The sequence below is a fragment of the Calypte anna genome, chromosome 21 (genome assembly GCF_003957555.1).
Source record: "Calypte anna isolate BGI_N300 chromosome 21, bCalAnn1_v1.p, whole genome shotgun sequence".
Lineage (NCBI taxonomy): Eukaryota > Metazoa > Chordata > Aves > Apodiformes > Trochilidae > Calypte > Calypte anna.
This window is the reverse complement of record NC_044266.1, coordinates 5,068,796-5,190,691: the sequence shown is the minus strand read 5'-3', so window position 1 is coordinate 5,190,691 and position 121,896 is coordinate 5,068,796. Positions and strand designations below refer to the sequence as shown.

The 121,896-nt window shown below is 55.1% G+C and overlaps 7 protein-coding genes and 1 non-coding gene across 17 annotated transcripts; 3 read left to right on the top strand and 5 right to left on the bottom strand.

Annotated features, from left to right (window-relative positions):
- Positions 1 to 395: 395 nt before the first annotated feature.
- Positions 396 to 11,687, bottom strand: EPHA2 (EPH receptor A2). The gene is made up of 17 exons (XM_030463836.1): positions 11,597 to 11,687; positions 8,393 to 8,460; positions 7,153 to 7,819; positions 6,332 to 6,487; positions 5,903 to 6,235; positions 5,552 to 5,676; positions 5,204 to 5,363; positions 5,014 to 5,113; positions 4,843 to 4,898; positions 4,635 to 4,760; positions 4,346 to 4,528; positions 3,933 to 3,994; positions 3,620 to 3,829; positions 2,991 to 3,140; positions 2,300 to 2,493; positions 1,332 to 1,484; positions 396 to 521 (listed from the first exon to the last, which is right to left on the bottom strand). Exons 1-17 carry the CDS (start codon positions 11,685 to 11,687, stop codon positions 419 to 421), a joined length of 2,937 nt encoding a protein of 978 aa, XP_030319696.1. The 3' UTR covers positions 396 to 418.
- Positions 11,688 to 12,739: 1,052 nt separating this feature from the next.
- Positions 12,740 to 14,763, bottom strand: CPLANE2 (ciliogenesis and planar polarity effector 2). The gene is given in 7 exon segments (XM_030463684.1): positions 12,740 to 13,025; positions 13,580 to 13,719; positions 13,821 to 13,945; positions 14,026 to 14,155; positions 14,157 to 14,179; positions 14,260 to 14,408; positions 14,745 to 14,763. Coding segments are annotated over 6 exon segments (786 nt in total). The 5' UTR covers positions 14,366 to 14,408; positions 14,745 to 14,763; the 3' UTR covers positions 12,740 to 12,763.
- A 1,108-nt stretch (positions 14,764 to 15,871) lies between these two features.
- FBXO42 (F-box protein 42) lies at positions 15,872 to 64,212 on the bottom strand. 2 transcript variants are annotated; one of them, XM_030463701.1, is made up of 10 exons: positions 64,118 to 64,212; positions 49,161 to 49,430; positions 46,434 to 46,550; positions 40,673 to 40,807; positions 23,562 to 23,715; positions 22,235 to 22,345; positions 21,878 to 21,974; positions 20,503 to 20,559; positions 19,782 to 19,898; positions 15,872 to 19,187 (listed from the first exon to the last, which is right to left on the bottom strand). In XM_030463701.1, the coding sequence occupies exons 2-10, from the start codon at positions 49,411 to 49,413 to the stop codon at positions 18,093 to 18,095; spliced, it is 2,136 nt and encodes a 711-aa protein (XP_030319561.1). In that variant the 5' UTR covers positions 49,414 to 49,430; positions 64,118 to 64,212; the 3' UTR covers positions 15,872 to 18,092. The 2 variants fall into 2 exon arrangements, with proteins under 2 accessions (XP_030319561.1, XP_030319560.1); XM_030463700.1 differs by lacking the exon at positions 64,118 to 64,212 and adding an exon at positions 53,458 to 53,478.
- A 596-nt stretch (positions 64,213 to 64,808) lies between these two features.
- Positions 64,809 to 81,482, top strand: SZRD1 (SUZ RNA binding domain containing 1). Of its 5 annotated transcripts, XM_030463667.1 has the most exons (5): positions 66,091 to 66,203; positions 73,920 to 74,039; positions 76,197 to 76,246; positions 77,275 to 77,532; positions 79,289 to 81,482. In XM_030463667.1, exons 1-5 carry the CDS (start codon positions 66,153 to 66,155, stop codon positions 79,389 to 79,391), a joined length of 582 nt encoding a protein of 193 aa, XP_030319527.1. In that variant the 5' UTR covers positions 66,091 to 66,152; the 3' UTR covers positions 79,392 to 81,482. The 5 variants fall into 5 exon arrangements, with proteins under 5 accessions (XP_030319525.1, XP_030319526.1, XP_030319527.1 ...); XM_030463665.1 differs by lacking the exons at positions 66,091 to 66,203; positions 73,920 to 74,039 and adding an exon at positions 64,809 to 65,023; XM_030463666.1 differs by lacking the exons at positions 66,091 to 66,203; positions 73,920 to 74,039 and adding an exon at positions 64,810 to 65,023 and having other exon boundaries at positions 77,278 to 77,532.
- A 970-nt stretch (positions 81,483 to 82,452) lies between these two features.
- Positions 82,453 to 86,360, top strand: NECAP2 (NECAP endocytosis associated 2). Of its 2 annotated transcripts, none has more exons than XM_030463813.1 (8): positions 82,453 to 82,590; positions 83,188 to 83,288; positions 83,407 to 83,511; positions 83,850 to 83,931; positions 84,363 to 84,471; positions 84,864 to 85,017; positions 85,147 to 85,231; positions 86,103 to 86,360. In XM_030463813.1, exons 1-8 carry the CDS (start codon positions 82,484 to 82,486, stop codon positions 86,116 to 86,118), a joined length of 759 nt encoding a protein of 252 aa, XP_030319673.1. In that variant the 5' UTR covers positions 82,453 to 82,483; the 3' UTR covers positions 86,119 to 86,360. The 2 variants fall into 2 exon arrangements, with proteins under 2 accessions (XP_030319673.1, XP_030319672.1); XM_030463812.1 differs by lacking the exon at positions 86,103 to 86,360 and adding an exon at positions 85,482 to 85,762.
- Positions 86,361 to 89,126: 2,766 nt separating this feature from the next.
- CROCC (ciliary rootlet coiled-coil, rootletin) lies at positions 89,127 to 112,476 on the top strand. The gene is made up of 35 exons (XM_030463422.1): positions 89,127 to 89,264; positions 90,227 to 90,406; positions 91,329 to 91,412; positions 91,500 to 91,585; positions 92,290 to 92,455; positions 92,999 to 93,105; positions 93,725 to 93,898; positions 94,710 to 94,806; positions 95,425 to 95,520; positions 95,660 to 95,779; positions 95,884 to 96,020; positions 96,619 to 96,738; positions 97,387 to 97,531; positions 97,948 to 98,301; positions 98,888 to 99,081; positions 99,177 to 99,304; positions 100,455 to 100,606; positions 101,200 to 101,301; positions 101,373 to 101,507; positions 102,179 to 102,323; positions 103,161 to 103,386; positions 103,968 to 104,127; positions 104,222 to 104,389; positions 105,241 to 105,577; positions 106,358 to 106,485; positions 106,560 to 106,688; positions 107,397 to 107,537; positions 108,187 to 108,390; positions 109,113 to 109,322; positions 109,402 to 109,558; positions 109,988 to 110,037; positions 110,119 to 110,196; positions 111,210 to 111,341; positions 111,741 to 111,803; positions 111,907 to 112,476. The coding sequence occupies exons 1-35, from the start codon at positions 89,130 to 89,132 to the stop codon at positions 111,955 to 111,957; spliced, it is 5,091 nt and encodes a 1,696-aa protein (XP_030319282.1). The 5' UTR covers positions 89,127 to 89,129; the 3' UTR covers positions 111,958 to 112,476.
- A 554-nt stretch (positions 112,477 to 113,030) lies between these two features.
- On the bottom strand, positions 113,031 to 113,151 carry LOC115599518. Its single transcript, XR_003988489.1, has one exon. It is a non-coding gene; the product is annotated as a U2 spliceosomal RNA (small nuclear RNA).
- Positions 113,152 to 115,430: 2,279 nt separating this feature from the next.
- Positions 115,431 to 120,950, bottom strand: MFAP2 (microfibril associated protein 2). 4 transcript variants are annotated; one of them, XM_030463711.1, is made up of 9 exons: positions 120,917 to 120,950; positions 118,016 to 118,076; positions 117,315 to 117,404; positions 116,733 to 116,759; positions 116,562 to 116,648; positions 116,252 to 116,293; positions 116,007 to 116,094; positions 115,824 to 115,897; positions 115,431 to 115,549 (listed from the first exon to the last, which is right to left on the bottom strand). In XM_030463711.1, exons 2-9 carry the CDS (start codon positions 118,068 to 118,070, stop codon positions 115,446 to 115,448), a joined length of 567 nt encoding a protein of 188 aa, XP_030319571.1. In that variant the 5' UTR covers positions 118,071 to 118,076; positions 120,917 to 120,950; the 3' UTR covers positions 115,431 to 115,445. The 4 variants fall into 4 exon arrangements, with proteins under 4 accessions (XP_030319571.1, XP_030319572.1, XP_030319568.1 ...); XM_030463712.1 differs by having other exon boundaries at positions 117,315 to 117,401; XM_030463708.1 differs by lacking the exon at positions 120,917 to 120,950 and adding an exon at positions 118,585 to 118,669.
- Between the last annotated feature and the right edge of the window lie 946 nt (positions 120,951 to 121,896).

Genomic DNA, 121,896 nt, shown 5'->3' with positions numbered 1-121,896 from the left:
TGGCAGGAGAGGAATAAACAGGGAGAAACCCCCCAAAACAGGGAGAAACCCCCCAAATCAGGGAGAAACCCCCCAAATCAGGGAGAACCCCCCCCCAAATCAGGGAATTTGGGGGCTGACCTTGTTATTTTCTTGAAATGTGGGGGAAAAAAAAGACAAAAAAGGAGGAGAAAACCCCCAAACCCTGCTCCCCAACCCAAAACTGAGCTGGAAATTGAATTTACCTGGGGAGGGATCGGGGGGGGGGAAGGTGGGGGTGCCACCCGTTTTGTCCCCAACCCCGGGGATAATATTAATAATAATACTATATAACCCCCCCACCTTAATAATAATAATAGAATTAATAAATAAGCCCCTGAGGGAGGGGAGGGGGAAGGGTCTTCATTTGCTTTCAAGTATTTTTGGGGTGCTGGGGGGGTCAGAGGGGGCTCCCCCCCGCTGCCTGTCCCTGCAGCCCCAGCAGGCTGTAGGCAATGCGCTTCTGGTGGCCCGGCAGCCGCACCCCAACCCTCCGGAGGTCCCTGGGGAGGGGACAGGAAAAGGTCAGGGAGTGACAATGAGGGAGGGGAAAAGGGTGGGGAGGGGGTTATGAGGGAAAGGACCCCTGGGTTGTGTGGGTTTTTTGGGGGGGTGTTAGTGGTGGTGGCAAGGGAAGGGTGGGGGGTGGCCCAATGTGGGATGGTGGGGTGGGGAGAGGATGGGGACACCATGGGGATCAGTGTGGGGAGAGGGTCAGGATGCCATGGGGACAGTGTGGGGACACCATGGGGACACCATGGGGACCAGTGTAGGAACAGGATGGGGAAAATATGGGGACAGGATGGGGACACTATAGGGACAGTGTGGGGACAGGATGGGGACACCATAGGGACCAGTGCAGGGAGAGGATGAGGATGCTATGGGGACAGTGTGGGGAGAGGATGGGGACACTGTGAGGACACCGTGGGGACAGTGTAGGAAGAGGATGGGGACACCATGGGGATACGGTGGGGACAGAATGGGGACACGATGAGGAAACTGTGGGGGACAGGGTGGGACACTATGGGGACAGTGTAGGGACAGGATGGAGACACACCATAGGGACAGTGTGGGGTGAGGATGAGGATGCCATGGGGACAGGATGGGGAAACTGTGGGGACAGGATGGGGACACACCATAGGGAGAGTGTGGGACAGGATGGGAACAGTTTGGGGGACACCAAGGGCACCCCATGGCAAATCCATGGAGTTACCCCAGGGACAGTATGGGGACCCATGGGGACACCAAGAAGACACCACAGCAAATCCATGGGAATGCCATGGGGACAGAATGGGGACACCAAGGGGACTCACTCGCTCGTCATCTGCAGGACCTTCTCGATGGTGCTGTAGCCCGAGGCCAGGAAGTGCTCCGTGTACTGCGGCATCCGGATGGATTCCAACCACTCCGGTACCGAGCGGAACGGAACCCCCTCTCCGGCAGTGCTGGGCAGGCGGATGGACACCCTGGGGGGGCAGAGAGGGGGGGGTGAGGGTGGGAAGGGACAGAAAATGCAGGAGTGCCAGGGTGGAAAGATACAAAAGTAGAAAATGACAGAAAAAAAAAAACCCAATGTGTGAGTGAGAGGGGATGGAAAAAAGCAATGCAGCAATGGGAAGGTGTGAAAAGCAACAGGGAAGTGGAAGGGTGGGGGAAGGAGGATGCAAAGAGCAAGGTGGAATTGCAAAGGGGCAAAAATGTGGTGAAGAATGCAGGAATGCAAAGAGCAGGGTGGGATGGGAAAGGTGCAAACTGGAGGGGGAGGATGGAAAGGGGCAAAGAGCAATCCCAGAATGCAGGGATGCAAAAGAGCAAGGCAGGAATGTGAGAAGAGCAAAACTGCAGAGGTGGAAAATAGGGTGTGAGGATGCAAATGTGTAAAGAGCAGTGGAAAGCTGCAAAGCTGCAAAATGCAAGAATGCAACAGTGCCAGAATGCAAAGATGCAAAGGAGTGTGAGGGTGCGAGGAGCAATTCAAGAAAGCAGGGATGCAAAGGTGAAAAAAAAAAAAAAAAAAAGTGTGAGAATGCAAAGATGCAAAAGAGCAAAGCAAGAATGCAGTGGTGCAAAAAAGGGTGCAAGGATGAAAAGATGCAGGGATGCAAAGGTGCCATAAAAGAGTGTGAGAATGCAAAGCTGCAGAAGAGCAGTGCAGGAACACAGAGAGGCAAACGGTGCAGGAATGCAAAGCTGCAAAAGAGTGTGGGAATGCAAAGGTGCAAAGAGCCACGGAAACGGGGGGCACCAGGGTGCAGACTGCACCCCCCATCCTGTCCCTCACCGGGGGTCAAATTCTGCCAAACTCTTCAGAGCCTCGGGGGCCCGGGCCAGCTTGTCCAGGATGCTGACGATGTCGGCGAACTTGGGGCGCCGGCTGCGGTCCTGCTGCCAGCACTGCATCATCAGCTGGTAAATGGCAGAGGGACAATCCAGGGGGGCAGGGAGGCGAAATCCCTCGTTGATGGCTTTCATCACCTGCCAGGAGGAGAAGGTGGGGTGGTGGGCTTCCAAAAAAAGAAGAAAAACCAAAAAAAAGAGAGAGGAGAGAGAGGAGAGAGAGGAGAGAGAGGAGAGAGAGGAGAGAGAGGAGAGAGAGGAGAGAGAGGAGAGAGAGGAGAGAGAGGAGAGAGAGGAGAGAGAGGAGAGAGAGGAGAGAGAGGAGAGAGAGGAGAGAGAGGAGAAGAAAAGAGGATGAAAAGAGGATGAAAAGAGGATGAAAAGAGGATGAAAAGAGGATGAAAAGAAGAAGAAAAGAAGAAGAAAAGAAGAAGAAAAGAAGAAGAAAAGAAGAAGAAAAGAAGAAGAAAAGAAGAAGAAAAGAAGAAAGAAGAAGAATGAAGAAGAAAGAAGAAGAAAGAAGAAGAAAGAAGAGAGAAGAAAAAACAAAACAAACCCCAACAACTCTTGAAAGGATATCCCCCACAAAAAAAAACCCCAAACCGTGGGTGGTGGGGAGAGTGGAGGGTCCTCACCTCGTGGTTGGAGAGCTCCCAGTAGGGTCTCTCCCCGAAGGACATCACCTCCCACATGACGATCCCGTAGCTCCAGACGTCGCTGGCAGAGGTGAACTTGCGGTAGGAGATGGCTTCCGGTGCCGTCCAGCGGATGGGGATCTTCCCACCCTGCAGTGACACCAGGCTCAGCCCCACACCCCCAAAATAACAACCCCCCAACTGTGGGCAACAACCCCCCCACTGTGAGCAACCACCCCCACCATGAGTGACCAACCACCAAACCACCATGGGCAGTCATCCCCTAGGAGCGACCACCTCCCTCGGACAACCACCCAACCATGGCCAATCACCCCCTTCTGTGGTGACTACCCCCTCATGGACAACAACTCAACCATGGCCAATCACCCCCTTCTGTGGTGACTACCCCCTCATGGACAACAACTCAACCATGGCCAATCACCCCCTGCTGTGGTGACAACCCCCTCATGGACAACAACTCAACCATGGCCAATCACCCACTCCTGTGGTGACCACCCCCTCATGGACAACACCCCCACTCCGGGTGACCGCCCCACCATGAGCAACCACCCTCCAGTGAACAACAATCCCACCACAGGCAACCAGCCCGCCATGGTGGTGGCCCTTACGCTGGTGGTGTAGGTGGCTTCAGGGTCATCTTCCAACACCCTGGAGAGCCCAAAATCGGACACTTTGCACACCAGGTTGCTGTTCACCAAGATGTTCCGTGCTGCCAGGTCCCGATGGACATAATTCATGTTGGCCAAGTACTTCATGCCAGCAGCAATGCCCCTCAGCATTCCCACCAGCTGGATGACACCAAATTCTCCTTCTTTTTCCTGGGAAAAGGGAGAATCCAGCTTCAGAGCCAGCCTGGGCTCCATCTCATGCCCCCTTGGGTGGTGGGTGCTGGTGGTCACGGTGCCACCAGGAGTCACCTACCCGCAGGAATTTATCCAGTGCCCCATTCTCCATGTATTCCGTGATGATCATGAAGGGTTTGTCTGTGCAGGGAAAAAAAAAAGTCCCAAAATGGATTAAAAACTACCCCAAACTCATTCCAAACCTTCCCAGAACCCCTCTGCCCCCTCAAAAATGATGCCAAAAAATGCCAACCCAAACAACAAAAAAGCCACCCCCTAAAAATCTCCAACCTTCCAACACGTCCCACGCCCCAAAATTCTAAGAACCTCCAAAAACCCATCCCCAACTCAAAAAAAAAACCCCAAGCCCTCCAAATCCTCCAAACTCTCCTCAAAAAACCCACCCTGAGACTCTCTAACCACCCAAGAACCAAAAAAAATCACCACTCCTTCCAAAAATCAAACAAACAAACCCAAACCCCACCCACTCACACTTGGAGACGACCCCTTCCAGGCGGATGATGTTGTGGTGACAGAACTGCCCCATGATGGTGGCTTCGCTCAAGAAGTCCACGCGCTGCTTCTCCGTGTAGCCAACCTTCAAGGTCTTGATGGCCACTGGCACCTCCTTCTTCCCACGCTTCAGGGTCCCCTTGTAGACCTCCCCAAATTCTCCTGCTCAGACAAAAAAGGGGACACACCCCCACACACACCTTTAACACTCCCACCTTGGTCCAGTTTTGGGGAATCTTTAGGGTGAGGAAGCCCCCTCAGGACCTACCGGCGCCGATGACCTTCTGCCGGGTGATGGAGGATGGAGGGATCTCCGTGGTGAACTTGAGCATGGCTTGGTTGGGGTCTTCGTAGGTGTGTGGGTCCACGTAGGTCTTTAAGGGCTTCAGCTGGTCTGATGGGGTGGGGAGGGGGTGAGGTCAGCACCCATCTCACCCCCCACCCATCCCCGTTGACCCCGTTGCCCCATCACTCACCTGACTTGGAGAAGTAAACGTCCTCGGCTGACTGGCGCGGGCGTGACCTCCTCCTCCTGTGGGACAGCAGTGGTTTGTCCCCCAAAACTCATCCCTCTCCCACCTCTGGTGGTGGGAAAATTGGATTTTGGGTTTTGTAGGGGGAGTTTTGAGGGATTTTGGTGTCCTCACCGCCGGAGGACGTAGAGGAGAGCGGCCAAGAGGACGACAACGAAGAAGACCCCAGCGATGGAGCCGCCGATGACAGCGGTGGATGCCATGGCCTCAGCCCCTGCAGGGACAATTTGGGGGGGGTTGGGGTGACCCAGGCACCCCTTCAGACCTCCCACCCCCCAAATCCTTTCCCCAGCCCGGTCCTCACCCTCGGGCAGGGTCTCAAACTCATGCTGGGGGCTGAAGGCTCCTTGGCCATCGGAGGTGAGCGCCTGGACACGCACCACGTAGGCGGTGGCAGGGGACAACTTGGGGATGGTGACAGAGGTGGCCTCACAGCGCAGCACGGAGTAACTGTTCTCATCCACCTAGGGGGGGGAGAGACACAGGTGGGGGTGACACGGGGTGGGGCAAGGATTGGGTGACATGGGTGGAGGTGACGAGAATGAAGGTGACATGGATGAGAAGGACAGATGGAGGTTCCATGGCTGGAGGTGACACGGATGGGGAGGTGTGACACGGATGGGGGTGATGGTTTGGGGTGTTGGGGACAGACCTTCTTGCTGTAGGTGACCTCGTATTTCCAGACCCGACTCTGCTGCCGTGGTGGCACAGTCCAGGAGAGGGCCAAGCTGGTGGCTGTCCGTCCATCCAGGCTCACTGATGTCACCTGGGGGGGCTCTGCCATGGGGACAAGGGTGTCACGGAGGTATCTCCATGGGGGATAGGGACCTCATGGAGTGTCCCCATGGGGGACAGCAATGTCATGGAGATGTCCCCATGGGGGATGAGTATGTCATCAAGGTGTCCCCGTGAGGGGCAGGTATGTCCTGGAGGTGTCCCCATGGGGGAAAGGGACATCCTGGAGGTGTCCCCAGGGTGAGGAGAAGCTGTGGTGGCCCCTCACCTGTCTGGTTGACACTGATGCTGGTGGTGGCCAGGCTGGGGTGGTGGCTGTAGGGTGACACCCCGTTGTGTGCCTCCACGCTGAAGGTGTAGTTGACGTGTGGCTCCAGGTCGGTCACAGTCACCCCTGTCCCCGTCAGCCCCCGGGGGGGCAGGGAGTATCGGACCCCCCCGTCGCAGGGACGGCAGTCCCCACCCTCAGGGCCACACTGCTGGCAGGTGACACTGTAGGTGACATCCTGACGCCCACCTGTGTCCGCAGGCGGTGACCAACGCAGCTGCACCGCTGCCCCCATCCCCACGGCTGTCACACCCTGGGGGGGCGAGGGGGGACCTGGGGGGGGACACAGAGAGCAGAGAGGGGGGGTGAGGAGGAGGAGGGGTGACCACGCCGTGCCTCAGTTTCCCCCCCACGATTGGTGTCACTTACGGGTGCAGGGGTCACCGGGGGGATCCTCAGGGGCTCGGAAGAAACCGTCCTGGCAGGGACAGGCAGCAGAGGCAGGGGGGGCAGGCAGGGTGTGGGGGGGGCAGGGCAGGCAGCCCCCCGGGGACACCCCGGCCTTGAAGGAACCAGGGGGACAGGCTGGGGGACACACACAGTGACATCGGTGAGACCCTCTGTGCCCCCACCCTGGGGACCAATTCCCACCCCCATAACCCAACTCCCACCCCACAGTCCCACTTCACACCCCCATAAGTGCACTCTAGATTCCTATAATCCCACTCTATCCCCCATGACCCCACTCTCCACCTCCATAACCCCATTTCACACCCCACACTCCCACTCCCCACCCCCACCATACACCTCCATCCCTCTATACCCCCACTTCACACCCCCATAACCCCCCTCCACACCCCCATAATACAACTCTATACCCCCACAATACAACTCTATACCCCCACAGTCCCACTCCCCACCCCACCATACATCTCCATACCACTATAATCCCACTTTACAACCCCAAAACCCCCTCCACACCCCCAGAACCCCACTTTCCACCCCCATAACCCCATTTCACACCCCACCCCCCCACTCCCCACCCCCTCATACACCTCCATTCTTCTATAACCCCACTTCCCATCCCCACAACCCCCCTCCACACCCCCAAAACACCACTTCACCCCCACAAGGCATCTCTATACCCCCACACCCCCACTCCCCACCCCCACCATACACCTCCATCCCGCTATAACCCCACTTCCCACCCCCATAACCCCCTTCCCCACCCTGGGAACCCCAAACCCTACCTTGGCAGCTGTCCCCCACTCTCTGGTGTCCCTCCCTGCACAGACACTCCCCGATCAGCACCAGCCACTCGCCCTCAGCATTGCAGTGTAGGATGGGCTCCTCCTGGGCCACCACCGCCTCCTCCACGCAGCTGCCCCGCACCTCGGCCAAGCCCTGCGAGTCCCCCCCGGCCACCGTGGAGGGGAACCGGGCCAAGCCCCTCACCACCCCGGGACACCTCTTGTAGTAGATCCGGACGGAGAGAAGGGCCACGCAGGCTCCCAGATCCTGGAAAGCCAAATAAAAACCTTTGCGGCGCAGGGGCCCGACGGATCTGACCTCCAGGTTGAGTTTGACGTTGCGGGAGGCGAAGTCCTCCTGGAGGGTGATCTCGTCGGGGGCGATGGTGTCGATCTTCCTGAACTGCCTCTTCTGAAAGTTGGTGCCGTAATCCACGTCGGATTCGGCGTAGTAGAGGTTGAAGGTTTCCTTGCAGGAGCCTCCCCCGGCCGTGGGGAAGCTGTTGCAGTCACGGACGGTGAACTGGAGCTCGATGAAGATGCGTTGGGCCACCCCCCGGTAGATCCAGTTGGTGCGGAGCCAATTCTCCTGCTCCCCCTCCAGCACGTTGCACACCGAGTAGATGTAGATCTGGGAGTCGTTCAGCATGTTCTGCAGCAGATCCCACTGAAACACACACACCCCCCCAGTGAGAAAAATGGGGCTGTGGGAGGGAAACTGAGGCAGGGTGGGTGGAGACCCCATGGGTGCATCAGGCCTTGTCCCTATGGATGTCCCTGGCTTCATCTCAGTGGGCATCCTCACGGAGGTTCCTGATTTCCCTGGGGATCCCAGTCCCCATCTCCATGGAAGTCCCCATGGAGCTCCAGGATCTCCATGGAAGTGCCCATGGAGCACCCTGGTCTCCATGAATGTCCCAGTCCCCATTTCCATGGAGGTTGGAGCACCTGGATCTCCATGGATGTCCCAGACCCTGTTTACATGGAAGTCCCTGTGGATCACCCTGATCTCCATGGAGGTCCCAGCCCCCATCCCCATGGAAGTCCCCAAGGGTCTCTCTGATCTCCATGGAGGTCTCCCCATCCCCCTGGGTGTTGTCCCCAAGGTTGCCCCCATCCCTATTCCCATCCTACTGGATACTATCCCCATCCCCATGGATGTCACCATCCTTCCGGAGGTCCCTGACCCCATGGAGGTCTCCTGGCAGTGGGGTCAGACACCGGGGTCCCCAGTGCTCACCCCTTTGCTGTAGGGCTGGGTCAGCCACCCCAGCTCCCCCTGTGCCTTGGCGAAGTCCAACAGAACCACTGTGGGGAGAAGAGAGGAGAGGGAGCATTAGTGGGGGGGGGGGTTGAAGTCTGGGAGATGCCACCAGGACCCAGATCTCCCTGGAACCTCTGGATGTTCTCCAGGACCCCTGGATGTCCGTAGCACCCACAGATCTCCCTGGGATCCACTGATATCCTCGTGATCCACAGATGTCCCACAGGACCCATGGATATCCTTGGGACCCCACAGATGTCCCCCAGGATCCATAGATGTCCCTGGGACCTCTGGATATCCCCAGGATCCATGTACACAGGACATGGACCCACAGATGTCCCTTAGTTCTCAGACATGCCCACAGGACCTGGAAACACCCCTGGGACCCATGGGTACCCCAAATACCACAGATGTCCTCCAGGACTTATAAATGTCCTCAGGATCCACAGTTGTCCCCCCAGGACCCACAGATGTCCCCATGCCCCATGGATGTCTCCAGGATCTGCAAACACCCCTGGGACCCCCAGATGGCCCCAAGACCCCCAGATGTCCCCGGGCTCCACAGATGTCCCTGGAGCCCACAGCTGTCCCCATGTCCCCCAGATGTCCCCAAAACTTCTGCCCACCCCCCCCAGCTTTCCCTGTGCCCCTCAGGTGAAGCCCCCGGTGTCACCCCAACCCCCCCAGGTGGGTGGTGCCCGGGTGCAGGGAGGAAGGGGGGGGACAGGAAGCAGGGGGGGGGTGGCCCCTGGTGAATCACCCCCCAGGAATGCACCCGGACAGCCTAGGCCCCCCCGGGCTGAGGGTGTTGGAGGGGGGGGAAGGACCCCCCCAAACCTGGAGATGCCCCCACTGAGAACGGAGGAGCTCATGACATGTCCCAAGGGGGTGAAGGGCCACAGGGGGAGCCCCAGGGAGGTGGCTTTTGGGGGACACGTGTGGTGTATGTGTGTGTCCCCCCCCGGGCAGGACACGGGGCGGATATCCCGGGTTTCCTGTGGCTGGAATTCTGGAATTCCCCCCCGCGAGCCTCCGGAGAGCGGAAAAGGCACCGGGAGACAGGAGCATGAGCTGAGCTGGTGGGGTCTCTGCAGGGCTGTCCCTGTCCCCCTCCTCCCCGGGGCTGTGGTGGGGCTGAGTCAAGGGAGAAACCCGGGGCTGGGCTGTTGAGTCAAGGGGTGCAGCACCCAGGGGAGCGCCCATGCCCGGGGCCACCGGTGGGGCCGTCACCCCCCCTGGCACCGGGATCTGCAACCCCTGCATGGCTGCCACCATCATCAACTTGGCCACAACCACCCCTGTGGCCAGCACCAAGGCCACCGTCGCCACCACCTTCACTGCCAAGCAACCCCCCCCCAACCTTGGCCATCACCATCAGCCTCTCTGTCACCTTCCCTGTCCCCAGCTGCTGGTGCCACCCCCACCGTGCTCCACATCTCAGTCCTCTCCCTGACCCCAACTTCATTTTCAACCCCATCCTTGTCCTCCCTCCTCCCATCCCATCCCATCCCATCCCATCCCATCCCATCCCATCCCATCCCTGCTCTATTCTCATTCCCAACCCTGATCCCCTCCCAGCCCAATCCTGTCCCCATTCTGTCCCAATCCCCATCCCAAAATTAATCCCACTCCGATTCAAAATCCCCTTCTCCCTTCTAATCCCAATCCCAATCCCCTTCTATTCCCACCCCAATCCCATCCCTCCCCATTCCCTTTCCCTGGGGCACAGGGCGGTTCAGGATTGGGCCGGAACACCCAACACCTCCAACCTCCCCAATCCCACCCCGTTTCACCCTTTCCACCAGATGGGAACCAAACCCCCCTTCCCCCCACTCCCTGAATCCTGCTGCTCTCCCAACACTTTCCCCCTTTTCGTGCTTTTTTGCCCCAAAAATCCAATAAACCCCAAGGATCCCTCTTGGAATCAGCCCTTTGGGAATGTGCCCCCTGTCCTGCCATGGCCTCAGGTGGGGTTGGGGGTCCCTGCTTTGGGATCACCCCCTTCACCTTCTCCCCCAACAGGGAAAAAATAAAAATCTCCATTTTAGGTTTTTTTTTAACCCTAATTTCATTTTTTAATTATTTTAGGGAGCATTTTCCACCCCAACCCCCCCCCTCCCAACCTCCGGCCGGTTCCTTCGCATACGGGGCTGGATCCCTTCAGTTTTCCCTGGCATCAGAAACCCCAAGTTCGAAAAAAAATTCAATCTATAATTTTTAAAAGTGATTTATTCCCTTTTCCTTTTTCCCCCCCCACCTTCCCCCCCTCCCCGGAACTCCACTTGGTTTTTTTTCCCAGCGCTTTTCGGGATTTTCCTGACATTGTTTTTTGCTCTCCCGGCCGGATCCTGCCCGGCCCTTCACCGCCCAGAGCTAACGCTCCGTTTTGGGCTGATTTCCCCCTTTTTTAGCTGGTTTTGGGGTTTTTTTCCTTTTAATCCCCTCCGCTCTAACACTTTTATTTTGGGGGGGGGGGAGTTGGGAGGGACCCAGCAGGATCCAACCCCACTGCCCGAGCCGGATGCTCTGCACGGGAAAAACTGCCCCAAACTTGGGTTTCCTCTCATTTTAGCCTCCCCCTCGCCCCAATTTACTCCCCCCCCCCAGTTTACTCCCCTCCCCAATTTACTCCCCCCCCAATTTACTTCTCCCCCGAATTTACTCCCCCTCCCCAAATTTCCCTTCTCTCCCCTCATTTTGCCCCATACTTCATGTATTTCCCCCCCCTTTTAACCTCCCCCCTTCCTTTTACATTTCCCCCCTTATTTCAACTCCCCCCCAATTTACTTTCCACCCCCCCCCCATTTTCCCCATTTTCTCTCCCCCCTTTTCCAATCCCCCCCCCCTCCCGTCCCGGTCTTCAAACCCATGGAACTTTTTCCCATTTCCAAACTTTTCCTTTCTCTCTTTTCAAACTTTTTAAACCTTTTTCACACTTCCCACCCACCCAGTTTTTACCCCCCCCCCATCTTCCTCGCTCCTCCCCCTCCAATTCCACCTCCCCCCCCCATAACTCAGGCACCCCCTTTTTTTTCGTAGCATTGGGTGGGGGGCACCCTTCATCCCCTTTACTCCTCTCACCTCGAAACTCACTCAAACTCACCCCAAAATCCCCCGGCAACCTTTTGGGTGCCCCCGCCCCCCAAAAAAAAACCCCAAAACCCCGCACCCCCAACTCACCTTCTTCTGCTGCCAGGGGGGAGCGGGCGGTGAGGAAGAGGAAGAGGAGGAGGAGGAGGAGGAGGGTGAGGGTCCGGGGGGTGCCCGCCATGGCGGGGAGGGGGGGGTGGGGGGGTTTCGGGGTGCACCCCACAACCGGCAGCACCCAGCGCTGGGGGGGGTGTGGGGCCCGGCACCCCGCTCCTGTTCATTCATGTCCCGAGTGACGTCACGCGGCCCCGCCCGCTCTTAAAGGGACAGGAGCCGCTCCCAGTACGCACCAGTATGGGACTGGGGGAGGGGGGAAGAGGATGAGGGAATTGCGGGGGTGGGGAAATGGAGGAAGGTTTGGGGGTCTCCCCATCGCTCTGTGTGTTTTCCTCCCCACTCCCCGGGGTGCGGGCAGGAAGGGGTTAAACGCCCCCGTCCCCCCCCCAACTCCCGTTCATTCATGAAGCAGCGTGGGAAGGGCCGGGGGGGCGGCAGCCAATGGCAGCGGGGGGCGGGGCCAGGCGGCTACTACCGGCTCCGCCCCCCGCCCACCTGGGGGATGGTTTGGGGGGGGGGGTTGGTTTTGGGGTGATGTCGTTCCCCCCTCTTTCCCGCAGCCTCAGGATCGGACAGAAATCGGCGTTTTCTGGCCCAAAAAACGCCGCCGGGTGGGGAGGGGCGGATGGGGCCCCGGCACCCCAAATCTGGCAGCACCCACAGCACCCCCTTCCTCCACCCCCCGACAGCCCAAATCCCCCCAGCACCCCAAATCCTCAGCACCCTAACTCAGCAGCACCCTACATGCACAGCAGCCGCCACCTCCAGCACCCCAAAATCCCCCAGCACCCACCCCATGATCCTGCAGCACCAGCACCCCAAAACCCCCCAGCACCCTATCCCTGTCATCCTGCAGCACCCCAAATCCCGCAGCATCCAGAGCTCCCCAATCCCCAGCAGCCCCCACCTCCAGCACCCCAAAAATCCATCAGCACCCCAACCCCCTGAACCTGACATCCCCAGCACCCCAAATCCCCTCTGCCCCAGATCCCCTGCACCCCAAAACGCCTGAACCTGATATCCCGCAGCACCCCAAATTACTGCCACCCCAAATACCCAGCACGCCTGCCCCCCCCCCCAAAAAAATGAGACGAGTCAAGGCACCCGGGGATCTTTTGGGTGAAACCCCATAGATTTTGGTCACAATGTCCCCAAACCCTCCCGGCAGGGAGAGGAGGGGTCAGGGGACGCCCCCCCCTCACCCCCCGAGGTGACACCGGCAGCGATTTGGTCCCTTTGCCAGAGGCTCTCGGCCAGGGCGTCGAGGAGGGGGGCGACCCGGGCCACCCCCCCCCGATCCCCCCCTGGCCCCCTGCCCACCCGCAGCACCCGCAGCCCCCAGGTCCTCTCGAAGGCGGTGACGTCCCCCTGGGACACATCTGCCTGGGAGGAGAGGTCGAATCTGGGGTGGGGGTCAAGGGAGACAACAAAACACCCAAAAAAATCCCCCCCCATCCCCAGCTCCCCCAAAATCAAGGGGAGCTGCAAATCCATGGGTGTGATGAAGTGTGCAGGTTCTCAGCCTGCAAAGGGGTGACAAATATGGGGGTGCCTCCCACTTCTGGGGCCACACACGGGGTCCAGGGGGACACCAGCACCCCAAAAATTTTCCCTCCCCCCCCAAATCCCACTAAAAATAAACGGGTGCTGCTAAGCCATGCGTGTGATGAAGTGTGCATGTTCTCAGCCCCGGGAGATGGTGAAGGGGGGTGAAGTTTAGGGGTGCAACCCTACTTGTGGTGGTGGGGACACACGGTCAGGGGAGTCCCAAACACCCCAAACCCCCCCTCCCCCCCAAAAAAATCCCCTAAAACTGGGGTTGGTGAATCCATCGCTGTGATGGATGCACTCGATGTGATGTGTGCACGTTCTCAGCCCGGGTGGGGTGAACTCTAGGGGGGCTAAATTGCTTCTGGGGGGACGTGGGCCCCCCAGGGGTCCCTTGGAGAAGGATACTTGGTGCCCACGACCACCCTGACGAGGTTTTCCTCCCCAGGACCCAGCACTCGGCTCATCTGGGCCGGGAGCTCCTCGAAGGACGCGCGGTCGGTGAAGGAGAAGAGGAAGAGGACGGCGTCTGCCTCCTCCTTACAGGACTTGGGAGAGAGGGGGGACAGGGACCACCGTGGAGTTGGGGGGGGGGGGAGGTGTCCTCTTTGTGTCCCCCCCCCAATATTTTGCCCCTCCCTTGACTCACGGGCAGGAGATACTCGAATTTTTTCAGGGCTCCATCCCCGCAATCCCAGAAATGGAGCTGGAAGATGACGGGACGGCCGGTGGCCCGCACCTTGGCTGGCCAGTACACTGTGGTGGCCTCGATGCCTGGGGGGGGGACAGACAGACAGACACATTGTTACCCCCAGGTGACATCAGGGGGGTTGTGTCCCCCCCTCCTGACCTACCCAGGGTCTCGTGGTGGACGGGGGGCACGGGGGTCCCCGCCAGCGTGGCCACCAAGGCCGTCTTGCCCACCCCACTCTTGCCGGACACGAAGAGTTTGTAGGTGACAATGGGGGCCACCAAGGGGGGGGGGCAACACCGGGCGCTCCAGCAGACCTGGAAGGGGGGGATTTAAGTTATTTTGGGGGTATTTGCACCTTATTTGTGGGGTTTATTTGAGGGGGGGTTTTTCTCACCAAAGACTCTGCGCTGGTTCTTGTGGAGGATGGAGTCCAGGTAGGGGCGGGCCGGGGGGGACAGCAGCCACCCCGCCTCCAGCGCGCAGCCCCCCCGCGCTGCCATGGGCCCCCCGAGACCTGGGGGGACAGGGGAGACCCCCCCACACCTTTCCCCATGGGGTGGAGCAACGTGAGCCCCCCACCCAGTGATCCCTGCACCCCCCGGGCTCCCAGCATCATCCTATGAGATCTTTGACCCCCCCCCCCGTGGGGTCCTCGTATCCTCCCCGGGTCCTTGACCCCCCCTCGGGGGTTCGTGAACGCGCCCATGGGGTCCTTAACACCCCCTCCCCACCCTGAGCCCCCCCTGAGGTCCTTGAACCCCCCCTGGGGTCTCTCCCTTCCCCACCCAGACCCCTCACCCTCCCAGAGGGTCCCTGACCCCCCCTAAGGGGTCCCCGCACCCCAAACCCCGCAGGGGGGTACAACCGCCCCCCCCTCACCAGCGGCCGCTTCCGCCTCTGGATGACGTCACAGGGGGCGTGGCGATAGAGAGGCCACGCCCATTGCCCCTGCGCGTTCGTGGAGGGGGACAGACCCCGAGGAGGGGGGACATGGGGGGGCTGCGAGGTTGGGGGGGTCTCTGTGGGATGGGGGGGACCCCAGGCCCATGGGGGGTCCTTAGGGGGTGGGGGGAGGCCCCTATAGGGCCTGGGGAGGGCTATGGGGTGGAGGGATCCTTATGGGATGAGGGGTCCTTATGGGGTGACGGGGACCCTATGGAGCCTGGAGGTGGCTATGGGGCCTGGGGGGGCTATGGGGTGGAGGGGGGAACCCTATGGGATGGGGTGGACCTCAGTTCCATGGGGGGGTCCTTATGGGGTGAGGGGGGCCCTATAGAGCCTGGGTGGGGACCCCTATGGGATGGGGGGGACCCGAGTTCCATGGGGTGGTCCTTATAGAATGGGGGGGGCATGTGGGGTATGGGGGAAATCCCAATCCCATGGGGGGGATCCCTGTGGGTGCTTTATGGGATGGGGGGGGGACCCCAATGCCATGGGGGGGGCTGTGGGGTATGGAGGGGCCCTATGGGGTGTGGGGTGATTTGGAGACATCCCTGGGGGGGTTTCCAGTCCCCCACCCCGTGCAGAACTGGGAGGATTTGGGGTCCCAATTCCCCCCCATCCACCCTAAGGTTTTGGGGTCCCCAATTTCCAGACCTTCCCCTTTTTTCTGACTGCCCCCCCTTTAGAAAAATCCCCCTGTTTCTTTTGACCCAATCACCCCCCCCCCAAATCCCTCTTTTCCCCCCAAACTCCGGGGTACCCCCCCCCCCCCAAAGGACCAACCATCCGTTGCTTTTCCTTTTTATTTGTTAAACTGCTAAAAATTCATCGGGGGGGGGAACCCCATTAACCCCCTCCCCCCCCCAAGAAAAAACTGTACAGAAATGGTCAATGTCACCACAGCTGAGGACACGGGGGGGACCCCTGAGTGGGGGGGGCACCTCACTCACAGCACCAATGGCTCACGGGGGGGGGGGATGCTGGGGGCAGTTCTGGGGATTTTGGGGACCAGTTGGGATTCTGGGACCAGTTCTGGGGACTTTGGGACCAGTAAAAGGCATCTGGGGACCAGTATGGGATTTTGGGGCTTGTTGAGAGGATTTTGGGACCGGTTGAGGGGATTTTAGGACCAATTGCTGGACCAGTTCTGGGGTTTTAGGGAAATGGTTGTGGGGGTTTTGGGGCCAGCTGAGATTTTGGGATCACTTATGGGGATTTTGGGACCAGTAATGGGCATTTTAGGACCAGCTGAGAGGATTTGGAGGCAAGTTGAGAGGATTCTGAGACCAGTTGAGGGGATTTTGAGGCCAGCTGGGATTTTGGGGCCTGTTGAGAGGATATTTGGGGCTTGTTGAGAGAACTTTGAGACCAGCTGAGGGGATTCTTGGACCAGTTTTGTGATTTTTGGGACCAGCTGTGGGGATTTTGGGGCCAGTCTGAGGGGGTTTTGGGACTGGGGATTGTGGGACCAGTCGTTGGGATTATAGGACCAGGATTTTGGTACCAGTTGGGGGGATTTTGGGGCCAGTTGAAGGGATTTTGTGATGAGTTGGAGGGCTTTTGGGACCAGTAATGGGCATTTTGAGACCGGTTGGTTTTTTTGGGACCAGTTTTGGGGATTTTCAGATTAGTTGAGGGGATTCTCAGGCCATTTATGGGGATTTTTGGTCTAGTCCTGGATATTTTGGGACCAGTCTTGGAGTTTTGGGGATCGGTTGAAGGGATTTTGAGAATTTTGGGACCAGCTGTGGGGATTTTGGGGCCGGTTGTGGGGATTTTAGACTATTTTGAGGATGGGGAACACATAAACTTGGGGAAAACCCCCCTGGAGGGATGCTCCAGGCAATGAGGACATTATTCCCCTCTCCATCCCTTTTTAAACTCTTTTTTTTTCTTTTGGGATGGATGACAAGAACCATGCAAAGGAACCAACACCAAAGCCCCCGCCCACCTTCCCCGCAGCCAAAAAGTATTTCACAGCTCACCTTGGGTGCTCCTGAGGGGTTTTTTTTTGGGGGGAAAGGTTCAGAAAAGACATTTTGCCTTCTTTTAGGAGAAATCATATGGTTGGGGGAGCGGGGACTGAAGGAAATGAAGCAAAACCCTCCCTGGCCCCAGGGGCTGGGGTGAGATTTAAGGCTCTGACCGGCAAAAAAGCTCCGTGGGGATGGGAAGGAAAGAGGAAAAAAAGGCAAAAAAAGGGAAAAAAGAGGGAAAAGGGGCCACGTCATGGCACTGCCGGTGTGGGGAGGGTTCCTTGTTTTTCACTTGTTGACCAAAACCTGGCAGAATCCGCCCATTTTTTTCCCAGGTTGTTTCAGAAGGACGCAGAGGTTCAATCTCTTCGGATTTTGGTTGGGATCTTTGTGGCAAGAGGCAAAGCTGAGGGGTGGGTCCTGCTCCTTGGGGCTGCTCACACCTTCAAACTGACCAATATTCCCATTTTTTGGCTGAAAAAAAAAAATAAATAAACCCAAACCCCAACCTGTTCTCCAGGCTCTGAGGTGCTGGTTCAGCCTTCAGGGGTTTGGGCTCTTGGGTGAACTGGAACTTTCAAGGCTAAAAGGGAAAAGGCAGCCAAATTCCTCAACTTTGAGGGGGGGAATGATGGGATTTTGAGAGTTAATGGGGTTTTTTGCTGATGGGAAAGGATCACAGGTGATCCCTGAGCCTAATCCAGCACAGGGCAGGGAAGGGAGGAGAAACCTTCATGGGTTTTGGTGTTTTGACACAAAAATCCTCTCCTATCTTCCTGGAGGGAAGGAGAGGGATAAGAGTGGGGCAGCCAAAGGGATGAGAGGCAGCCAAAAGGCCTCGTGTTTGTGTGGAGCTGAAGGTTTGCAGCTGGGGGAGATCCCTGGGGGGGGTATTGCTGTCGTTTTCCTCCCGGAAAGAAACCAGGAATAAAACAGGGAATAAACTGGGAACAGCCTCCTGCCCACTGGTTACTGGGGTTGGTCATTAAAACCAGGTTTCCTCCCAGTTTTGGAGAGAGCCGAAGCCTCTCCAGCCCCGGGCAAAATAAACCCCAAGCTCGGGAGGATCCTGGCAGAATTCCCGACCTGCTCACCCCAGGTCCTCAGCGTGGGGTCCTTCCCTGCTCGGTGGCTTCACCGGGATCTTACTGGGAAGCACTGGAGGTTTTGGCTTGGATTTTTATTGGTTTCTCGCTGCCTAATTCACAGTTTGAACACCTGGGAAGGGGCAAAGGACTCGGGAGCAGGGGAGGGAGCCGTGGGGAGGGAAGGGGGGGAAGGTGGCGGCAGAGGGCCGGGGGGGGCCTCATTATCTTTTTGCTCGCACAAAGTACAAGGCATTTGTTTTGGGGTAATATTTGACGTTTTGTTTCTTGTCCATCAGGCCACCGAATATGATCAGCTCCCCTCTGCCTTGCACCACCGTGTGTAAACTGGTTTCGGGCGGCCCCACCACCGAGCTGCTGTTGAATATTTTCCATTTGACGCGTCCTTTCTCTTTTGTCTCCTTAATGTCCAGGACGTACATCTGCATGGGTTTGCAGTTCATGCTCTGGTACAAAGGCTTCCCCACGTTGAGGGACTGGGGAGGGTGGTGGCCCAGCCGGCGGGCGATGGGAGGTAAGGAATGGCCATCGCCTTGGCTAGAGCCCACGCGTGCCGCCGAGCCCGACTCGGCCCCCGGAGACCCCGGGGAAGAAGCCAAGGGGGGGCTCAAGGCCGCAGAAGCCGAGGAACCTTTGGAGGAAAGAGCTTTGACGGCTTCCAAGCTCCTGCGGAGCGCGCCGGGGGACACGGCCCCCGGGAGGGTGATGTGGGGTGGGGTGTGGATGCCGTTGGTTTGCTCCGGGGGGTTCTTCCCGTTGGCGCCGACCGTCCTGCCCTCCATCCCGTCCGTCTGGCAGAGGAGGGAACCCGGGGGTTTCTGGTCCCAGCTGAGCTCCACGGCTCCCAGCCGCAGGTCCCGCTGCTCCGGCAGCGATCCCCGGCGCGGCCCCGGGGACAGCCCCGCTTTGAGGTCGAATCCTTCGGCTGCCGAGGGTGTGCCCGGGGACACCGCCTGCACCGGGCTGTCCAAGGAGGCTCCGCCCGCGGCCGCGGCCCCGGGAGACAAAGTGCCACCGTTGAGCACGGGGGAACTGTCCCCTCTGGCAGGGGAGAGGCTGCCTTCCCGGGATCCCGACGGGGTTTGCCTCTGGGCTCTGGGTCTCAGGGTGCCCCAGCGGCCGTTGACACAAGGAGCCTCCTCCGTGTTCCTGACGGGAGACTGGGAGCGATATTCCCGCGTCTCGGGGAGCAGCGCGGGCGGCGTGGCGCTGATGGGAGAGGGACGGGAATTGAGGCTGGGGCTGAGAGGGGCTCTGCCACTCGGGGCTTGGCTGAAGACCACGACACAGTGTCCTACCTGGGAGAGGAGAGAGGAGAAGAGAGGAGAGGAGAGGAGAGGAGAGGAGAGGAGAGGAGAGGAGAGGAGAGGAGAGGAGAGGAGAGGAGAGGAGAGGAGAGGAGAGGAGAGGAGAGGAGAGGAGAGGATGGGGAAGGAAGAGAGGAGAAGGAGAAGGAGAAGGAGAAGGAGAAGGAGAAGGAGAAGGAGAAGGAGAAGGAGAAGGAGAAGGAGAAGGAGAAGGAGAAGGAGAAGGAGAAGAGAAGGAGGAGAAGAGAAGGGAAGGGAAGGAAGGAAGGGAAGGGAAGGGAAGGGAAGGGAAGGGAAGGGAAGGGAAGGGAAGGGAAGGGAAGGGAAGGGAAGGGAAGGGAAGGGAAGAGAAGAGAAGAGAAGAGAAGAGAAGAGAAGAGAAGAGAAGAGAAGAGAAGAGAAGAGAAGAGAAGAGAAGAGAAGAGAAGAGAAGAGAAGAGAAGAGAAGAGAAGAGAAGAGAAGAGAAGAGAAGAGAAGAGAAGAGTTAAGCATGGTGGGATGACCCATTGCATCGAACTGGGGTGAAGACAGGGGGGTTTGGAGCATTCTGGGCAGGTCACAAGGATTGATGGATGTGTCCATACCCTGCAAGCAGGATGGCACCACAGCTCCGGGGCTCCATGATCTTCATTCTCCACCTTGAGCGGCTGCCACGTCCAGGGGTTTGTGTGCATGTGAAGCAACCAAGCATCTTTAAACAGCTGCCAAGAAAAGTGTGACACCTTTAGGAGCCAGGTTTGGGATTTCAGAGCTGGGTTTGACATTTAGGAGTCTGGCTTGAGATTTCAGAGCTGGGTTTGAGATTTTTGGAGCCCAGTCTGAGATTAAGGAACCTGGGGTGAGATTTAGGAGCCCAGCCTGAGATTTAGGAGCTTGATTTGAGATTTAGGAGCTTGGCTTGAGACAAGAGCCTGATTTGAGATTGAGGAGCCCAGTCTGAGATTTAGGAGCTTGGTTTGCTGCTGAGCTCATCCCATCAGAGGCAGGAGCAGTGCTGTACTACTGCAGACAGAGGAATGGTGACCCAGATCAGGATCTGACCGCCCAGGAGTGACTACACCCTACTGTGACCCTTCATCTCCATCTTCTACCCTGCTATAAAATCAGGGCTTATTCTTCCAAGACTCAATTAACCTCAGCAAGCTGCTCAGATAGTGCCTGGGGTGCTTTTTTCTTAATTACAGCAGCTCCAGCAAGAGCTAGACAGCTTCTCTGGATTATCTACTGCGTGGGTGCCCAGGTTTGTAGGGTGAAATGCCACCCAGGTGAAGTGCAGAGTTCTCCCTCTCCCTCCAGGATACTTACTGCATTGGGACCACCACAGCCACCCAGGATTAAAATGGTTTCGTTGTCTATCACGATCTGGAGGGGACAAAGAAGAATGTTTCAGACCAGGAAGGAGGCAAAGCCATCCCTGGTGCTTGAGGCAAGGCCTCCAAGAGCCAGGTTACAGCTTCTCAGCTGAATTTGGGCTGCCCTGGGAGGAGGAGTGGAGCTGGGATGGAGCTGGGGGAAAGCAGGACACATCCCCACCTTATCTCAAACAGCTCAACCACCCATTCCTCCTGCAAAGGAGAGCAATGATCCTTCCTCAGCTGAGTCAAGCAGCAAGGGACTCACCACTCTTGTCTCAATGAGGGAGAAGGTGGCAGGATGGTCTGGGAGGGCAGCAGTGTTTGTTAGATGCCAACACTTCCTCTCCTCCAGTGCATGGAAAGGCACATTCAGCACCATCTCTTTGGGGTTTTTCTTTATGCTTGGACTTGATGATCTTAAATCATCAAATCACAGACTGGTTTGGGTTGGAAGAAGTGACCTAAAAAGACCATCTAGTTCCAACTCCTTTCCCATGGGCAGGGACACCTCCCTCCAGCCCAGAGTGCTCCAAGCCCCATCCAACCCTCAGCACTGCCAGGGATGGGGCAGCCACAGCTTCTCTGGGAAACCTGGGGCTCAGCACCCTCACACCAAACAATTTCTTCCTCAGATCTCATTTCAATCTCCCCTCTCCCAGTTCAAAGCCATTCCTCCTCATCCCATCTCTCCAGAGTTCCTGGGAAGACATCACTTGTCCAAAGTCCCAGCCCAGCTTTCTCCAGGTCTTTTCCAACCAGATTCTGTGATCTAGGCTGAGATGAACCATTCCCCACCCTCCTGGGAACCAGAAAGAGAAGACAAAAGATTCCAGCTGTGATGTGGAGATGCTTGCAGGGAGCTGGGTGACTCCCACCACCTCCCTGCCCCGGGCAGAACACAAAACCTGAGGGGCTGGAGCTGTGCCTGGAGCAGGAACAATCCCGAGAGGCTCCCACTGAGGATGAGGAGTGGAGCAAATCCAAAGGGCCCGGAGCCAAACCAGCCCCTGATAACACCTCATTGATCTGAAATGCCACCGGGGAGAGATGGCTGGGGGAAAACAGCAATTTGTTTTTGAGAACTGCTCGTTAAGAGTTCTGAGTCACGAGCCAGACACTGCACGGTTCCTGCTGGAGTGTTTGGGAGATGAAAAAGTGCACCCTCACCCAGAGAAAAAAAGGGCCCGACGGGCAGAGGCTGCCAAGGGGAGTTGGAAATGGGGCAACAGCTTCCAGGGGAGCTGCTGGGAGCTGCCTGGGAGCTGGCAATGGAGCTGTGCCTGGGTTATCTCTGGTGGCATCGGGGCTGGGGAAGGGAAGCTCACCTGTGACTGGCCACCACGTGGGTGAGGGCTGGGGCCAGAGATGTTGGGCTTGGACCAAGCCCACTGCTCCAGATCTAGCACCCAGACATCGTTGCTCCTGCAAGGGTGAGACAAGAGGCGCCGATGATGCAACCAGGAGTGTGAAGCATGGGTTCAGGACAGAGCTTTATGGCAGGATTGGGGTTTTTGTGGGCTGGAACCCTGAGGAGATTTGCTGTGAGGTGGAAAAGCTGCACTAAGGCAGCCCACAGCCCCTAAACCCTGCAGAGATCTCCTTGCACTTCCCTGGGACACCCCCCCTTACCCAAGCTCCTTGCTTGCAGGAGCACTTGTCAAACACCCTCAGCCCAAACTTACATTTGCCGAGAGCCCAGAGAACCCCCAAAGACAATCATCTTGTCTTCAATGACACAGGAGGAGTGTCCTGCCATGGGAGGGGGGCCATGGGTGGTCACGATGCAGTTCCACCTGGGGGGAGAGGGAGGAAAACATTCAGCATCAGTCAGAAAGGGAAGAGTTGGATGAATAGCAAGCCAGAAAAAAATCCCAGGGGCTGGAAAAAAGTCCTCCAGAACGTTTTAGAGATGGAAAAAACCTCAGGGAAAACCTCCAAATAATAACAAAACCCATTAGAAATCCTGGTGCACTGAACATTTTTCAAGCATGACCAAGTCCCAAGGCTGAGGTGGAGATGTTGCCCCTTTCAATTAAGTTCACCAGGAATCCCTGCCAGTGCACTTTAATTACAGTGTTGGGACAACACTGCCCAGAAGAGCATTGGCTAATTGACACTTTTGAGGATGAAAAGTCCTCAATGAAAGAGGAGCAGGAACCATGGGCTGCTTTGATTACAGCGTTTGCTCCTTTCTCACACACCAGCCCAGCTGTGTTTGAATGGGGAAAGGAAAATTCCTGCTTTAGCAGGAGTTCAGGAGCTGTAAAAGCAGAGACTGCACTGAAAAGGTGGAGATATCTGCTTTATCACCTCTCCCCTGCAGGCCCACAGGAGCTTTGAGTTCTGGACCATTACTAAAAGCAAGAACTCCAGGAGTTAAGGCTTTATCTCCTTTCCTCCGAGCCCTCACTGCCTCCTAGCTGAATCCATGCTGAAAATGTTTCCCCCTGGCTGGGTGAGCACACTCAGGGATCTGCTGTCATTTAGCTCCAGGCTGGAATCCTCGAATCATTCAGATTAGAAAAGACCTCAAAGATCAAGTCCAACCATCAAACCAACCCCAGCATGCCCACTAAACCACGTCCCAAAGTGCCACCTCTACATGGTTTTGGAAGACTTCAAGGGATGGGGACCACCACTCCCTGGGACAATGCCTGACCACTCTTTCCAGGAAGAAATTGTTCCTCACATCCAATCTGAGCCTCCCCTGGTGCAACTTGGGGCTGTTTCCTTTGCTCCTATCACTGGATGGAGCTGACAACTGTATGGAAGCAACCACCACCCAAGAGGTGCCAGAGAGCCACGTGCTCAGGTCTCTGCTGGGCTCTTCTGGGGTTTTTATGATGGTTTTTTTTGTTTGTTTGTTTCATTGCAGGCACACCAGGATTAGACATACTTAGGAAATCAAGCTTCCCTCCAAGCCAGTCCCCTTGGAGAGACCTTCTGGAATTCCTCCAGCTGCATTCCACACCCCTTTTTTCCAGGATCAAAGCCTGGATGCACTCTTACCAGTTTTTGGAAGGTGAGTATGTGTGGATCTCATCAAAGAACCTCTCTGGCTGGTGCAGAGGGTAAGGGCTTGGCCGTGTCCACCCACCAAAGAGCACAAGCAAGTCCTTGTAGACCACCAGGGTGGCACCAGCCTTGGGTGAGGGGTAAGAACCTGGGCAGGAGAAGAGAAGAAGGTTAGGAAGCCATGATCTAGAAACTGACTTCTGGGTGAGTTTCCCTGAACAAAAAGCTGAAAAAAAGCAAAATGAAGAGTTTGGAGCCTGGGAAGATAACGACTGCCAATTTGTGTCGTAATTAGTAGGAGCCTGGGAGCACAGCTCAGGGATGGCAAAACATCTGTCACTCACTGGCAGGAAATTGCCAGCTTTCCACTGCACCCCTGCAAATTATTGCTTCAGCACTGAAGAAAAGCAATCATTACCTCCAGACACCCAGGAAATTCTCCCCGAGGAAGGGGGGGAGAACAAACATCACACATCCAGCATGGCTCGTGGCAGATCCATGGGGAATTCTCCAACACCATGTTTTTTTTTTTTTTTTTTTGGCCAAGTGGCACAATGAAACCCTAAATGCTTGGGGTGGGAATGAATAGGAGTTGCTGGGCTGTGTCCTGGGGGCATCAGCAGAAGCACAGAGAGTGGTTGAGGGAGGGGATTCTCCCCCTCTGCTCTGCTCCTCTGAGACCCCTCCTGGAGTTCTGTGTCCAGTTCTGGAGTCCCCAGCACCAGAAGGACACAGAGCTCCTGGAAGGTGTCCAGAGGAGCCACTGAAATGCTCATAGAGCTGAGCAGCTCCCTGGGAAGCCAGGCTGAGGGATTGGGGTTGTTCAGCCTGGAGAAGAGGAGGCTCCCAGGTGAGCTCAGAGCAACCTTCCAATATCTGAAGGGGCTCCAAGAAAGCTGGGGGAGGGCTTTGGACACAGGGGGGTAGGGAGAGGAGAAGGGGAAATGGGTTAAAACTTGGAGAGGGGAGATTGAGGTTGGATTTTAGGTAGAAATTGTTTGGGGTGAGGGTGCTGAGCCCCTGGCCCAGGTTTCCCAGAGAAGCTGTGGCTGCCCCATGCCTGGGAGTGCTGAAGGTTGGATGGGGCTTGGAGCACCCTGGGCTGGCGGGAGGTGTCCCTGAGCATGGAAAAGGGTTGGAACTGGGTTAGGGTGAGAGTCAACCCAGGATGGAGTAACAGCAACTGTGCTCTGAAGGGCCTGGGATGGTGCAGGGAGGAAAGCCACCCTCCTGCTGCTGTCACCTGGAGGTCAACCCCAGCCTCAGACACTGAGATGGTTCCCAAATGAGTCAATGCTGTGTAAAGAGCCCAGGGCAGAGGCTTGCCCTGGTTCTTCAGGAAGCTCTGCCTGGTACTGGGTGTTGTGTGGATGTGATGAGTGGGGCTGCATTCTGCTGTGCAGGAAAAAATGTGAATTTTACATGTCAAAAGAAGAAGTTGGCTTCTCAAAGCCTCTTCCAACCAGAGAGTTGGGATAGCTACAGATGCTCCCTGCAAGAGAGACACTGTCCTACTAGAGAGGTCTCCAGGAAAGCTGGGGAGGGACTTGGGACAAGGGCCTGGAGGGATGGGATGAGGGGGAATGGCTTGGAAGTGGGAGAGAGAGGGGAGATTGAGGTTGGAGATGGGGCAGAAATTGTTTGGGGTGAGGGTGCTGAGCCCCTGGCCCAGGTTTCCCAGAGAAGCTGTGGCTGCCCCATCCCTGGCAGTGCTGAAGGTTGGATGGGGCTTGGAGCACCCTGGGCTGGTGGGAGGTGTCCCTGAGCATGGCAGGGGTGGCACTGGATGGGATTTAAGGTCCCTCCCAACCCAAAGCATTCCATGATTCTGTGAAACAGAAGAAACCAAAACTCCTTTAGTTCTGGAGACTCCCAGGGGGCAGGGGAGGTAGGACTGGACTGGATGGACTTTGAAATCCTTCCAACCCAACCCAGTCTGGGATTCTCTGAGCTCCAGTATGGGAAGCACCACGTGAGGTGTGAGCAGCTGAAACCTGGAGAGTCACCACCACTTCTCCCTGGAGGTCAGGAGAGCTCCTGGGTGCTGCTGCCACCATCCCAGGAAGGGCAGGAGCATCTCTGGGGAGGCAGAGCAAGGCCAGCCCTGCCCAGGGGACTGCTTTAACCACAGCTTTTGTGACTTCAGGTCTCAAGTATGTGGAGGAGGAGCGCAGAGAGGAAGGCAGCAGGGACATCAAAGGGACACGGCCCTATTACGTGGGGCCCCATAAGGACCTGCTCAAAGTCCAGGGGAGTTTCAAAGGGTTTTGCAGGAAGGCACTTGAGGAGGGAGGGCTTCCTCCTTGGCACAGGGAAGGGCTCCTGCTCCTGGTCAGGGACTACAGTGCCTGCGGAAGAGCATCCTGAGCCACTGCACTGCTTTGCAGGGATCCCTTGGAGCAGAGAGGGACTCTGCCAGCTCCACACCCCAATAACTCCATCCAGCCTGATATCAGATTATCTTTCCTTGGGGGTAAAAATTCAAGCAGGCAGAGGGTGCAGTACAATTAACTACTCCTAAACATAGAAGGCAACATCTCTTCCCAGCTGACGCTGTTTATTCAGTGCTAAAAGCTGGTCCCAGCTATTTTATTTTTTTTTTCCAGTTGATGGATTTTCCTGGCTAGCAAAGCAGCTCCATGCTTTTCAAAACAAACAAACAAACAAACAAAGATCCCCAGCTTCCATGGATGTTTGGAAGAGAAATGCCAAGCTCTGATGGCTCCTGCCACGAGCTCTGGACACCATCTATTTAGGATCTGGCCTCCTCAGCATTTTTTTTTTTCAAGCCCATTTATTCAGCCCTCAAACAGAACCCAGCAGCACGCGCAGGGATCAGCAGGCACAAAGGAAAATCCTGGCTCCAAGGGCACGTGGAACATGAATTTCCAGAACAGCTTTTTCCCTACGGCAGGCACAGCCCTGAGCAACTCCAGAAATGAAGAGCAAATGGAGCTGAAAATGAAAATGGAAGTGGAAGGAGTGCCTGGTTTGATGGGATTTCCTCAGATGAAAGGGGGGGGGGGATGTTCAGATCGATGCCTTTTGGGGAAATATTGTCAGAGAGAGGTGCTGGAGTGGAGCCAAAGGTTTGCACTGTCCTGAGGGGAAGCTTGAGATGTGGGAAGAGCTCTGGGGCTGTATCAAAGGGATAAATTCTGGGGAATTTTCTTACAGCTTTTTGGTGATAAAGGAGATGGGGGCTACTAAGAACAGCTGGGGGCTGGTACTGCTGGGTCTGGTGGGCTTCTTAAGCTGTTTTAGTGATGCTGCTCTTCTCCCTGTGACTCCAGCAAGCTGATCACCATCATCCCCAGCCAACTCAGCTTCCATGGAATGCCAGGATAAATGAAAAGAGGCCCACAGCTGCATTTCTAATTTCAAAGTCGAGAAATTAAAGTGAGCTTGTCCAGTGGATTCCACCAGGTGAAGGAAGCCAAGCTGCCCAGGTTCAAAAGCCACCTGCAATCTGCACACCAAAGGTGCAGGAAACCATCCTGGGAAGGGCTTGGGGCTAAGAGCCACTTCAAAAAAAAGGGACAAGGCAATGGCCCTGCTCTGCTGTGGCTCAAGCCACGCTGGAAATCCAGCAGCTGCCTGCCCAAGTCAGCCTCTCCCTGCCAACAAATCACATTTGTTCAACCAATTATGGCCCATCACGAGGATGGGCTTAATTTGGTGGGTACATCATCAGCCAAGCCCAAAGAAAAAGCTAGAGGGAGATTGTGAACTGCAGAGTAGTCGGGTAGGAAAAGCACCATTTAGAATCATGGAATGGGTTGGGTTGCAGGGACCTTAAAGCCCCCTCAGTGCCACCCCTGCCATGCTCAGGGACACCTCCCACCAGCCCAGGGTGCTCCAAGCCCCATCCAACCTTCAGCACTGCCAGGGATGGGGCAGCCACAGCTTCTCTGGGAAACCTGGGCCAGGGGCTCAGCACCCTCACCCCAAACAATTTCTGCCCCATCTCCAACCTCAATCTCCCCTCTCTCTCCCAGTTCCAAGCCATTCCCCCTCATCCCATCCCTCCAGGCCCTTGTCCCAAGTCCCTCCCCAGCTTCAAAGATGAAGCCAGTCTGGTCCAGAGGTTTGGATGGGGCAGAGGATGAGCATCCCAGCAATCCCAGCATTAGCACCAGGTTTGGGAGACTCCAAAGGAGAGGTCCTGTGAGACCAGCAGGCATCCCCACAGCATGTTTCCCTAAGTCAAGCCCCAACATTTAGGACTTGCTAGCCAGCTGCCTTCAATTCTTCATCTGGAAGTCACCTCTTTTATCCTTGAGATGTTCAAAATGGGACCTTGGGACTACAAACATTTTCAAGACTGGTTTGGACGGGGTCTGCCAAACCCCTAAAGTTTTGAGGAGCCAGGAAAGTATCATTTTCTCTTACCAAAGCCACACACAATTTAGTGTTCCCTCAAATCTGGCTTCAAAACAACCCACCAAACCAGCAAACAACATTCCTTGCTCAGAAGCAGAGAGGAATTCAGCTGAGTGAGAGTTTAAAGAAAAATTGGACACGATCCGATTCATCTCCTCAACGGGGAGACAAAACCTTTGCAAGCCCCATCTGCTACCTGCAAAATCCCTCACAGGTAGTGGGGGAAAAATCTCTGTGCACTCACTAAGTTCTCCTTGGGTGAGTTAGGAGGGGCAGGGGACAACCCCCAGCAGCCCCCCCTGATGTTTACACACAGAAGTTTCCGCAGGGCTGAATTTCCGCCCTGCCGTGACACAAGCTCGAGGTACAGAACCAACCCAAGGTTTGGTTTCTCCCAATCTTCCTGAGGCGGAGGCAGAAATCCCTGCTGGGGAGGGTAAGTCACCTCCCAGCTTTTGCAATGTCACAGTCATTAGTTTTTTTTTTTTGGGGGGGGGGGGAAAGGAATTCTTGCATGCTGCGACTCGGAGCCCGATAAAAGGAGCGGCAGTGCCCTCTGAACCCTGTGCAACAGGATTACTGAGTCACCCCGTGCTAATGCTTGTCAAAAATGTCCTTACCCAGCAAGTTGAGCAAACAGCCATGAGATAAGAGCGCCAGAAAGCCCCGGGGCTTTGCCCCCTTAATCTCTTAATAGCTGCAAAAAGAGGAGGGCTGCAATTCCTGCATCCCCATGCTGCAGGTGAGGTTCTCCTATGGCTCCATCCCGAGGGTTTCTCCCCCACAGCATCACTCTGAGGTGCCTCAACCACCATTCCGAGGTGCCCAAGTGCTCCTCCCGCCCTATTCCCCTCCTGCAATCCTCTCACCAGCTTTTTGGGAAATGCAAATTTGGCCTCGGGGGGAAAAAAAGGGTGCTGTGGTTGCACAAGCTGCTTTGCCCTCCTGATGGGTGGAAACCAAACGCCAACCAGTGAGCCACCTCTCTCTGCTTTATTACTTTTGTTTTTTATTTATTTTTCCTGAGCCGTGCAGTACCCTGCAGGACTTGGAGGTGATTTGAAATCTGCCATCCTCCACAAAGCACCTGGGATGCTCCTTACAGAGCTGGATGCTCGGGAGGGAAAGGGTTGAGCGGCTCCTGCGCCTTCGTCTTTCCCTCCAGGAGGCCAACGGGGAGATGGAAATTGCTGGATCAGGCTCCACCACGCTGTAATCAGCAGCTAATTGCAGGGCAAGGGTGGGAGGGACGTGTGGGCTAGCGGAGGAGTGTGCCCTGGCCCTGCTGAGCTCTGCAGTTTTGGGCCCCTTCCCTTCGCCGCGGCACGAGGGAGGCAGCGGAGACACCACAGAGGTTGGAGAACCCCAACATGAAATTACTGCTGTGTCAGGAAATGGCTGCTGGGTAATTTGGTGAGGTTATAGCTGCCACCAGGGATTAAAAAAAAACAAAACACACAACCAACCCTAAAGCATCCTCTGAAGAGCATCCCCTGGCCAGGAGAGGTGACCCGGGTAAGCACACAAAGCTCCTGGTCGGGAAGAGGAGGGTCTCAAAATGCGAAGTGCTGCATCCAGAGGTGCAGGAAGGACATGGACCTGATGGAGTGGCACCAGAGGAGGGACACAAAAATGTCCCTTCACCTCTCCTGTGAAGACAGGCTGAGGGGACTGGGGTTGTTCAACCTGGAGAAGAGAAGGCTCTGGGGAGACCTAACGGAGACATTCCAGGATCTGAAGGGGCTACAGGAAGGCTGGAGAGGGACTGTGTGCAAGGGGCTGGAGTGAGAGGACACTATCAGGTTTTAAATTAGAGAGGAGTAGATTTAATTGGATGTTAGGAAAAAATTCTGTACCATGAGGGCAGTGGGACAATGGCACAGGGTGCCCAGGGAGGGGGTTGAGGCCTCATCCCTGGAGATGTTCAAGGTTGAGGCTTGAGGAGGCTCTGAGCACCCTGATCTGGGTGAGGGTGTCCCTGATACTGCAGGGGGTTGGACTGGGTGAGCTTTAGAGGTTCCTTCCAATAAATGACTCTGTGATTTTAAAATGTGCTGCAAAGAAAATGCAGCAACACGCTGCAACCCCACGGGTACCCACGGAAGCCCCAGCAGAAGGCACACAGGGATATTCAGCTTGCATCTCCCTTTTAACCAGCCCTCCCCTCACTTGCTCTCTTCCCCCTTATTTTCATTCCTAAGCCATGGGCTCCTGCACACAAAGAGCTCACTTTCCTCCCTCATTCCAGTAAAATCAGGAGCTTAACGCCAAACTTGCTAAATATTTCATGTCAGGAATAAATATTCACCTTTTGGATGGCAGACAAGCATGAGCTCGTGCTTTGTCATTCTGCATGCCTACCAGATTTAAGGAGATTTTTTTTCTTTTTTTTTATATTCCCCAGCAGCTGCTTTGCTGGAAGACAGAAAATCAGGCTGTGGGTTTTGAAAGGGTCTTTGGAAGCACAACGTGTGCACGGGGAAGTGGATACTGTGGGTTCCAGCTGTGGTATTAGAGATTTAATTTTGGTGGATGGGGTCCTTAAGGGAAAGGCATAAGCTTCAAGAAGGGAAAGCTGGGAGCTGGGATGCCTTGGAAGGAGCTCCTGCCGATAGATGTCAGCACAGCTCCAAACCTTCCCCAAAGCTGCTCCAAGCTCCTGCCTGGCTGAGGAGGTTCCTCCAGCCAGGGGACATCAGGGTTTTCTTTCACTGCCCCCCAAAAGAGAGCTGCCCCCCAAGCTGCTGGGGAGGGGAGGCTTTGCAAAGAGGAATAACTTGATTTAAAATGCCCAGGGGGTGTTTGTGGTCAGAGACACCTCCAGCATGTCCTGGTAGCAGCTCCCTCCTCTGCTGCAATGAGTTAATTCCATCAGAGGCAACACCAATGTAAACAGGCAGCATGGGAGGCTGGGGCTCCCCTTTGCATATTTTTGAAGCCTTCTTTCCTGAAAAGGAAATCAAATGGAAGGTTTCAGAGATGCCTTGGCTGCCTCACAGCCAGCTCGGGAAATACCTCAGTTCCAAGCAGCCAAACCTGGGTGAGCAGAGAGCCACAGGAAATTAAATTCTCTTGCATGGCTGTGAAATCAAGAGGCAGGAAAAAGTCAGAGCTCTGAAAGGAGAAAAAGCCTCAAAGAAAAAAAAAAGAAAACAAAAAGAACTCTTGCAAAATCAACCCTAACTGCTGAGGGAAGCACCAGTTTGAAAGATTGCAGGGTTGAGGTTATTAAAAGGAAATTGTTCTCCAATGGTTTCCCGAGGTGGAGGAAATGCAGGAGAGGGATTTCTACTCATCACTTCATAGAACCATAGAATCTTTCATGTTGGAAAAGATCTTTGGGATCATCCAGTCCCAACCATCATCCCTACTCTGCAGAGTTCTTCAGCAGCAGATGCTCAGAGCTTCACCCAAAGCTCAGCAGACACTGGAGAACCCAGGCTCATCAGAACCCTCACTGAGCCACAACCACTTATTTGTCTCCAGAAGGACTCCCCAAACCCCAGGAGCCTGTTTTTGCAGATCACTGCCTTTTTTATTTACTAACAGCAAACAGTTTTCCCCGATTTTGGCACAGGATGCTGGTCAGCAATATTTTCAGCTGGCCTGAGGGTCAGGTTTAACCCAAATATGTCAGAAAGCTGACATGCATCAGCCAGCCCTCAACAACTGTCCGTTTGTGCATGGCAAACAGGGAGCAGAGAGCCTGAAAATTCCCCACATCCCCCCCAGAGGCTGATAAAAGTGATAGTGGGAAAAATTCCTCAGTTAATCTCCAGAGGGATCTACATCCAGGGAGTTTCTCTCTGAGCAGCTAAACCCCACAAGGTTACAGCAATGAGGGATTTTTCCTGGCTCTGCTCAGTGCAGGTTGGTGGCATCTGAAGCATCACAGAATGGTTTGGGTGGACTTGATGATCTTAGAGGTCTTTCCAACCTTAATGGTTCTGTGATTCCATGAATCCTTGCAAGTAGCAGATGGCAGATGCAATTTTTCTGTTTCCTGCCTTCCCTTTCTGCCTTCTGGGGTGTGTGTAACCCACACCCTCCTGGGTCAGTGCCCATCCTGAGGGGCAGGAGCTGCACCACAGGCAGTGCTGGATGGGCCCAACTCAGAAGGCAACAGCTCCAGGTGAAAATTTTTCAGAGGTGGAACACAAAGAGCCAGAGAGACCAAAAGAACAGGGGAGGACAGGGCCTGGCAAGTCAAAGGGTGGGGAGATGTGTGTTGTAAACCTAAATCCACTGAGATTAGACATCTAATCACTGCTGCAGAGCAATCCTAATGAACCCAACGAGGGATGGATTAATCTCCTGGAAACCAGCTTTCCATGCATGAGTGGGGCTTTCCCAGTGAGGTGCCACAACTTTTGAAAACAAAACAAAACAAAACAAAAAAGCAACCAAAAACCCCTTCACTCCCTGATTTTCTTCCTCTCTTGCCCTTGAAATATTTCATATTTAGGAACACAGATTTCATGAGACATTTTTCAAATCCACCCAAGTGAAGCAAGGAACCAACGAGCATCCTGCCTGCATCCCACAAACCAACAGAGGGACCAAAAGGCACCAAGAAACACCCCAGCTCCATGGAGCTGCTGGGCTTGCTCTCTGGAAGGGCACAAACAAAGTTTAAACTCTATATTCAAGGATTTTGCTTTCTTTTCCAAACCCAGCTGCCTGTCAGATGTTCTGGTGCAGAAATTGGTGAAGTTTGTGGAGATGCAGTTTTCACCCCCCTGCAATGGGGTGACCTCAGTGTGCTTGGCAGCATTTCTGTACCCCCAGCTAGATTTCCCTAATTACCAGGATTCTCCTCAAGGTGCACTTTGCATTCTTACTTCTGCCCCACAGCTTAAGTTGCAGGAAGGTTTCATCCTTCAGTGCTCCTCAGCACTCCCAGCCTGATGGGACAACACCAGGCTGGAGGATAATGCTACTACCACTTTGCTCCTGGTTCCTAACATCTCCTTGTAAACCTGCAAGCCAAAAAAGGGGAAAAAAATCTCAATATATTTCATGGGTGAAAGCAATTCCAAGTAACCCATGCTCTGACAGCATCCATCCAACACAACTTGGTCCAGTGGGAAGTGTCCCAGGCAGAGGGGTTGGAACTGGATCATCTTTAATGTCCTTTCCAACCCAAAGCAGCCTGGGATTCCATGGTCCCAAAGGACAGCCCAAACAAAGGCCAGAAACTCATGTTTTTGTTTCAGAACTGAGCTGTGTGATAAGGCAGCTCTGCTCAGGCCCCAAACTCCCCAGAATTAGGGCAGAGTTTCCAACGGGGTCACCCCGGGCCTTGAGGGCTCAAAGAGCATTCTGCTGGTGGTGGGAAAGTCAGGGATTTTTTGATGATAAGGTGGAAAGTTTGAGCTGTGTGAAAGCAGCAATACACCCTCCTGCTCCCAGACTCAGAGGGCAGCAAGGAAGAAACAAACCAGATCAGGAAAAGAGCTGGAGAAAAGCTTTTCTCTCTTCCAGGCTTTGTTCAACCTACGTACTTGGTGAGGGATTTCCACCCCTTTCCTTAACCTCTTCTGCTTGGAAGTGTCAGACACCCACAGGCAGCAGCTCAGGGGGAGAATCAGAGATGGTTTTCTGTGCCAGGCATCAGTTTTTTCACTCCTGTTCATCCCCAGCAATGACACAGCTGCAGCGTGGCTCAAGGTGATCCCAAGTGGGGGGTTTCTTTTTTTTAATAAAACCTGAGGTGTGCCTTAAAAAGGGCCCAGATTGAAAAGATGCAAAGGGCCATTCCACACCACACTGAGCTCAGCACCACCCGGGTCCAATGTGGCTCTACCTGGAAATGAGTTGGATTAAATTTTGAAAGCTTGTTTCCCAAACCTGCTTTTCCTGGTTTCCTTCCTTCCCTCCACAGGAAAGGGTTTGTTTTGCTAAGAAATGGTGTCTGGGGGACCTGCAGAAGTCCCCAGAGTGAGAAATGCTGCTCGAGGGAGGTTGGCAGAGTGGGCAGGGCAGGATTTTGGTCTTTTTAATCCTCAAAACAAGGAGGTGGCCTCAGACTGCTCACTGTGTCACCACAAGGCAAGGCACAGCAACAGGAACAAAAACTGCACTGTGGGGTCAGGACAGGGCATTCAGCAATGGCTCTCAGCTGATTACTGCTTGTGACAACCATGGGATCAATAAGGTTGGAGAAGACCTCTAAGATAACCCAGTCCAACCAGTAACCCAGCACCCGCATGCCCACTGCCCCTTGTCCCTCATCCCCACATCTCTGGGGCTCTGAAACCCCTCCAGGGATGATGGGGACTCCAGCCCTGCCCTGGGCAGCCTGGGCCAGGCCCTGACAACCCTTTCCAGGCAGAAATTCTTCCCCAGCTCCAACCTAAACCTCCCCTGGCACAACTTGAGTTGTGCCAAAAGTTCCTCTTGTCCCATCCCTTGTTCCTTGGGAGCAGAGCCCGACCCCCCCTGGCTCCAACCTCCTCTCAGGGGGTTGCAGAGAGCCACAAGGTCTCCCCTCAGCCTCCTCTGCTCCAGGTTCAGCACCCACAGGGCCCTCAGATGCTCCTCACAACTTCTCCAGACCCTTCTCCATGCTCTCCAGACCCTTCCCCAGCTCCATTCCCTTCTCTGGACACTCTCCAGCTCCTCAATCTCCTTCTGGCCCAGAACTGACCCCAGGATTTGAGGTGCACCTCCCCAGTGCCCAGCACAGGGACCATCCCAGCCCTGCTCCTGCTGGCCACACCAGTGCTGACACAAGCCAGGATGCTGGTGGCCTTCTTGGCCACCTGGGCACACCCTGGCTCATGTTTGACCCCTGTCAGCCACCCCCCAAAGTCCTTCCCCTCGGGGCACTTTCCAGCTGCTCTGCCCCAAGCCTGGAATGTTGGAGGTGACCCATGGGCAGGACTCAACACTTGGCCACGTTGAACCTCACAGAACTGAACCCACCCCATGGATCCAGCCTGTCCATGTCCCTCTGCAGAGCCTCATCCCATGGATCCAGCCTGTCCATGTCCCTCTGCAGAACCTCATCCCATGGATCCCTGTCCATGTCCAGACTTCTGCTCCAGGAATTGATCCCTTTGAAAAAAAAGATGCAAAACACAACCAAGGACTGAACAATCTGCACCATCTCAGGAGTTGTTTGGACACAGCAGGCTTTGAATCCAAACACAGGAAGGTTTCCCCTGCTCTAACAACTGTTCCCTCTTTAGAAGCCCTTGGCTTTGGATCTCTTGGGCTGCCCTGCAGCTGAGGGTCCTGTGAAGGTGTCACAGGTTGGGGACAGAGGGCTGGATGTCTGCTGGCTCCCAGCCACATCACCACAGCACCTCCTGGCAGCCCTTTCCTGCACCTCACATCTCCTTTCAGCTCCCCAGAGCTCCCAGCACCCAGGAGGCCCTCAACAGGGAATCTCCCCCTGGATCAGGACCAGCAGTATGAAACTTCACCAACTGTTTTGAAAACCAGGGCTTTTTTTTGTTTGTTTTTTTTTGTTGGTTTTTTTTGTTAATTTTCTGGCTGGGGGCAAGGATTTCACAAAGCTTCATCAAGGGCAAACCACTTGCTAGCTCCAGAGGAGGACTCCACAGCTCAGGGGCAGTTTTCAAGACCACATCTGATAGAACCACCCCAGGCAGGTGACAGCAGAGTCTCTCCCACCTCCTCTCAGTGTTAGTTTTGTTGACACAACACCATCAAAGGCACCTTCCCCCAGCTCCCAAAGGGAAACCTGATCCTCCAACTCCAGCAGCTCCCACCCAAAGCATGGAGGGGACCTGGGGGGAAGAGCAGAGCCCAGAAAAACAAGGTGGGGGAGGTTTTTTTTTGTACATTTTACTGTGTTAAGGCTACTCGGGAGGTTTCGGGTGCAAACTTCAGGCTGAAGGTCTCTGCTCATTGCCAGGCTAAAGCAGAGAGGATGCAGCCACATCTTGAAGCTCTGACCGTGGACAAAGAGGATCAGAGCATCTAATGGACAAGTTTTGCCTCTGAGTCTCTTTTTATCCTAAAATCCTGAGAAAAGCTATCCCCTAGTATCATGGGGAACAGGAAAAGGAGAACCAGGAGGCTCCTGAACTCCCCTGATATGGGAGTGGGATACCACAGCCCAGCAGTGGGAAATCTCACTTTGTGATGAGGCTCTTCCCAACTCTCTTGCCTTCCCAGGGAGCTGTAGGGAAGGTGGGAGCAAAGGGAAGGATCAGGAATGGCTGGGGATGGTCAAGCAGAAACAACAAGGAGGATGCACAGACCCAGCTGATGTTCCTCTCCCTGCAGAGCCCTGGCCTTCAGGTTGTCACTCCTTTTTTTATAAGCAGAGTAAAAGACTCTTAAAAAATAAAATTAAAAAGCTTTCCATCTCTGTCCTGCAAGCCCCTGGGAGCACAGGCCTGAGTGCTGGCATTTAAAACAAGCTATTTCCCAGATTAGTGTAGGGCCAAGTGAGGAACCTAACCCAGCACGTACAGGAAAGGAGAAATTCTGCAGGAACCCCCAGCCTGGAACAGCCCAGGCAGGTAGGAGGGAGACAGCCTGGGGACAGCCTCTCAATCCTGCCTATAAATGATCCCCTCCAGCCCCAGGATGTCACAGACAGGACAGAGAGATGACAGTAAAGGGCCTGGGTCAGGGCTGGTGACACAGCAGCCTCTCCCAGGACCTGCCCCAGCAGCTGTCACTGCACAGAGATGGAAGGGATCTCATCAAGTGTTTCCTGCATGGAGACAGGAGAAACCTTCCCTGCCACCAGCACAGGGGATCCAAGGAGGAATCCTGGCTCAGCCATCTCCAGGTGTCAGCAGCCCCACACCAAGCCCTTCCCACGGGAACCCTGCAGCTCCCCCAATCCCCACCACGCTGAGTCCTGGGAGTCTCCAGAACTAAAGGAGTTTTGGCTTCTTCCCCGTTTCACAGAATCATGGAATGCTTTGGGTTGGAAGAGACCTTAAAGCCCCCCCAGTGCCACCCCTGCCATGCTCAGGGACACCTCCCACCAGCCCAGGGTGCTCCAAGCCCCATCCAACCTTCAGCACTGCCAGGGATGGGGCAGCCACAGCTTCTCTGGGAAGCCAGAGGGCTCAGCACCCTCACAGGGAAGAACTTCAGGCACAGGAAAGTTTCTGGGCAGCACCAGGACTCTGACACCAAAGCCAATCTGCCAGGCTCTGAGAGCTGATGAGTTACCAAGGAGGCAGAGACTGAGCCTTGCCTCCCCCTGGATCAAGACTCCAGCACCAACCACCTCTAGTCCTCCATCAGCTTCTCCTCTGTGCAGACAGGCAAAAAATTAAAGAAGTGCCCAGGCTAATTATGCAAATTGAGGCAAAGAAAGCATCCCCCACAGCTGGGGAGAGAGAGAGGCTCCTGCCTCCCAGGGACCACCTACCCTGGGAGAACATCACCAGCTTCCCACCTCACACAGGTCCATCCATCCATTATCATTCCCATTCTGCTCCAGTGTGCTAGTGAAGGGGTGGGAAGTAGCTCCAAAATGCCCAGAAGAGCTCGAGGGTGAAAGAGTTGAGGCATTCCTGTTCACATTCCAAAAATAGAGATCCTGCTGCCTTGCACCCTCCTTTGTAGGGTGCTAAGCCCCACCAGTAAAAAGAGCTACATAAAGCTGGGAATTAACTCTCTTATTCTGCTCCAGCCTAATAAATAGAAAGTCAGTGGCATTGTTTTAGATCTAAGGCAAGAATACTTTGAAACCTCAAAAATTAGTTTTTTTGGAAGCAATTATCTCCCTCCTCCATCTCCAAGACTAAAGCAACACAGGCCAATTATTTCTTTGAAGGTGAAATATTTACTCTGTGATGAAGTCCAGCAGCTCAGCCTGGAGATGAATTACCCAGCTCTGATGTCATCTAATGCCTGCCAGTAAGAAAACCCAAATGAAAACAGGTATGAACAAACAACAACAAATAGGGGGTGTTGTCTCCTGGAAAAGCTTTTCAGAGCAGGGGAAGCCAGGAAGCTCCTTCAGCTCACCAGACTCGTGCCCAAGGTATTTGGGGTGGCCCTGGCACCATGGTTCCCTTTAGGTAGCCCTACCCAGGTCTCATTAGATATGTCCTTGCTTAATGAGGGTGCAAGCAGAGTGTGATCAAACCTCTTTGAGCAAGAACTCAAGAGAAAAGCTGTTGTTTTATTCTGGAACAAGACCAACCCTCTCTTGAGTCTGTAGTGCCAGGGGCAGGAACTCCAGCTCAACCTCCAGGAGCAATTACCCCGCACACACAGTGAGAGTTCATCAATCAATGTCAGCTCTTCTTTTAAACCCACCCCCAAAAAGAAAAAAAAAAAAAATCCTTCTTGCTTTATTTATGTCTGACTCTCCAGTTTCAAAGCTCTCAGCTTTCACCCCCTCCAGTCACTATTCTTTCCCAGGCAGTGGGTGCCAAACCTCTGGGGTTAAGGGCACAAAAAAAAAAATAATAATAAAAAAAAAAGAATAAGAAACCACCAGGGGCAGCAGCGTGGGGTGACTCATCTCCTCCGAAGAGGGAGGAACAAGAGCACTCTGTTCATCCCAAGTTTCAGTTGTGATCCCATCTCCCTGCCCGGGACAGCTCGCCGAAATCTTTCCTCAGGGGATCTTCCCATGGGACCTCCCTCTGACACATATTCCCACAGGACCCATTCTTTTCAAGAGTCTTGGTCTGTTTTGTTTTTCGGTTTGGTTTTTTTTTTTTTTTTTGCTAGGGGAGGAGTGAGATTTTCCTTTTTTTTTTTCCCCTGACCCAGTGCAGACCCAGGCAGGAGGTGCAGTGGCTGCAGCGGTGCCGAGTCGTGCCCCGCATTCAGTGGGACGGAAGAGCTTGTTGGGGCTGCAAGAATAAATGGCCTGGGTCAGAGCAGAGGTCTGCAGAGCCTGGTATCCTGTTTATGCTGCCCATGGCCTCTCCTCCACCCCTGACAGGGCTGAGGCAGAACGGGCCTCAGCTGGGGTTTGTTTTCTTTCTCCATGTTAACTCCGGGACTGCTCACACCTCACCTGCAGGCACCCCGGGTGGATCAGCACATCAGGGAATAGAAAAGAATGGTTTGGGTTGGAAGGGATCTTAAAGATCATCCAGCTCCAACCTCCTGCATGGCCAGGGACACCTCCCACCAGCCCAGGATGCTCCAAGCCCCATCCAACCTTCAGCACTGCCAGGGATGGGGCAGCCACAGCTTCTCTGGGAAACCTGGGCCAGGGGCTCAGCACCCTCACCCCAAACAATTTCTATCTAAAATCCAACCTCAATCTCCCCTCTTCAAGTTTTAACCCATTTCCCTTGTCCTCTCCCTACCCCCCTGTGTCCAAAGCCCTCCCCCAGCTTTCTTGGAGCCCCTTCAGATATTGGAAGGTTGCTCTGAGCTCACCTGGGAGCCTCCTCTTCTCCAGGCTGAACAACCCCAATCCCTCAGCCTGGCTTCCCAGGGAGCTGCTCAGCCCTCTGAGCATTCCAGTGGCTCCTCTGGACACCTTCCAGGAGCTCTGTGTCCTTCTGATGTTGGGGACTCCAGAACTGGACACAGAACTCCAGGAGGGGTCTCAGAGGAGCAGAGCAGAGGGGGAGAATCCCCTCCCTCAACCACTCTCTGTGCTTCTGCTGATGCCCCCAGGACATGGTTGGGTTCTAAGCTCCCAGCACACACTCAGGGCTCATGCTGAGCTCCTGGTTCACCACCACCCACAAGTTCTTCTCCTCAGGGCTGTCCTCAATCCTTTCTCCTGTATTCTCCTGGGATTGCCTCCCCCCAGGTGCAGAATCTTGCATTGAACCCCATGCAGTTTGCACACCCCACTTCTCCAGCTTGTCCAGGTCCCTGTGCAGCCTGATCCCCAGTGAGCAGCCAGCCAAGTGGCACATGAACATTTCCAGGTGACACCTGGTCCATTCCAAGGCAACACCAGTAAGCATCAGGAGTTTGAAGGAGTTCATACAACAAGTGTCAGGCAAGAAAATGGAACTTTAAATAAAACCTGGAGACCCATAAAGCTTGGAGCAGGTGAGGCAGGGGGAGTCTGCACACAAGCAGACAAATCAGCAAGGAGCCCATGGTGGATGCTGAGCCCCTTTTCTTCATCCTGCTCTTTGTTACATGTAAAGCTTTGGCTACATGGATGATTTTACACTGATTCTATCCCCCCTCTTCCTCCTTTCCCTTCTGTTCTTCCCTCTCTTAGTTGAAATGCCAAGCTCTTGCTGGAATCTCTAGTTACACACCCCCTAAAGAGCTCCCCTCAATTCTCCTGCTTTTTTCCAAGTTATTTTAGTCCACTTCAGAAATATAAGGGAAACAAGCACACTGCCTGTGACATTCTGAGTACAAAACCAGTGTGAGAATTCACTGGTGGCCTTTTCCTGCCCTGCTGGGAGCTGGAGGACAGGAATGTACCTGAGCTTTCCCACGCTCTCCTGGCTGCTGCGGACAGCCTGCACGTCTCCTCCACTCCCCAAAATACCTGAAGTGGCAGCTACCAAAGGCATGTAAAACCCAACAAACCCCACAAAATCTCAGCTTTGGGACAACAGCTCTTATCAGCACAGGCTGTCAGTTAAGTGTCACTCATGCTGTCCCAGACAAAGAGGAACAACCCAGCACGGTGCTGCGAAGGAATCAAGGCTACAACCTGCAAAGCAGTCAGCTGAGGATAAAACACAGGAGAAAATCCAGAATCAGACCAGCCAGCCCTAAGGAAGAGGCAATTTTTGATAAAGCAGTGGGGCAGTGGGACATGTGCCACCTCTCACCTGAGGCCAGGGGCCGGATCCACTCCTTGCTGTTGAGGTCGAGCCTCCAGAGGTCGTTGAAAGCCGCGTTACAGCTGCTCTGTGTGCAGCCCCCAAAGACATACATGGACTGGTTGGCATCGTAGTAACATGCACCTGGAAAGAAAACACACACCCAGATCAGCCAATTCTCTGGCCTTTGAGGTTTGGGGTGAAAAACAGGATCATTTCTCTTTGCCCCTCCTGGGTTTCAGGCAGGAGGAAAGCAGGCAGCAGAACCATGGGCATCCCCGGCCATGTAAACCTCCAGCAAAACCTTCTGAGAGGATTAACCTCTCAAGCAGAGCTGCTCCTGAAAGGGCAAAGCAAGCTGCCTTAGGAGCCTGCAGTTAATTAGATCAGCTACAATTAACGTGCTCAGCATGCTTACCTTCTCTAAGCTCCTTCAGATGGTTTACAGGCTCACCAAATTACACTGCCAGTTGCCCCTGCACCTCCACCTGGTCCCTTATTCCCTTTTTCCAAAGCTGCAACTATTTCACCTTATCTCAGGCACAGCCTGATACCCAGTGAGCAGCCAAGCAAGTGGCACATTAACATTTCCAGGTGACACCTGGGTTTCCCTTGATACAAGCTAGGATCTAGGCCCAGTCTGGGGGGCTGGAGGTCCACGTTTCCAGGTGGAAAGAGCTCCCTGAAAGAGCCCACTCCTACCTGAGCTGATGAGATTGATCTGAATGAATGATCATACCATAAACCCAGCACATTCTGAGCTCAGCAGGGGACACAGTGAAGCCTGGTGGCCTTTGCTGAGGGTCCCATTGTCCAAGCAGAGGGAGTTGTGCAGACCCCCTGTTGAAAAGCCAGCAGCTCCCATGCCCTTGGCTTTTGGTGACAAGACCACTTTGCTGACCCCACAGCAAGAAGGGGGGACCTGGAGAGGTGGGATGTGACCACCAAGCCTTCACACAATATCCTGACTCCCAGCTAGAGTGCCTCCATCTCAACCCACACCTTGCCAAAGTCATTACACACCCTGCACAGCCCCGTGCTAGGGTGGGGATACATGAAACAGAGGTGGGTTGGATTTACCTGGGGTGGGACCGAGGAGGAAATAATGACTAAAAGCATTTTTACAGCTTTACCTACTCCTGAAGATTCAAACCTCTCTCTTCTTCTCATGGTAAGACCCCTTGGAGGCTGCAATGTCACCTCCACCCAGGGAGGCACCAGCTGAGTGCCCTGGGGACGTGCAATCCAAGCAACTCTGCCAGATTTTTCTACTCAACCTTTCCTGAAAAGGTTCAGGATCCTCAGAAATCTAATTGTGACAGGACAGGAGCCTCTTCCCTCCTCCTCCTCCCCATGCCAGGCAGAGCTTTCACCCTGCAGCTCAGTGATTACTTTGGAGGGGAGGTGGCAGCATTCTTCTCCTCTATTTGGATTTCAAACCCAAGCCAGGCAGGCACCGTGGCAGCCTCCTGACATGTGCTGTAATCCTAGGCTAAAATAATTGAAACTCTGCTCTCCTGCTTCTCCTTAGCCAGCCCTCTGAAGCTTCTGAAACTGAGGAAGACATTGGTTTGGGGGAAGAAAATTAGGGGATGTGGGGAGAAATGAGGGGGGAAAAAGAAATTAGGGGGTAGGGAAAAGCACAAGTGAAAAGTCCAGTTTATAGCAGGCTTGCAAAGGTAAATCAGGGAGGAGAGTGAGAGTCCCTGGTGCCTTTTGCTCTTGTTTTGGGTGGCAAAAGAGCAGCTAGAGGCCACTGGAAGGATTTCTAGGTGGGTTTTCCTTTTTAAAACTGAAGTCCCAGTAAAAATTCAATGTGTCCCAGAGTTCCAGCACTACAGAGCTAGTGTATCTTTGTAACTGGAAATGAAGAGGATAAATATTTCTGCTACCCAAATAGAACATGAAGCCAGCTTGTCTGGAACGTGTTCCTGTTTCCCCTCTGTGATGCAGCAGAAACTTTCACCTGGGTGTGAGAGAACTGAAATAAATACCAACTGGGAAGGGAAAACTGAACACAACCATGTGAGAATCAAAAAGCACCAACTTGTTAACTCTGAGTACATCAAATAAAACCCATCCGAGTCCAAGGGTCAGATTTTCCCCATTGGAAAAGGGGAAAGAGGCAGCTTGGCTCCTGAAACACCACTGCATGGCTAGAGAGACCACCCAGCAGCTGAGAGCCCTGGGTGCTGGGACAGGACCCTGCCCTGCCAGTGCCACCAGTGCTGGAGGTGGAGCTGGTGGCACCTCTGCCTCCCAGGTGGGGTTGGGTTTGGAGGGAACCTCTTCTCTCCAGGTGGGATTGGGTTTGGAGGGAACCCCTCCTCTCCAGGTGGGATTAGGGTTGGAAGGAATCCCTCCTCTCCAGGTAGGATTGGGGTTGGAGGGAACCCCTCCTTTCCAGGTGGGGTTGGAGAGAACCCTTCCTCTCCAGGTGGGATTAGGGTTGGATGGAACCTCTCCTTTCCAGGTAGGATTGGGGTTGGAGGAAACCCCTCCTTTCCAGCAGCACCCAGGAGGTGGGGCTGCAAGCACCCACCCCCAAGCTGCAGCACGATGCAAAGGTGCCATCTGAAAAGCCCTCTCTCTCTCCACATCTTCAGGAGGAGAGAAAACCCCCAAACAATCCCAGATCTACCTCCTGATTGTCTAAAATATTGTTTCACAGCTCCCTGCAGTGTAGGGTCTGAATGCAGCCAGAAGGTCACAGGGATCATTGAATGGTTGGGGTTGGAAGGGACCTCCAAAGGTCACCCAGCCCAACCCCAGGGACACCCTCACCCAGATCAGGGTGCTCAGAGCCTCCTCAAGCCTCACCTTGAACATCTCCAGGGATGAGGCCTCAACCCCCTCCCTGGGCACCCTGTGCCATTGTTCCACTGCCCTCCTGGGAAAGAAGGCAGTGATGCAGTGAGCAGAGCTGGGTGATGGGAAGTGCAGAAAACAGCCCACCCTGTCAAACAAACAACATTCCAGCTTCCACCTCTCCCTTGCCTTTCAGGGTAAAGCCACAAAATTGCTTTAATTAGTCACTGCCTTGGTGCCATCTCCCCAGACTGCAGGGACAACAAAAAAAATAAATAAATGAGTATTTCAGATTAGTCAGCCTGCCATCAAAGGATCAATATTCCTGGCACAAGGGTCTGCATTCCTCTGCTGCTTTTCCCTTCCTGCATTCCTCAGCCTTCTGACATCACCTCCCCACTGGGGGCAGTTATTTAACCTCCTGAGTCACCCTCCTGCTATGATGTCTGCAGGGTCACACGTTAGGGCTAGGCAGAGAATGAGGTGACTACTGCCAACAGCAGGTTTCTATTTCTTCCTCTAAATTTGTATCTTAAAAAAAAAAACAACCCAAAAAACCCCAATCAGTATCACCTGATGTTCTGCAACTCCAAACCCTTCAGCAACCCCCCAGCTCATCCATGGTTTATCAGTTGCTGGAGGATCAAAGCCCTTGCCCAAGGCTCCCTCCCCACGAGGTAACAGCAGCTCCCATTAATTATTCCTTATCAAACAGTTTTTCTCTCACTCCCTTCAGAACTGGTAGAAGAACATTGTGACCTCCAACGATTTGAAAATTCTCTGGCTTGTCCCTTCATGCTCCCTGTGAGCATTTCTGGGCTATTTCTAATAAATCCTGGAAGACAGACAGCCCATACCACTTCTGTGATGCCAGTTACTGTTGTCTGTTGACTTCAACAGACTCATGCCTGGGAGATGACATCTGCCCACCAAACCTGGCAAATCACTCACCCCTACAAAAAAGGGGGTTGTGAATCCTCCCCCTTTGCCTTGGCTCACTGCATCTTAGGATTTTTAGGTCATAGGTTTTAGAGATTTGCTCTGAATTCCAGTAATTAATCATTTGTAGCTGCAGATTCATATGGGGATCCACCCACAGAGGTTCAAGGCTTTGTTGTAGGGAAAGCAGATCCCACAGATCCAGAGAACTGCTTAAAAAAAAAAAAATCAGTTTAAGTCAGCAAACAAGTTAATCCAGATCAGCTTTCTGTGCATCAAATGCATTAATAATGCTTCTGTAGCAACCAAGGGCTGACCAGAGCCAGGACACTGTCAAACAGAGAGACAGGTTACATGCTCTGAGGGAAGTGGATTTATTTAAAAAAAAAAAAAAAAAAAAGCATTTTGCATGGATTCTAACAGTGACATGCTCAGAGGGGGCCCTGGGGGGCAGCAGGATAAATTCAAAGTACACAGTGGGCTCTGGTGCAATATTTGGGCCTTTTTCAGGTAGTTTCAGGTAGCCTTAAATCTCACCAGCTGCAAAAATCAAGGGGAAAAGATCTGTAAATCTGCAAGTCATTGACTAACACTTTACTAATACTTTACTAACAGGGCAGCTTAAAACCAGGCTCCAAAGAGTGGTGCCTTTTTGACCCCTGGGGAGGACAAGGCAGCCTTTAAAGAGCCCAATGACTTCAGCAGAGCCTCCTGCAGTGTCTCCTGGCCTTGCCTTGGCAGCAGAGGCTGTGCCTGAGCTGCTTCATAAATTATTCCTGGGGAATATGAACATTTTATGCTTGCTTGCTCCTGGAATCATACAGCTCACCCCATGTTTATTTACCTTCAGAAAAACAAGCTCTGCTCCTTGGAAGCCTCCCACAGGGCTCAGGCACAAAGCCACAAGGAGGGAATTTTTTTGTCCCGTTTGTCACCTGGCACAGAGCAGGCTGAGGCAGCTCCATGCTCCTGCAGCCCAACCAACCAACCAACCAACCAACCAACCAACCAACCAGCTGTCTTTTGAGACTCTTTCCCTCAAGGGAAATAAGTTTGCAGTTCTCTTACTAGAAACTTGGAAGCAGGGCAAAGAAATTCACCCAGACATTAAGCTGCATTGCTGACCCAACTGCTCACTTGGATCAGGAAATGCCTGTGCCTCAGTGCTTCTCATGGCAGCTCTGAGCTTGGTTTTGTGCTAGGCCTCCTCCAAATGATGGCTGGAGGAGGTTGCCCAAGTTGCCAAGAAGGCAAATGGGATCCTGGCTTGTATCAGGAGCAGTGTGACCAGCAGGGCCAGGGAGGCTGCACCTCTGGTGGCCTCTTCTCCCCAGTGAGAGGACAAGAGGTAATGGGTTCATGTTGCACCAGGGGAGGTTCAGACTGCATATGAGGAAAAATTTCTTCACTGAAAGAGTGGGGAAGCATTGGAACAGGTTTTCCAGGGAGGTGGTGGAGTCACCATCCCTGGGGGTGTTCAAACAATGTGCAGAAGTGGGGCTTTGGGAGGTGATTTGGTGATTTATGTGGTGTAGGATCCAGGTTGGATCCTGAAGGTCCTTTCCAACCATGAGGAGTCCATGATGTTACTCCCAGAGGCAGAAACTGTGGCTGCAGCCCACATCCCAGGGGTTCTGGGGATGAGTGAGGGGTGACAGTGAGGGGTGACAGTGAGGAGGAAACCAAGCTCAGCCCCCAAGGGGAAGCATTTAAAATCTGCCAGACCAGGAAGCAAAAATCCCTCCCTAGCTCCACTGAGCTTTCCCAGGAGCAAGCAGCCAAACCCCAGCACAAGCAGCTTCTGGCTCTGTCATTCCTGTGCAAAGTGGCTGTGGTGGCAGAGCTGGGTGTCCCTGCACTGCCTGGGACACAGCCACAGCCAGGGGTGGCTGTGCCACTGCCAGACCCCAAACACCACAGGGCAAAACCTTCAGCTGCAGCTTCCCCACCCCAAACCAGGAGGAGCAGAGCTTTTTTTGCAGCTTCCCATGGCAAATCCAAGCTTTCCCCAGCAGCTACTTACTGTGGGAGAAGCGTTGGGTGATGGGGGTGCCTGGGTAGGGGTAAGTGCGACTCTCCCACTGAATGTTTCCTTCTTGCACTGCTTTGATAAAGCCATGATAACACTGATGGGCCACACCTAGGGGGAAAAAAAACAGGCATCAGCAAAATTTGGGGCATGTTAGGAACAAAACTCCCTGCATGGTTGCACAAGCAGCATGGCAGCAGCCAGAAAGAACCCTTCCACTTAGATTATTGATAGGCTGGGGGGAATTCGGAGGGTTAAAGAGAATAAAGAGCAGGGATGAGGAAAAGGGGGGGAAATCTGCAGGGTTCTCTGAGCTGGTTCATCACATTTCCCATATTGGCAGCTTGAGCTTGGTAAAGCAAAGCCTCTGTGCAAGGTAAGCACACGTGGTGCTTGGCACTGCTGCCTTTCAGCCTCCTGTCCCCTAACACATCCCTAAGGAGGAGCTGCCCATCCCTTAATGGACCTTTGAGGACAAATAAGGTGCAATAATGCACTTTTAAGGGCATGCACACAGCTGCTGCACAGGAATCTAAAATAAATACATGAGGGGACATGGGTGGTAAAAGTCAGCATGTGTCTTTGGTGAAAATATCCCTCCCTAGCCATGTGAGAGGATCTGGCTGATAACAGCTCCTGCCCCAGAGCTGCAGTGAATTCCGTGTACAGGGTACATGTGGCAGTGCTGAGGGGGGCAGAGGCTGCTCCCCAGGGACAGAAAAGGCTCTGCTGAAGATTTACTACTCCAGCAGCTCAGCAGATGCCTGGTGGCACCCACAGCCCTTGCACTGAAGATGCCACAACCTGTCAAGGTTTGGGTTTTTTTTCCCCAGCCTCCAAGAATTTGCTTATTGAAAGCCCCATGCCAGGAACATCCCCACTCCAGGATATAAAGCAGGAAGTTTTATTTAAAAACTAGAAAAAATGAAGCCCGGGGTCCTCAAGCAGCTGTCCCCAAGAGTCACACAGGAAATGCAGCCTCAGCTATAGGATTTCAGAGCAGATGTATCCTGACAAACAGGAAAAAATTAACCAGAAGAAAACAAATCAAGCTTTTACCTCGGGTGACCTCTCTGCTCCGTGGTGTGCAGGTTAGCAATTACACTCCCTTCTATTTTTATTTTTTTTTTAACATTCTTTTGCTATAATTGCCAGAAAAATGGCATGGCTGCCCAGCACTGCTCATCCCCTGGGACCTGGACAACTGACCCCAAGGCCAGGCTGTGCCTCGGGCTGCTCATCCCTCTGCTCCAGGGATGTTTCCCACAGTCCCTTTTGGGGTGAATCACTGGGTGTTTGGGCACTGCAGCTGCATCCTCTGCATCTCTTAGAGCTGCTCCAGGAACAAGCAGGCGTGAGAAAATGCACTCAAGCAGTGACTCAAGGGCTAAGGACACCTGAAGAGCCTTGCACCAGGGCTGTGGGTTGCTCCTGGCCCAAAATTATGCTCTAAGAGTCATTTTGTGCAATGCTTGCTGATGCAGTAGCTTTGTGGGGTTTTTACCCTCCAGCCTGCTCAACTCCAGGCAAGGCAGAAAACACCTGGAATCCCAGCAATGCTTTCAGGTGTGTGGAGAAATCCACAACTGAGTCCTTACCCCATGTGCCTGCTGAAGGCACTGCTCACCTGAGGCCTGTTCCACTTTATCCAGAAGGAACAAGTTGCCCTCCTGCCTCATTTCCTGCAGCTTTACCAGACTGTGGTCTCCTCTTTAGACTGCTTGGTTTCTAATGAACCTCTCCATCCAAACTCACATCCCCCAACAGGAACGTAACAGAAAGCATCCCATGACTTAAAAAAACCTCAGCCAAGCAGATGGCTTTGCTTGTATCCTTGTCCAAACTTCACCTGCTTATTTGTCATATCACATGGATCTGGCATTAAAATAACCCCGTGAGGCTTTGGAATTAATGCCACATGGAGGTGAGGAGCAGTATCTGTGTCTCAGGGCTACTCTTTGAGGAAGTCTGAATATGTAGATCTGGATTAATGTAGATTTTATAAACCACTTATCTGCAGCAGAGCTGTAAGAACCAGACACTGGTTTGTTTCTAGCTGAAAGCTTTTAGAACCTTAATTACCTAGAGAGATGTACACAAAGCAGAATCTTTGGGGATCATCTAGAGCAGGGCAGGGTCACCTGGAGCAGGTGGCACAGGGTGGCATTCCAGGTTTGGAATGTCTCCAGGGATGGAGGCTCCACCACTGCTCTGGGCAGCCTGGCCCAGTGCTCCCCTTCATGTTTAGATGGGACCTCCTATGTTCAAGTTGGTGCCTGTTATCTCTGTCCTGTCCCTTGCTCCAGCCTCCTGACACCCACTTGGAAGATTTCAAAGCATTGATAAGATCCTCCCTCAGTTTTCTCCTCTCCAGACTAAGAAGACCCAAGTCTCTCAATCTTTCCTCCTAGGAGAGTTGTCCTAATCCCTTCACCACCTCTGTAGCCCTTTGCTGGACCCTCTCCAGCAGTCCCCTGTCCTCCCTGTGTGTCAGAGGAGGCTGAGGGGCCCCATCCTGCCCCAGGATTAGCAGTGCCTTCAGCAAAGCAAAGGGCCTGAGGGCTGTAGATGTTTTTGAAGCATTTTGCAGAAATTGAACTTTTGAGTTAAAGGGGTGGAAAGGAGAGGTGAGGCTAAAGCAAAGCAAAGCAAAGAGCAGCTGGGATATGAACCTCTGCTCCAGCAATTAAAAAACCAACCTGTCCCTACAGCTCTTTGTACCTTTGATCAGTCGATACCACTGTTTGCAGACAAGGGCAGCAGTTTTGTGCTCCTGGTAGGGTGAAAGGAAGGAGAGGATATATTCCAAAACCTCTTCAGGGAGCTCCAGCATTGATCTGTTATGCCTGGTCTCCTCAACCTCCTCCAGCTCAGCACGGGGCTCATCATCTTGCTCCATCGTCCCTTCCACCACAGCATCTTCTGGATCCACAGCCATGAAACCATCATCTTCACTGTCAGAGGAGCTGGCCATGGCATCCCACTTCAGAGCTGCATGGGGAGGAGGGAAAAAGGAAGGTCAGAGCACCAGGAATGTGTTTACAAGCCAAAGGTTACACCAGAGGTCATCAGGCTCTACCCCTGCCAACTCTAAGGCAAGGCTGTGGTTTCTGCACAGCTCTGAGCTGGGCTGCAGGGGATTTGGGAACCTTCTCCCAGGTGACTTCTTCATCTCTCCCCCCTCCCAGCCCAACCAGCATCTCCAGACTGCACCAGAGAGCAAAAATAAACCCCCCCTGAAGGAACTGCAGCCTTCCAACAGCCCTGCTCTCCTGGGAGACAGGGATCCCCTCTGAATCCAAGGTGAGACAGGAGGGAAGTGACAGCTTTGCAGCTTCTCCTCCCCTGGGAAACCAGTTCAGCCAGCAAGCCTGCCTCATCCCAGCACCACGGGGGGAACCTGCGGTGGTACATCCCCCCTGTACATCCCCTCTTGTTTTCTCTTGTTTTTTATTTATTAACCACTTGCCCGCAGTTGCTTACTGACAGCAAACAAGGAAAGAAAAAACCCCCAAAGGATTTACTGCTGACGAAAGGCTGGAATATCAAATATTGCATCCCCAGCTAGTCAGAACATCTTAAGGATAAGGTAACACGTTGCTGACAGAAATACACCAGGAAATAAATCCCTCTCAACGAGTGGCTGGGTCTAACCCAGCCCAGCTGGCATGGGCCCCACACCAAACCCAGTCCCACAACAAACCCCTGGCCCTACAACAAACCCCTGGCCCTGTTTCCTAGGGAGCAGCCTCCCTGTTCTGGAGGGAGCAGCAACATCTTTGCCTTCCAGTGCTGTGGGGCAAGGGATGGACTGCTCCATGGCCAGGACTGCTCCATGGCCAGAGCTCACACCAAACCAGCAGCTCCTCAGGATCTCACAGGCACTTTCTTTTCTACAAGCTGCAATCATGAATTCCCTTTTTATCCTTCCCCAGCACAGCAGGGTAAAATGAAGGGCTCATAACAGGGCACACCTCAGCTCCTTCATAGAGTCACAGTTTCATGGTTTGGGTTGGAAGGGATCTTAAAGCCCCCCCAGTGCCACCCCTGCCATGCTCAGGGACACCTCCCACCAGCCCAGGGTGCTCCAAGCCCCATCCAACCTTCAGCACTGCCAGGGATGGGGCAGCCACAGCTTCTCTGGGAAACCTGGGCCAGGGGCTCAGCACCCTCACCCCAAACAATTTCTTCCCCATCTCCAACCCCAATCTCCCCTCTGTCAGGTTAAAGCCATCACTCAGCAGGAGTTTCTCCCCACACCAGGAGGCAGAGCTTCCTCTGCCATCCCCAGGTCCCAGACTGACTGAGATGATGGGATCCAGACCAACACAGTCCCTGGGACCAATCTCACCTGCAGCCAGCCCAGGGAGTCAACTCACTCCTCTGGAGGGAAGACAAGAGACAGCTTTTTGCCCAACATACTGAAATTCAAGTAGTCTGGCTCACATTGATCACAAGCTACAGTCTTTTCCACAACTCTAAGAGTCACAGAAAACCCAGCTGGAAGGCACTCAAGTCACCAAGAACAACCAAAGCTGTTAGAAGCTCCCAGCAATGCAAACTCCTGTCTTCCCCAACCAGCCTCAGGGTTTTCCCTTCCTGGCAGAGATGGAGCTGAAGAGACCTGGGAATAGCAGGGAGCAGAGACGTGGAGCAGACAAGCTTGTCATGACAACTAATTGATGCTCAGATAAATGACATCTGACAGCATCACTCTCCACTTTTGTCAGGCTCCCTGATGAAGCAGCTTTTGAAAATCCAGGGGGCTGTCAATCTCTGGTGGAAACCACGTCAGAATGAACCTTGGAGTTCTCCTCCTAGCAGATGCTCAGCACGTTTCCCTTCTACCAGGCACTGTTGTGACAGGGAAAGCCTGAAAAACCCCAAACACTTTGAGACAGAGCTGTGGCTGCCAGTAAACCACGTGGCAGATAACACAGAAATTCCCACAGATTTAAGGAATGGGAAAACTAAAGGGAAAAAAAAAAAAAAAAAAGAGAGAGCAGAGCTGCACGAAAGAAAAATAAAATAAATAAAAACCCAGAGGGTTGGGTCTTTTCCTATTGTTGTGAACAGTTTGTGCTGATTTCCATCTCGACATGGCATGGCCAGGAGCCAAAGGGATGGGGATGCAGTGGGAGGTGGGAGGAATGAGGGTTGGTCCCTGTCTCAAGGCTTGGGAAAGCAGAGAGCAGCACCCAGGTGGAGCAGGAGGCATTTCACACCCTAAAAAACGGGCTAGAAAACCAAACAGAAGAGCATTTGCATCCAGATCAGGTACAATGGGACACCTGTGGGTGACAACGCTGAGCATAAGCCTGGGCTCAACAGGTTCACACACGACATCTGCTCTGTTATGAAGGTTTCAAAGCAAAGATTATGTGTTTCCCAACAGCTTTTATTTACCCTTTAAATAACACCCAAAACCTGCTGGGGGAAGGCAGCTGAGAAGTGCAGAGATGCACACCCTGCAAGCAGGGTTTGGTTTCTTGCCCCCCCTCCCCTCTAATTATTAAATCCCAATTTTGATCCTCTGGAAGAGGCTTGGGAACAGCACAGCTCAGCAAGTTAAACACAGGGACAAAACAGCTCTAAGGCCAATTTTTAAATGCAGGAGGAGCAAGGGAACCCCTCAGGGCTTCAAATATCACATGGATGGAGGAGCTGCACTGAGTAGTGCCTGGGCTTACCAGACCACTTGACAACATTCTAAATATTCAAACACCTTCATTTTGCTAGGTCCTCATTTTCTAAACATCTGAGGGGAAGAAATAACCAGCCTCCAAGTTTTCACACCCAGCCTCCAAGCTTCCACCCCCATGCTGTGTTATTTTTCCTCCAAGGATAACAATAAACTCAGCTCCCAGCAGGCAAGTGGCTGTCACTCCAACCTTCCAAGCCTGCCCTGCCCTGGATGCAGGTGTTGCTGGGAATAACCCCCCCCTGGACAGCAGAGAGGGAAAAACTCTTTGCTGAAAAGGGAAAAGCTTAAGGAACAGGGGAACAGGGAGCTAAAGCATCCCAGCCAGCTCCTAGTAGCCAGCTTCCAGCTTCCAAGCCTGCCCTGCCCTGGATGCAGGTGTTGCTGGGAATAACCCCCCCTGGACTGCAGAGAGGGAAAAACTCCTTGCTGAAAAGGGAAAAGCTTAAGGAGCAGGGTAACAGGGAGCTAAAAGCATCCCAGCCAGCTCCTAGTAGCAGTTATCCAGCAGATCCAAAGGGAAGATCCCATGGCAGTGTTCTGACTTGTCACTTGAGGAGCAGAGCAGCGTTTCTGTCCTGGCAGCATTTCAGGGGGATGCAGAAGGTGCTTTCTCACTCATCTTGGCTCTCCAGGTGCTCTCTGCTTGCTCTGAGCTGGGCTTCAGTTTGCACATGGGCTAAAATTCATCTCTGTGCACTCAGAGAGCTGCAATAAAGGGATTCAGGCAGCTGTGTCTCATCCAAAAATATGTGCAATTCCATTAACTTGCCAGGACAGATCCAGGAGTCTCGTTCTGCTTGGACCCATTGCTGGGAAGACCAACCCGAGCCCCTCGAAGCACCATGTTGTATTTTGCACCCTACAGCTCCCCCAGTCCTGAAGAATTGCCTTCATATTCTGGCATTAGAGAAGTTTTACAGTGTTCAGAAATGAGCCTAAAGCCCTACAGAGGAGAAACAGCAGCTGCTTAAAATAACACGCCGAGAAATGCTAGAAGGGCAATGGAAGCAGAGCTCTGCTAGTGCTGATCAGATCTGCCTGGTCCTCCTGAAAGCTGTGCCTCTGCCAGCTGGCAAAACACTTCATAACTCCCTCCTTTCAGAGCATTTTAATTTTCCCTCTCTCTCCTCCTGATACAATTTAAGAACCTGCTATTTATTCTGCTAAAGCAATTACTATCCGCTGCAGTGGAACAAACAGGTGGGGAATATTAAATGCCAGCAAAAAAAACCCCCCAAAACAACAAACCCTGGGTTTAAGCTCTTCTCAAAGCTCAGTAGTGTCCTGAGAACCCCGTCGTGATCCATCCCCTACCTGCAGGCATCTCTCCTGGTCCCATGGACCCCAATTCACAGGCGTGGGTGGCATCAGTGGTTCCCATCCTGAGCTACCTCCTCTTCTCCACAACTCACAGCTGGTTTAAGAAGTGCTTGAACCCACAGGGTTTTTGACCTGGCTTTTTTTTTTTTTTTTTTAAAAAAAAAAGTCAACAGATTTTAAGGGATAAAAAAAAAAAAAAAAAAGCCTCCAAGGGAAAGTTCTTGAATGAAAATAAGAGGCTGTGCAATAGTACTGAGTCAGAGCACATTAGTCATGAGGGAATGCTCATTTTCACATGCCACAGAAAAATTCTCTCTCCCAACAGGATTGTAGAAGCAATGTTCTCACCCAGGGAAAAAAAATGACAAAGGTGTGTGAAAGGACCCAGCCCTGGCAGGCTGAGTGCTGGGCTGGAAGGAGAAAGGGACTCTGCAGAACCCAATGGTTAATTGCACTTGGCAATCAGGAGCTAAGGTGTTAATTTAGGGGTGGAAGACACCGACTGGCTCTAACCCAGTCCAGACTCTTCCTTATACCCTGCAACTGCTTATTCTGCTTGTCAACAGCCCCACCACCATGGCAGGAGAAAGTTTATGGAGCTATTTAGACCTTTTAGGCTTATTTTCTTATGCAGTTTAAAAAAAAACCAACAGCCTCCTCTATCAGATGGATGCATTAATAATCAGATGGATCATTAATAATCTCCTTTCCTTGAGAAAAAATCCTCTCTGGTTTGGGAAGGATTCTTTTGACATTATTTTGTTGTTTGTCTCCTGCAGCTCTGCCATCAAGAACTCTGCTGGCAGCTTCTCCCCCTCCAGTTTGGTTTTTGCTACTACCAATTGCTCTAGAAAAAGCCCCGAGACCTTTTCTAGTAATAAAAGAAGGAAAAATCAAGCACTCTTTCCTAGGCAGAAGCACATTATTTTATGACAGTGACAGCACAGGGAGCAAAAGGTCTGCGGGAGCCATGGGACAGGGATCAACACCATTAACTAAACCACTTCCAGTCCTCCACCACCTGCCCCAGTTAGAGCTGAAGGATTTGAAACTCAACTGCCAGACAAGTTCAAGTTCTTTTTATTCAAACAAAGCCTCTGGGAAGCTGAAGGATGAGCAATATCCTGCACTGTGCCCCGAGGAAGGAGCGTGGCCTCGGGGACACCTGCACCTCGCTTTGCTTCTTATCCCTGCAGAACAGGCAGCCACCAGGGCTTTGAAGCTTTTGCCTTTTTGTTGCCTTTTGACAGGAAATTGGATTGTTTCTTTCATCTAAGACCCAGCTTTGCCCACGAGAAAGGAAGGTTTCCTCAATTCCAGCTGCAAGCTGGAAAATTCAGAGGTGTCAAACTTCCCTGTGCTACGTCCCTCCTGGAGAGGCAGTGGTTTTATGGAGAAAAAAAATCTAAATTATGTGATTTGTTTTGCAGTTCCCTATAACCTGCTCTGTCCTGAAATGGAACAGCACGATTTTAATTGGTATTATTGTAATTAAAAGGTTGGGAGACCAAGCAGAGCCCCCTCCCAGCCCGATGCTGATGAGCTGACCCGCAGCTACGCCCGATTCCTGAACCTTTCTATTCAGAGCTTGCAGAGAAAATCCCACCTCAAAGTAGTAACATCCCATTACACAGCAAGATTTGTGGCCCAAACAGCACAGCTAACCTAAAAATAAATTCTGCCTGATCTGTCTTCCTACAGAATTAAAGCACTGAAAATGAGAAAGCAAATTTGAGGTTAATCCTGGGCTTATTACAGGAACACGGCCCTGGGAAGCACAGGGTTTTCCTGCTTGTGTTTGGCTCATGGGAAGAAGAGACAGGAATGTTTAATGACCCCACACTTCAGGTGTGCACAGCAAACCCCACCATTTGAATTTGCTAATGGGATAGAGGATGAAACCTCAGGAATGGCCTAAAAGCTGAGGGAAATATCAACAAATCAAGAACCAGACCAAAAAGCAAAGGCACTGTCTCCAGGGGTCCCTGCAGAACGAGCCCAGAGCTTCAATGTCCAACCAAACCCCTTCAAATCCATCCATAATAAATGGGATTTGGAGAGTTCTTAGCTTCTTTTGACAGCCTCATTACCCTTAAACCAGCTTAAGTTGTTGAAAACCTGTTGAAATCTGGTTTGATAAGCACCAGCAGCTGTTGTATTACTTGCTTAGGTACCACCAGAGCTCACGTGTTGGCAAATAAATCCCCTGCTTCATCCCACTGGGCATTAAACACTAACTTTAAAAATGATTTCTGATAAAAATTGAAAAAAATGAAAAAATTAAACCTTCCACATGCACATTTCCAACTCTGCAATCTCAGTTAACATCAGGCAATCAACCCTAGCTTGAGTTTCCCAAACACAAAAAGGGTTATTTTGGTAACTTAGACCCAAATTTGGGTTGTTTTGGTTTTTTGGGTTGTTTTTTTTTTTTTTTTGAAGACTGTTCTGCTTGGGTGCATTACCCAGCTGGGTCTGCACCTAGATTTGCTCTTGTGATCTGTCCCCCTGGACTGAAATCTCCCTAAATTTTGCAGGGATGTAACCAAAGAGGATTTGGGGCTCACACACTCCCTCTGCTGGCTCCCTGCAAGCCTCTAATTAAAATTATTCTCACTTGAACTTTTCCCAGCAAAACAAATAATTATGATTCATTTCAAAACCAAGGCAAAACCACAGGCTTGCCAGCAAACGAGAATGAGCCCTAAACAAGCAAATAACAGGCTGCAAAAGAGAGGAATTTTCAAGCAAACGTGCAGATGTTTCTCCTGGTGTAACCCACACCAGCCAAGGACAAAGAGTTTGTGCTGAGGGGATGAAAACATCCCAGGTGATTCTGGTACCAAACCTGCCCAGAGGGTGATCCATCAGCAACAAGGTGAGGAAAACAGACACCAGGTGAAACCCCAGTGTGATCCTGACTGACTGACAGGTAAGTCTGAAAACACAACTGGAGAAACATCCTCTGTGTTTACACATCCAGCCAGCACAACCTCCACTGCAATGTCCAAACCAAGCCAGAACACCTGCTCAGGCAAAATGATTCCATCTCAAGCCTGGAAGTATCTTAGAAAAGGGTTTGTTAACAAATCCAGGAGGCACCCAAACCCCCTGGGTGACTTCAGTCCTTATTTTCTAACAGACTTCATTGGATTTGATTCGGTGCAGTTGGGAGGATTTGTTTAGACACAGCCCAAGGAACCCAAACTGTTCCCAGCACAATTCCCACTAAAGTGCTTGTCCAGGAAAGCCCTGGATCCCATCCACCTCCTCCAGCCCAGCCAGGGCAGCTTGGGAAGCAGCAAAATGTCATTTCCTACCAGTGCATCCCTCCTGGTTGAGCCTCTGCTGACACAGGGGGTGGATGGACATTTTTCCTCTTGGAAAACTTGTTTGGTCTCCAGGATTTGGAGCTTTCCTGCCCTCAGGGGGGGTCTTTCCTCTCCCTTTCACAGCCTGTGAAATTTGGGGAAACTTGGCCAAGAGGAAACAGACTCAAGTTGCCCAGGGGAGGTTTAGGTTGGAGATTGGAACAATTTGTTCCTGGAAAGGGCTCTCAGGCTGCCCAGGGCAGGGGTGAAATCCCCATCCCTGGAGGGGTTCAAAAAGCCCATGCAGAAGTGGCACTTTGGGACATGGTTTAGTGGCCCTGGCTGGGCTGATGGGCAGCATTGATCTTAAAGGTCTTTTCCAACCTTAATGATTCTTGGATTCTGCAGCTTAAATTCACAACCCCCAATGTTCCTCTACCAACAGAGAAACACAAATCATGAGCAGCCCTGAGACTTTTCATCTGGGAGTGGAGGTGTGCTCCAGGGTCTTTCCTGAAGGGAAACAAACCCAGAAGGATGCAGTGGAAAAACCCCAGGATTAGCACAGACCAGTGGCCAAGGTTTAATTTCAATTGATCTCCAGAGCTTGCAGAGGGAGTGCTGACCTGGCAGCAATCTGCTGACACAAAGTTTTTCCCTCTGTGAGCCAGGAGGGCACCCAAATATCTGGGTACCACCACCTCGAGATGGACACCAGCAGTGTGGGAGTGCTGCAAAGGATGCTCCCCTCCCACCTTCCCTCCTCCTGCATCAAGGATGGATCCCACTGTGTGTCTGACAACACAAATGTGTCTCAGGGATGTCCCCTCACCCAATCTCATCAAATACATTTGGACACCACCTTCAAACCAGTTTGTGTAATCCCCAGTGCAAAACCTTTGCTCTGGAGTTGCCCACTGCCCAAGAGCAGGGCTGGAAGAGAGCAGAGGAGGGAAGGGCAGAGCTGAGGGCTTGACCAGCACCTGCAACAAGAGACCAAACAGCTTTGCTCTCTCAACAGTGGAAAAAGAAAAGGAGTTTGCCCTGACAGACCCACAGCAAACACCTCCTGCCCAGCCTGACCTTCACCACCTTCCCCAGTGGGTGTCCCAGTGCCTGGCTCCTCAGTGTCCTGGCAGTAATTAATCCCATTTTCCAGGTAAAGGAACAAAAGCACTGAGGTCAAGCAAGGGATTACACCACTGGAGGTTCCTGGCTCCCTGACCCGTGCTGCAGAAATGAGGCCACAGCCTCTCCTGGGGGAAGGTGAACGTGGGAAGGTGCCAAGAGCTGGGGTTTGCTTTTGGGGTGAGCTGGGAACAAAGATGTGCTCAGCAGAGCAGGGGGATGAAAACCAGGGAGATTTCTGAAAAGCAAGCACAGAGCTTAAGTGCTTGAAGCAGGCTCGAGTGCATCCATTCAGAATGTGCCTGAATTCATCACTGGGTTGGTTTGGGGTTTTTTTGTAGCAGATATTTCTTAGGGACGGCAGCACCCACCCAGCAGGCTCTGCAAGTGTAAGTCCACACAGCACAGAATCACAGAAACCTTGTGGTTGGAAAAGACCTTGAAAAAAGTCCAACCTGAACCCAACCACCCAACTCCCTCCAACCTCAGAGAGGGGAGACTGAGGTTGGACATGGGGCAGAAATTGTTTGGGGTGAGGGTGCTGAGCCCCTGGCCCAGGTTTCCCAGAGAAGCTGTGGCTGCCCCATCCCTGGCAATGCTGAAGGTTGGATGGGGCTTGGAGCACCCTGGGCTGATCTGTAAGGTCCCTCCCATCCCAACCCATTCCAGGATCCTGGCAGTGAGCAGCAGGATTGCTCCTCTCCCTGTGCCAAAGCTTCTGCTGAACACACTTCTCCCCCAAACCACCACCTTTGGGGGAAAATTCCCAACCTGTTCCCAGGTTAATGCCATTTATCCTGAGCAGCATTCCTTTATCTCTTCCAGGAGGTGAAGAGATGGGACAGGAAGGATAAATAAATCCTTTCATTTTTGGCAATAGCAGTGTGCCAGACAGCCCGTGGGGTTACAGAACAGCTCTGCCTCCCCCCAACATCCCAGCTTTGGGGTGCCAAAAAAAAAAAAAAAAAAAAAATAGGGCTGAAGGCAGAGGAAGGAGCTGAGCACCATGTGAGAGGTTACAAACAGCTCTGAGCTGACCTGGAAAGCAGCTGAGCCACCTACAGGGAGCTACAACTGGCACTTCAACTTACAATGGATTTGACAAGAGGTATCCTGAGCCTCCCAACAGGCTGAAGGGGGATTTGTTGCTGTTTCCACACTTTTGGAGTCTGCCTGACTTTTTCTGGGTAGTTTATATTCCCCTGCTAAAGAAAGAGGCAATGGAGTGAGAAGCAAAAGCAGCAGGAGCTGGGATGCAGAGGCTAAAGGGATCACCCCCTGGCTGCCACACATCCAAACTGGTTGTTTAGTGAGGCTCAAAAAAATAGGAAGTGTTAAATATCAAGCAAGAGAAGACAAAAAAAGAGAGAGAAGTCACATCCACCCAAGCAAATAAAAGATTCAGGCAAATGGGGCTAATTTCAAATTATTCATCCCTACCTCTTCATCCAAGTCCCAGCTTTCCCCAAAGACCTCAGCATCCCAAGCTCTCCCCTCATTAGCATCCCAAACGAGATGGGTACCATGGAACCACAAAACTGCCTCAGTTGGCCAAGACCTTTAGGATCACCAAGCCCAAGCAGCACCACCCTGAGAGCCCAGGACTTCCCAGCACCCAACAGTCAGGTTCAGGAGGGGCTGAAACATCTCAGTTGTCCCCTCTGTGTCCACTGAAGGGGTCCAGGAGGTTTGGGAGAGCCCCTGCAGCAGCTGTGACCAGGAAAAAAACCAGCCAGGCTGGAAACAAACACAGGAAGAGTGTGAACTCCACGGGAGGGATTCAAGGAGGAACTGAACTAAAGATTTGTAGACTGGATGCCACGATGGTGCAGAGGGAGCTGCTACTTGGGTTTCTTGTTTAAGGTGCTCTGGGCAGAGCCAGAGGATGTGATGTGCACCTGATGGCAGGGAGAAGAGAAAGTGCAGATTCACTGAAAGGGTTTGATTTCTGCAAAGTCACATTTTGCTTTTTTTAATAGGCTCAATACCCTGCACAGGCTCAGCCCCCTGCTCTGAGAGGACAACTGCACTGAAGGGACGTGGGACCCTTTGTGACAGCCCAACTCCACCACTGGTACCACCAGGGGCTCTCCAGGGTGATAAACCCCACCAAAACAGTGAATGAACCTATCATAAATTCCCCAACCTCAAAAGCTTTGGGATGAACAGCTGCTTCCCACAGCCACTCCAACTTAACACCAAGTTTTCAACATTGATGAGCTGCTTTTTATCCAGAAATCCAAAAATCAGCAAGCCAGCAATGAGCTTTTTGCCCACCAAAAGGTGTCAGAGAGCAGTAACACGCCCAGCTATGCAGGAAGGGCATCACAGCACATGGGCTTTGGGTATTTCTGGACATTATTTGCAGCATTCAGGGCCAGTCCCTTGCTTTTACACCTCTGGCAGGAGGCAGCCTGGAGCAGGACACATCCAGGTGTTGTCCCTTCACAACCAGCTCAGCCAAAAGCAGCTTTCCAGGGAAAATGTCTCCTGTGGAAACCTCGGATGCACCTGGAGCCACCTCAGTGCTCTGAGGTCTGACAAGCAAAGTGTTCCCACAGCACAGCAGTGTCACCCTAACGAGAAATCCCCCCAAAATCCAAGCAGCTCTGCACCAAAATCCCCCATCCTGACAATATCTGCTCAAGCACTGAAGAAATTAAGTCCCACAAGGGTTTCAAAATGAGCCTGAAACCTGTGGAGAGATGCAGGGTGGCTGAGCTGCCAAACACCACTGAGTAGGGGGGAAAGGAACATTTTTAAGTTGCTGATGTTTCAGGAGGTGTTGGTGAAGATAAATATTTCAAAAATAAAAGTAGGGAAGGATATGAATTATTCCTCACAGAAATGAGGAAGTGAACACAGTCCCCAGCATGGTCTGACATGAATGAAAAAAACCCAAACCCTGGGAGAACATCTGCAGCTCCTCAAACAGATGGATCCACATTTCCTGCTCAACACAAGCCATCATTTTCACCGTGGATGTGTCACCCCCCTCTCCTTTAATCTAAGGCACAAGTGAGTTCAAAAGGGATTTTGACCTGAATTTCTAACCTACATCAGAAAACTGCATTAGCTGCTAAAGGCAGCACAGCCCAGATACCTCACTGCATGGCTCAGGGATGGCAGAACCACAGGAAAACGTGCTCTGAAAGGAGCAATTACCTGGAGAAACACCCATCCAGCACGTTACCAGGGCCAGCAGATCCCTTTTCAGGGGTTTTTACCTGGATTTGCACTGAAGCTGAGCCTGGTTCTGGCTCTGACACCTTTTCCAAGCCCTCCCAGACAGCCCCAGGCGATGCTGTACTTGGGCTCCAACCTGATTTATGTTCAACCTTAAGTTTGGGAGGACAAAGCCCAAATTGATGGTTTACAACAAAGCCTCCCAGGACTAAACACACAGGGAAAACCAACTTCCCTTGGAGAGGCAGCTCTGTTTACACAGAAAGTGGGAAGTCTCTTCCAGCAGCACTCGCTGACATCCTGGGGAAGAGGCAGTGGGAGAATCCCAAGCTTGGAAACCCCAGAGTGGTGTCCTGGGAATGAACAGAACCTCCTCATCCTCTGCTCCACACCTACAGGGGCTCAGGGGAGACCTCAGGACCATGTTCAGTACTTAGAGGGGGCTACAGAGCAGATGGAGACTCCCTATGGACAAGGAGTCCCCTGGGGAAGCCAAGGGGCAATGGGCACAAGGTGCTCCTGGGGAGATTCCCATGGGACACAAGAGGAAAACTTCTCCCCATGAGGAGAGTCAGAGCTTGGAATGGTCTCCCAGGGGAAGGGGTGGATTCCCCAACTTTGGGAAGTTTGAAGTCTCAGCTGAGCCATCTCACATCAAGAATAACATTAGAAGGGTTGGACCTGGTGATCCTTGGGGTCCCTTCAGAGCTGACACTCTGTGATTCTGTGACACAACTGCTGCCACTCCTGTTAAATGTCAAGATTATATACATTAAATTTTCTGGAATTAAGGACAGTTGAGCACATCCCCACTATCCTTGGGAACAAAGAGCCCCCTCCAGAAGGTGCCTGACACAGCAGGTAAGTGCATCGAGCTCCCCAGCTCAGAGGTTACACACAGCAGCACCACTAAACCTCCCTGAGCTTTACACCAACCCCAGGCAGGGCAAGGACATTTGTCTGCAAATGATTTCTTCCAGGGGCTGCTTCAACAGCCAAACTCAGACAATGCAGAGCCCCAGGGACTCAAGGCTGTAGAGACACAAGTTCAGAGCACAGCTGCTGCCTTTGGAAGTCCAGCAGGGCAAAGCACCACAACACCACCACCTTTCCAGCCCAAGTGCTTCAGCTGGCAGCGTGGAAAAAAATGCTGCTTGGGTAGAGACACCCAGCATCCCAGGGGAAACAGCAGGAAAAACACCTCCACCAGGTAAAAACAACTCCAGCAGCCCTGGTGGAGAGGGCTGAACCCCAAGCAGTGACACCACCATTCCTCCCTCTGCCAGAGAGACCCTGCAGAGCCCACCCCCCCCCCGGATTCTCCTTTTCTTCTCTCCTGACTCTGCCCCCAGGGACAAGCCACCAGTGCTCCACCTTTTCCAGCATGAGCAACAGGGAAAGGAAGACCACAGAACCATGGAATGAGTTGGGTTGGAGGGACCTTAAAGCCCCCCCAGTGCCACCCCTGCCATGCTCAGGGACACCTCCCACCAGCCCAGGGTGCTCCAAGCCCCATCCAACCTTCAGCACTGCCAGGGATGGGGCAGCCACAGCTTCTCTGGGAAACCTGGGCCAGGGGCTCAGCACCCTCACCCCAAACAATTTCTGCCCCATCTCCAACCTCAATCTCAAGCTCCAGATGGTGGTGGGAACACCCAGTTATTTCCCCAGCACTCAGGAAATAACAGTGAGGCTCTACACTCCCCCGGTGCCCCCCAGCTCAGAGGTTTGGCTCTCCAGAAGGGCTGTGAGGGCTGCAATCAGAAGCAGCTCATTAGGACACTGCTGGGTTATCCCTAATTGGGGGCTTCCCGAGACCCTGGGTCGATCCAGCCTGCAGGCTCTGAAGAGCAGGCTGGGTGCAGCCAGCCAGACACCCAGGTTACAAATTTAGGTCAGCAGCACCTCAGATGGAATTTATTTCAATGCCTGTCCCGTTTAGTGAAGGGGAAGACTCCCAGGTGGTGGCAGCCCGGCTCATCAGTGCTAATTAAAGCCATCTGAAGGCAAACACCATTCCCAGCAATCACTCAGGCTCACCTGAGACACCCAACCCAGCACCCACCTAACCCACTGCTTCACCATCCTGCAGCCAGCAGCATTTCAGACATTCAGACTTCTCTTTTGTTCTCCCACCCAGCAGTAACCGGAGTTGAGGTTGTGAAGAGGGAGACACCAAAGCTCTGCTCCCACCCTTCCTGCTCTGAAAACCCCAGAGGGTTTGAAGCAGAGACACAAAAATCCCCCCCCCTGGAGAGGTTTGGGCAGGAGATAATCCACCCGAGAGAGCCCCTGCAGTGGCTGCTCAGCCCAGCCCCGCTGTGACCAAGAATAAAATAATAATATTCATAAAGAAAACCCTAATTAAACCACCAGCAAGAGATTATCGGCAAAGCCACCGGGGGAGCAGCCCCACGAACCCCACGGGGGGTGTCCCCACCACTGATTTAACACGAGGCTTCCACACCAAATCCACCAACTCCACCCCACCAAACCCACACGTGTAAATACATCAAAACATCCATAGGGTGCTGAGGAGCAGCACAGGAGGCAGGGAGAAGGCAGAGCTGACTCCAGGGCTGGATTCACACCGAGTTATTTGGGGGATACCTGAGCCCCAGCCGCACCTTTGTGTTCCCCCCCCGGAGCCGGGGCAGCCCCAGCACCCCCTGCCAGCCCAGCACCCAGCCCCCAGCCCGGGGGGAACCCGGGGGTTCCGGGGGCACAGAGGTTCCCTCCCCAGCAGCCGTCACCGTGTCCCGCTGGGCGGGCAGCGCAGGGCAGGGCAGGGGGGTCCCTTACCGGGTCGAGCAGCGCTCGGGAGGGGCTGCAGCAACCGGAAGGGCCCTGCCCTCACCGGGGACACCCGGGAAGGGAGGTGAGGAGAGGGGGGGATGTCGAGGGTCCCCCTCAGCCTTGGCCTGTGCCGCCCCGCTCCCCGGGGAAGGGGCGCTGCCCGCCGCCGGCCGCCGCCGCTCCCCTCGCTTCTCCCTGCCCGCTCCCGGCAGCCGCACCGCGGGGTCGCTCACCTGCCCCCGGCGCGGCTCTGCCGGGCCCTCAGTGCTGCAGGCGGTGAGGCCGCCGCGTCTCCCCGGTGACGGCTCTGCCCGGTGCCGCCATCTTCCTCCCCTCCCCTCCCCTCCTCCCCTCCCTCCGCCGCCGCCGCCGCCGCTCCGGGGCCGGGGAGCGCGCGTTGCGCATGCGCGGGCCGGCCCCGCGTCACATGACCGCGACGGGGAGGAGGGCCCGGGGAGGGTCACGTGGTTGCCCCGCCATGCTGGGAAGGTCACGGCCCTCCCGCCCCAACCTCCTGCCGGGAGGGCGCGGACGCCATGTTGGGAAGGTCCCCGCCATGTTGGCAGTGGCGGGAAGGCGGGGCCGCCATGTTGGGGAGGTCGGCTCTGAGGAGAAAGGTGGCAGGGAGGCTCCCTCTGCCCCCTGGCCGCACCCGAGCACTCGGCCGCCCCGTTTCTCCTCACCTTTCGCCCTTTCCCGGGCTCTAGACATCCCCGGGGAGGCACAGCGGGGGAGTGGGGACCCACGGGACCAGGTTCCCCCTCACGGCCCCGCCATGGCCTTGCCTTTCCCCAGAGGCCCCGGGCAAGTGGGGGACCCTCAGCAGGTGCCCCTTTCACCGCAGAGGAAGGGAGGGAGCCCTCAGCCCTGCTGGAGCCCTTCCCTGTGTGGTTCCTGCATCCCGACCTGGGGGGGCTTTGCTGTGCCTCATGGCTGCTGAGTTGTGGGGTGAGGTTGTTCCTCTGGGGAAGAGGGGAGAGGAAGGCGCTGCCACCATCCCTGCCTTCTGCAAACCCGCAGCTGCCATGGAGGTTGCTGCTCAGAATCCCAAACACCTGCCCTGCCCAAGCGGATACCCCAGGTACCTCACCCAGGGCTGGGATTGCCAGAAAGGAAATGTGGGATTCATCCAGAGGAATGTAAGTAACCCGGTGTTCAGCGGGGGGGGTGTTTGGTCATTCAGATCACATTCCCTACACATCCCCCCTTCTCCTGGATGGTTTTGAGGGACGGTGAGTGTCAAACAGGGGCGCTGGAGCTGGGAATGGGATTTCTTACAGCATGGAGAGAGGGAAACCTCCCAAAATAACGCTGCTGGGATGCTGAGTGTGCTGCAGATCGAGCCACCTGCCCTGGCTGCTTGAAAACACAATTCCTGTTTCCTTCTGGAAGACTCCTGGAGAACAGCTCGGAACAGCCCGAGGCTCCCGGCAGCTCCGCGCTGCTCCCAGCCAGGAGAAATCCCACCTCCCGCCTCTGGAGTGCCAAAACAAGTTGAAATCAGAGAAGAAACCCCCTTCCCCAGCACCCTGCAGCCTGTGAAGCCCTCCTCGATCTGAGCCGGGGGGGTGCCAGGGATTCCCTGCTCGGATTGTGGGATTGGGAGCGTGTGAGGACACGGGGCCAGCCCGGGCTCAGCAGGATTGGGTGGGTTTCTTTTTTCAGCTGGTGTATTTATTTATTTTTTTCTTTTAAGAAGCCCGTCGCCACCTGCTGGCGAGGCGCGCCTCTCGAGCAGCATTTTGGGGGCAAACTGAGGGATTTCAGGACAGTTTCCCCCCCTCACTCTGCTCAGGAGCAGCAGCTCCATGGGCAGCGGGCACAGCGCTCAGGCCCTGGCATCGCTCCGAGCAGGGGCAAGATGCAGCTGGCTGGGGTATCTTGGCTAAGGGGGGCGATAAAGGGAATAAACCGGGTTTATTTGGGGGGATAAAGGGAATAAACTTGGTTTATTCGGGGGGAATCGCCCCTAAAGACCTCGGGGCCGCCCCCCCTCAAAGTGTGGGGAAGCGCCCGCTCCTCCCGCGCGCTAGGGGGCGCCTTCGCGCCGCTCCCTCCCTTCCCCGCCGCCCGCACGTGGCCGCCCGCCGCGCCTTTTCCGGGCAGGCGGCTCACGCCGCGTTTTAGCGCTGCGCATGCGCGGCGGTCTCCGGCCGGTAGGGGGCGGTGTGGGCGCATGCGCGCCGGAGGGGGGGGGGGCCGGGGGGAGGGGGAGGTGAGGGCGCGCGCCTGCGCGGTGCGCGTGCGTCGTTGGGAGCGGGCTCTGCCATGGAAGATGAGGAGGTGGCGGAGAGCTGGGAGGAGGCGGCGGACAGCGGGGTGAGGGCGGCGGGCTGGGGACACCCTGTGCTGCCGGGACCCGCGGGGGGGTAGAGGGGGAAGGGGTGGGTGGCCGCGGCGGAGGAGGCGGTGAGGCGCGGCGGGCCTGCTAGGCCTCTTAAAGGGACCGCGGGCACTCAGGGGGTGAGGGAGTGCAGCCCGGCTCCCGCTCCTCCTCCTCCCTCGGTGTCCGGGATACCGCACGGAGCTGTTCTCGGCACCCCCGTTTTCCGGTCGGTCTCCGAAGCCACCGCTTCCTCCACCCCCGACACCGGGGCTGCGGGCAGGGTGGTAACGGCTGAACCGGGGGGGTCGGAACCGGGCCCGGAACAAAGCCCGGGGAGCGAGGGGTAGGTGCTGGGTGTGTGTGGGGGGGTTGGCTCGCTCCTCCTGCGGAGGGACTCTGGCCAAAGGTGCCCTCCCGGTGTCACGTTGGCCCCGGCAGCGCCTGGGGGGACAGGGAAACTGCATTGGGGGGGGGGTCACATCGAGAGTCCCCTCTCCCCTTCCTCCAGGTGTCCCTGCTCCCCTCTCAGCACAAGCCGTGGGGTCTGGGGCAGCTTCCAGGGCTGCGGCTTTTGCAGGGGACTCAGAACTCGGTGCTCTTAAAAGTCTTTTCTGACCCAGAGCAGCCTGAGATTCTTGGCTGCTTTTTATAGCAGCTCCGTGGGGCTTTCATCACGTCTCTCATGCTGGGAGACTCCAACGCGTTTCTGCCTGCCGTGCTTGCAAAACAAAATGATTATTTTAGCAGGAGGGTGGGCGGGTGAACTGCGGGGTATTCACAGCAGCGTGACCAGAGAAAGGGAACCCTCTGCCAGGTGTCCCTTCTGTCTTTATGGATTCATCGGGCTGGTTAAGGAGCAGAGGGCAGAAGGGCTTGGTAACCATGACTTGGTGAGAAAACTGAATTTGATTCTGGTCAGGAGATTGGGTTACGGCTGGTGAGAGAGAGGAGGGAGAGCAAAACCCAGGCTGTAACTCAATGCCCAGTGGCCTGAGGGATGCCAACAGCCTCAGCTCAGCTCTCACCCTCTCCCTGTGCCAGTCCTGGAGTCATGGGAAGCCTTGCACTGGAGTTAATTCCAGCCCTTGGGTCGTTCCATGACGGGGCACAGCTTGTGTCTGGGGAGCTGGGGATAGCTGGGGCCCTGAGTAATGGTTTAAAATTGTAAGGCTGCCTGCTCAAAGCACAGCCATCTTCTGGCTTTCCTCTTTGTCCTTTCAGCCTCTACCTCTCAGGTGTTCTTTTCATGCCCTTAGAAGGAAAAAAACCTCATGTCACCCGTCCTTTCCCACATCCTTTCCCAGCCCAAACTGCTGAGAATTTCTGTTCATGAAATCCCTGCTACTTGTGCTGCTGAGCAGGGAGATCTCTCCAGGAGTTGCCAGGCTTGCAGCTGCTTCTGCAGTTGTCAGGGCTTGGGGTGTCTGGAAAAGCAGCTGTGGCACTGAGAACAGGGAGGTGTCTGCAGCAGGAGCTCCCCTGACCCCAGAGGAGGGACAGGAGCTGCCTCTGCTCTGGAAAGGTCATTTTCAAACCCTTCCCCTTTTGGAGGGGACCCTCAGCTGCAGGTAGCTCAGGGGGTGGGCAGAGAAGGCCCCAAGCTCGTGGTTTGTGGTCCAAAGGGATGTGGGTGCAGTTGGGGGCTGCAGAAATCCAAGCTCCCAGAGGCAGGGGGTGGAGGGTAGGAGGAGGGCAGGCAGTGTGAGCCATCCCTGGCAGCTGGAAGGGATTTGGGGTGCACTGGATAGAAACTCTCCGTGCCTCAGGGGTGGTTTGGTCTTTAGGAATTCCCTTCTCTTTTCCACCTGTATTTTATCTGGGGTTCCAACAGAAAGGCAGAAGCTGTGATGGTCGTGGTCAGTTCTTGGGGAATATACAATAAAACATGAGGCTCCCCAAGGAGCAGTTGGAACACTTTTCTCCTGATACTTCAGAGCTGAGAACCTGAGCTGTGACTTCTTTAGCCCCTTCAGCACATCTCTGAGGGAACAGAGGTGTAGCAGGAGATCCATGGTGGGCTTCTGGGTGACAGTGCCTGCTTCTCAGGCTGTCATTCTGTCATTTTCTAACATTCCACCCAAAGGGTTTTCCTTAGGACAGGAAGGAGATTGAAATTTCAGTGCTGGGACAGAAGGGAGATCAGCTTTTCAGTGCTGATCCATTTCCTTCTGTGAGGCTGCAAACTTCTACTCTAGCTCTTTAAGAAGGTGATTCTCAGGAAGAGGCAGTTCTGGGCTTCCTCCTGACACTCACTTTATTTTTCTCTTGCAGATCTGCCTTCCAAAACAGGCAGCACTAAAATCTCATTTTATTGAGGGGAAAACCCCTAAAACCCTGCCACAGGCTTTCTGCTGTGGTTTAGTCAATCCAGGAGCTGTAAACCACATCCTCAGGTGGTTTTATTTTTGCTTAACATGGCTTTTCTCTGTCTTTTAGTCTTTGTCATCAGAATTACCCAGCACTGCCAGGAACAGGAGCAGCTCCTGGGGCTGCCAAGCAGGCACCCTCTGCTCCACCACCTTCCACCCCCCTCGAGGAGTCCTGCAGGGCTTAAAACTGCCACCACTCCATGGGGCCTCTGGAGCTGATTGCTTCCTAATTAAATCTTGTGTGAAATTGAGGAGGTTTTGCTTGGCCCTGAGTTGTGGGTGAAAAACCAACGTGGGAGTAAGCAGTGAGGAGGCAGAGCTGGAGTGTGGCAGCCCCAGGCTGGGACAGTCAGGGCCAACCCCACTTCCCTCAGGGCTCCTTTGTGCCTTTTTCTGTGCCCTGGCTGGCTGCAGGGGAGAGGGAGGTCACAGAGCAGAGGTTTCTTTGTGCCACCTGAGCCTGTCCCCCTCCTTCAGCTGATAATGAAGCATCTGTGGGAATCACAGAATGTTCAGGGAGATCCCCCCAGTCCAACCCCCCTGCCCCAGCAGGATCCCCCAGGGCAGGGAACACAGAACACATCCAGGGGGGTTGGAAAGGCTCCAGAGAAGGAGACTCCACAACCTCTCTGGGCAGCCTGGGCCAGGGCTCCCTCAGCCTCACACTCCAGAAGTTTCTCCTCAGGTTGAGGTGGAACTTCCCATGTTCCAGCTCCAACCCATTATTCCTTGTCCTGGGCACCCCAGAACAGAGATTGTCCCCTTCCTCTTGCCCCCCACCCCTCAGCTATTGATGGACATTCAGCAGATCCCCTCTCAGCCTTCTCTCCTCAAGGCTGAACAGCCCCAGGGCTCTCAGTCTCTCTCCACACAGAGATGCTCAGGTCCCTTCAGCACCCTCACAGCTCTCCCTGGGACTCTCTCCAGTAGCTCCCTGTCTCTCTGCAACTGGGGAGCCCCAAACTGGACCCAGGATTCCCAGTGTGCTCTCATCAGGGCAGAGCAGAGGGAGAGCAGAACCTCCCTAGGAGCTGGGCTCCCAATCATCCAGGGTCCCAGGTAATTCCCAGCCCAGAACTGGCACCCTCAGCTGGGCTGATTCCTTATTCCTTCATCAACAGGAATCCCAGTGCCTCAGGTGGGGACTTAATTCAAGTGTAGATAAAACCACTCATCTGGCACCCCCAAACCCCTCATCTCCTTGTGGTTTTCCCCTGTTTCAGTGTATGGATTGACCTCTGGGGGAGGTGTGAGCAGCCCCACACGGGTGACTGAACTTTGTCCCTGGTGTGTGAGGATGGGGGTTGTCACCTCTGTGTCCCAGGGCTCAGGCAGGGCCCCTCACCTCAGCTTTGCCAAAACTCCTCCAAATTTAAGTTGGTTGGCAGGTGAGTGGCAGAGGGAGCTGCCCAGCCCGGGTTGCTCCCCCCAGCTGTGTGTTTGCTGGTGAGGAAGGACCCAGTTGAGGAGTTTTTGGCTGGGGTTTGAGTTGCTAAATATGAGCAAAGTACAGAGGAGCCAGTAGGGAAAGATTTTGGAGTGTGACTGAGTGACCTCCACTCTGCTGACTCCAGAGGAGGAGTTCAGGGGGTTTGGTGGGAAGCTGGGAGGGTAACTGCAGAGTTTCTGCTGCAAGTCTGGGGTCTGACTTCAGAGAGCTCAATGATTTCTGTGAGACTGGGGCTGAATATTGGCTTTTGGGGGAAAAAAGAAATCCTGAAACTGGGAAATGCAAGTTTGTGTTCCTGTTGCTTAGGCAGAGGTCGATTGGAGAGAAAAATGATGGTTGGAGGTTGGGAATGAACCATCTGAGGTCCTGAGGAGCATCTGGAGGTGCTGAGTGAGCCCTGGGGGGGGCAGAAGGCAGAGGTGATCTTCTGGCTCCAGGGATCTACTGCTGCCTTTGGGAATGCCATGGAAGTCAGCAGCCTTTAGCTACATTTTAGCTTTGTTTTGTTTTGTTTCCCTGGCTTGCTATATTCCTAATCTCTCTCTCCTGGGAGCATCTGTGTGACCTTGCTATGGAGAGTGGGAGTGAGGAGGAGCTGGAGCCTCCAAGGAGCTCTCCATCCCTCCAGAACATCCCTCCCTGTGCTGGAAATACCACCTGGTGCCTGCTGGGCCCATCCCAGGAATACTCTGGTGTCTGTCCCAGGAATACTCTGGTGTCTGGTTTCCCAGGAGCCCTCTCTGCCCATCTGCAGCTCTCCTGGGTGCCCTCCACCACTGCCAGGGCTGAGCAGCAACAGGGGAGGATGGGGAATTAATTACTGGAGCAGTCTGATTCCCAACGGCCTCAGGAACTGGAATGTTCCAGTAATTAATAGAAGATAATTTCTCTCCAGAGGAAAGAAATAGGTGGCTAAGGAGGAGGCAGCTTGGAGACACCTCAGGACTGGCTGCATCTGCTCCTGATGGTGTTTTCAGTGCGGCTGAGTTGGATCCCTGGGCACCACTGCACAGCTTTGGTCACCCCCAAATGCTCAAACCTCCTTTTTTTGTTGCTTTTTTGTTTTTTCTTCCCTTAGAACATTAACGAGGCCTTGAAGTTTCTCTCCTGCCCTTTAGAAGCTGCTGGAGGGTGTGATGGGGCTTTCAATGAGGCTTTGTGCTTCGTGTTGGTGTGGGAGGATGCAGCTCCAGCCTCAGTTCCCACTTGCTGGGTTTGGGCTCAGCCATTACTGGAGTGAGCAAGGGCAGAAGGTTGTGTTTGGGAGTAAATACATCAACCAACGGGGTTAATGGTTTCCTAGAGCTACAGATTTGATATGTCCTCACCTATCCCAGCTTCCCCCAGCAGTGACTGTGCTGCCCACTGGTAGGGATCACCTCCCCAGTTCCAAACTAACCTGATTTGGAGATGGGGGGAAGAGATCCTTGCACTGGAAGGGGTTGTAGGAAGCCCAGGGCTCTGCCTTCCTCCCAACACTCCCTCCTGGTTGCTCCCTGGCCACGCAGTGTTCCCAGTTACCTTCTTGTTCCTTTCCCTCTCTCAGCAGAGCTCAGAGCTGCTCTTCCATTGCTTGTTTGGAGTCTTTGCTGGCAGCAGTGGAAGGAGAATTCTTTCTCTGTGTCCAACATGTTGCAGTTATTCTCTGTTCCTCAGGCAGCAGCTTGGGCTGGCTCTGCCCTACAGGGTGCTGGGGAAATGGGTTTGCTGGGGAGTGGCCCCAGGGACCCCTCCTGAGGGTGTCAGGGAGAACACTCACCTCCCACTTCACAGAAGAGGAGGGATTCTCCATGGGAGAACCTCACCAAAGGACACCTCTCCCCCCCAGGGGTAAAGCTGGGTCAGTTCTGGGGTCCCCAGCACCAGAGGGACACGGAGCTGATGGAACCAGTCCAGAGCTGGAGCTGCTGGGAGGGCTGGAGCAGCTCTGCTCTGGAGCCAGGCTGAGAGAGTTGGGGGTGTTGAGGCTGGAGAAGAGAAGGCTGCAATGGGGAGACCTTAGAGCACCTTCCAGTGCCTGAAGGGGCTCCAGGAAAGCTGGGGAGAGACTTGGGACAAGGGCCTGGAGGGATGGGATGAGGGGGAATGGCTTGGAACTGGGAGAGAGAGGAGAGATTGAGGTTGGAGATGGGGCAGAAATTGTTTGGGGTGAGGGTGCTGAGCCCCTGGCCCAGGTTTCCCAGAGAAGCTGTGGCTGCCCCATCCCTGGCAGTGCTGAAGGTTGGATGGGGCTTGGAGCACCCTGGGCTGGTGGGAGGTGTCCCTGAGCATGGCAGGGGTGGCACTGGGGGGGCTTTAAGGTCCCTGCAACCCAAAGCAGTATGGGTTCTGTGGCTGTGTGGGATGGCAGCAGGCGTCCCAGTGCCTGTGTCCCAGTGCCTGTGTCTGGTTGCTTTCCAGGAGGGATTTATTGATCCTTTCCTGCAGTGCTGTTTTCCTCAGGGCTGAAGGGGAGGCTTCCCTGGGGCTGGGAGGCAGTTTCCATTACATCCTCATCTCCAAATGGAGCTGAAATGTCACAGGACAGAGTCTTCTTCAGGCTGTTTGTTTGGGTCCTTTTTAGTCTCTAGACATAATAGCACTAAAAATAGTTTGGTGAGATGCTTTGCTCACTTGGGGGAGGGGTGTTTTGAATGGGGTGGGGTCTAACTGAGGCTTAGTTTTTGGCAGATAAATGAATCCGTTTGGGCAATAAAAGCCAGGAGAGCCTCCCAAGCAGATTAACACCTGGGTTGTGTATGATGGGAGCTGCCCAGCTCCTGGGGATGTGCACTGAGGTGTCCTCCATCACCAGCTTTAATTGCCCTTCTTGCCACCTCCTGCCTTTGCCTCATTGCAGCACCCTGGAAGTCAGCTCCTAATTTTATCTGCTCACCCACACAGCTGGCTGGCAATGTGACATGGCCCTGAGAAGGGGATGACATCAGCAGGGCAACAGCTCCACACAGAGCAGCAACAGGGATTTATTCTTTGGGAGGTTTGTTTTTTTTTTTTAATGAAGAATAAGCCCTGCTGAGGTGTTTCTGCATCTCCAAGCTCATAAATTTGGGCAGCACCATTCCCAGCAGGAGCTGCGTGAGGCTGCTCACAGCCTGGGCTGGGTCTGCAGGTGATGGAGCCCTTCCCCTTGGAATTGGGGATGCTCTACAGGTTCCATCACCTCAACACCTACAGCCCCAACCCCCAGTTTGCAGTGCTGTGGCTTTGGCTGAGAAAAAATAAAAATGGTTAATGCCTGTGTTTCAGAAGGAGACACAACTTCTAACCCAGCAGAGGGGGGTGGGAGGTGGGGAACTGCTCTGTGAACCAAAGGAACTCAGAGGGAGAGCAGGGGATGTCTGGAGGCAGCTGGAATCCCCTCAGCAGCCCCAGGGATTCCCAGGAGGGTGTGGGAGTGGTGGTGGTTTGGATGTGTTCTGTGTATTTGGTGGGGATGAGTGTTTTGGGTTATTCTGCCAGGATTTCTGCCCATGGAGAGGAAACCTCTTGGTTTGCAGAGTACACACTGGTGCTGGGAGCCACTGGGGTTATAATTCTGATGATGTTTTTTTTTTTAGCTGCCTGTTACTTTGTTCCTTGGTGAGGAGAAAAGGCAAAAATTCCTGAGTAATTTGCAGGAATTGCTCTGCAGGGGAATGGGAAGCAGTGAAACTGATGTGGAGGGGGTGTCCCCATGGCAAGGTTTGAAGGATTCCTTGGGAGAAGGTGGGGTGTGTGGAGCCAGATTAAAGAGCTGTTTGGGTCTGGGTCTGCTCTGCCAGGGGCAGCTGTGGTGCCAGGGGCTGCTGGGGATGTGCAGGGCTGCCCAGCAGTGCTGGGAGCTGCTGTGACAGTGACATTAATCAGAGTTTTTCAGAGGCTGAGGTGGAACTGACGCTTGGCAATTACAGGATCTCCTGGTCAGGTGTTTGAACTCTGACTTTAGCCCCAAGACTGACCTGCAAAGCCACCTGGAATGTGGAAATGTGGCTTTGGTCAAAGCTGCCTCAGCTCTGCCAGGAAGCAGAGAGGTGAGAAGCAGAGCAGAGCCTTCCTCCTGGCTACTGTGTGGCTACTGTCATGCTCCTGTCACTTGGCTTGTCACACTTGTGTGCCCCACGGCCCTGGCCATGGGCTCTGGAGATGGCTGAGGGGTTCAGGGCTGTGGCTGTGACTCCCAGCACCAAGCAGAATGAGCTGAGATCAGGGAATCACAGGATGTCAGCTTGGAAGGGACCCCAAGGGTCATCTGCTCCAACCCTTCTAATGTTATTCTTGATGTGAGATGGCTCAGCACCCATCGAGCTGAGACTTCAAACTTTCCAAACTGGAGGAATCCACCCCTTCCCCTGGGAGACCATTCCAAGCTCTGACTCTCCTCATGGGGAAAAATTTTCCTCTTGTGTCCCATGGGAATCTCCCCAGGAGCACCTTGTGCCCATTGCCCCTTGGCTTCCCCAGGGGACTCCTTGTCCATAGGGAGTCTCCATCTGCTCTGAACCCCCTTTATGTACTGAACATGGTCCTGAGGTCTCCCCTCAGCCTCCTCCTCTCCAGGCTGAACAGTCCCAGTTTTCTCAGCCTCTCAAGATGCTTTTGGGAGTCATTTCCCCTCCCTCTCCACCCCATCTTCCTGTTCTCCCTCTCCCTCAGGAGTTGCTGTGTTTAAGAAGGGATATTTAAGGCAGTTTCCTTTGCTCCCACTGCTCCCAGGAGGCCCTGGGGAGGTTTGCTTCACTGAGTTTGGAAGAGGGGTTTAAAGCCTCTTCTGCATCAGGATCTCACCTCTCCTGAGCTAACCCTCCCCCTTCACTGGGCTTTCATTGTTTGCCCCTGGCTGCTCTGTCTCCATCCCTGCTGGGACATCCCTTTCCCTGCTTTTTGCTCTTGGCCTGGCAGGGGGGAGGCAGCTCAGGCATGGCTGGAAACAGTTTGGGATTTTTCCCTCTGTTCCTCTTGCAGAGGAAGGAACCTGCAGGTGTGTTTGCCCTTGCTGACTCAAGCTGCCACATGAAACCCCTGGCTGGTATTGTCCTTAAAAATCACCCATCTCGTACAGAAATCCTACAGAATCCAATGTTTATCATCCCAAAATGGTTTCTAACACCCTTCTCAGTGGGAAGCCTCTGGAGCTGCATGACCAGGACCAGACACAGGGTTTGGCATCAGGCAGTGACCTGTGCTCCATCCCAGCTCCATGGCACCAGAGGGTGCTCAGTGCCCTCCTGGGCTCCTGCAGGTTTCTGGCAGCAGCAGCTGTAGCACTGTTAGGCCAAGGGGCCTGAAAAGCTGAGCAGCAGTGTCCTGCCAGGAGCTTGGGATTCCCTTCAGTTATCAGCTGGTAAAACCAGGACACTCTCAGGTGTTGGGTTTTCCCCCCTCTCTTCACTGATGATTAAATAAAACACTGCTCCTGCTTCGGGGCTCTTTTCCCAGCATCAGCAGGTGTCAGGATCTAAGGACACCAGGAAGGATGGGGAAAGGTTTCCTAAAGAGAGGCTCGGGGTTGGAAGCTGCCCCTGTTTTTCTCCTCAGCAAGGTTTCTTTGCTTAATTGCCCAGATTGCCAAACCTGACCAGCTCTGAGGGTGGCTGGCAGCCTGGGCCAGCAGCCTGGGCCAGCAGGTGACATGCTGGGAGCCAGGCTCTGGGGTGCTGGGGTGAGTAAGAGGCTGGGTGAGTCAGCAGCTGTGTTGCAAAGGGCAGGAGAGGAGCAGGAAGGCTCCTGGGGTGCACGATGGGCAGGGCAGGGACCTTTTTGTGAGGGAGGGTGAGTGCAGCAGGAATGCAGCCCTGCTGGCTAAGCCTCTGGATCCACACCGTGGCTGGAATCAGACCTGGCCAGCTGCTGCTTCTCTGCCCGAGAGGGTTCCTGCTCAGACCTGAGGACACCTTGCTGCCTGTTCCCCTTGGCCCTTCCCAGCTCTCTCTGGTCAGGTGAATCCTTAAAGTGAAAGATGAGCTCCTCAGAGCTGCCCTCTCACCAGGACACACGAGCACACAGCCTGCTGGGGGTGTAGCAGTGGTTATGGGAGAGCAGAGGTGGTTGGGAGAGCAGAGGTGGTGGGTTTGCTGCTCTGCCCCCTTTACAGCACTGCTGCAGGGAGGAGTGACATCAAATGTCTGTGTGGAGACCCCCAGCTCCCAGTCGAGGCTCCAGGTTTTTATTTTTATCTCCTTCCTTCCTAGGAAATAGACAGACGGTTGGAAAAGAAGCTGAAGATCACACAGAAGGAAAGGTAACAGCACTGTGTGCTTGGGGAATGTTTGAGGTGCTGTTGGACACCTCAAGGCCTGGGGAGTGGGAATGATGGGGAGACAGTTTCTGAGTGAGCAGAGGGAGCTGGGTTTGAGCTCAGATTTAGGGAATCTTCTTCCCCATGCTGAGTTTGAGCTCAGATTTAGGGAATCTCCATCCCTGTGCTGGGTTGGAGCTCAGCACTGGAGCATCTGTAGCTGTGCCACTAGATGGCCCCTCAGACCCATAGCAGGGGAGCAGAAAGCTTCTTGAGAGGGATTTGATTTCAGAGCTGGGTCTTCCAGCCTGGCTGCAGGGACAGCTCTGAGGAAGCCATTTCAGCAAAAACCACTCAAAGGAAGAAATGTGTGAGTCAGGTAATCCCAGCTCCTGGCCCTGAACTGGCTTTGCTGTCTCTTGCCTCAGTCAGGCTTCTGGCTTCAGGTTGGGGCTCGGGGTGTGTGTTATTGTCTTCCAGCAGAAATGTTTCTAATCGTTTCCAACATGTTTGTTGTTGGCTTTTTTTTCCCCTTTGATTGTTAGTAGGCCAGGGAAAAGAGTCATGGTATTAATTCTCTGGGAATTCTGCACAGAAAAGGGACCAGGAAACAATAGGGAATGGCAAAGCAGGGGCTGAGGCTGTCTGTGCAGAGGGAAATGGCAGGGTTGGAGCAGAAAGCCTGGTGAGAGGAGCCCTAGAAGTCCTTGCAGGGGGTGGAATCAAGGTGCTTACACCCACATCTCCAACAGAACTGCAAAAACTGCTCAGCATCTGCTCTGTGGTGGAGTTTAAAGATGTCAGATGCAGCAGGGCCTGGTTTTGGGTCCCTTCCTGGGCTGACCTCCCACCGGCTGCTCTAGTTCTGAGTTACCAACACAACGAGGTCTTTAATTACTCCAGGCAGCCTCCTCAGCAGGGCAGTGACATCTGCCTGGGAGGAATCCACAGGCAGAGCAACCCAAAACACCTCAGACAACACAAGGGCCTTTCTTCTGATCTCTGGTTGTTTTTTTCTTTTTCTTTTGAAGCAGCAGAAAGTCCAAATCTCCTCCCAAAGTGCCGATGGTGATCCAGGACGACAGCCTCCCCCCAGGGCCTCCCCCCCAGATCCGCATCCTCAAGAGGCCGACGACCAACGGGGTGCTCAGCACCCCCAGCTCTGCCCCCAGACCCCCCCTGCCCGTCAAGTCCCTGGCACAGCGGGAGGCGGAGTACGCGGAGGCCCGGAAACGAATACTGGGCAGTGCCAGCCCTGAGGAGGAGCAGGAGAAACCCATCCTGGATAGGTGAGGATCTTCTCGGGGGTAAGGTCAGGATGAAGAACCTGTCCCAGGTGGGGTGAGGAGCCCACTCTGGATGGGGTGAGGAGCCCATCCCGGATGGGGTGAGGAGCCCACTCTGGATGGGGTGAGGAGCCCACTCTGGATGGGGTGAGGAGCCCACTCTGGATGGGGTGAGGAGCCCACTCTGGATGGGGTGAGGAGCCCACTCTGGATGGGGTGAGGAGCCCACTCCGGATGGGGTGAGGAGCCCACTCTGGATGGGGTGAGGAGCCCACTCTGGATGGGGTGAGGAGCCCACTCTGGATGGGGTGAGGAGCCCATCCCGGATGGGGTGAGGAGCCCACCCTGGATGGGGTGAGGAGCCCACTCCGGATGGGGTGAGGAGCCCACCCTGGATGGGATGAGGAGCCCACCCTGGATGGGGTGAGGAGCCCATCCCGAATAGGGTGAGGGACCCATCCCGAATAGGGTGAGGGACCCATCCTAGGTGGATGAGGGGCCCATTTTATGTTGGTGAGCATCACAATGTTTTAGGCTGGAAGAGACCTCCAAGCTGATCCAGTCCAACCTTTGACCAACACCATAAGCTAACTACTAAACAATGTCCTTAAGGACCAGGTCCAAACACCTTTTAAACAGCTCCAGGGATGGAGCAACCTCCCTTGCTGTAACTCCTCTGTGTGTGCTCCCTGTGAACATCTTCCTGCCAGGAGGGGAACAACTCTTTGGAAGATGACATGAAGTGGGAAGGAGAAGGCGGTGCTTGGGTAGCACACAGGGCACTGTAAATCCAAACCAAATGGACTTGCAGAATCACAGAATTGAGGAATATGGGAGTTGTGTGAAACACAAGTGCCTGTGAGGCCACACAGGTTGCTTAAGATCCTGGGAAGTATGTGCTGGGGATACAGAGAGGAGTGGGGACAACCAGCACTGTCCTGGTGGGGGACACACTCCTCTTTCTGAGGTTCTTGGCTTCAGGGAGCTGCTGTGTGCAGGCAGCAGAGCCAAGAGACATCCCTGGATGTTCAAAATGTGGGGCTTGGGGAGATGATTTAGTGGTAAAGGTGGTGTAGGACTCATGGTTGGACTCAATGATCTTGGAAGTCCTTTCTAACGATGATTTTGGCTGAGAAAATGGGGTCTGTTTAGGCTGGAGAAAAGAAGGCTCAGGGGAGCCCTTATTCCCAGATTTCAGTCCTTAAAGGGGGGGCTACAAAGCAGATGGAGTCCCACGGGCAAGGGACTTCTCTGGAGCTCTGTGTTAGTGGTTGGACATGGTTTGAATCCCCAGTGCTTGGATTTGAAGGTCTTTTCAAACCAAGGTGATTCTGTGATGATTCCATGGTTGGGGTGACCTCATCAGTGTTTACAAATATCTGGAGGGTGAGTGTCAGGAGGATGGAGCCAGGTTCTGCTCAGTGCTGAGCAGGGTACTGGCTGGAAGCTGGAGCACAGGAGCTTCCATGTGAACATCAGGAAAAGCTTTTTCCCTGTGAGGCTGAGGGAGCCCTGGCCCAGGCTGCCCAGAGAGGTTGTGGAGTCTCCTTCTCTGGAGCCTTTCCAACCCCCCTGGATGTGTTCTGTGTGCCCTGCCCTGGGGGATCCTGCTGGGGCAGGGGGGTTGGACTGGGGGGGATCTCCAGAGCTCCCTCCCAACCCTCAACATTCCGTGATTCTGTGACTGTACCAGGGGGGTGGGAGGTTGGTCAGAGGCAACCACCTTGCCTCCTGCTTTCATCTCCTCTTCTCCTTGCAGACCCCCCAGGATCTCCCAGCCGGAGGACACCCGACAGCCCAACAATGTGATCCGGCAGCCCCTGGGCCCCGATGGCTCCCAAGGCTTCAGGCACCGCAGATAAGAGCAGGGGGAGGCCCCTGGGGACAGCCACCTCCCCCCGCGCTGCCGCCGGGAGGGACAAAGGGACTCCAGCAGAGGGACCCTGCGGGATGTTGCACTGTGACCCCCTCTGCTCTGCCCACTGTGACCTTCGAACCCCGCGCACTGTGACCTCCCCTCGACACCCACTGTGACCCCCAGGGCTCTCCCCCCTCACGTGGGGAGGAGAATTTAAACTAACAAAGAAAACAAAGCCACACACACACAAAAAAAACAAATAAAGGGGAAGAGGGGGGAGCAGGACAGCGAGGGGGAGGGCATGAAGGACCCGGAGGGGTGTGAGTGCCACCAGGGTGAAGCCAGTGCCAGCAATAACGTTTGTTGGACACAGCCTGGGATTTCAGGAAAAAACAAAAATCTAAAAAACAAACAAAACGAAAAAAGGAGAGGCCTCCCCAGGCACGCCCATCATCCTCCTCACTTCTGGAGCAAGTTCTTTTTTTCCAAGGATCTCTTTTGATTTGTTTTGGGATATTCTTTTTGGGTTTGGTTTTTTTTTTTGTTTTTTTCTGTTTTGTTTTTTCTGTCTCAGCAGATCAGTGGAACGTGTGGGAAGGGTTTGGGACTGTTTGTGCTGCTGGAGAGAAGCAGGGGAGTCTTGGGAAATGGGTTTTAACCCATTTCTGTGACTTTACCCACTCAAGCTTGGCACCCTCTGGCTCCTCTCCTGCTCCTGCCAAGCACCTGGGAGCAGATTCCTGGGACAGACCCGGCCTTTCCCAACCCCTTGAGGAGCCAGCAGAGTCCCACCACCTCGTTTATGTCTGTTAAAAGCTTGGCTCGGGATTTCCTGCTGGCTTTGAAGAGGAAAAAAAAGCTTAAAACCCATCTTATTTTTATTTTATATCCGGTGAGATGGGAACGTCGCCGGATGCCGTGAAAATGCCAGATCCTGAGAAAATGCTGGCAGAGAAGCAAAGAATTAAGTCAAGAGGAGAAGAGCTGGCACTGTGGAATCAATAACGTGGAGGAGCCTCGCTCCCTGCGGCCAACACTGGGGATGATCCGAGGATCCGGAGCGCCGGCTCCCACCCAGCTCTGGGTCACGGTACGAGCAGAGGTGGCAGAGGATGTGGGGAGACCCAGCAGCCTTGGATGCATCTGGATGGTGATCCAGTGGCTCCCTGCGAGGCTGCAGGGATGGAATTTTCTTCCTCTGGCTCCTGGGAAGAGGACAGGGAGGCCAGAACATGGATGGTTTGGTTTTTACCCCCTCCCTTTGGATGAAGCTGACCTACCTTAGTATCACTGAATGCCAAGGGATAGATGAACACTAAATGCTCTCCTGGGAGGGGACAGGAGCTGGAAAAGCAGCCCTGGGTTTGGTGGATGATTCCCTACGGGTGCTGCTCCTCCCAAGGCGCTCCGTGCTCCGTAGGGTCCAGGGTAAACGAGTTCACTCGAGGCTGCTTCCCGAAGGGAAGGACTTTGTATGGACATACAGCTTAATCCTGGTGAAATAAAACTACCTGTGTATCAAAAGAACCCGCTGGAGCGTTAATGAGCTGCTGAAAGCTGATTAAAGCACCCAGGATGGTGGAGGTGGAGCATCGGCAGGTTATTTGTGGGGTGAGGGCTGTTTTATCCCCCCTTTTCATGGGCTGGTGGTGGGGACGAGGCCCCTGGGGCAGCGGGAGGGGTGAAGAATGTCAGCAATAACCCTACTCACCACACCTGTCCTTAATCAGTCTGAAAAATAGCATTGAACGGCCAAAAAACCCCCAAATCCACCCAATTCCCGGTGTAGCAGGTCAGCGTTAAAGCCACCACCTCCTCCAACATGGAAATCTCCAGCACCACCATCTCCACCTCCACCAACAAACAAATCACTATCTTCAGCACCAAAATGTCCATCTGAAAAAAAAAAACAAAAAAACAAGTGTTCTCCAGCACCAAAATCTCCATTTTTGGCACCAAAATCACCTGGTGACCAGGACACGTCCCACCCGCGGGCAGGGCCCGGCGGCGTTCCTGAGGGAAGCTCCTTCCTCCTGGGAAGGTTGGAGGAGAAGACACCCCAGGAGGTGTTTTCACCCTTCCCCCCTTCCCCCCCCCCAAAAAAAATATAAAACCGTGCGCTGAAAAAGAAAAACGTTTTATAAATTGTATTTTAAATAAATGTCTTTAAACTTTTCACGGCCTCCGTCTCCTTGTTCTTCCCCTGCCCCAGGAGGGATGTTCTGGGGGGATTTGAAGCTCCCAGCAGGAGCACGTCCTTCAAAAGCCATCAGGAAGGTGAAAACTGGGAGCATTTGGCTGCGGCTCTGCTGGTATTTACCCAAAAAGGGGGAATTTTACCCCATTTTTATGCTCATGGGGGAGGGTGGGATGTGGGGGTGCTTGGCTTCCAGACTGGAGCATGAGGTGTTTGCTGTGGAGGAGGAAAGGGATTTTAATTTAATTCAGTTATAGGTTGGTTTGTTTGTTTTTTATTTGTCTTATTGTTAATTTATTTTAAATTTGATTGTTGTTTAACGTAGTTATTTTTATTTTTGCTTTAGTTTTTTTATTGATTTTTTTGAAAATTTTTTATCTATCTGTCTGTCTATCTATCTATCTATTTATCTATTTATTTATTTATTAAACTTAGTTATCCGTAACTGTAGTCATTTTTATTTTACATTATTTTAGTTCTTGTTTCGTTCCCTCAGCGCGGGGCAGCGCCGGGAGCCGGCGGGCAAAGCCTGAGGTGAGGGGGGAGAAGGGGGGGGGGGGGCGGCAGCTCCCGCAGTTCCCCACTCCCTTTACATTTTTCTTCGTAACACTTTAACTTTTATTTTTATTTTTCAGGTGAAATGCGGTATAAAAGATGACTTTTATTGATCGGGGCCCGCTGTGAGGGGAGGGGAAGGCCCGGGCCGCGCTGCGCGCTTCCCGCCAGAAACACCTCCCTGCAGGGAGCCTCCCGCACACCAGGGGGCGCTCCGGCGGTTGCCGAGGCAACACCTCCCCTCTGCTCCGCCCCGCCCAGCCGAGGATAGGGGGCGGGACCATGGAGACGTGCCCTACCATCGAGGCGGCGGCCAGAGAGGCAGCGGGCGGGGTTCCGCCGCGATGGCGGCCATGGCGGCAGAGGAGGAGCAGTACGAGGCGGTGCTGTGTGTGAAGCCCGCAGTTCACGTCTACCGGGTGCCGCCGCGGGCCTCCAACCGCGGCTACAGGTGCGGCCTGCCCCTCTCTCCCGGGCCCTGTCCCGCCGGGGGTCTCCTCTGCCTCGGCTTTCCTGGCCTCCGTCCCCTCCCTCCCTGCGGGGTGTCTGTCACTCCTGTCAGAGCCCTCTGGGGGGTTTGGGGTCCCCTCCCCGCGGTGTCCCCTCCTCATGAGGTGGACGGGACCTGCCTCTTTCTGTGGGACAGCGGGGACTCCCCCCCACCCCCCTGAGGTATTGCTGTCCCCCAGGGGGGCTTCTCCGCCCTCTCCCCATCCCCCTGTGTTTTGGGGCTCCTCTCCCCTCACTCCTCAGCCTGGGGGGGCCCAAGCCCTGACTGGGGTGTCAGACACAGCCGGGCTGTAGCTGCCGGGGCTCAGAAGCTGTTTTCGGGATGGAAATCCCGTGGAAAGGGAAGTGAAACCTGTTGTGCAATTCCTGCCTGCTCCCCGCTGGGCCCTGACGCCTGGCTTGGGGGGGGGGGGGGGACAGCTGGTTTTGGGTGAAACGAGGGGAGCCAAGGGTCCTGTAGGGTATTTCTGTAGGGTGCTGGCGGTGTCTGGGACACGGGGGGCTCCGCAGGTGACAGTCACCTTTTCCTCTTCCCCAGGGCCGCAGAGTGGCAGCTGGATCAGCCGGCCTGGAGCGGGAGGCTGCGGGTCACAGCCAAGGGCAAGGTCGCCTTCATCAAACTGGAGGACAAGAACTCGGGTAGGGAGGGGGAAGGCGGCAGCTCGGCGCCCCTTCCTGGGGAGGGAGAGACACTTCATCCCTCCCCTAAAACACTCCCTTTCTCTTTTGTTTGTTTTCCCACCTCCTGTTATTCCAGGCGAACTCTTTGCCCAGGCCCCGGTGGAGGAGTTCCCTGGCATCGCCGTGGAGGGCGTGACCGACTCCAGCAGATACTTTGTCATCCGGATCGAAGACGGCAACGGTACTGCATGCTGGGGAGAGGGGGGATAGGCCTCAGGCAGCCCCCAGCACCCTCCCTGCTCCCCTTGGGGTGGGATTCCTGGTTCAGAGGAGTTAAAAATCCTGTGAGGGCAAAGGGATGAATCCTCCCTGCCAGGTGCCAGCCTTCCATAAGAACAGTTTCACTTTGCTGCTGGGACTCCTGGCTCTGCAGGGCCCTCAGCCCTCCCTCTGCTTGGACTCCCATTAATTTCCAAGCTGCTTTTTCCAAGCCTGGAAGTGCAGCTGAAGATCCCCCCTGCCCAGAGTCCCTCCCTCTTCCTCCACTGCTGCAGCTCTTGCTCCTCCTCCCCCCCTCAGGCCGCAGAGCGTTCATTGGAGTCGGCTTCGTGGACCGAGGGGATGCTTTTGACTTCAACGTGGCTCTCCAAGACCATTTTAAGTGAGTTCCTGCCTCTCCAGTCAATTTTTTTCTCCACAGAAAGTGGTGAGGGAGAAAAAAAAATCCCTGAGCTCCTGCCCCAGCAGGGTGTGAGCAGCTGGAACTGCCCCTTTCTCTGCTCAGCCTCTGTGGTGGCAGCTCTCCCTCTCTCAAATTGAGCTTCCCTAGTCCAAAACTGGGAAAATTCCCCAATTCCTCTTCATTTTTTTTTTTTTTTCACCTCCCAGCAGCCAGGGGGCTGGGACTCTGCTCAGGCTCCTGGTGGGGTGCAGGATCTGTGCTGCTCCAGCACTCACATCCCTCCAGCAGGAGAAGTCTTGGATCACATCCAAGCAGTGCTGCCAGGGGGGATGGTTTGGGGCAGGATTTGTCCAGGGGGAGCCTCAGGATGGGGTTTGATGTTTCCTTTTCTGCTTCTTCCCTCCCTGCAGGTGGGTGAGGCAGCAGAGTGAGCTGGCCAGGCAGGCTGAGAACCCTGAGCAAGGACCCAAACTGGATCTGGGCTTCAAGGAGGGACAAACCATCAAACTCAACATTGCAGTGAGGAGATTTTCCAGCTGGATCCACTCCTGACCTTTCCCTTGGGCTGGCACAGGAGGAAATGGCAGCTTCTCCCCCCAAAATCCCTGTGCAGGAGAGAAGCCTGGAGCAGGGACCTGTGGGATTAAGCCACATGGGGTGATTTGCAGAGGGGTTGTTATGGTTCCAGGTTCCAGATCCAGCCCTGGGGGGGTTTGTGGTAGGAATTTTCAGGGGAAAATCATCTTTTCTGGAGGGGCTGACCCTTCTTTCTCCATGGGGTGTTACCATGGAGCCATCTTCTCCCCAAAATAAAGCATTTCAGCTTCGTGTGAGCCATGGCTGGGAGGAATCACTCTCCAGCTCTGGCTTTAAACGTGGTTTCCCCCCAAAATTTCCATCTCTTCTTTCAGAATATGAAGAAAAAAGAAGGAGCAGCAGGGAACACCAGGCCTCGTCCCAGCAGCCTGGGGGGCCTGAGCTTGCTCCCACCACCTCCTGGAGGAAAATCCTCTGTTTGTCCTTCAGTCCCTGCACCCACCCAGCTGCCTGGCACCCCCATCACAGGTCTGTGGCCTCACTGTGGTGACTGGAAAGCTCCTTGGAGAGAAAACAGAGAGGGAATGTTGGGAATCAGGATGGGGAGTGATCCTGTTGTTTGTTTTCTCTCCTCCTGACCATCCCTGGTGCCTGCAGACTCCCTCCTGTCCTGGCCCCAGCCTCCTGCTGCTCCCTCTGCTGCTGCCCCCGACGTCTGGGGAGACTTTGCCAAAGCTCCAGGGTGAGGCCAGGGGGGTTTGTGGGGTTTGTGGGTGGTGTGGGCGAGCCAAAGAAAATCCCTTGGGGATTTAAAAGCTGCTCCGAGGGCAGCACGGCCCAAATTCCCTGAGTTCAGAGCGGGGCCATGGGTGAAGAGGTTCAGGGTGACCCCAGGACACCCCTTTGGGGCTGTCTGCCTCCTCCCTGCCTGCCACAGCTCTGGCAGGGTCTAAAAATCTCAGTTTTCCCCCCCTGCTTTTCTCTCCCTGCAGCTCAGCCTCTAACCAGCCCCAGACAAGCTCAGGCTGGGTGCAGTTCTGAGCTCTGCCCCGTGCTGGGATCGTGGTGATTCCTTCAGGACCAAAATGGGGGATTTGGGACCCCCCCACTCCAGCCATTCAACCTCTCCCCAAGCATCAAACTGCTGCAGTGGATGCCAGCAAGCAAACAGGTGCCTTAAAACACTCCACACCAGCACTGCCACCTCGGGGCTCTTTGGGTTTCCACCTGGATTGCAAGGAACCTCCAAACTTCTCCTTTTCCACCAAAAAAACCCCAAAATACCAGTGTCCTCACTTCTGAATAATGAGAGGAGGGAACCAGTGCTCCCAGTGGGACCTTCCCAGTGATTTTCATTCAAGGTTGATGGATAAAGCCTCCCTTGGTGTTCTGCTGGATTTGGGCTGGATAAATCCTTCCCTCAGCAGGAATCCTTCCCCCTGGAGACACCTCCCCTGCAAAACCCTGACCAGCACCAACCTGGGAGCTCAGCATCACCTCAGCTTTTTATTCAGAGTGTTTTACTCCAGGATGTGGGAGGCAGGGAGCTGGATTGCTGCTTGTCCATCCTGAAGTTCCTTGTTTTGGTGATGAAATTCCTCATTTTGCTGCGGATATCTCTCATTTTGACACTGAAATTCTTCACTTTGACACTGAAATTCCTCAATTCTGATGCCAAAGCTCCTCATTTCTTGCTCTGGGAAGTTTTATTCTGTGCCTTCTCTATTTCCAAGACATTTTTTTACTCCTTTCTGTGGACATTTTATGAAGCAATGGACGGAATGAAGGACAAAAGGGTCTCTTGGACAGAGCTGGGGTTTGAGATTCCTCTTTAAGCAAATAAATATTTTCTTACCTATTTATATTCCTGCCTTTTGGGTGTCCAAAGCCCTGTGTGGTTTTTGTTTAGCAGCACCTGGGATTTTGATTTCTTTCCATTATTTCCCTTCCCCATCCGGATGCTCAGCACTTTGCTCTCACAGCTCCAACCCTGCCTGGCAGCCAGCAGAGGGACTGAAAGCATTAAAACAAATAAGAAAACGGTTTTGATGCCAGATCTGGATTTTTTTTTTTTTTTTTTTCGGACCCCTGGGCGGGGCTGGGATGAGCTTTTGTGGTTCCCCCTCCTGGCTGCTGCCGAGGAGACCGGGGCAGGAGAGGAGCACAACAGACGGCGGTTGCTTAGCAGTGGTTGGATGGTCGGGAAGAGCTCCGGGAGGGGAAGGTAAGGAGGGAAAAAAGGGGGGAGGATAAAGAAAAAAAAAAAAAGGTATTTTATTGTGTTTTCAAAGCTCTTGAGCCGGGAAAGACTCTGGGAGAGGAAGGAAAGGAGGGAAAGGGAGGGCGGGAAAAAAAAAGGAGTTTTATTGTGTTCTGAAGCTTTGAGTCAGGAAGGATTCTGGGAGGAGAGAGATGGGGGGGAGAGAGAAAAGAGTTTTATTGTGTTCCCAAAGCTTGGAGTCCGGAAGAGGAGGGTGAGGAGAGAAATGAGGGGGGGGAAAAGGGGTTTTCCTGAATTCCCAAAGCTTTGAGAGGAGCCTGGCAGCACCTGAAGCGCCGTAAATCCCTAATCCCCTCTGCTCCCCCCCCTCCTTTAATCCGTGGCTCTCTGGGAGGGTGCAGAGGGCACTTCCCTGGGAAGTTGGGAAGAGAGTAGCTGAGAGACCCCCCCAACCCTGTCCAGAGCCTGGCTCAGGATCTGATCCAGGATTTATTGGGAGTGGGGGTGTCACCAGTTCCCAGCACGGGCTGGGGGGGGTTGAGCTGCTATTGGGTGATTTTACTTTTGGTTTTTTTTTTCCCTTGCTGAAAGTGGGGCAAAAAATCCTGAATTACCCCAGAGGGGCTAAAAAAAAAAATCCTTCATTACCCCAGGGGGTAAAATGTGCTGCATGGTGTGGTTTGGGGGGGGGTTAATGCTGCTTTGCCCCCGTTCATGCTCCACCCCAAAGGCTTTTCCTGCCCCAGCACCCGCTGCGCCTTAATGAGCTTAAGGCAGGCCCGGAGCTAAGGAGAGGGCTGCTCACTCCCTCAGCTCCATCCTACCCGGGGGGGGCCAAGTAAGTTCATTGCCCCCCATTTTTCGAGGGGGGAGGTGCTGGGCAGTGCTGCTTTTATGTTTTCCTTCCCCAAACAGAAGGGAAGGGGGGTGGCTTGGGGGGTTTGCCAGTCCCGGTTGAGCCGGGATGGGGGGGGGATTGAGGGGGAATATTTAGGGATAATAATTAGGGGTGGGGGGGGGTAAAACTCATTGCTGGAGGGGTTGGGACACCCCCTTCCCCTTCCCCTGCAAGAGGAGCAGGAAGAGGAGGGTCCCCAGGCCCTTCGGTCACGCGAGGATTTGGGGAGAATCCCGAGCACGGAGCCGCTTCCCGCTCCCAGGGGATGTGCCCAAAGGGGAACCCCAAAAAATCCCTGGAGGCTGAGGGGTGGAACACACCCCCTCCTCAGGCCACCCATTGTCCTCAGGTGGGTGTTTGCCCCCCCCTGGAGCAGCCATGGGGGTACCAAGGCCGGGGGGGGGCAGACATGGGGTGTCACTTGGGAGGTGACGGTGGGGAGGGGGCTCTGGGATGGGGTCTGGGATTGCAGCTGCAGATGTGCAGCAGTGCCCTGGCTGCAAACACTTCTGCAGCAGTTTGGGGGCTGCAAATACAAACTGGCAGGGGGCTGAGGATTGCAGCTGCAAAGCTGCAGTGGGTTTGGGGCTGCCAACACAAATTTGCAGCAGTTTTGGGGTTGCAAACAGACTTGCAGAAGTTTTGGGGTTGCAAAGAGATCTGCAGGAGTTTTAGGGTCACAACTGCAAATCTGCAGCAGGTCTGGGGATTGCAACTCCAACCCTGCAGTGGTTTTGTGACTGCAAACACAAACCTGCAGAGGTTTGGGGACTGCAAACAAATCTGCAGCAGTTTTGGGGTTGCAAACATAAATTTGTAGAAGTTTTGGGGTTGCAGCTGCCAATCTGCAGTGGGTTTGGGGTTGCCAGCCCAGATCTGCAGCATTTTGGGGATTGCAGCTCTCACCCTGCAGTGGTTTTGTGACTCCAAACACAAACCTGGAGAGGCTTGGGAACCGCAAACAAAGCTGCACCAGTTTGGGGGTGCAACTGCAGATCTGAGGTGCTTTTGGGGGTGCAACTCTCAGTGTCCACTCTGGGGCCATATCCCCACCCCAGGGCTGGATCCCAGTGCCTGATCCCACACCAGGGCTGGATCCCAGTGCCCTATCCCACCCTGGGACAGGATCCCAGTGCCACATCCCACCCTGGGACTGGATCCCAGTGCCTGATCCCACACCAGGGCTGGATCCTGGTGCCAGGTGCCATATCCGCCCCTGGGACTGGATCCCGGTGCCACATCCCACCCTGGGACTGGATCCCAGTGCTTGATCCCACCCTGGAGCTGGATCCCAGTGCCATATCCCTACCCTGGGACTGGATCCCAGTGCCATATTCCACCCTGGGACTGGATCCCAGTGCTTGATCCCACCCTGGAGCTGGATCCCAGTGCCATATCCCTACCCTGGAGCTGGATCCCAGTGCCATATCCCTATCCTGGAGCTGGATCCCGGTGCCTGATCCCACCCCAGGGCCGGATCCCGGTGCCAGCTCCCACATCTCTCCTCCAGCAGGCGGGGCCATGTCCTCGCTGCTGTCCCTGCAGGAGGAGAACCGGGTCCTGCAGCAGGAGCTGTCCCGTGTCGAGGATCTCCTGGCCCAGAGCCGTGCCGAGAGGGATGAGTTGGCCATCAAGTACAACGCCATCAGCGAGCGGGTCAGTCAGTCCCCAAACTCACCCTTTTTCACCCCAAAATCCAAGCCTGGCAAAGGCATTTCCCTTCCCCATCCTCCCAGCCCTGGCACTGTCATCCCAGGGGTGGGAATGGGGGGGCTGTGTCCAGACCTGTCCTGACCTGTTGGGACTTGTCCTGAGGGACACAAAAAGTGTGTGTGTCCCTCTCCTCCCCCCTCATCCTGGTTTTATTCCATCCATCGGGTTTTAGGGACTTCCCCTGGGGACATTCCTGGGCTTCCCATCCCTCTGCCCCAGCACCGGGAATGAAATGGGCCCAGGGCAGCAGCTGGGAGCTGTGGGAGCCAAACTGGGGAGTTTGGGGTCTAATCCCCTTCCCCCCAGAAAAACCTCAAAGTGAATTGAGATGGTGCAGGTGACTCTGGGGAGAAGCAAATTTAAGTTTATACTTCTGGGTTTATTTCCTTTAAAAGCCCAAATATCAGATGCTGAGGATGGTTCTGGGGAGAACCAAATGTGGGTTTATTTTTCTGGGTTTATTTCCCAAAAAAACCCCAAATCTCAGATACTGAAGGTGGCTCCCGGGGAGAAGCAAACTTAGATTTATTAAGAGTTTATTACCTTCAAAAGCCCAAATCCCAGATGCTCCTGGGTGGCTCCTGGGGAGAATCCAATCAGGGGGACTTGGGTTTATTTCCCTCCAAAAGCCCAAATCCCAGAGGCTGCAGGTGGCTCCTGGGAGAACCAAATTGTAGTTTCTTTTCCTGGCTTTATTCCTCCCCCCAAAAAAGACAAACACTCAGCTGCTGAAGGTGGAATGAAGAGCACTGGGGGGGGTGTAGGACCTGGGGGGTCCCAGCCACAGGGTGCTGCGGGTGGAGCCGGAGGATGCTGGGGATGGGGGGGTTTGGGGTTTCCTCCTGAAATTGGGGAATGTTGGGAACTGGGGGGGTTCCCTGGTGTGTGTCCCCTTTTCCCCCCAGCTGGAGCAGAGCCTGCGGCAAGAGGGGGGTGAGCAAGAGGTGGGGCAGGGTCTGGCCCAGCAGAACCTGGAGCTGCGGCGGCGGCTGGAGGAGGAGCAGAGCGCGTACAAGAGGAAGCTGCAGGCGTACCAGGAGGGGCAGCAGCGCCAAGCACAGCTGGTCCAGAAGCTCCAAGCCAAGGTAAAACCATTCCAAGAGGACAATGGGAGAGGGGAATCAAAGGCAGCCACCTGCTGAGGACACCAAAGTGTGTGGTGGAGCCACCGGGCTGGAGGGAAGGGAGGGTGTCCAAGAAATGGGGTGTGCAAACTGCATGGGGTTCAGTGCAAGGTTCTGCACCTGGGGGGAGGCAATCCCAGGAGAATACAGGGTGGGAGGTGACAGGATTGAGGACAGCCCCGAGGAGAAGAACTTGGGGGTGGTGGTGAACCAGGAGCTCAGCATGAGCCCTGAGTGTGTGCTGGGAGCTCAGAACCCAACCATGTCCTGGGGGCATCAGCAGAAGCACAGAGAGTGGTTGAGGGAGGGAATTCTCCCCCTCTGCTCTGCTCCTCTGAGACCCCTCCTGGAGTTCTGTGTCCAGTTCTGGAGTCCCCAGCACCAGAAGGACACAGAGCTCCTGGAAGGTGTCCAGAGGAGCCACTGAAATGCTCAGAGGGCTGAGCAGCTCCCTGGGAAGCCAGGCTGAGGGATTGGGGTTGTTCAGCCTGGAGAAGAGGAGGCTCCCAGGTGAGCTCAGAGCAACCTTCCAATATCTGAAGGGGCTGCAAGAAAGCTGGGGGAGGGCTTTGGACATGGGGGTTTAGGGAGAGGACAAGGGGAAATGGGTTAAAACTTGGAGAGGGGAGATTGAGGTTGGACAATGGGAAGAAATTGTTTGGGGTGAGGGTGCTGAGCCCCTGGCCCAGGTTTCCCAGAGAAGCTGTGGCTGCCCCATCCCTGGCAGTGCTGAAGGTTGGATGGGGCTTGGAGCACCCTGGGCTGGTGGGAGGTGTCCCTGACTGGGCTTTAAAGTCCCTACAACCCAAACCAGTCTGGGATTTGGTGATTATGGGGATGTCCTCCCCCAGTGTGGTGTCACTCACCCCATTTTCCACCCAAGGTGCTGCAGTACAAGAAGAAATGTGGTGAAGCAGAGCAGCAGCTGCTGGAGAAGGCAACGGAGCTGGAGCAGGAGAGGCTGACGGTGAGGGGTGGGGTGGGGGAGGTCCCTCCTCTCTCCAGACACTCCCTGCCCCCCCGAGTTGGGTTAATGGTGTCCCCACAGAGCCAGCTGGATGTGAGCAGCTCACAGCTGGAGGAGGAGAGCAGCAATGAGCTGGAGAACGCCTTGATCCGGCTGGAGGAGGAGCAGCAGAGGTGAGGGGGGGCTGGGGAGCTGCAGGAACACCCCAGGGATGTGTGTGAGTGACCTCCTCATCTCCACCATCCCCATTTATATCTCTATCTTGGTCTCCATCCCACTCTACCTCCTTCCCCACCTCCTTCCCCACCATATACCTATCTCCAAACCCATTTCCATCTCTGTCCCCATGTCCACCTCCATCCTCACCTCTACCTTCATCATCATCTCCATCACCATCCTCCTCATCCCCATCATCATCCCCATCATCATCCCCATCATCATCCCCTTCATCATCCCCTTCATCATCCCCTTCATCATCCCCTTCATCATCCCCTTCATCATCCCCTTCATCATCCCCTTCATCATCCCCTTCATCATCCCCTTCATCATGCCCCTCATCCTCCTCATCCTCCTCATCCTCCTCATCCTCCTCATCCTCCTCATCCTCCTCATCCTCCTCATCCTCCTCATCCTCCTCATCCTCCTCATCCTCCTCATCCTCCTCATCCTCCTCATCCTCCTCATCCTCCTCATCCATCATCATCTCCATCATCAATCTCCTTCTCCATCTCCATCATCATCCTTCCCCTCGTCCCCCTCGTCCCCCTCGTCCCCCTCGTCCCCCTCGTCCCCCTCGTCCCCCTCGTCCCCCTCGTCCCCCTCGTCTCCCTCGTCCCCATCTCCATCCTCCCCCTCCCTGTGTCCCTGCCCACCCCAGGAGCAGCAGCCTGGTGCAGGTGAACTCCTTGCTGAGGGAGCAGTTGGCTCAGGCCAACGCTGCCAACGCGGCGCTGAGCGAGGACATCCGGAAGGTGACAGCGGATTGGGCCCGGGCCCGGGAGGAGCTGGAGCAGCGGGAGGAGGAGTGGAGGCGTGAGGAGGAGGTGGGGACCTCCTGGGATAGGGGGGTTCGAGGGGATGGGGCAAGGAGTGGGATGGGGATGGTGGGAATGTGGCATGGAGAAGGGGTGTGGGACCACCAGGAGGGGTATGGGACCGCCAGGAGGGTTATGGGGCCACCAGGAGTGGTGTGGGGCCACCAGGAGGGTTATGGGGGTGGTGGGGATGTGGCATGGAAAAGGGCTGTGGGACCACCAGGAGGGATGTGGGACCACCAGGGGGGTTGTAGGGGCACCAGGAGGGTTATGGGGCCACCAGGAGGGATGTGGGACCATAGGAGATGTTGCACAGAGAAGAATTTGGGGGTGGTGGAGTTGAGGCATGTTATGGGATAATGTGGGGCAGAGGGATCTAAGGATGGGACATGGAAAGGGATGTGGGACCACCAGGAGGGATGTGGGGACCACCAGGAGAAGGGATTGGGGGAGCGTGGGCAGGTGGGGGACTCAAAAAGGGGACCAGGGAGATCTGATGGCCCAGGAAGGACCCAGCTGGGCCCAACACCACTTTGTGTGTGTCCTCCCCAGTCCTTCAACACCTACTTCAGCAACGAGCACAGCCGGCTCCTCACCCTCTGGAGGCAGGTGGTGGCCTGCAGGAGGCAGCTCGGAGAGGTGAAAACCAGCACGGAAAGGTGAGGGGGTCCTGAGACATCCCGGGAGGTCTCTGAGGGGTTCTTGGAGATCCCAGGAGGTCTCTGAGGGGTTCCTGGAGGTCTCTGAGGGGTTCCTGGAGGTCTCTGAGGGATTCCTGGAGGTCTCTGAGGTGTCCTGGGAGGTTTCTGGGAGATTCTTGAAGTTTCCAGAAGGTCTCTGAGGGTTCCTGGAGGTCTCTGAGAGGTTCTTGAAGATCTCAGGAAGTCTCTAAGGGGTTCCTGGAGGTCTCTAAGGGGTTCCTGGAGGTCTCTGAGGGGTTCCTGGAGGTCTCCAAGGGGTTCCTGGAGGTCTCTGAGAGATTCTTGAAGATCTCAGGAGGTCTCTTGAGGGGTTCCTGGAGGTCTCTGAGGGGTTCCTGGAGGTCTCTGAGGGGTTCCTGGGGGTCTCTGAGGGGTTCCTGGGGGTCTCTGAGGGGTTCCTGGAGGTCTCTAAGGGGTTCCTGAAGGTCTCTGAGAGATTCTTGAAGATCTCAGGAGGTCTCCTGGAGGGAGGGTTCCTGGAGGTCACCCCCGTGTCTCTGAGAGTTTCCTGGAGGTTTCTGAGGTTCCTGGAGGTCCCAGGCTCTCAGTGAGCAGCTGTCCCCTTGTCCCTTGGCAGGGACCTGCTGGACCTGCAGCAGGACCTGTCCCGCACGGGCCGCGCTGCCCACGCCGCGTGTCTGCACCTGGGCTCCCACCTGGGAATGCGGGAAAGCCGCGAGGGTGCGGAACGGCAGCGGCTGGAGCAGCACCTGGAGCAGAGGGACAGCGAGACAAGGACCCTGAGCTGCCGGTACCGGGACCCGACCGGAACCAGGGGCGGGACCAGGGCGGGGCGGGGCTTGGGAGGGTTAGGGAGATTTTGGGGGTTTTGGGATTAGGGGTTTTTTTGGGGTGGTTTGGGGTGATTTTGGGGGGTTCGGGATTAGGGTTTTTTTGGGGGTGGTTTGGGGTGATTTGGGGGGTTCGGGATTAGGGTTATTTTGGGGGTGATTTTGGGGTATTTGGGAATAGGTTTATTTTGGGGGAATTGTTTGGAGTTGGGGATTAGGGTTATTTTTGGGGTTGGGGTGATTTGGGGGGTTTGGGATTATTTTGGGGGAATTGTTTGGGGTTGGGGTGATTTTTGGGGGGTTTGGGATTAGGGTTATTTTTGCAGTGGTTGGGTGATTTTGGGGGTTTTAGGATTAGGTTTATATTTGGGGAATTGTTTAGGGTTGGGGTGATTTTGGGGGGTTTGGAATTAGGGTTATTTTTGGGGTGGTTTGGGGTGATTTTGGGGTATTTGGGAATAGGTTTATTTTGGGGGAATTGTTTGGGGTTGAGGTTATGTTTAGGGGTTTGGGGATTAGGGTTATTTTTGGGGTGGTTTGGGGTGATTTTGGGGGGTTTGGGATTAGGGTTATTTTGGGGGAATTGTTTGGGGTTGGGGATTAGGGTTGTTTTTGGGGTGGTTTGGGGTGATTTTGGGGGTTTGGGATTATTTTGGGGGAATTGTTTGGGGTCGTGTTGATCTGGGAGGGGGTGGGGGGCTTGGAGGGGTTGGGTTTATTGGTGTGGGGGGTGTTGGGCTGATTTTGGGGTGGGGTCTTGGTGCTGCCCAGGCTGGAGGAGGTGACAGCAGCACTGGAGAAGCTCCGGGAGCAGAAGGGGGAGAAGGAGCGGGAGGTGCAGGAGCTGCAGGGGAGGCTGCAGGAACTGGTGAGGGGGGGATACTGGGAGATACTGGGAGGGGCACTGTGAGGACAGTGGGAGGGACGCTGGGAAGGATACTGGGGGGGAACACTGGGAGACACTGGGGGAATATTTGGGCCAGTGGAGGGGGCCAGTCGAAGGGACACTGGGAGATACTGGGGGGATACTGGGGCCAGTGGGGGGGGGCAGTGGGAGGGACACTGGGAGGGATACTGGGGGGCACACTGGGAGATACTGGGGCCAGTGCCGGGGGGACAGTCAGAGGGACACTGGGAGGTACTGGGGGGATACTGGGGCCAGTGGGGGGGGGGGCAGTGGGAGGGACACTGGGAGGGATACTGGGGGGCACACTGGGAGATACTGGGGGAACACTGGGGGATACTTGGGCCAGTGGGGGGGACAGTTGGAGGAACACTGGGGGGACACTGACTGGGGACATTGGGAGGACACAGTGGGGGAAAACAGGGGGGATACTGTGGGAGATACTGGGGGGACACTGAGGAGGGACACTGGGGGGACACATGGGACACTGGGGGGACACTGCTGCTGGGCAGGCTGGCACCCTGCAGGGTGGGTGCACAGAAGTATGGGGGTCCCTGAGCCTACTCCTGGGGGGCTCTGCAGGAGGCTGCACGTGCCCGGGACCCCTCCCCAGCTGAGCTGGAGGCTCTGCGCTCCGAGCTGGAGCTGCTACAGAGGGTGCTGCGGGACATCACCCAGGTCAGGGGGTCCCTCTGCTCCCCTTCATCCCCATGCTCTCCATCATCCCCATTCCTCAGTTCCCTCCCCCCGTGCCTCAGTTTCCCTCCCGTGCCTCAGTTTCCCCCCCCCGTGCCTCAGTTTCCCTCCCCTCTGACAGGCAGTTCTGGCAGAGGATCCCCTGCAGCCGTCCCTGTCCCCTCCATCTCCCTCCCCTCCGCCCTCCGCCGCTCTCTCAGCCGTTCGGGCCGCCCTGGACCGGCACCGCCAAAAGCTGCAGGTGAACCGGGAGGGACACACACACAGCCTTCCCCCCTCCCATGACGTCATCATGATGTCACAGTGACGTCACGGCGGTGTGGCTGAGGCTGCTGTCCCCCCCAGGAGGCGCGGGCAGAGGCCCAGGCACTGCGGGGGCAGTTGGAGGAGCTGGGGGCTCAGGCCGGGGGGTGCCGGCGGGAGCGGGACCGGGCTCTGGCCCGGCTGGAGCAGCTGGAGGAGCAGAACCGGGACATGCGCAGGTACCGGGGGTGGGACTGTCCCAAGTGCTGTCTGTCCCTCCTGAGCTCCATCTGTCCATCCCAAGCTCTGTCTGTCCTGAGCCCTGCCTGTCCCAAGCTCTGTCCATCTGTCCTGAGCCCCATCTGTCTGTCCCGAGCTCTGTGCATCCCAAGCTTTGTCTGTCAATCCCAAACTCTGTTTGTCCCTCTTGAGCTCCATCCATCTGTCCCAAGCTCTGTCAATCCCAAGCTCTGTTTGTCCATCCCAAGCTCTGTCCGTCTGTCCCAAGCTCTGTCCCTTCCTCCATGGCTGTCCCTCTACTTGCCCCCCTCTGTCCATCTGTCCCTCTGCATCCTCACATCTCTTGGTCCATCTGCCATCCCACCAGTGTGGGTCTGTCCGTCTGTCCCCTATCCCACTGGTGTCAGTCTGTCCCTATGCCTGTCCAGCTGTCCCTTGTCCCACCCACCCCCATCCCCCTACCCTCCATCCCACTGCTGTCCACCCCTGTCCATCTGTCCATGCACCATTCCACCGCTGTGCATCCATCCATCCATCCATCCTCTGTCCCACTCCGCCCATCCCTCTGTCCCAGCTGTGTCCCTCTGTCCCTCTCAGGGCACAGGAGGAGGTGGAGGTGGCTCTGGTCGGGGCACAGGAGCGGGCAGAGGCTCTGGAGGAGGCGCGGGCCCAGGCTGCACAGCAGGCAGAGAGCACCCGGCAGCAGCTGGAGCTCCGGTGGGGACACGGGAGGGGGGACATGGGAGGGCAACATGGGGGGGACATGGGGAGGGAAACAGGTGGGACGCAAGGGGGGACACAGGGACACGCACCCCCCAGGGGGCTGCAGCCTCCCCCACTGCCCCCTGTACCACTTTGGTCCCCTGACCACCACTCCCTCTAAATGTGGGTGCTGCCACCTTGTCCCCACACCCACTAGGTGCTGCACCCCCCAGACACACACATATGCAAAGTGAGTCCCCTCAAGCCCTCCCCCCCCACAAAAGTGGGATGGAAAACTTCAGTGGGTGTTGTACATCCCCCCACAAGTCAGTCACTCCCCAGAAGCCCCCTCCAAGGTGGGTGCTGTCACCCTGTCACCCCAAAGGTGGCTGCTGCAGCCCCTTCTTCTCCTCCCCTCAAAGTGGGTGCTCAAGCCCTCCCCCACCCAAAAAAAAAAAAAAATAGGGTCCCCTGAGGCCCCTCTGAAGGTGGGATGCAAAACTTCAGTGGGTGCTGCAATAATCTCCTTGCCCCCCATCCAAATGGGTGCCGCAGGGTGGGTGCTGCAGGGTGCGTGCTCAGAGTGTGTGCTGATGGCAGATGCTGCACGGTGGGTGCTGAGGGTGGGTGCTGCAGGGTGGGTGCTGAGGGTGGGTGCTGCAGGCAGCAGGAGGTGGAGGAGCTGTCGGGGCAGCGTGCGGATGCCCGTCGGGAGGTGCTGGAGGTGCGGGAGGCGCTGAGCCGCGCGGCGCTGGAAGCGGAGGTGGCGCGGGGTGAGCGGGAGGTGCTGAGCCGGGCACTCAGCAAGGTGGGACCCCCACCCCGGCACCCCAAGTGACACAGCCCCTGCACTGGGTGTCCCCGGGGTGTCCCCAAGCAGTGGGTGTCCCTGGGGTGTCCCCAAGCAGAGGGTGTCCCCATGTTGTCCCTGGGGTGTCCCTACGGTGTCCCCAAGTAGCGGATGTCCCCATGGTGTCCCCAAGCACTGGGTGTCCCTATGGTGTTCCCAAGCAGTGGGTATCCCCGTGGTGTCCCCAAGCACCAGGTGTCCCCATGCAGTGGGTATCCCCATGGTGTCATCAGGGTGTCCCCATGCAGTGGATGTCCCCATGGCATCCCCAGCAGTGGGTGTCCCCGGGGTGTCCGCATGGCATCCCCAGCAGTGGGTATCCCCGGGGTGTCCCCAGGCAGCGGGTGTCCCCATGGCCTCCCCCGTGTCCCCAGGCTCAGTGCAGCTGCGGGCAGCTGGCTGCGGGGCAGCGGGTGGCGGTGGCCGAGCAGGCCCGGCTGCGGGAAGCCCTGGCCCGTACCGGGGAGCTGGCGGCAGGGCTGGCCCGAGAGCGGCGGGAGCTGGTGCTGGGGCTGGAGCGGGAACGGGAGAGCGGGAGGCGGCGGGCAGAGGAGCTGGGAATGGAGGTGACCGAGCTGAGAGAACGGCTGGAGAGGGGCCGGAGGAGGGGCCTGGAGCGGGGTCTGGAGCGGGGCCGCAGGGAGGCCGAGGAGGGGACCCGGGGGCTGCGGGGACAGCTCGGGATCCTGCGAAGCCACCAGCTGAGGCTGCGACAGCTCCTGGGGCAGGTGGGACACGGAGACGGGGCTGGGGGCAACTGGGAAGGGGCATGGGGGAACTGGGAGGGTGCACAGGGCAACTAGGACGGGGCTCTGGGTCACTGGGAAGGTGCATGGGGCAACTGGGAGCGGTGGGGAGTTTGTACAGGGTGACTGGGAGAGCCATGGTGGATGTGTGGGGCAACTGGGAGGGGATGCATGGGGTGACTGGGAGGCTGAGAGGGCAACTGGAAGGACCACAGTGGCTGTGTGGGGTCATTGGGTGCTGTGTGGGTCACTGGGTGATCATTGGGTGCTGGGTGGGGTCACTGGGTGCATCACTGGATGCTGGGTGGTCACTGGGTTCTGTGTGTGGGGTCACTGGGTGCTGTGTGGGGTCACTGTATGGGGTCACTGAGTGCTGTGGGGTCACTGGGTGGTCACTGGGTGCTGTATGGGGCTCCTGGGGGTCACTGGGTGCTGTGTGGGTTACTGGGTGCTCTATGGGGTCACTGTATGGGGTCACTGGGTGCTGTGTGGGTTACTGGGTGCTCTATGGGGTCACTGTATGGGGTCACTGAGTGCTGTGGGGTCACTGGGTGCTGGGTGCTGGCAGGCAGTGCAGGAGCAGGGTGCTGCGGGCCGGGCCCTGGTGCACGCACGGGGGGAGCAGGAGCGGCTGCGGGAGGAGCTGCAGGAGGTGGCCCGCAGCCGGCAGGCACTGGCCAAGGAAGGGGCCAGCCTGGCCGTGCAGTTGGCCACCGCCCAACGCCAGGGCCAGGAGCGGGCCCAGGAGGTGGCAGCGCTCAGGTGGGTCCTGGCGGGGGGGGCGGGTGGGGGGGTGTTAAGGTGTGTGCGGGCCCCGTGTCCCCCGTTCCGGCAGCATCGCCCCGGTGTCCCGGCAGGGTGGAGAAGGAGGCGCTGGAGAGCAGCATCTTCCAGCTCCAGCAGCAGCTGTCCCAGCGGGATACCCACACCCGGCACCTGGAGGCTGAGGCACGGACCCTGCTCCAGGCCAAGGAGGGACTGGAGGGTGAGCTGCACATCCTCATCCCCATCCTCATCCCCACCCCTGCTCATCCTCATCCCCATCGCCATCCCTGCTCATCTTCATCCCCATCTATCCATCCTCATCCCCACCCGTGCTCATCTTCATCCCCACTCCTGCTCATCCTCATCCCTGCTCATCTCCATCCCCACCTATCTATCCTCAGCTTCAGCTGCATCTTCCTCTCCCTGTGGCCTTATCCTCAGCCCCATCTTCATTCTCAGCCCTGTTCAAATCCATCCATGCCCATCCCTGTCTTCTTGTGCTCATTCATCCTCATCCTTTCCCATCCTTATTCCCTTCTTCATCCCCATCCATCCCTTTCTTTATCCTCATCTTCAGTTTCATCCCCATCCATCCATCCATCCATCCATCTCCATCACCATCCAGCTTCACTTTCAACCTTATCCTGATCCAATCCCTCTCCATTCCCATCCATCTACATTTTTATCTTCATCCCCATCCCATCCATCTCCATCTTTTCTTATTCCCTTCCATCCTCATCTTCTTCCCCATGCAGCTTTATCTTCATCATCCTCATCCCCATCCATCTCTATCTTCATCCCCACCCATCTCCATACTCATCCTCCTCCCCACCCACCTCCATCCACCCCAATCCTGCTGCCACCACCTCCCCCTATGCCCTCACTCCCTTAACCCTCCCCCCCACTGTCCTACTGATCTGGGGGCTGATTCCACTGCCCTGGGGGTGTCCCTGCTGACTTGGGGTTGTCCCCAGTCCCCTGGGGATGTCCCCACTGCCCTAAGGGTGTCCCCACTCCCCTGTGGGTGTCCCCACTGTCCTGAGTGGGTGTCCTCACTGCCCTAGGGGTATCCCTGCTGACTTGGGGTTGTCCCCACTGCCCTAGGGGTGTCCCTGTTGACCTGGGGGTGTCCCCACTGACCTGAGTGAGTGTCCCCACTGCCCTGGGGATGTCACCACTGCCCTAGAGGTGTCCCCACTGACCTGAGTGGGTGTCCCCACTAACCTAGGGGTGTCCCTGCTGACCTGGGGTTGTCCCCACTCCCCTGGGGGTGTCCCCGCTGCCCTAGGGGTGTCCCCACTCCCCTGGGGGTGTCCCCACTTGACCTGAGTGTGTGTCCCCACTGACCTGGGGGTGTCCCCTGTCCCCAGCCGAGCTGGGTGCCAGCCGTCTGGAGCGGGAGCGGGAGCTGGAGGAGCGGCGCCAGGCAGTGGCAGCGGCCGAGGCAGCGGCGGTGACAGTGGCACTGCAGAGTGCCAGCACCGCCCATCGCCAGGAGCTGGACCGCCTGCAGCGCCAGAAGGTGGGACCGGGACGGGGGCTGGGGTGCGGGGCTGACTTTTGGGGTGGGGTGCTGGTTATCGAGGGTCCGCTGTTGGTTTTGGGGGATTCAGTGCTAATTCCTGGGGTGAGATGCTGATTTTTCGGGGGGTCACTGATAGTTTTTGGGATGCAGGATGCTGATTTTTGGGGTGGGAGGCTGGTCTTTGGGGATTCAGTGCTAATTCCTGGGGTAAAGTCCTGATTTTGGGGGGTCAGTGCTGGGTATTTGGTATGTGGGAAGCTGATTTTGGGGTGGGATGCTGATTTTTGGGGTCCAGTGCTGTTTTGTTTTTTTTTATATGGGATGCTGATTTTGGGGCACAGCAGGCTGATTTTTGGGGCATGAGGCTGATATTTGGGGTGTGAGTCTGATTTTTAGGTATTCAGCACTAATTTGGGGCCCAACCCTGACGTTTGGGGGCACAATTCTGATCCTTTTGGGGAAGGCGATGCTACCTGCCGGGGCACAACGCTTCTGTGGCACGATTCTGATTTTCTGGGGGTACAATCCTGATTTTCTGGGGATACACTGGTGATTTTTGGGGGTGCATTCCTGCTGTCTGGGGGGGGCAGGAGGAGCTGGAGGCTGAACGGGGCCGGCTGGCTCGGGAGCAGGAGGAGCTGGCGGCGGAGCTGGCGGCGATGCGGCGGCAGCGGGAGAGTGAGAAGCAACAGGTCTGTGTGTGTCCCCCCCACGTCCTGGGTCTGCTGTCCCCCTCCCCTGACAGAGCTGTCCCCCTCCCCAGGCCCTGGCACTGCAGGAGGAGGAGCGGGCGGCACTGGCAGAGACTCTGGAGGGGCTGCAGAGGAGTTTGGCTGAGGCCACGGCTGAGCTGGAGCAGCGGCGGCGAGAGGTCACGGGGCACCAGGAGAAAGAGCAGGTGGGGGGGGGCTTGGGGGTCCTGGGACCCCTCCCCAGAGTGGCACAGCACCCCACATAGCCCTGTCTGCAAACCTCCGTGCCTGGGTGTCCCCCCACCTTGCAAGCCCTAATGCCAGGGTGTCCCCCATAGTCCCCCCATTGCAAAGCCCCATGTCTGGGTAGCCCCCATAGCCCCCCCATTGCAAAGCCCCATGTCTGGATAGCCCCCATCGCCCCCCCATTGCAAAGCCCCATGTCTGGGTAGTTCCTATGGCCCCTCCATTGCAATCCCCCATGTCTGGGTGTAGCTCCCATGGCCCCCCCATTGCAAAGCTCTATGTCTGGGTGGTCTCCATGGCCCCTCCATTGCAATCCCCTGTGCCTGGGCACTCCTCAGGCCCCCCCCATTGCAAAGCCCTATGTCTGGGCACCCTCTATTGCAAGGTCCCACACTTGGACATCCCCCTTGTAGCCCCCCCCAAACCTCCCAACCTAAAGTTCTCCCCCCATTTTCCCCCCAGTGATCCCTCTTCCTGCACCTCCCCATCTCCCCCCCTGAGCCATGGGGATGCTCAGCTTACACCTCCATCCCTCCACCATCCCCATCACAACCCCACCCAGGGTCCCCCACATACCTGGATGTTGGGGGGGGGGTTGTTTCTCAGCTCTCCTTTCCCCCCCCAACCCCAGAGCCTGGCTGCAGAGCTGCAGAGCCTGCGGGCACAGGCAGAGGAGGCAGCAGTGGCCCACGAGCAGGAGGCCAGAGCCCTCCAGGAACAAACCACAGCAGTGGCCAAGCAGAGGGACACTGCCCTGCGGGAGGTAAAACCCCCTCCAAACCACCTCCCCAATCTTTCATCCCCCTAACCCTGTCAAGACCTGCTAAAAACACAAAAAACAACTTTTTTTCCCCTCAAAACATCTCCCGTAACCCTTGTGAAGCTCCCCCCCCAAAAAAACATAAATAACCCTTTCCTCCAAAATAATCTTTTCCTCCCAAAATAATCTTCCTCAGCCCCTGTGAACCCTCAAAAAAACCCCCATAAAACAACCTTTTCCCCCAAAATACCCATTCAAACTCTATGAACCCTGAAAAAAAACCCCATAAAACACCCTTCCCCCCCAGATATTCCCCCTAACTCCTGTGAACACCCCCCCAAAACCATAAAATAACCTCTTCCCTCCAAAATAACCTTTCCCCCCCCCCAAATAACCCTTCTCAACCCTCAAAAAACCCCCATAAAACAACCTTTTCTGCCAAAATATCCATTCAAACTCTATGAACCCTGAAAAAAAAACCCATAAAACACCCTTTCTCCCCAGATATTCCCCCTAACTCCTGTGAACACCCCCCCAAAACCATAAAATAACCTCTTCCCTCCAAAATAACCTTTTCCCCTCAAAATAACCTTCCTCAACCTTTTCCCCCAAAATATCCTTTCAAACTCTATGAACCCTCAAAAAAGCCCCATAAAACACCCTTCCCCCCAGATATTCCCCCTAGCCCCTGTGAACACCCCCCCAAACCCACAAAATAATGTTTTCCCCCCCAAAATAACCCTCCTCAACCGCTGTGAACCCTCAAAAAAACCCCATAAAACATCCTTTTCCCCTAAAATATCCACTTAATGCCTCTGAACCCTCCAAAAACCCCATAACCACTGGGTGTGGGGTGTGCAGGTGCGGGTGCTGCGGGAGGCCCGTGCTGCGGGGCAGCGGGCGCTGCGGGAGGCCCAGCGGGAGGCCCGGGAGCTGCGGGTGCTGGGGGAGACCCAGCAGAGGAAGGTGCTGGAGGCCCAACGGGCCCTGGGGGATGAGGCCAAGGAGAAGGAGACCCTGAGGCGCTCCAACCAGGAGCTGAGGGCAGCGCTGAGGCGTGCAGAGGGAGAGCGCATCAGGTAACCCCCAAAGTGGGGCTTGGGGGGGATGGGGGATGAGCTGGAGGGTTGGGACAAGGGAGTGACCCAGGGAGGACTTGCTTGGGTGGTGGAGTGCCTTGGAGGGTGATGCTTGGGGTTGGGGTGATGCCTGGGGCAAGGGAGTGACATAGGGGGGGCTTTTATGGGGTGGTGGGATGCTCTGGAGGGCGACGTTCAGGGTTGGGGTGATGTTTGGGACAAAGGAATGACCAAGGTGGGACTTGAGTGGGATGAGCTGGAGGGTGATGTTTGGGATAAGGGAATGACCAAGGAGGGACTTGCATGGGGTGATGTGATGAGCTGGAGGGTGATGTGCAGTTTTGGGGTGCTGGTTGGGACAAGACAAGAGGATGCCTGAGGCAGGACTTGTGTGAGGTGCTGCAGCACCTTGGAGGGTGATGTTTGGGGTTGGGGTGGTTCCTGGGACAAGACAATAACTGAGGGGGGACTTTTCTGGGACGGTGGGGATGCCTTGGGGGGTGATGCTCAGGACGAGGTCACGCTGGGGATAGTGTGGTGGCAGCAGATGTGACACCAGCCCCTTCTTCTCCCTCCCCCAGCCTGAAGCACTCGGGTGAGGAGAAGGAGCAGCAGCTGGTGGTGGTGGAGGAGGGGAGGGTGGCAGCAGAGCGGGAGGTGCGGGAGCTGCGGGCACAGCTGCGGGAGCTGGAGCGAGCGCGTCTGGATGCACGCAGGGAGCTGCAGGAACTGCGGCGGCAGGTGAGGAGGAGGAGGAGGGGGAGGAGGAGGAGGAGGAGGAGGGTGGGGACTCCCACCCACCCATTGGGGGTGCTCTCAACTCCTCCTTGGGCAGATGAAGGACCTGGACAGTGAGAAGAGCAAGAAGAGCCGGGAGGTGGGGGAGCTGCAGGCACGCCTGGCCCTGGGGGAGCAGCGGGAGGAGGAGAGGCACCGGGAAGCCTTTGGCCTCAGGCAGAAGGTGGCTGAGAGTGAGGCAGGCACAGAGGCAGCCAGGAAGGAGGTGACAGGGTCCCCCCGTGTCCCCAGCGCTCCACTGCTCCATGTCCTGTGTCCCAAAGTGTTCCCATCACCCCACAGCTGGGTGCCCTGCCTGGCCTGGTGTCCCTATCCCTTCACCCCATATCTCCATGCCAGTTGTCACCCCATAACCAGTGTTCTCTGTCGCTGGGTGTCCCTGCTCTCCACTGCTTGATGCCATGTCCCTGGTTGTCTCCATCACCTCACTGATTGGTCCCCTATGTCCCCCTCACCCCATTGCTCTGTCCCCTGCATCCCCGAGGGTTTTCATCACCTTGCTGCTCCCTCCCCTGCCGCCCTGGGGTCCCCCACATCATTTTGCTCTCTCTCTTATATCCCTGGGGGTCCCCATCACCCTATTGCTGTGTCCCTGGGGTCCCACATGCTCTATCACTCCATCCCTGTGATCCTCCATCATCCCATTACTCCATCCCCTGCATCCTTGGGGTCTCCCATCACCCCCTTACTCCATCTCTTGCATCTCCATCACCCCATTGTTCTATCCTTGGGATCTCCATCACCACATTGCTCTGTCCCTGGGGTCTCAAGTATCCCATTGCTCCATCCCTGGAGTCTCCATCACCCCATTACTCCATCTCTTGTATCTCCAACTCCCCATTGCTCCATCCTTGGGATCTCTATCATCCCATTGCTCCATCCCCAGAGTCTCCATACCCCATTGCTCCATCCCTGGAGTCTCCATCACCCCATTACTCCATCTCTTGCATCTCCAACTCCCCACTGCTCCATCCCCAGAGGTCTCCCATCACCCCACCTCCCCCCCTGCACCCCAACTCTCCCCATCACCCCCTTCCCCACCTCCCCTCCCCTCAGCTCCAAGCCCTGCAGCAGCGCCTGGCAGAGGCAGAGGAGGAATTCCGGCAGCGGGAGAAGGAGCTGTCCCGCAGCTTGGAGGAGGCTCGGGGCAACGAGCGGAAGCTGCTTGCGGACACCCTGAACCTGCGGCTGAAGGCGGAGGCTGCGCGGGGCGAAGCTGCGGAGCTGAGCCTGAAGCTGAGCGCGGCCGAGGGCCGGGCCCAGGGGCTGGAGGCGGAGCTGGCCCGGGGCGAGGAGCTGCGCAGGGCTACCGAGAGCCGCCTGGGGGGCATCCGCTCCGCGCTGCGCCGCACCATGGGCATCCCCCGGGCGGGGACACGGCCCCCCGGCAAGGGTGAGAGGTGATGGGGAACCCCAGCTCCTGCTGAGGTGAAGGGGATGCAGCCTCCTGCTGCTGCTCCTGCTGCAAGGGCTTCTGCAGTGCTGCTCCATCCCCTGCACTTCCAGGGACGCCCGTATCCCAGTGCTCCATCCCCAGGGATCCCCCATTTCCCAGTGTTCCATCCTGCTCACCCTCAAGGGACCCACATATCCCAGTTCTCCATTCCCTGTGCCCCCAGGGATCCCCCATATCTCATTGATCCATCCCTGGGGAGTCCCCAGTACCCCAGTGTTCCATCCCCTGCACTCCCAGGAGACCCCATATCCCAATTCTCCATCCCCTGTGTTCACAGGGATTCCCTATATCCCATTGATCCATCCCTGGGGAGTTCCCAGTACCCCACTGGTCCATTCCCTGCACCCCCAGGAGACCCCCATATCCCATGACTCCACCTTCAGGGATCCCCCATATCCCAGTGCTCCATCCCTGTACCCCCTAGGGACCCCCATCTCCCATTGATCCATGTCTTAAATCCTTGGGATCCCCTCTGCCCCATTCCTTCATTCTTAGGGGTCCCCCATCACCCCATTACTCAGTCCCTTGCATTTGTAAGCCCCCCCCATCACCCCATTGCTCCATCCCCTGCATCCCTGGGGTCCCCATCACTCCTTCTCTTCCATCCCCCCTATCCCATGGCTCCACCCCACTGCACCACATCCCCTTCCACCTTCCCACCCTCTCTTGGCTGCTTCACCCCGTTGTCCCCGTGCCACCCAGTTTGTCCCCACACAGGGGGGGGACCAGAAGCCTCGGGGACCCCCAGCTCCTCCCCGGACACCGACGCAGCCTCCGAGCCCGAGGCGGTGCGGGCAGCACTGGGGGAGTTCCTGAGGGAGCTGCAGGACACCCAGAGGGAGAGGGTACAGATCCCCATTCCCCTCCCCTTTTCTCAGCCCCAAAAAGCCCCTTTTTTCACCCAGTTTTGTCTCTGCAGGAGGAGCTGCGGGTGCAGGTGGGCACCCTGGGCAGGCAGCTGGCAGAGGCAGAGGAGGAGCGGGACAAGGCCAGGACCCGGGCACGGCAGCTCCAGAAGATGGTGGCTGAGAGTGAGGAAGGTGATGGGGTTTGGGCTGGTTTTTTTTTTGGGGTGCATCCCCTCAAATTGTGGGGTTCAGGGTGATTTGCCCTGTGCTGGAGCCCTGCTGGACAGCGGGGGCTTTTTGGGAATCTGAAGTGTGGTGGGTGATGCTGCTGCTTGGTGGGATTTCCCCTCAGATCCTGGTAAAATGGGTAAAACCTCCCATGAAGCCCAGTAAAACCCTGCCGTGTGCCCAGTAAAACCAGTAAAACTGGTAAAGTCCCTGTGTGTCCCCCATAAACCTCAGTAAAACTGGTAAAACCCCTGATGGATCTCCTGTAAATCCCAGTAAAACTGGTTAATGCCCTGTAAATCCCAGTAAATCTCCTCAAGCGTCCCCCAGAAACTCCAGTAGAACTGGTGCACCCCCATTCCCTTTAAACCAATAAAGTGGGTAAACCCTCATCTCCCCCCCATAACATCCCATATAAACCCAAGTAAAACTGGTAAAACTCCCCATGAATCCTCTGTAAATCCCAAGAAAATTGATAATCCCCCCCCTTTATCCCCCATAAACCCCAATAAAATAGGGTAAAAGCCCCTCATCTCCCCTATAAACCCCAATAAAATGGGTAACCCCCCCCCCTACCCCCCATAAACCCTAATAAAATGGGTGCCCCCCCCCCATGGCCACCCTGGTGTGGTGGGTGACCCCCGGGGGTCTCTGCAGGGCACTGTGGTGTGGGGGGGGAGCTGAGCAGCCCCCAGGCCACGCGGGTGCTGCAGGAGGAGAGGCTGCAGTGGGGCGAGCGGGAGCGGCGGGAGCTGCAGGAGAAGGTGGTGGGGCTGGAACAGAACCTGCAGAGTGCCCAGGCCCAGCACAGAGCTCTCCAGGTGGGCATGGCCATCAGGGGCACATCTCCTCCTGATCACTGACCCCTTCCAGGAGCCTCCTGACTATCCCCCCATCCCTCTCTCTTCCATTCTGGCTTTCCAGTCTCCTCCAGGAGCCTCCTGACCATCTCATCCCTCAGCACTTCCTTTTAGCTCTCCAGTCCCTTCCAGGAGCCTTCTGACCATCTGGCCATCCCTCAGTGCTCCATGCTGGCTCTCCAGTCCCTTCCAGGAGCACCTCAGCACTCCCTTTTAGCTCTCTAATCCCTTCCAGGAGCACCCTGACCATCTCTCCATCCCTCACTGCTCCATGCTGACTTTCCAGTCTCCTCCAGGAGCATCTTGACCATCGTATCCCTCAGCACTCCCTTCCAGCTTTCCACTTTCTTCCAGGAGCACCCTGACCATGTTCCCATCTCTCACTGCTCCATTCTGGTTCTCCAGTCTCTCCAGGGTGCTCCTGGAGGATACCATCCCCTCATCCCTCAGCACTCCCTTCTAACTCTCCAATCCCTTCCAGCAGCCTCCTGACCATCTCCCCATCCCTCACTGCTCCATGCTGGCTCTTCAGATCCTCCTAGGAGCACCTCAGCACTCTAACTCTCCAATCCCTTCTGGAATCACCCTGTCCCTATCCCCTGCCTTGCAGGAGAAGCTCTCCATGGTGCAGCCCCTCCAGGCCCAGCTGGAGGAGGCCAAGGGGCAGCTGGAGGTTGCAGGGAGCCGGGGCCGCCGGCTGGAGCTGCAGCTGAGGGTGCTGGAGGGGGAACTGCAGAGGGCACAGAGGGACCTGAGACAGCAGAGAGCAGAGACTCAGACAGCACAGGAGCGTGCTGAGACACTGCAGAGACAGGTGACACTGCAGGGACAAGTGACAGGCCCTGACAACCCTTTCCAGGGAGAAATTCTTCCCCAGCTCCAACCTAAACCTCCCCTGGCACAACTTGAGTTGTGCCAAAAGTTCCTCTTGTCCCATCCCTTGTTCCTTGGGAGCAGAGCCCGACCCCCCCTGGCTCCAACCTCCTCTCAGGGGGTTGCAGAGAGCCAGAAGGTCTCCCCTCAGCCTCCTCTGCTCCAGGATCAGCACCCACAGGGCCCTCAGCTGCTCCTCACAACTTCTCCAGACCCTTCTCCATGTCCTCCAGCCCTTCCCCAGCTCCATTCCCTTCTCTGGACACTCTCCAGCCCCTCAATCTCCTTCTGCTCCTGAGGGGAGTCAGTTCTGGAACTGACCCCAGGATTTGAGGTGCAGCCTCCCCAGTGCCCAGCACAGGGACCATCCCTGCCCTGCTCCTGCTGGCCACACCAGTGCTGACACAAGCCAGGATGCTGGTGGCCTTCTTGGCCACTTGGGCACACCCTGGCTCATGTTTGACCCCTGTCAGCCACCCCCCAAAGTCCTTCCCCTTGGGGCACTTTCCAGCTGCTCTGCCCCAAGCCTGGAGCAGGGTGTGGGGCTTTGGTGTCACCCTGGGACCACTTGGCCACGCTGAAACCTTCCACCCCATCCTGCAGTTTCAGTGAAAAACGCTCCCACTGAAGTTTTGGGGTGGTTTTTGGTTTTTTTGGGTGCAGTTGGCCGGGAGCGAGCAGCGTGTCAGCACCTTGCAGCTGGCAGTGGAGAGGCTGAGCACATTCTGGGCACAGAGCAGCCCGAAGGCCACTGTCCCCAGCGATGTCCCCAGCACCCCCTCCCCATCACCCGATGGCACCGGGGTCCAGGAGCAGCTTCAGCAGCTCCAGAGTGTCCTGGCTGCCGGGGAGCTGGACCGGCGGGCACTGCAGGTGGGTGAGGGGGGAGACACACACACAGCCGGGGGTCCCCCTGCTCCGGGGTCACCGTGGCTGTGTCCCCCGGTGCCAGGAGGGGCTGGAGGTGGCCCGGAGGGCGCTGGTGGAGGCGAGGGAGGAGAAGGGAACCCTGCGGGAGCAGCTGCGGGAGCTGCGGGAGGAGCGGGAGGAACTGCAGAGGGGCAGGGAGGAGCTGGAGCTGCGGCTGCGGCAGCAGCAGGAGGTGAGGGGCGGGGGGGGGACACCCCAAATTCATGGGCTGCTGTCCCCCCGGCAGGGTTTGACACCCCTCCACCCCATGCAGTATCTTTGGCACCCATGCAGTCCCCAGCACCCTTTGTCCCCTGCCCCAGCTCCTAATATCCCCTAAATAAACCCCCCCAGCACTCTTTGTCCCCTGCCCTAGCGCCTATTGCCCCCAGAGCCCCCCCCAGCACCCCCAGCTCTCTATTGTCCTACCTCCAACTCCCTATTGATTCCCCAGCACCCTATTGCCCCCAAAACCATCCTTTTCCCTCCCCCCTTGCATCACCCTATGGCTCCCCCCTAAACCCCCAGCACCCCCACCCATCCTTTCCTCCACCCTGTGCACCCTCCTACAGCCCCAGCACCCTACAGACCCTCCTCGTGTCACCCTACAGACCCCTCTTGAGCCTCAGTCCCCTCTCACACCCTCCCGGGGGCCATGGCTGACCCCTCCACCCCCCAGGTGCTGCGGCAGCGTCAGGAGGAGCGGGGGGGTCTGCAGGAGAGGGTGGGCACCCTGCAGAGAGCCCTGACCCGTGCCCAGGGGGACAGGAGGGAGGCTGAGCGCCTGGCCCTGCGCCTGGAGAAGGACAAGAGTGCCCTGAAGAAGACCCTGGACAAGGTGAGGCCACCTTGGGGGTGTCCCCCTGCCCAGCATCACATCCCCAGGGACCCCTGCAGGAGGTGGCACCCATCCTGCACCCATCACTGTGGTGCTGCACCTCCCAGACACCAGCTCCTACCCCATCACCACCTTCCAGGGACCATGTCCTTGGGGTCACCAAAACAAAGCCCCTCCTCAGGACCACATCCTGCACCCACCACCAAAGCACAGCACCTTCTAGAGACCTTCTAGAGACTTCTGCCCCATCACCATAGTGCTGCACCTTCCAGGTGCCATGGCCTTGGGGTCACCAAAACAAAGCCAGGGCACAGAGCCTCAGGACCACATCCTGCACCCATCACCATGGTGCTGCACCTTCTGGCCACCCTTATTCTTAAGCTCCCCAAAGTGTAGCACCCTCTAAGGACCTTCTGCCCCCCTCACTAAAGCAGAAGATCTTGCAGGGACCACATCCTGCACCCATCACCAGGGCACAGCACCTGTTAGAGACCTTGTTCAGCCCCATCACCATAGGGCTGATCCTTCCAGGTGCCATCTCCTCGGGGTCACCAAAACAAAGCACCTCCTCAGGACCATCTCTTGTACCATCACCAAAGTGTCACACCTCCCAGGGACCTTGTCCTCAGGGTCACCCAAGCAAAGCACTTCCAAGGGACCATCTCCTGTCCCATCACCAGTGCAGCACCTTTCAGGGACCACCTGCCCCAGCACCAAAGTAGGATATCTAGGGGTCACATCCTGACCCCCCCCAAAGCACAGCACCTTCTAGGGCCCATGTCCACAAGATGACTGAAGAAAAACAACTTCTAGGGGCCACCTCCTGCCCCCTCTAGAGACTTTGTCCTCAGGGTCACCAATGATTGCATGTGCAAAACTAAAAATATAGATATAATATGTAAAACAAAAATTATAATGTTCCTTACACCTGTTACCTGCTGGAGAGAGGTTTGCAGGGGGTAGGGGTGATGCCCCCCACCCTTACCCTCTTCTCCCCCTCCTCCCTGGGGCAGGTGGAACGGGAGAAGCTGCAGGGACAGGAGGACTCAGCCAGGCTGTGGGCAGAGAAGGGGAGGCTGGACAGAGCCCTGGGCACAGCCCAGAGGGAGCTGGCACAGGCACAGCACCACATCCAGCTCCTGCAGGTGGGCACAGGGGGATATGGGCTTGGGGGTGCTGCTGGGGGCACCCCTGGGTGCTGTCCACCTGAGGGATGCACTGGGGGATTGTACTGGGATGGTGCTGGGATCTGGTTTGGGTTTGTCCCAGCTTGGGGAGGTGGTGGTGCTGGCACCAGGAATGGTGTTGGGATCTCCTGGGGCTTTATCCCAGCTTGGGGAGATGGTGTTGGCACCAGGATGGTGCTGGGCTCTGGTGTGGGTTCATCCCAGTTTGGGGAGATGGTGCTGGGCCCAAGCTGGAAGGGAGATGCTGGTGCTGGCACTGGGCTCTTTTTTTGGGGGGGGCATGTGGATGTGGGGGATCTCCTCCCATTTTGGGCCCCCCCCTGTGGTGACAGACCCCCCCTCTCCCATGTCCCACAGGCACAGGTGTCAGCCCTGGAGCAGCGCTCTGCCCCCCCCCCACGTGTCACCCCCCACGAGAAGGTGAGTGGGGGACACCCTGGGGTGGGGGGCACAGACCCCCTGGGGGACACCCAGCCCTGTGCCCCCTCCCCCTTTGCTCCTTAACCCCCCCAATCCTCCCCAGGTCCCACTGCTGCAGGGCCCGGAGCTGCCCCCACACCCCACCAGCATTTAGGGTCCCCCCACAGAGCCTGGCACAGCTCAGCTCATGGGGGGGGGGGGGAAACCAAACAACCCCAACCACTGATTTTTGTCTCATTGCCTTTCCTCAAGAAAAAAAAAACAAAAAACCAACCCCAAACCCCTGCACTTTACTCCCCCAGCTACTGACCCAGAGGGAGTTTTGATGCAGTGTGAGCCCTGGGCACTCGGTTCTCCTTTTCTTGTGCTTTGTTTTTATTGCAGTTTTTAACCAAAAGTTTGAAAATACCTTTTTATAACCTTAGAAAAGCCACCTTGGCACCTTGATTTATTCTTCCTCTCCCCTTACCCAATGCTTCTCCACCAGCTCCTAATTTTCCCCCTTTTTTCTAACAGAAAAACTCCTCCAGTCTGATGGGTTTGGGCAAATAACAGGATTTAGATCTCTTTTTTTTTTTGAGTTTGAGGATTTTCTTGGTGCTAAATGGCTGAAAAAATGTGGGTGTCAAGGGGATGGTTTCAAGTGTGTGTCCCCCACTATTAAATGTGGATAAACCCAAACTGGTACTGATGGGGTTTATTCTGGAGGGGGGGATGTCCGAATGGGGGTGCAGTGGGACACCCAGATTGCTTCAGGTCCCTAAGTGATAATAAATAATAACAAAGAATAATAAATAATCACAAATAATAAAAAGCAAAGAATAACTTCCAGCTCTTGGGTTGTTATTAGCATTTATTACCTATTAATATTTATATTTATTATTGGAGGACATGCACCAGAGCCACTTGGCATCATCTTTTTGGGGTGCTGCTGCCTCCCCATCCCCTGTTTTAACCCTTTCCTGGGGGGTTGAGCCCCATGGGAAGGATGAATCCCTCCTGTTCCCAAAGCCCTGAGCATGGGGGTGGGATGGGAGAAGAACTGAACCCCAAACACCCCCCCACAAAGGGTTTTCTCTAAGCTCCAGGCACTCAAAGGGGAAAAAACCCTCCCCAAAAAGGAGCAAATCTACCAAAAAGAAGGAGAAGCTACCCTCAAAATGGGACCCCCTGAAAAAGAGATGAGAAAAACCTCCCCAAAATGAAAAAAAAAGAGAATTTAAAAAAAAAAAGAGGAAAATCCTCTCAAAAGTGAGAATTCCTTCTGAGAAATAACAGAAATCCTCCAATATTAAACTGATAAGAACAGATACTACACTTGATCTTAGCCAAAAGGCCGAGAAGCTGATGACACTAAGCTGGGAGGAGTGGCTGACACACCAGAAGGCTGTGCTGCCATTCAGAGAGACTTAGACAGGCTGGAGAGTTGGGCAGAGAGAAACATGATGAAATTCAACAAGGGGAAGTGTAGAGTTTTGCATTTGGGGAAGAACAACACGATGGCCCAGTATAGGTTGGGGGCTGACCTGCTGGAGAGCAGTGTAGGTGAAAGAGACCTGGGGGTCCTGGTAGACAAGAGGATGACCATGAGCCAGCAATGTGCCCTTGTGGCCAAGAAGGCCAATGGCATCCTGGGGTGCATTAGAAAGGGTGTGATTAGTAGGTCAAGAGAGGTTCTCCTCCCCCTCTATTCTGCACTGGTGAGGCCGCACCTGGAGTATTGTGTCCAGTTCTGGGCCCCTCAGTGTAGAGAGACATTGTCAACCAGGTGCCTTGAATTGCCAGTGAGTGGGTGTGAGTCCACCTGTGCCTGATTAGGACAGGCCCCTATTGGGCATGAGCAAGGCCAGGGGGCCAATAAAGGTGGGACACACACCCACAGAGGAGAGCTCAGCTCACTCTGGTGTGAGGCATGGAGAGGCCAGCAGCTCATTGAGCCTCTGGAGCAAGAAAGGCTCTTCCTGCTACACTTCTACCCTGGAAGTGCTGTGTGGTGGCTGGAGTCCTGGAAGAGACCAGCAGCTCGTCGAGCTTCAGGAGCAAGAATGGCTCCTCCCGCTACACCTCAGTTCAAGAAGGACAGGGAAGTGCTTGAAAGAGTCCAGCGCAGAGCTACTAAGATGATTAAGGGAGTGGAACATCTCCCTTATGAGGAAAGGCTGAGGGAGCTGGGTCTCTTTAGTTTGGAGAAAAGGAGACTGAGGGGTGACCTCATCAATGTGTTCAAATATGTAAGGGGTGAGTGTCAGGGAGATGGAGTTAGGCTCTTCTCAGTGGTGACCAGTGATAGGACAAGGGGTAATGGGTGTAAATTGGAGCACAGGAGGTTCAAGTTGAATATCCAGAGGAATTGTTTTCCTGTAAGGGTGACAGAGCCCTGGAACAGGCTGCCCAGGGGGGTCGTGGAGTCTCCTTCACTGGAGACATTCAAAACCCCCCTGGACACGTTCCTATGCGAAGTGCTCTAGGTGGCCCTGCTCTGGCAGGGGGGGTTGGACTAGATGATCTTTTGAGGTCCCTTCCAACCCCTAGGATTCTATGATTCTATGATTCAATATTGAGATCTCCTCACAACTGGGTTTCTCCCCCCCCAGAAAAGAGAAAAACCTGCCAAAAATGTCCAACCCCCCCCTCCAAATGAGGATATCTCCCAAAAAAGAGAAACCACCCCCAAAACTCAAATCCCTGCCTCCTCAATGTGAAACTTCACCCCCAAACTGAGAAACTTCCCCCAAAACGTGGAAACCTCCCCCAAAATGAAGCTTATTCCCACCCCCCAAACAATGCAACTTTCCAACAGTGAGAAAACCTCCCCAAAATATTTTCTGCAATGAGAAGAACCTCCTAAACATGAGAAAACAGACTAAAAATCAGAATATCCCCACCAAAAATGAGAAAAAAACCTCCTAAACGTGAGGCAAATTCCCCCCTCCAAAAGAAAATCACCTAAAACAAGAATATTACCCCATAAAAATGAGGAAAAACCTCCCCTAAAAAGGCAATTCTCACAAATAAGAGACTATCCCCCCCAAAAAACCTCCCAAAAGGACAAAAACCACCCCAAAAAATTCCCATATTCCCCCCCATATGAGACAAACTTCCCCCCCATTAATAAATCCACCCCAAAATGATGGTATTCTCCCCCCCAAAAGAGACAAACCTCTTCCAAAAAGAAATCAATCTACCCCAAAATTACAATATCCCCCCCAGAATGAATCAAACCTGCCCCAAAAAGGAGGAATCACCCCCAAAATGAAACCTCCCCCCCTCAAAATAAAACAAGTCAGGAGCCACAGCGACCCTTACACTTTATCTCTTGGATACTCTATGTAGAAAACAGGACCAGGAGGGGGGGGTTGGCATCACCCCCTCTTTACAATATAATAAAGAAAGTAATAAAAATAATAACCCACCCCCCCCCTTTTTTTTTTTTAATAATTATTATTATTTTGTGCATCTCAAAAATGAACATTTTTTTTCTTGTATGCTTTACCCTCTTTCATGCACGAGTTCTTTAGCACCAAAGATGAGGAGCTGGGAGCCAGGAAGGGGTTTTTTAGGGGGGTGCTTGGGTGTTTTAAATGGTTTTGGGGAGGAGGGGGGGGGTTCTGTGTGTGTCCCCCCCACCCCTCACCCTGCAGCTCAGCACCCCCCGCAGCTGCGGGCGCAGGAGGCGGCCACGGTTTGGCAGAGCCCACTGGTGGCCATCACCCCACACTTGGAGAACTTGTCACGGCAGAGATCAGCTGGGGGGGGGAAAAAAAATCCCAAAATTCAGTTAAAACAAAAGGGGGGGGGAGTAGTGAGGTGACCCCACCCGTGGGGACAAAAAGAGGGGGTGTTTACCCTCCCCCCATAAAAGGGTCCCAGTTTGGTTTGCTGTGACTTGGTTTGGTTACTGGAAGTTTTTTATCCAACCCCCAATGGAAAAAAAAAAAGGGGGGGGGGATGGGACTGGATGGGGACCATCTTATTTTGGGGTGCATCTTAATTTGGGGTGAACCCCCCCCCTTTTCTTACCTCTCAGGAGCTCCTCGTGGGCGCAGACAGTGCGGACGCAGATCTCTTTGTTGATCACGTAAACCCGGCGGAGGCTGGGGAGGAAAAAGCCCCCCCAGGAAAAAAAAAAGGGTTTAGCACAAAAGCAGAGAAGGTCCCCAAAATATCGGGGGGGTCAGGGAAGCTCCTGTGTCCCCCCCTCACCTGTAAAAGCAGATCTCGTTCAGGCACTGCTTGCAGGGCTTGTGGACGGAGTAGAGGCGGGTGCAGGGGTACTGCTCCTCCCGGCAGTCTGCAGGGGGAAAAGGCACCTGGATTGGGGGGGGAGGGGCTGGAAAAATCTAAGGGGGGGGCTTGACACCCCGAGGATGGGCTGAGCATCCTTCCCCCCTCCCAAATTTTCCCTCCTGTTGAGCTAAAAGGGAGGCTGAACCCCTAAAAGAACTCACCGAGGGGACCGGGCTCTGTGGGCTCCGTCTCGGGGGCAACAGCTGGGGGGCGGGGAAAGGAGGAGAGAAAATTTATGGGGGTGCAAACTTATGGGGGTGCAAATTTAAGGTGGGGAGTGCAGATATAGAGATAAAATAATATTTTAGGGATAAAGCAGATTTAGGATTGAAACCAGAGCATTCTGCTGCCTGTTTTTAGGGCTGGAGCATCCCTGGGGGGGGCACAAGTAGGGAGGGTGCAGGAGAGTGCAGGGACCCCCCCCTCCTGGAGTGCTGGGGTGGGAAGGGGGGGTTGGTGGCTGCCACCCACCTGGGGTTGGGGCTGGGACGATTTCCTGCTGGGATTGCTGCTGGGATTGGTACCGAAACTGCTCCTCGGGGGCACGGGGGGTGACATCTGGAATGGGAGAGAAGGATGAAGGGGGGGGAACAACCTAAAAATCTGTCCCCCCCCCCAGCATCCCACTGGGAAAACACCTACCGTGATAGTCATAATAATCCTGGATTTCTGGGGAATTAAAGAAAAAAAAAAAAAGGCTGAGGATGAGGGTTAAGAGAAACACACACAGCCCCCCCCTCCTCACAGACCCCCTCCAAGTGACCTCCCCCCCCCAAAAAATGGGAAAACACCCTCCAGCCCCCCCCAGACCCACCCCCCCTCTGGGAATGAACCTGGGCAACATCCCATGAGGGGGCTGTGAATTTTTTTAAGCTTAAAAAAGGGGTTAGTAAAGAATTAGCTGAAATAAGTAATAAATAAACACTAAATTAATTAAAAATTAAATACTAAATTGAAAATAATTAGGAAATAATCAAGATATAAGAAATAAATAAGAAATAATTAAGACAATTAGAGAGGAAGGGGAGGGGATGAGGGTGGGGGGAAGGTGTTGGGAGGAGGTTGGGAATGTCCAGGAGGGAAGGGTTGGGATGAGGAGCATCGATCAGGGGGGGTGGGGGGCAGTGGTTTGGCCAAAAAAGGTAAAACCCAAATGAATAAAAAGCAGGAAAAAAAGGAGTGAAGAGGGAAGGTGACACTGCTCCCAGTCTGGGGTGTTCCTACCTGACTGCTGGTCATACTGGGAATACTGGACCGGCTCGGGGTAGGTGATGCCTTCAAACCTGCTGTACTGTCCCTGGACCAGGAGAGCTGCTGGGGGGGCAGATTTGGGGTGGGGGAAGTGTCACATCGCTCCCCCCCCCCCCCAGGACATGGATGGGCTCAGGATGCTCCAATCCATGTGTCCCTCTGCTTCCTCCCCGCTGGGAATGACCTCGGTGTCACCATGGGATGGGTTGGGTCGCAGGGACCTTAAATCCCCCCCCAGGTGCCACCCCTGCCACTGGTGGATTTCTGTCCCCTGCCCCCCCCCCTGCTGTCCCTCTGGGCTCCCCCCTTCTCCTCAGGGTCCCCTGGCTGCCCCTCACCTGGGTTTCACCCCAAGTTTGTGCCACCCCATGGTGCCACCTCAATGTCTCAAGGGGCTCCCCTGGTGCCACCACCACCACCACCCCCCAAAACCTCAATCTGAGCCTGAACTGTTGGGGTTCCCTTGGGGTTCATTTGGGGTTCCCTTGGGATTCCCTTGGGGTTTGGGGTTCCCTTGGGATTCCCTCGGGGTTTGGGGTTCCCTTGGGATTCCCTCGGGGTTCCCTTGGGGTTTCCTTGGGGTTGATCTGGGGGTCTCATCCACATGTCCCTGGGGTGGAGATGTCTCCCTGGGGTGTCACCCACCCTTGGGGACCCGGGGAGGGGACACTCACCTGGCAGACAGAGGAGGAAGAGCCCGGACCCACACATCCTGAGTGGGGGGCACATGGGGGCCTGGGGGGAGACAGGGAGGGGGTCAGGAGGGGCATGGGGAGACCCAAACCCCTTCTGTATCCCCTCCTCCTTCTGCCCCCAGCAGAGAAACAGAAATGTAAATACTCTGGCATGGAGAAAAAATGTTGTTAAGGTTTAAATAGAAATAAAATGCAAAAGGACTTGAAGGAATATAAAGAAATATCATGAGAGAAGTTGAAATTAAATCTAGTCATCAATCTATAAAATAGCATCTACTGTATTAATAAAGAAATAAGAATATAAATATAATATAGATGAAAAATATAGAAGCTATAGACATAGATAGTGTATATGTGGTATAAAATATATAAATATATTAATAAAATAGAGATACACATAAAATATATAGGCAAACACTTCATGACACAATCTAATATCAGGTGTGTATTATAGAAGCAAACTATAGAGAAATAAATAAAATATGTAAGACCTGGCTATAAATGTCAATTTGATATATATTTATATATTAATACATATATATTAACACCTTCCAGAGGCCACCTCCTGCCCCATTTCTTGTGTCACACCTTCTGGGGACCATGTCCTCAGGATCCCCAAAGCAAAGCACCTTCTGGGGACCTTTGTGAGTGTCAGGGAGATGGAGTTAGGCTCTTCTCAGTGGTGACCAGTGATAGGACAAGGGGTAATGGGTGTAAATTGGAGCACAGGAGGTTCAAGTTGAATATCCAGAAACATTTTTTTCCTGTAAGGGTGACAGAGCCCTGGAACAGGCTGCCCAGGGGGGTCGTGGAGTCTCCTTCACTGGAGACATTCAAAACCCCCCTGGACACGTTCCTATGCGAAGTGCTCTAGGTGGCCCTGCTCTGGCAGGGGGGGTTGGACTAGATGATCTTTCGAGGTCCCTTCCAACCCCAAGGATTCTATGATCTATGATTCTATGATTCTCTCCAGCAGAGCAGCTCCCAGGGGCCTCATCCTGCCCATGTGCAGCGTCCTCCAGGGACCACTCAGGATCCCAGAGCTCTGCACCCTCCAGCACCCACTGCCCCCCACGCTGCTTCTCCTCCTGGACACCACCTGCTCCTCCATCCCCAGGCTCTCAGCTCCCAGGGGTGGTGACTTCCAGACCTTTCCCAACTTGGGGAACACCAGGCACCAAGCTGGGCCCCAAGGCAGCACCCAGCAGCACCCACCCCAGAGGCTGCACCAGGGTGGGATCCAGGTCCCCGAGAGCTCCACGTGTTTCCCGTGGCAGGGGAAGCCCCGGAGCTGATGGTGTCCTGGGATCAAAGGAATTCTGAGGGATGGGGGGGACATTGTGCAGCTCCAGCCCTGGTGGCTGCTGGCAGAGCTTGGCTTGGGACAGGGCCATGGGGAGGACCCGGGGGCTTTGTGGTGGCCTTGAGGTGCAGCAATGGGCTGGACATCCTCATCCTCACCTTCCCTGGTTGCCCAGACACTGGGATCCCAGCTCCAAGGTCCTGCAGTGTCTCACTTGGGGACAGATGGATGCCACCCCCAGAAGCACCCAAGGTCCTCCCCCTGCTCAGGATCCCCCTGCCCTGGAGCCCTGAGCCCTGTGCCTGTCCCCCAGGGCTGCTCAACCACCCAAGGCTCCTCCTCAGCTCCAAATCCCCCTGAATTTCCCCAGAAGGTGGAAATCTTGGATGGAGCTCCCGGGGTTTGGCCGGGGAATGGGGACAGACGGGACACGTCCTCCCCTCACCGGTAATGCCAACGTTTTCTCCTCCCTATGGAGAGGCCACCAAAGCTCCCACCCCAAACCAGGACCAATGAAGCCACCAAAGCTCCCACCCCAAACCAGGAGCAATGGAGAAGTCACCAAAGCTGCCACCCCAAACCAGGAGCAATGAAGCCACCAAAGCTCCCACCCCAAACCAGGAGCCACCAACCACGTTCTTTAACCATCGGAAAGCCCAGAGGGGCCGGAGCCACCTCCACCTCCCTTCCCTTCCCCACCCACCAACCCAACTCCTTGGGACACCCCAAAGTGTGGGTGCTGATTGTCCCAACCCCCTCCAAACCTCCTCTCCCCTCCGTGCAGGGGTCCCGGCGGCTCCAACCACCCGCGCCAGATGTTTTTGCAACTGCACATCTGGGAACAATCAACCCCCGGAGAAGAACGAGCACCACAGGCTCTCTCTCTCCCTTTTCATTCTGCTAAACCCCACCTTCCCCCAGCCTCTCCCCCCTCCCCCAGCTGCTTTTTTTTTTTTTTCCTTTTTCCTTTCTTTTTTTTTTTTTTTTTTTTTTCTTTCCGTCGCTCTCCCGTTGCCAGAGAATGGGAGAACAAAGGGAATATGAAAGGATCCCAACTTCGTTTTGGGGTTTGGCCCTCGATCAAAGATAAATAAACCCCCTCAAAAAGAAAAAAAAAAACCCAACCAACCTCCTGTCCCCACACGTCTCATTGTCCTGAGGGTCTCTTTCCCCATCCCCCCCCCCAAAAAAAAAAAAAAGGGAAAATAAATAGAAATATAAAATATCAAAATATCCCTTCTGTCCAAGTTCTTTCCAGGATGAAAACAAAATTAAAAATTCAATGAAACCAGAAAGTTGCCTTCAGGTTTTAGGGGATTTTTTAAACTTTCCCAAGTGGTTCAAGATCCCCATCAGCTGCTGTCAAAGATAAGGACCCCCCCCCTTCCAGGCCCCCCTCTCAAATACATCGGGTTTTCCTTTTTTTTTTTTTTTTTAATGATTTTTAAAAGGTGGAAAGCAGCTTTCAGGCTCCCTCCTGCCCCAACCCATGGAGTTTCTCAAAGTCCTGAAATTGGGGGTTCAGCCCCAGATGGAGAGAAAGAAGAGAGGGGGGGGGGTCTTGCCCTGGTCCTTACCTTTTCAGGGGGAGGGGGGGTTGGTGCTGGTCCTGCCTTTGGTTTCTTCTTTCTGCTTTCCAAAAAAACCTCTGAAATGAGAGGGGAAAAAGAAAAAAAAAATCCCAACCCAACAACAACAAAAAAAACCCCCAAAAAACCCAACCCACCCCCAGGCTCCCACCTCCGCTGGGTCCTAATGCCACACCTGAGCCAGCCCCTTCTCCTCCCCCGCTGCAGTCTGCTGGGGGGGGGGGGGAATAATAATGAAAAAAAAATATAATAAAAGATAATAATTACTTCTCGAGGTAATGGAGAGCAGGGAGATGGGTTTTTAAAAATTTAGTTACTTTAATTTCTTTATTTCGCCCCCTTCGCTTGTAGAAGAGAGGAGGGGTTTGTGCAGGAGGGGGTTAGGATTCTTTTGCGGGGGGGTTGTGGTGCTGGAGGCTGGGATGAAATGCGGATGGCAGAACAGTGCTTCAGGAGCTCAAATAAACCCCCACCCCCCAAAAAAATAAAATAAAATTGGGGAGCTTGGGGTCTCCTCCTGCCTCCTCTCCCCCAAGCAGTGGGTTTAAAGCTTTATCCCAGGATGGAGGGGGGGGGATAAATAAATTCCCTGTTCCCCCTCCCTCCCCAAGGCTGAGGATGCCGGAGCAGCCCCTGCGTGGTGCTGGAGCCAACTCCGCGGACCATGGGGCCCCTTTTCCCCCCTCTGTCTGGCGGCTTCCTGCGGGATTGGGGATCCCGGCGAGGATGGGGGTGGTCCCTAAAATCCACCTCCTCCCCGGCCTGATGGTGACACCGAGTGGGACCCTGAGGGGGGAACATGGAGATTGTGAGGATGTTCAGAGGCAGCGAGGGAAGAAATGGAGGTTTGGGATGGAGGAAAAGTTCTTTGGAGGGTTGGGATGGAGGAGAAGCTCTCAGGAGGGTTGGGATGAGTTGGGATAAAATCTCCAGAGCCAGCCGTGTGCACAGGGAGGAGATGGTGATTT

Coding starts and splice junctions, on each gene's coding strand:
- EPHA2 (XM_030463836.1), bottom strand. CDS start 11,687: ATGGCGGGCACCCCCCGGACCCTCACCCTCCTCCTCCTCCTCCTCCTC. Junction 2,494..2,990: donor GGGAGCTCTCCAACCACGAG/GTGAGGACCCTC, acceptor TCCTCCTGGCAG/GTGATGAAAGCCATCAACGA. Junction 1,485..2,299: donor TTGGCAGAATTTGACCCCCG/GTGAGGGACAGG, acceptor CTGCCCCCCCAG/GGTGTCCATCCGCCTGCCCA.
- SZRD1 (XM_030463665.1), top strand. CDS start 64,814: ATGGCTGCTGAGTTGTGGGGTGAGGTTGTTCCTCTGGGGAAGAGGGGA. Junction 65,024..76,196: donor TGGGATTCATCCAGAGGAAT/GTAAGTAACCCG, acceptor CTTCCTTCCTAG/GAAATAGACAGACGGTTGGA. Junction 76,247..77,274: donor AAGATCACACAGAAGGAAAG/GTAACAGCACTG, acceptor TTTCTTTTGAAG/CAGCAGAAAGTCCAAATCTC.
- FBXO42 (XM_030463700.1), bottom strand. Junction 20,560..21,877: donor CACGTGGTGGCCAGTCACAG/GTGAGCTTCCCT, acceptor TGTCCCCTCCAG/ATCGTGATAGACAACGAAAC. Junction 19,188..19,781: donor GGTGCCATCCTGCTTGCAGG/GTATGGACACAT, acceptor CTCCTCTCCCAG/GTAGGACACTGTGTCGTGGT.
- MFAP2 (XM_030463708.1), bottom strand. CDS start 118,638: ATGGTCCCCAGAAGGTGTGACACAAGAAATGGGGCAGGAGGTGGCCTC. Junction 118,077..118,584: donor CAGGAGGTGGCCTCTGGAAG/GTGTTAATATAT, acceptor GTCTCCCCCCAG/GCCCCCATGTGCCCCCCACT. Junction 116,294..116,561: donor CGTCCCAGCCCCAACCCCAG/GTGGGTGGCAGC, acceptor CCCGCCCCCCAG/CTGTTGCCCCCGAGACGGAG.
- CROCC (XM_030463422.1), top strand. CDS start 89,130: ATGTCCTCGCTGCTGTCCCTGCAGGAGGAGAACCGGGTCCTGCAGCAG. Junction 96,739..97,386: donor CGGCAGCAGCTGGAGCTCCG/GTGGGGACACGG, acceptor TGGGTGCTGCAG/GCAGCAGGAGGTGGAGGAGC. Junction 111,342..111,740: donor ACCACATCCAGCTCCTGCAG/GTGGGCACAGGG, acceptor CATGTCCCACAG/GCACAGGTGTCAGCCCTGGA.
- NECAP2 (XM_030463812.1), top strand. CDS start 82,484: ATGGCGGCCATGGCGGCAGAGGAGGAGCAGTACGAGGCGGTGCTGTGT. Junction 83,932..84,362: donor GCTCTCCAAGACCATTTTAA/GTGAGTTCCTGC, acceptor CCCTCCCTGCAG/GTGGGTGAGGCAGCAGAGTG. Junction 85,232..85,481: donor GACTTTGCCAAAGCTCCAGG/GTGAGGCCAGGG, acceptor CTCTCCCTGCAG/CTCAGCCTCTAACCAGCCCC.